General features: G+C 34.9%; 11 protein-coding genes and 2 long non-coding RNA genes across 23 annotated transcripts; 9 read left to right on the top strand and 4 right to left on the bottom strand.

Annotated features, from left to right (window-relative positions):
* Positions 1 to 8,763: 8,763 nt before the first annotated feature.
* LOC108207689 (cation/H(+) antiporter 24) lies at positions 8,764 to 11,093 on the top strand. Its single transcript, XM_017378123.2, has 2 exons — positions 8,764 to 9,765; positions 9,855 to 11,093. Exons 1-2 carry the CDS (start codon positions 8,842 to 8,844, stop codon positions 11,028 to 11,030), a joined length of 2,100 nt encoding a protein of 699 aa, XP_017233612.2. The 5' UTR covers positions 8,764 to 8,841; the 3' UTR covers positions 11,031 to 11,093.
* Positions 11,094 to 11,539: 446 nt separating this feature from the next.
* On the top strand, positions 11,540 to 12,063 carry LOC108208581 (uncharacterized). The gene is made up of 2 exons (XR_001804331.2): positions 11,540 to 11,692; positions 11,817 to 12,063. It is a non-coding gene; the product is annotated as an uncharacterized LOC108208581 (long non-coding RNA).
* Positions 12,064 to 29,621: 17,558 nt separating this feature from the next.
* On the top strand, positions 29,622 to 36,989 carry LOC108206797 (E3 ubiquitin protein ligase DRIP2). The gene is made up of 8 exons (XM_017377205.2): positions 29,622 to 29,760; positions 29,987 to 30,131; positions 30,882 to 30,981; positions 32,214 to 32,529; positions 32,676 to 33,109; positions 33,203 to 33,253; positions 35,974 to 36,046; positions 36,583 to 36,989. Exons 2-8 carry the CDS (start codon positions 30,017 to 30,019, stop codon positions 36,775 to 36,777), a joined length of 1,284 nt encoding a protein of 427 aa, XP_017232694.1. The 5' UTR covers positions 29,622 to 29,760; positions 29,987 to 30,016; the 3' UTR covers positions 36,778 to 36,989.
* Positions 36,990 to 41,900: 4,911 nt separating this feature from the next.
* On the top strand, positions 41,901 to 44,877 carry LOC108205657 (probable WRKY transcription factor 21). Its single transcript, XM_017375656.2, has 4 exons — positions 41,901 to 42,330; positions 42,653 to 43,426; positions 43,520 to 43,645; positions 44,310 to 44,877. Exons 2-4 carry the CDS (start codon positions 42,663 to 42,665, stop codon positions 44,452 to 44,454), a joined length of 1,035 nt encoding a protein of 344 aa, XP_017231145.1. The 5' UTR covers positions 41,901 to 42,330; positions 42,653 to 42,662; the 3' UTR covers positions 44,455 to 44,877.
* A 3,144-nt stretch (positions 44,878 to 48,021) lies between these two features.
* LOC108207688 (calmodulin calcium-dependent NAD kinase) lies at positions 48,022 to 52,022 on the bottom strand. Its single transcript, XM_017378121.2, has 9 exons — positions 51,862 to 52,022; positions 51,603 to 51,776; positions 51,281 to 51,504; positions 51,130 to 51,191; positions 50,230 to 50,451; positions 49,939 to 50,065; positions 49,082 to 49,398; positions 48,712 to 48,856; positions 48,022 to 48,401 (listed from the first exon to the last, which is right to left on the bottom strand). Exons 1-9 carry the CDS (start codon positions 51,869 to 51,871, stop codon positions 48,156 to 48,158), a joined length of 1,527 nt encoding a protein of 508 aa, XP_017233610.2. The 5' UTR covers positions 51,872 to 52,022; the 3' UTR covers positions 48,022 to 48,155.
* Positions 52,023 to 52,567: 545 nt separating this feature from the next.
* Positions 52,568 to 54,918, bottom strand: LOC108208447 (uncharacterized). 2 transcript variants are annotated; one of them, XR_010289058.1, is made up of 3 exons: positions 54,363 to 54,656; positions 53,256 to 54,247; positions 52,568 to 53,140 (listed from the first exon to the last, which is right to left on the bottom strand). It is a non-coding gene; the product is annotated as an uncharacterized LOC108208447 (long non-coding RNA). The 2 variants fall into 2 exon arrangements; XR_001804309.2 differs by having other exon boundaries at positions 52,568 to 54,247; positions 54,363 to 54,918.
* A 3,102-nt stretch (positions 54,919 to 58,020) lies between these two features.
* On the top strand, positions 58,021 to 64,772 carry LOC108210082 (flowering locus K homology domain). The gene is made up of 7 exons (XM_017381339.2): positions 58,021 to 58,156; positions 58,876 to 59,385; positions 61,833 to 62,082; positions 62,439 to 62,587; positions 62,854 to 63,123; positions 63,681 to 63,875; positions 64,431 to 64,772. Exons 2-7 carry the CDS (start codon positions 58,879 to 58,881, stop codon positions 64,599 to 64,601), a joined length of 1,542 nt encoding a protein of 513 aa, XP_017236828.1. The 5' UTR covers positions 58,021 to 58,156; positions 58,876 to 58,878; the 3' UTR covers positions 64,602 to 64,772.
* A 1,218-nt stretch (positions 64,773 to 65,990) lies between these two features.
* Positions 65,991 to 69,218, bottom strand: LOC108210114 (uncharacterized). Its single transcript, XM_064087910.1, has 4 exons — positions 69,125 to 69,218; positions 68,853 to 68,952; positions 67,789 to 68,562; positions 65,991 to 67,628 (listed from the first exon to the last, which is right to left on the bottom strand). The coding sequence occupies exons 3-4, from the start codon at positions 68,543 to 68,545 to the stop codon at positions 66,085 to 66,087; spliced, it is 2,301 nt and encodes a 766-aa protein (XP_063943980.1). The 5' UTR covers positions 68,546 to 68,562; positions 68,853 to 68,952; positions 69,125 to 69,218; the 3' UTR covers positions 65,991 to 66,084.
* Positions 69,219 to 69,920: 702 nt separating this feature from the next.
* On the bottom strand, positions 69,921 to 75,343 carry LOC108206053 (fructokinase-1). 3 transcript variants are annotated; one of them, XM_017376223.2, is made up of 7 exons: positions 75,073 to 75,212; positions 72,751 to 73,607; positions 72,303 to 72,430; positions 71,952 to 72,202; positions 71,546 to 71,837; positions 70,919 to 71,071; positions 69,921 to 70,622 (listed from the first exon to the last, which is right to left on the bottom strand). In XM_017376223.2, exons 3-7 carry the CDS (start codon positions 72,303 to 72,305, stop codon positions 70,236 to 70,238), a joined length of 1,086 nt encoding a protein of 361 aa, XP_017231712.1. In that variant the 5' UTR covers positions 72,306 to 72,430; positions 72,751 to 73,607; positions 75,073 to 75,212; the 3' UTR covers positions 69,921 to 70,235. The 3 variants fall into 3 exon arrangements, with proteins under 3 accessions (XP_017231712.1, XP_063943979.1, XP_017231711.1); XM_064087909.1 differs by having other exon boundaries at positions 72,303 to 73,607; XM_017376222.2 differs by lacking the exons at positions 72,303 to 72,430; positions 72,751 to 73,607 and having other exon boundaries at positions 75,073 to 75,343.
* A 3,510-nt stretch (positions 75,344 to 78,853) lies between these two features.
* On the top strand, positions 78,854 to 84,730 carry LOC108208177 (proteinase inhibitor-like). Of its 2 annotated transcripts, XR_010289057.1 has the most exons (3): positions 78,854 to 79,009; positions 79,119 to 79,466; positions 84,523 to 84,730. XR_010289057.1 is itself a non-coding variant. In XM_017378680.2 (2 exons), the coding sequence occupies exons 1-2, from the start codon at positions 78,991 to 78,993 to the stop codon at positions 79,310 to 79,312; spliced, it is 213 nt and encodes a 70-aa protein (XP_017234169.1). In that variant the 5' UTR covers positions 78,854 to 78,990; the 3' UTR covers positions 79,313 to 79,593. The 2 variants fall into 2 exon arrangements, 1 of the variants encoding a protein (XP_017234169.1); XM_017378680.2 differs by lacking the exon at positions 84,523 to 84,730 and having other exon boundaries at positions 79,119 to 79,593.
* A 6,065-nt stretch (positions 84,731 to 90,795) lies between these two features.
* LOC108203698 (glu S.griseus protease inhibitor-like) lies at positions 90,796 to 91,512 on the top strand. The gene is made up of 2 exons (XM_017372782.2): positions 90,796 to 90,963; positions 91,078 to 91,512. Exons 1-2 carry the CDS (start codon positions 90,909 to 90,911, stop codon positions 91,269 to 91,271), a joined length of 249 nt encoding a protein of 82 aa, XP_017228271.1. The 5' UTR covers positions 90,796 to 90,908; the 3' UTR covers positions 91,272 to 91,512.
* A 1,803-nt stretch (positions 91,513 to 93,315) lies between these two features.
* LOC108192348 (transcription factor MTB3) lies at positions 93,316 to 94,963 on the top strand. The gene has a single exon (XM_017372781.2). The coding sequence runs from the start codon at positions 93,453 to 93,455 to the stop codon at positions 94,911 to 94,913; it is 1,461 nt and encodes a 486-aa protein (XP_017228270.1). The 5' UTR covers positions 93,316 to 93,452; the 3' UTR covers positions 94,914 to 94,963.
* Positions 94,964 to 104,883: 9,920 nt separating this feature from the next.
* Positions 104,884 to 130,772, top strand: LOC108208902 (myosin-11). Of its 7 annotated transcripts, none has more exons than XR_010289053.1 (38): positions 104,884 to 105,226; positions 105,472 to 105,603; positions 107,464 to 107,607; positions 107,732 to 107,877; positions 107,953 to 108,109; positions 109,334 to 109,392; positions 109,496 to 109,655; positions 109,737 to 109,886; positions 110,248 to 110,384; positions 110,501 to 110,647; positions 110,836 to 110,937; positions 111,794 to 111,851; positions 111,928 to 112,029; positions 113,496 to 113,533; positions 113,687 to 113,813; positions 113,909 to 114,091; positions 114,237 to 114,368; positions 114,469 to 114,578; positions 114,915 to 114,975; positions 116,607 to 116,784; positions 116,945 to 117,150; positions 117,230 to 117,349; positions 118,727 to 118,825; positions 119,198 to 119,440; positions 120,080 to 120,219; positions 124,689 to 124,878; positions 124,973 to 124,996; positions 125,087 to 125,344; positions 125,444 to 125,593; positions 125,681 to 125,887; positions 126,231 to 126,374; positions 127,832 to 127,902; positions 128,064 to 128,163; positions 128,242 to 128,298; positions 128,658 to 128,714; positions 128,800 to 128,880; positions 129,275 to 129,424; positions 129,887 to 129,953. XR_010289053.1 is itself a non-coding variant. In XM_017379497.2 (38 exons), the coding sequence occupies exons 1-38, from the start codon at positions 105,224 to 105,226 to the stop codon at positions 130,008 to 130,010; spliced, it is 4,680 nt and encodes a 1,559-aa protein (XP_017234986.1). In that variant the 5' UTR covers positions 104,884 to 105,223; the 3' UTR covers positions 130,011 to 130,772. The 7 variants fall into 7 exon arrangements, 3 of the variants coding, with proteins under 3 accessions (XP_017234986.1, XP_017234989.1, XP_017234988.1); XM_017379497.2 differs by having other exon boundaries at positions 129,342 to 129,424; positions 129,887 to 130,772; XM_017379500.2 differs by lacking the exon at positions 124,973 to 124,996 and having other exon boundaries at positions 129,342 to 129,424; positions 129,887 to 130,772.
* The last annotated feature ends 2,272 nt before the right edge of the window (positions 130,773 to 133,044 follow it).

The raw sequence follows: 133,044 nt of genomic DNA, 5'->3' as shown, positions 1-133,044 counted from the left end.
TATGGGTAACCATGATTCACGCACTCTGATTTGACTCCTTTCACGTTTAACCATCATACAACTCATTTATACACACACACAAATTATTTATACGGAGAGCTATATATAAATAGCGAGAACCTAGTAGCTACGTGAGGCCTGTCTGCATGTGTGTATACATGCATGCACCTATTTATAATTAATATGTTCGGTCAAGAGTCACTTCCGAATTCTCCATCAGATCAGAATTACATAAATAAATCAAAATAGAAAGAGAAGGAGCCCCACCGATGAACAGAAAAAGAAAAGGGGAAAATAGGTTGCTACTGTGATGTGAAATTATTATAATTGGCCAGGGTCCGGGGCAAAAATCGACATGGCTTAAAATAAAATAAGGTACCTGGTACATTCGCAGGATGTGTCTATGGTTGGTAGATCTCAGACTCGTCCAATCAAGTTTTATCATTAATAATTTTCTCCCACGTCTACTTTCATTTCCAGTCCTCGTTCGTACATCAATCTTTCCGGGTTCTGGTGAGAGGGCCTTTTCAGATATATTTAAAATAAGTAATTTCTATCTATGTCTCTCTCAATTTTTTACCGTTATTATTTTGGGATGTCTTTTTTATTTTTTTATGTTACTATAAATAGTAAATTTTTCACATCATTACACCCACTATCTTCCCCTACTATCTCATATTCAACAATAAAAACTACTGTTACACTCACTACTTTCCTCCACTATCTCAAATCTATTATTAAATATTCCCTACTATCTCATATTCAACAATAAAAACTACTGTTACACTCACTACTTTCCACCACTATCTCAAATCTATTATTAAACATTGATAAGTCCCACCACTTACCCACTTTTCATCTAACTTTACTCATTTTTTATACATTGTCTTGGTCTCCGTGTCCTACTCTAATGTAAACAATTGAGGGGAGGGAGGGATTATAATTTACGTCTTAATGGCACAACATCAAATTGTTTGTTTAAATTAATTTTCTATTATAAAAATGGAGTCATGTTCACTAGAGTCCGCATTTAAACTGTGGTATTGATGTATTGGTCTTAATTTTTTAATTTAATCCTAAATAATATTTTTTTGAAGGAATCCTAAACAATATTTTTGATTATCCAAATTTATGTATAATTTCATTTACAAGTGGTAAATTAAACATAGTTATTAATTAATTATTAAGTCTTTCCATTTTAACAATCATTAAGCCCGAGATTAGAAATTGATAACATAGTAACAGATTATGAGACTATTTGGATAAACTTAGACAAAAATAATTTTTTGTTTAAAATAAATAAGTGGACTAGGATCAGTGATAAGTAAGTTATGGCTTATGAGTTCTTAAAATATTTCGCTAAGAAGTAGAAACTCTAAGAAAAACTAGTATTTGTAACTTTCAAAATACGCTTCTATTTTTTTTTTACATAAACACGTCAACAAAAATAAAAGACAAACTTCTTGAAAAAAAAGTGCTCCTCTTACCTTGCTAAACACACACTATATCTTCAGTTTTTATATCATATATTACTATTTTAGTGAGTCAATTATTAATATATCATTTATATTCTTATTATCATGCATAAATAAAGCTGAGACTATCAAACTAATATACCCTTAGCTGACATGCGGCTAGCTTGTAACCAAATAATTGATTAGCTCATTATCATTATCATTTCATTTGACAAGTTTTAGGGTATGTTTGGAAGCGCGGTTAAAAGTTGTTGTACCGTTTGAAAATATATATATTTTTTAAAATGTTGTCGTAAAAATAAGATAATTGTTTGTTAATATTTTTAATATTTATTTATTTTGAGTTATATTATAGAAAATTATTTTTTTTGATGAGGTTTGATAGTGAAATTTGTAACAGCTTCCTACAATAATTTTTTTCCCAAAAGTATGGCTTTTTCTAAAAGCAGTTTTTCAGCTAAAAATTGTTTTTAGATTTATCAAACAATTTTTCACTTACTTTTCAATAAAAAAATGCTGCTGTCTGCATCAGCAACACTAAACGCTATCTTAATTATATATTGAGTCGGATTTTTCAAAGATAGCTTAATATGCGGATTTTTTGTATCCACTTATCTTCATACAATATTAGTTCAGGGAAATAAAATCTTTTTAAATAGAAATAGAGAGAGCGAAGTAATTAAAAAGATTATGGCGTTATAAAAAATTGAGTGTAATCTCGGCAATTTTTTTATATCAAAAATAGTTAAATTTTGACGGCAATCGAATAAAACCATTTTTAAATAGAATTAGATCAATTAAAAATAAGGACTTCAAATTTACTCAAATTATTGAAAATAGTCATTTTTACCAATTGTTACGATAATCCATATTCTTCAACTTATTTTTGACAGCTACTTAATATTGATAAGATGTCATCGAATTTGCCAAAAAAATTCACTTGAAAATTCAAATTTTTATCCAAAAAATAATAATCAAATATCCGTCCATGTTGTCTATTTTTACTTTCACACTCATTTTAATATATTTTACAATATGTCGTCGAAATTATAGCTTTAATGACATTTTCAAATTTCTTGCAATTCAAACTCGATTTTCATCAAAACTAGCAAAACCAAAATATCGAAGCACAAACTATTGATCAAGCAATTCGGTTGGTTCAAAACCAAAGTAGCTAGAGCGGGAGGTATTAGCAAAAACACAGAGTCCCCAGCGCAGTAAATTTGCAGCTAAAGCCACGGGTTGCCCCACATCACACGGTTAATAAGTAGTCGTAGCTGGAGCAGGACCACTGATTCACCTCATAAATGTATCCGTATCTCGGCATTTATGCTCCCCCATCACTTCTGAAGATTGTCTACGCCTTGGTTAGTTGGACTACTTGCTTTCTCACAAATCTTTATACCAATAAGTTAATAACAAAGGAGTAAAATATATCCTTGGTCTTGAAGATATAATAGTATTAATACAGTGTTGTACATTTGAAGAATAATTTGTTGACTAGTTGATTTCAAAGTGATACACTATATGCAGGACACTGTATATTTCCTGAATTTCTGAGCAGAGTGGAGGATAAATATGTGGCCGCACAGCCTTTCATAGCTGGCCTGCTTACTGCACTTGGACGATATTCATTACACCTTCTGAAAATTCAACCTCCATATTTGTCACCCTCTTTTCCTATGTTTGAATTCAATTGATCAACCACTGTGGGATCATACATAATTATTATTAGTCCTCTCTAGCTCTTGGCCCCTTTTCAAATTTCCTGGCCACTGATCTATATATACTGCACATATTTCTCATCACTGTTATATATTAAAAATTTAGAAATTTCGGACTTTTTTCGTTCTTTGACATTCAAGGGTTTTAGAGGGGCACATTTGTTACCGGCATATATTGGCCGTACGTCCTTTACCGAAATTAACCCGAATTTGAGCAAATGTGCCCCCAAATTCGATATTTATTCACATGTCATAATTCGATTCATTCCATTATAATTGGATCACACGGTACAATTTCATTAAAGTTTAGGGTGTTTAAAAAGGATTAGGTAATTTAAGAACCTATTCTATAGAAAGGATCTTTAAAATTTAGGAGTAGCATGTTTACAAACTGCTTTATTAAATCCTAAATCCTAATTATAAATTTTAATGAACAAATTACTATTATCTGTGTTCTGCCAACTGCTGGTAAGTGTGGGAGAAGATAGAAAAGAAATGAGGATATATCAAGAAGAAACTTCAACTTGACAAGGGGTCAGCATCAACAGTTACTAGTAATGCTACTATATGTTTAAAAGCCTGCATCAAATTAAAGTCAAAACAGGTAACCAATCAGTATAAATAAATTACCTGTATTATCAAACAAAACTGTAAGAATAAAATACAATTAATATTGCATGGTGTCCACTATTCCTGTCACATATACAAATAATTATAGACAAGTTTAGATTTTTGGATACAAACAAAAGATATATATAACCCTAGGGTCAATCTCGAAACAAAAATAATAAAGAAAGGAGAAGCATGTATGCAAGTGATCAGGAGGATGTATGGTACTGCTTTCTATGAAAAATCCTGAGAAATTGAAACCCTACCTGTTCTTCCCCTGTAACGCATTACTCTCTTCTGTGTCACTGACTGCGTTATCGTTTACTCAGCCTGCATTTAATCTCCTTCCCTCAGAACTCTTATACACTCTGTACAAACGTTACCATTAATACCAAATAATATAGATCATTACATACTTTTTTGAAACCTCGCAAAAAATAATTCAATGAAAAAGACAAAGGACTGCCCTCAAACCCTAGCACTTAAAACTCAAAATTCAGCAGTATTTTGCATATATGTATATAGCACCGATTCGTAGCTCGATCTTGTAAAATTAAAGGATGAATGAGAAGACCTTGATTTATTACTAAAAAGTGGCATATACAGTAAACTTAATATCATAATCAATCGAATCAATCACCAGATCTAACATACCATATCAAATTTTGTAATTTTAAGTGAGAACAATATATATCAGAAAATATATTTTCTTGAAGAAATAAAATTATACATGTATAACATAAGATCTAAAACAACTCATGTTGAATTGTGGATATGTATAGAATTTCAAGAGAGAATAAAGTCTGAACAAAAATTTAATTAAATAGATCGAAGATAGTCCGTACCTATTTCGTCCTTGAGAACACAAGAGAATGGGATTAAAAAAAAAAAAGAGTAGGAAGAAGCAATGAAACTCAGGATAGATAGCGCCACAGTTGATGATCATCATACAACTTTGTGAAATCTGGAGTTTGATATATGACATGGCGCTATCCCTCCTGAGCTTTACGGATCCTCCCATACCGTGTATACCTAATATATAATCATCGAATACCTAGTCTACTCACTCATCTATGATCAACCGTGTGTGTGTGTGATATAACATATTTATAGCTAAAGAGGTGGGGATTTAGCAAAACGCTTGTGAAGGTGGTGATCATTATATAATTTGAGAGCTCGATCAAGTGGTGTAAGGGTGGGTAAAGAAAGGGAAGAGAACTAGGGAAGGGCTATGTGAGTATGTGTTGATATATATATGAAGATTAGGATGATGAGTTCGTTGTTTGTGGAAGGACGGATTTCCCTGTTCTTTTTACAGTTTTTTTTATAGTGTGTTCATGAACACAAACTCCTATGAGTGTGGTACATTTTTATTGCTTATCTTCTTATTTGACAATGCAAATTTATATGTCTTAAAAATTAATATCTGTTTTAATAATTCTCGGGGGAGTCAGAGTCGAACCTGGATGTTCCGGGACAACAGAGAAAAAACCCACGACTGAGCTATCCAATCGTGCTCTTTTACTGCTTATCTAATCATAAATGGAAAATAGTAGGTTTCTCAAAAAGGTAAAAATAGTCTTATGCCTGTCACGTCATTTGGTAAAATATTTTGAGTACGTAGCACTACCCATCATAAACATGAATGGATCCCTGCATTTACACGCATCCCACCAATAAAAATTCACCAAACCTATCAAATTTAGTTTTTATTGTGTGCCCTTCGACACATTTAGAAAGACCCTTTTTTATATGTGAAACCGGGCGGGTCAATTAACCCCCTTTTTCCTCGGTTAACTCTAGTAGATTTAGGGTCTGTTTAGGAGTGTTGTGCTACTAATTATTAATTAACTTGATCATTCCGTTAAAGTCAAAATTTAAAATTATTAAAAATTGAAGAAGGATAACATATTAAAATAAACAGATAAATTTCATCAACTTGACTCTATATTCTCTCACCTTCACGGATAAGTTCCGTTATCATATTATTTTATTTTTTTCATTTTACTTTATAAGTTTAAAAATAAAAAATGTACAAACGTGACGTATTCAATATATTAATATTTAAATATCTATTAAAATATTCAGTGAAGTGTATGATATAAATAAGACACAAATATTTAAGTTTCTAGAGTGAGTGTTTAAGTTTTCAAGGAAAAAAAAAGAGTTAGTATTTAATTTGTAAAATTCCATATGCGAAGATATAGCTACCAACGAAATTAATATACGAGATCTAAATTGGGCCGTTTGGGTGGATTTAAAATAAGTGCTTATTGTTTAAAGTAAAAAATGATATAAAAGTTAGAAGCAAATTAAGACTTATGAGCTATTAAAATGTTTGAGAAAGAAGCAGAAATTATGAAACAAAAGTTAGCATTCTCAACTTCTTATAAGCATTTTCTTATTTTTATATAAACGGTTCTAACTCATAAATTCAGAAGCAGGGCTTAAAAGCCCGGCCAAACAACCACCGAATAACATGTATGGTTTATAAATTCTTGAAACCAACATGGACAAGAGCTGCATGCCTCTGATCTCCACACGCCTGATAATTAACAAGCGGCGGCAACCCCTTACCGTGTACCCATCCCACTAAATGCCAATTGCCGTATACAGTTTGATTTGATCATATAAAAATGTAAATTATTTTTTCCCAATTTTGTTTGTGAATTGTCAACTCAAAATTGATAGCCATCGAAGAATAATCTGCTTGTGTGAAGACAAGCTGAGATATTCCAACAAGCATGTATATAATACATATATAGTAAAATTTTATATTGAAATCAGTTAGTTACTCATTAAATTAAATAAGATAATAACTAATGTCGATAAAGATGAAAACAATATTTAATATTAACTTTTATAATATATATATAACTTTTAAAGAAAAATGTTATATAGGGTGGGGTACTGGGGTTAGGGGTGAACATAAACCGCTCAAACCGCTCAAACCGAACCAAACCAACCCTATTTTAGGCCGATTAAACCGACCCGATCAAAACCGAAACTTAAATGGTTCGATTTTTCAAAAACCCGATTAAATTGGGTTGGGTCAGGTTTTGACATATATTAACCCTGAACCAACCCAACCCGATAATAATAACAGGCCCATTAAGCAGTCCAACATCTCCAGGGCCATATACACTCTATCTCTAACCTAATATACTCGTTAGTCTTTAACCTAATAATCAGTTATTCACAGCCGCTTGAAACTATGTCATCATGATGTTATTTAAGCTACAAAGTTGCTGTTAATTTAACTTTGAACTAATTTATGTTTCTAATTCCTAGAACTTGTTGCTGTAATCTTTTGGCCACTTTATGGACTTGTATGAATTGTTCTGTACCAGTAGATGGTACTGTGGATGCTGTGGCAGTTTGTATTTCCTCTATATTAAGACTTTTGTTATCTTAAATTGATATGTATTTTTGTTTTGAGTTTTAATTTTGACAGGTTATGTAAACCCAATCAACCCGAACCAATCCGAACCAACCCGACCTATAGATTGTAGGGTTGGGTTAGGCATATTTCTTGGGTTAATTGGGTTAAAATTTTCATAAACCGATTAAATTGGGTTGGGTCATTTTTTACCTCCAACCCGACCGACCCAACCCGTGTTCACCCCTAACTGGGGTAACGTACTCCTTCAACCGTGGACATTTTTACTTGTGCGATATGTGACATGTTTGCTTAAAATTGGAGCTGGTCCAGTTAAGGGGCCGAGTAAGGTCCGGCCCAGTTAACATTCTTAAACTCGTCCAGCCCAAAAATGAATTGGATTGGGATCTCCCTTATGAAATCTGAAAATATTAGCTAACTGCCATTTATTTTCGTTGCTGAGAAATAATAATAATTTTAAGAAAAAAATAACACACAACTTTAGTACAAGAATTAATTAAATAAAAAACTGTTAACTATTCGGCATGCAAATATTCACCAGAAGTAGGAAAGAATAAAATTGAAGAAGAGCAATTAGTGAACAATCTAAAACGGGGCGACTGTTATTTACCCCTTTTAACGCAGGTCCGTCGAACCCGACTTTACTTTGTTTTGACTTTGTTCCCTCTCCTCTTGTCATTCTTTTTTGCATGCCACCTGAGGGTTTGTTCCATGGCCAGAATTTTCATGTTTATAGCCAATGAATACTAGAACAACAATTTCCATAGCCCTCTCCTGCGATGATAAAGTCCAAAGCACCATTAGAGTTCGAGCCGAATCGGACCATATGCCGCCATCCCCTCGCAACTCATTCCCCTGGCATTTTTTATGGCAAAGACCCTCTGCAGTTTTCCATTCCTCTTTTGTTGTTGGAGCTCTCTATGGTCATTTTAATCACCCGCCTCGTCCATTATGTCCTCAGACCTCTTAAACAACCTCGAATCATCTCCGAGATCCTTGTAAGTATATTCTTTTCCTCTGGTTTTTATATATTGCATGCATATTTAATTTGCATAGATGATTCCGAAATGACATAGAACTAAGATTTTAGCCTAGTGGGGCAAAAAAAAAAATCTATTGACGAAACAATTTTGTTATCACAAGTTGGATTCGAATTTGTGCCTTCACTGGGAAGGCTCCACAATCATAAGGGCAAAACAAGTTTTTTAATAACGGTTTTTCTATGGTGTGCCCATGGGCACACATTAAGCACCAAAATTTATGAAATTGGAGGGTTTCTATTGGTTTACCTTCTTTAATAATGGTGGACCCCCCTGCAGTTACAACAACCACACCAATCAAAACCCTCCATTTTTATTAATGTTAGTGCTTAGCATGTGCCCACGGGCACACACTAGCCAAACCGTTTTAATAAAAGGGTAGGAGATATATGCGTATATTATGAAGGTCAGTGGGGGCAAGTATCCCCACTGCCCCTTGCAGCCTCCGTCCCTGTGCCTAATGATATTGATGTTTATTGCACTAATGATGTATCTTTGTTGATTGGAAGGGTGGATTAATAATCGGACCATCATGCCTAGGCCATAACAACGTATTTTCTACATATCTGTTCCCAGATAATTCGGAGTTTGTAATGAAAACTTTCGGAGTATTGGGTTTCATGTACTTCCTCTTCTTGTGTGGCGTGCAAACGGATTTTACTGTCATCCAGAAAGCTAGTAGGAAGCAGATATACATTGCATTATATGGAGTCCTCATTCCATTAACAGCCACTCTAATCGTCGCAATCTGTCTCCGGGATACTTTAACAGAGGAACTCCAGACGGGTGCTTCCATTTGGGGAGTCGCTTCATCTCTATCTATAACTGCATTTCCTGTGATTTATACAATTGTGAGAGAGTTTAATCTTCTGAGTTCGGATATCGGACGAATGGCCTTATCGACTGCAGTCATCAGTGACATGATTGGGATAAATGGGGTAACTGCATTTGAGGCAGCTAAACAAGGTGAAGGAAGACCAATGGCTGCTTTATATTATTTGATATCATTAGCCATTGTCAATGCTGCTATATTTCTAGGAATTAGGCAATTGATGTTATGGATAGTACAAACAACACCGGAAGGAAAACCGGTGGATGAATTATACATTGTGCTTATATTATTGGGAGTTGCGGTGGCTGGTTTTGTATGTGACATGACTGGACTGGCTATTGCCAATGGACCATTGTGGCTGGGGTTAGCGGTGCCCGATGGTCCTCCTTTAGGCGCAACGCTAGTGGAGAAGAGCGAGACGTTTTTATTGGAGATCTTGCTTCCATTTTCTTATGTTTACATAGGATTATATACAGATGTGTTTTCTCTGCATGGCCGGTGGGTGAGTTTGAGGCCACTTTTTTACATGGTGGCTTGTGCTTATTTAACCAAACTCGTGGCTACTTTGCTAGTTTCTCGCTGTGTGTATCAGATGCCTCTCAGAGATAGTTTCGCACTTGGTCTAATTATGAGTTTGAGAGGTCAGGTGGAGCTCATTTTGTTCATCCACTGGACAGACTTGCAGGTTTGCATAATTGCACAGTCAATTTCATGAATTCTGTTCATTACATAACATGTACTAACTTGTGCTCTATATGCTTGGTAATTGCACAGATGATAACACAACCGTATTTTACAATGCTGGTGCTGACAACTACTGCAATGACTGCTATAGCTTCGCCACTGATCAACATTGTCTATGATCCAACGCGGCCTTACATGCTTAACAAACGAAGAAACATCCAGCACAACCCTCCCAACATGGAATTCAAAATCATTCTCACGGTCCATGATGAAGAAAGTGTACCTGGATTCATCAGTCTCTTCGAAGTCTCCAATCCCACTCCAAGTAGCCCAATCGTCGTATTTGCTCTCCGTCTCATCGAGCTAGTTGGCCGCGCCACTCCTCTTTTCATAGACCACGACAATCAAGAACACAATTTCAACTACACCAGCGCCAACCCAATCCACAACGCCTTAAAATCCTCCCATGATTCAATGTGCGGATTCATCAAAATCCACCCCTTCACCTCCGTCTCTCCAAAGCGAAGCATGTACCAAGACATCTGCGAACTAGCACTCCTAAAAAAATCTTCACTGATCCTCCTCCCATACAACAAAGACCTTCTCAAGACACAATCTAGTATCGAAGGAGGCGATCAAATAAAACACGTGAATCCTTCAATAAACTCCAACATTTTAGCCCATGCACCATGCTCTGTAGGAGTTTTCGTAGACAAAGGCTTCTTCCAGAAGCCTCATTCTTCCGTTAGCAACTCAAAGTCCGTGAATCACCACTTCGCAATGCTCTTCTTAGGCGGCCCCGACGCTCGAGAGGCTCTAGCTTATGCCGACAGAATGGTTGGACACCCCGAAATTTCCTTAACAGTGGTGCGCTTCCTCGCGATGGATGGCGAAGGAGACAACCTGATGGAAAAGAAGCTCGACGATGGGCTGGTGACATGGTTTTGGGTCAAGAACGAAGGGAACAGAGCTGTGGCCTATAGAGAAGTAGTGGTGAAAAATGGGGAGGAAACAATGGCTGCAATACAGTCAATTAACGACGTTTATTATGATTTATGGATCGTTGGAAGAGGTAATGGGGTTAATCCGGTATTACTAGATGGATTAACGACTTGGAGCAATAGTGACGAGCTTGGGATAATCGGAGAATATGTGTCGTCTTCGGATGTAAGTGCCACAGCTTCGGTATTAGTAGTGCAGCAACAAATTTTACGAGATCAAGGACAAGTCAGACACAAGACAGCATTTACTTCCCGTAATTTGTAGTTTGTACATGTATGTAAATTACTCCATCAGGACTAAAGTAATTCTATAAAATCTTGAGATTTTTCATCGATCTATGAATTATTCAATCAGTATTATATTAAGTTATTGTCAAAAATTCGGGACAATTCAGTTAGCATTGTTTTAAAATTTGATAATCTTCAAATATTCACAACTTTATGTTTCAAAACATAAGATATCGGGTTGTCGAGTGAAGCTTAACCAGGGTTGCAATTTATTTTTTTTGTTATAGACTTTAAGGGTTGTGTTGAATCGCAGCTCTGTTTCTTTATCGTCGCTAATCTCCTTTTTGTTGTTGTAGCCAAGCAATGTTGGGGGCACTAAGGCTATACTAGTTGTTAAGATGTTATGACACGTGCAGTAAACCGATTGGGTAATAAAAGGTTTGATCCAATTTGTCTATCCAAATTTTGTGGTAGCAGTTTATAGTGATTGAGCCAACCATATGAATCTTATAATTCAAAACAGATTACAAGTCCCACTAGAACCTTAAAGTTGTACAAGTGTTATCGCTCCTTACTGAATTTCACTAGACCAAGTTTGAAATTATATCTGAATTATAGTAATGGCAGCGATCACCACTTGCACTTCGACTGCTCTGATCAGTCGCGTTAGCATTGTGCAGAAGGCCCCTACTGTTCTTGGTGAGCTTTCAAATTTTGTTCCCTAGATTATACTATAATGAACTTAACAAATACTGCTACTAATTTCTACCTTGTATTTGAACTCCTGATAACTGTTTATAATATTGATATATTGTGATTGCAGGGTTGCCTGTAATGCCGAGAGTGGGTAAAGTGAAATGTTTAATAGTAAAAGATATTGGCGGAGGTGCTTCAACAGGGAGCATGATAGCAAGATACCATATTTATATACAGTAGTAATTAGTTCGAAACTAAGTTTTTCTTATCCTTGAACTTCTGAATTTTTTGATTTTCATTTCTTTAATTTCTTGGTTCCTTAAACTTTTGTAGAATACAGTGACTAATCGATATCACCTTTCATGTTAACTTGAGATCTTTTCGTTAGTATACTGTAGAATTATATACTTATATATAATAAGCGTAAGGGAGATAATTTGGTCGCATGGTCCTATGGTCCAAAAACTTATCATCCGCTGGATCGTATGTTGAACCAATAAGCACCGTTAGATTAGAACAAAATTAAATTATGTTCTATAAGGAAACTGATATCTACTTAGCATGTTTATAATTCCTTTTCCGAATCCAAAACAAATTCTGTCTTTCATGTGTTTTTGGTTTTTTTAATCCAGAATAAATATTTCCGACAAATTTTAATTATAGAATCGTATAAATCACACCGTCAAAAAATTATTTTTATCCATCGGATCCTATATTGAACAAATAAGCACCGTTAGATTAGAACAAAATTAAATTCTGTTTCATAAGACAACTGATATCTACTTGCATGTTTATAATTTCTTTTCTGAATCAAAAACAAATTCTGTATTTCACGTGTTCATGATTTTTTTTTAATCCAAAATAAATATTTTCTACCAATTTTATCTGTAGAATCATATAAATCGCACCGTCACAAAATTATTTTCATCTAATATATTTCAAAATTAATAAGCCCGATTTATGTGAGGAACGAATACAAATTTTTTTTCTTAATCCAAAGCAAATTCTACCATCTTATTACATGTTTATGATTCATCTTCTTAATTCAAAACAAATCGTGTTTATCAATTTTAATCTCGAACCATAAAATTTTTTAGAAAAATATTTAAATCACATTATAATAATTTTAATATAAAATACATTTATAAATATAATCTAATAGGAGTTGGCGTCACATATTCTACTTAAAATAATTTAAAATTTGATAGAAAGAATTTAATACGTTGGCATGATACATACAATTTTAATTTATTATTTATAAATCAAATTTTTTCACACCATTTAAAATATATTTAAAAAATTTATAAATAGTTAAAAAGCTCCCGTGCCTTGCACGGGCTATAAGCTAGTAACAAATAAATAGGTAGAGTTTCTCTTTAAATTCATCTCATTATGATTTGGTTTTGTCATAATTAACTAATTATTTCTATAAATCAATAAGAGGTTATATTTAATTATCTTAATGGGGCTGTGACAAAAAAAAAATAAAAATAGATTATCTTCACGGGAGAAACGAATTTTTGCCTAATTACAATCTCATATATCTAATTTTAGAGTTAAGTTCTATGGAGTACATAAAAACATTGGAGTATTAGAGTACAAATCATAATTTTTTAATTTGATCCTATATAATATCTTTGATTATCCAAATTTTGATATGATCTATCATTTATAAGTTGTCTTGCACATAATTGTCAATTAATCATTAATATCTTTCAACTTTAATAAGTATTAAGGTCCCATTTGTTTGGGTCTGAATGATTGCTTAATCAACTTAAATGACCGAATCAGGTGGTTCATCTCATTTGATAATTTATTACTGTTGAGCTGAAACAATAATATACAGCTGACCGATTCCTTCTTTTTTTTTTTTTTGAAAGAAGGAAAATTGCATTAAATCAATGAAGCATCATACAAAATACTCTCCAACACTAACTGGGGAGGAGATAGAAAATCATTGAAGCAATTCACCTCGCAAGGCACCCTGGCTAACAAATGGGCAACCTTGTTGGCTTGCTTTTTAACAAATGAGATGGAAATGTCCGGGCGGCTACTAACTAAACTTCGACTTTCCTGCAGCATGCTTCCTACTTCAAGATAATTTTCAGTACCTCTATTGATGGCTTGAACTGTAAGTAGTGAATCACTTTCGATCTCCACATGTTCACATCCAAGCTCGAGCACCCACCTTATAGCTTCTAAGACACCTCCTGCTTCCGCTTCAAAAACTGAGACTACCCCCTCACGACGATAGTTCCGAGCTCTGCAGAATTTTCCTAAATGATCACGGAGAATCATCCCAACCGAGTAACTAGACCCACCTGCTATAACAGAAGCATCCACATTTACTTTAACTTTGCCTGCACCTGGTGCCACCCAGTGACTAATATGGTTTTGACCATGCAGCATACTTGTAGTGATGTTACTGGGCTTCACACGTTGCTCGTCACGCCATTGAGTTACTTGACTAATACTATACTGCATTGCTAAAGTTGGTGTAATCTGCTTGTTCCCCCAGACTTTTAAATTTCTTGCTGTCCAGATGCCCCATAGAACCGTAGCCACCTGTGCAGATTTTTGAGCATCGTCATGAGTAAGGCTATGCAGTAACCATTCTGAGCATGACTCAACAGCTAAAGAATCAAAATTTAATTCCATCACCTTCCAGCATTCTTTTGCGAAATTGCAGTCCAGAAATATATGTAGCAGATGTTCAATATCAACAGAACACATTGGACATGAAATAGTAGTTTGAACCCCTCTGCCTCTCAAAACATAGCGCACAGGTATATTGTTTCTGCAGATTCGCCAGAGAAAAACTCTTATTTTATGAGGAACTTCCAGCTTCCAAAGCCTCGCCCACCCTTGACTATTTACCACCCGACTGCATTCACTAAACTGGTCATGCCAGTACTTGTAGCCTGACTTCACTGAATACTTCCCATCTTTAGCAAATGTCCAAGCAATACGGTCTGGAACCTGATATCTTGGGATAGGTATAGCCAAGATTGCTTTGGCATCTCTATTCGTAAATAGATTATTAACCTTTGAAGTATCCCATAACTTTTCACCAGGAATAAACAGCTCGCTTACTTTCATTTCCTTAGATGTATCCGTATACGTGTCGTCCACTTTAAAACACTCTTTATCTCTGATCCACGGGTCCTCATAGACTCTGATGTTTTCCCCAGTTCCCAGAACCCATTTGAAGCCCTTCTTCAACACTTCTTTTGCCTGCCATAGACCCGACCAAATAAAACTTACACCTCCCCCTCTTTTAGCTTCGAATAAGCTTGAGTTGCTGAAATATCGTGCCTTAAAGACTCTAGCTACCAGAGAGTTTGGATTACTCAGAAAACTCCAGCAATGTTTTCCTAAAAGAGCAAGGTTAAAACCATGCAAATCTCTAAACCCCATGCCCCCAGTTTTTTTTGACATGCTCATATTTGTCCACGACAGCCACTTTATGCCTTTCTTGGTATCTCCCTTCGAACCCCACCAAAAACTGTTCATCATTCTCTCTAACTCCTTACATAAGGACCTGGGAAGCAAAAAACATGACATTGCATAAGAAGGTACTGCTTGTGCTACATTCCGAAGAAGAATTGCTTTTCCCGCCCTAGAGAGACACTTTTGACTCCACCCCTGAATCTTTCCCCATAAACGATCTTTCAAGAAATTAAAGACTTGTTTCTTGGATCTACCTATAAGAGAAGGTAGTCCTAGATAGCGGCCTTCAGAGAGATCGTGGTGCACCTGTAACACATTCTTGATATCTTCTTGCTTGTCCAGCCTCACATTAGCACTAAAATAAATACCAGATTTCTGAAAGTTAATTGCTTGACCTGATTGTTCTTCATACTTCTGCAAGATCGATTTAACCTCCGTGACTTCGTCCAAAGAAGCCTTGCAGAACAAAAAACTGTCATCCGCAAATAATAAATGAGTGATTGCAGGAGCCTGAACATGGATTTTACACCCCGAAATTCTGCCTTCCTCAGCTGATTTCTTAATTGCAGAAGAGAGGCCTTCTACACAGAATAAGAATAGATAAGGCGATAGAGGATCGCCTTGTCTCAACCCTCTCTTTGGAACTACAGGACCTATTTGAGTACCATTGAAATTCACTGAATACGAGACCGTAGTAACACACAGCATGATCCAAGCAATCCATTTATTGGTAAAACCCATTTGCTGCAACTGATGTTTTAGAAATCTCCAATCAACTCTATCATAGGCTTTACTAACATCAAGCTTTAAAGCTACTTCTCCTTCCTCACCTCGATTCTTCTGTTTCATGTAATGCAACATTTCGAAAGCTACGAGAACATTATCTGTGATGCTCCTACCTGGAACAAAAGCAGATTGATTATCAGAAATGATACCTGGTAAAATACCTCGAAGACGGTTCGAGAGGACCTTAGCAATGATCTTATAAAGCACATTACACAATGCTATTGGCCGTAAGTCCTTCATTGACTCTGCGTTGTCTTTCTTTGGAATTAAAACTACGGTGGTATCATTTAAATTAGCTGGGAAAGACACTTCATCCAACCACTTCTTACAACAATTAAAAATTTCAGGTCCCAAAAGATGCCAAAAATTTTGATAAAATGCTGGGTTGAGTCCATCTGGACCTGCACTTTTATCTGGATGCATTTGTTTAACTGCCACTGAAAATTCTTCAAAAGTAAGATCCCCAACCAGCTTCATGTTCTGCGATTCTGAAATCACAGCTTCAGAAATGGGCAGATTATCCTCCTGCAGACTATCTGCATTACCAAAGATGCGATCAAAATACTCCTGAAGTTGTCTTGCACATAATTGTCAATTAATCATTAATATCTTTCAACTTTAATAAGTATTAAGGTCCCATTTGTTTGGGTCTGAATGATTGCTTAATCAACTTAAATGACCGAATCAGGTGGTTCATCTCATTTGATAATTTATTACTGTTGAGCTGAAACAATAATATACAGCTGACCGATTCCTTCTTAAAATCTTATATTACCCGTTCAGCTGATACATTGTTATATAAAATAACCTAAAGTCACTTGCTTTTGTAGTCGTATGTACTGGTATGTGGAAAAGTATATAATAATTTATAAATTAGTTATTTAACATGTAAAATTTGCATGAAGCCCTTTATAATATTCTTTCATTATTATTTATTTAATTATTTGAAAAAGTGTTTTTATAATTTTTGTTTTAAAACTTATATAATAATTATCGTATCTATTTAATAACACAACAATAATAGTTAAAGGACATTCATATATAAACTCAAAAATATTTACCTATCTAAATTAGAAAAAACGTCGTTCAGACACTTATTAAAATTTATAAACCAAACAATATTTATTATTCAGCATTCAGATATTTTATTGATTCAGATTATTCAGATATTTTAATCAATCAGATCTAGTTCATTCAGATTTGTCAAATGACCCTGATAGGGGTCGGAAATAATATTTAATTATTATTAGATATTAAAAGCCTAAAGAATACTAAAGCCCAGTTAAATAAGGCCCGAGGCTCTTAAATATTAATTAATTTCGTAGTTAATTAATAGAGGCCCAGTCAGAGGTCCAGTTACAAGTCCGAATTCTATAATACATCTGATTCTAACAGATAAATATTCAGAAGTTCGGATAAACGTCAACAACAAGAGAGAAGAGTTCTATCTTATCTCATGCTTCGAGGCATACTTCGATGAGAAGTCTGATACACGGAATTGTACTTCCATCCGACTTCTGACTCCGAAACGCCTATATAAAGGGCTCTACCCCTCATAACTAGAACTACGTTTTGGACTTGATTCTTCTCCACGCAGAAGATACGTAGGCATCTCGCACCGAGACCAGTCCAAAGCACGAATCGCTCACCCCCTTTGTTTTCTATTCTATAACATTTGGCGCCGTCTGTGGGAAGACAACAACAACCATGACGAACCCAACCGGACCACGTTCTGAAATCCATGTTCCACGCAGTCGAACCACCACCGGGGTCTCAACTGAGTCAACCCCTGTAACTACCACCCTCCCGCTTGGTACGACCATTGCTCAAACTACTACTCCCCTGACTTTTGGCTCGCTGCCCCCTCTGACTCGAGTAATTGCAACCGTCACCGACACCGGTACACATTACTCAACGGTCACTACAACCACCCGTGGAGGCACAAGAGATGACTATGTGCATGTAACTGACTACAACTCTTCCGACTCGGAGCAGGAGCATGATACACCCCCTCGAAGGAGGAGAGATGCTGATCGACACCGTCGACGCCGCCATAGGCAAGAAGCTAATGAGCCTCGAGGGCCAATAACTTATGAGGAAAGGATCCGGGCCTATGAAGAGGAAATCGCACGGTTAAAAAGAGACCAGGCAAGGATGCAACCCCCAGAATCTAGGGATGAAAACCCTCGTCAAACTGTGATGAATCAAATTCACCTGTTACCAGCAGGCGATCCTGATAACCCGGTTCCCCCTTTTACGCAAGAAATCATGGGTGCAAGGATTTCCCGAAAATTCAAGCTCCCAACCATTAAAGCTTATGATGGTACGGGTGATCCCGCTAATCATGTTCGAACCTTTATGAACGCTCTTTTGCTCCAACCCGTCACCGAAGCAATCAAGTGCCGTGCTTTTCCCCAAACCTTGAGTGGGATGGCACAACATTGGTATAGTCGCCTACCCCCTAATTCTATCTCTTGTTTTGCCGACTTGAGCAGGGCTTTCATAGGGCAATTTGTTGGAAGCAAGACACATGCCAAGAGCTCTGCCTCTCTAATGAATTTGCATCAAGGAAAGAACGAATCACTCAGGGAATATATGAATCGCTTTACCAAAGAAGCCTTGAAGGTCCCAGACCTTGATCAGAAGGTAGCCATGATTGCACTCCAACAAGGAACCACCGATGACAATTTTCGCCGATCTCTAGCCAAGAGGGCTCCGGACAATATGAACGATTTACAAGAGAGAGCCGGAAAGTATATAAAGGCGGAGGAAAGTTTGAGAAAATCCCAGAACAATCAGGGACCGAACACCAACTTCAAGAAGCGTGGGAATGACACGGAGTATAATGCTGAGAATAAGTACTCCCGGAAGGAAGAGGAGGAAAAGTCGCCTGCTAAAAAGAAGCTGGGGCCGAGGTTTACTGAGTATGCCAGGCTTAACGCCCCGAGGAGTCAAATCCTGTTGGAAATTGAGAAGGACGAAAGTGTTAGATGGCCGAAGCCTATAAGGACTGATCCGGAGAAACGTAACAAAGATTTATATTGTCGATTCCACAAAGACACAGGACATAAGACCGATGATTGTCGGCAGTTGAAGGATGAAATTGAATTCCTGATCCGAAGAGGCAAGTTGTCCAAATTCACCAAGGATGGAGACAAAAATTATCGAGACAATGACAACCGTGGAAGAGACAATGATGATAAGAGAACTCAGCCTAGAGGGCCTGTTATTAATGTGATCTCCGGAGGACCTACAGCCGCTGGTACTTCCAGTAACTCGAGAAAGGCTTATGCGAGAGAAGTAATGAGTATAGTTGGAGAACCCCCGAAGCGGGCAAAAATTGACTATACAATGGCATTCGATAACGTCGACCTCGAGAAGGTAAAGTTTCCCCATGATGACCCCTTACTAGTTACACCAGTGATTGGCAACTCGTCCGTAAAGAGAGTGCTCATTGATAATGGAGCCTCAGTGGATATTTTGTTCTATGATGCCTATGAAAAGATGGGATACTCCGATAATCAACTTACACCCTCGGATATGCCTATATATGGTTTCAACAATGTGGAAACCAAGATTGAAGGCATGATCCAACTCCCTGTAACTATGGGTACCGAACCTAGACAAGCCACATGCATGATAAATTTCTTGGTTGTTAAAGCTTCGTCTACCTATAATGCCATCCTTGGAAGGACCGGGATACACGCTTTTAAGGCAATCCCGTCCACTTACCACATGAAGATTAAATTCCCGACTAGGAACGGAATTGGGGAAGAATTAGGAGATCAGAAAATGGCCCGAAGCTGTTATATTGGGGCATTAAGATCTGGAGGAGCCGGGGGGCAAGTATTACCTATAGAGGACCTTGATGTCCGGGAAGAAGAGGAAAGAAGAGGCAAGCCTGCCGAAGATTTGGTTCCAATCCAATTGTATACAGAAGAACCTGAAAAGGTTACTTATGTTGGAGCATTACTCCAGGAAGATTTGAAACAAGAGTTTGTGAGGTTCTTGAGGAACAACCGTGATGTTTTCGCTTGGACAGCGGCTGATATGCCAGGTATCGACCCCTCATTCATAACACATAAGTTGAATGTAAACCCCGTAAGGAAACCTATTAAACAGAAGAAAAGGAACTTCGCCCCTGAAAGGCAAGAAGCCATTAAACAGGAGGTCGATAAGTTGTTGGAAGCAGGTTTTATCGAGGAGATACAATTTCCAGAATGGTTGGCGAACCCTGTTATGGTCAAGAAGTCCAATGGAAAGTGGAGAATGTGCGTAGACTTCACTGATCTGAATGATGCTTGTCCAAAGGATTGTTTCCCTCTTCCGAGGATAGACACGTTAATAGATGCCACCGCTGGGCATGAGATGCTGAGCTTCATGGATGGCTTCAGCGGATATAATCAGATCCGAATGGACAAGGACGATGTACCCAAGGTATCGTTTATCACTGACTTTGGTGTATTTTGTTATTTGGTTATGGCCTTTGGACTTAAGAATGCAGGAGCAACGTATCAACGCCTTGCAAACAAGATGTTTAAACATCTGATTGGAAAGACTATGGAGGTATATGTAGACGATATGTTGGTGAAAAGCTTGAACAAAGCGGATCACCTTGAACACCTTAGAGAGGCCTTTGAAGTCCTGAGGACGCATAAAATGATGTTAAACCCAGCTAAGTGTGCCTTTGGGGTCGGTTCTGGGAAGTTCCTGGGTTTAATGGTCTCAAAGCGTGGTATTGAAGCCAACCCCGACAAGATAAAAGCTATCCTAGATATGGAACCCCCAAAGAGTGTAAGGGATGTTCAGAAACTGACGGGAAGAATTGCAGCTTTGGGAAGGTTTGTATCCAAATCAGGAGACAAGTGTTTGCCTTTCTTCAAAGCCTTGAAAAAAGTTAAGAATTTCGAGTGGACAGAAGAGAGCCAGATAGCTTTTGAGGAACTGAAGAAGTACATGGCAGAGCCACCTCTTCTATCGAAACCCATTAATGGTGAAACCTTGTATGTATACTTAGCTGTCTCGGAACAAGCGCTAAGTGCCGTCTTGGTTCGGGAGGAATCCAAAGTCCAGAAACCAGTGTACTATGTGAGCAAGGTTCTGCATGGAGCGGAGCTCAATTACTCAGTGATCGAAAAGTTTGCCTTGGCCATGATTACGGCCTCGAGGAAGTTGAGACCTTACTTTCAGTCTCATAAGATAGAAGTCCTGACAGACCAACCTCTCCGAAATATTATGCATAGCCCTAAGGCTAGTGGAAGATTGATCAAGTGGGCGATTGAGCTTGGAGAATTTGATATCCGATACAAACCTCGAACGGCGATTAAAGCTCAGGCCTTAGCTGACTTCCTAGTTGAATGTACCATTAGCAACCAGGAAGTCGGGGGGCAAGGAGACAAGGTAGAAGAACCTACTAAGGAAGAAAAACCTAAAGAATACTGGCTACTATTTTTTGACGGGGCTTCAAAAACAAAAGGTAGTGGTGCAGGACTTGTGCTCCAAAGCCCTGATGGCTTTACTGTGGAATATGCTATTAAGCTGGACTTTCCGACCACCAATAATGAAGCAGAGTATGAAGCATTGATAGCTGGACTTGGTCTAGCCAGAACCTTGAGGGTAAAGAATTTAAAGGTCTGTGGTGACTCAAAGCTTGTAGTCTTCCAAGTGAATGGAGAGTTTGAAGCCCGTGAGGAGACTATGCTAAAATATTTAAGGATTGTAAAGACCCAGATGGCACTATTCGAAGAATGCTTGGTAGAGTATGTGCCAAGGGAGGAGAACATCAAGGCTGATGCCCTATCACAATTTGCATCTTCCGACAATGAGGTATGCTCAGGAAGCGTTTACTATCAGGTTTTGAGAACCCCGAGTATCGAAGCAAAGTTAGTTGCCCCCATTGACACAGGGGCCACTTGGATGGATGAAATTAAGTTGTACTTACGAAGCGGACATCTGCCACCTAATGCTGATGAAGCACGAAAGTTACAGGTAAGGGCCCTTAAATATGTACTCATTGAGGGAATCTTATATAGAAAATCGTTTGTGATCCCTTACTTGAGATGTCTGAGGCCTGATGAGGCTCAAGAAGCCCTGAGGGAGGTACATGAAGGTGTATGTGGCCAACACCTTGGAGGAAGGGCTTTGGCTCATAAAGTCACTCGTCTTGGATTTTATTGGCCTGATATGCTGAAACATGCTCAGGATTACGTAAAGAAGTGTGACCGATGTCAAAGGTTTGCACCCGTTGTACGACAGCCACCTGAGATGCTGACATCTATCAATACTCCTATCCCCTTCGCAATGTGGGGGATGGATATTCTTGGACCTTTTCCACTTGCTAGCGCGCAAAGGAAGTTTCTATTGGTAGCTATTGACTATTTTACTAAGTGGATTGAAGCCAAACCACTGGCCAAGATAACCACCAAGCAGGTCGCTCAGTTTGTGTGGGAAAATATTATTTGCAGATACGGAATACCTCGAGTCATGGTTACGGACAATGGGACTCAGTTCAATAACGCTGAGTTTAAAAGTTATTGTGAGGACTACTCGATTGAGTTACGCTTTACCTCAGTTGCTCACCCTCAAGCTAATGGACAAGCTGAGGTGGCCAATAGGATCATTCTTGATGGACTGAAGAAAAGAGTTGAGAAAGCCCAGGGATCGTGGGCCGATGAGATACTCCCCATACTATGGGCGTATCGAACCACTTGCAAGGTTTCAACTGGGGCAACCCCCTTTCAGCTGGCTTATGGAGCCGAGGCAGTGGTGCCACTTGAAATCACTCATACATCCTCCAGGGTGCAACAGTATGAGCCAGAAGCCAATGAAGAAGGTATGAGGCTTGCACTTGATATGATCGATGAGATTCGTGATGAAGCTCATGCTAGGATTGTGGAAAATCAGAAACGAGCCTCCTATTACTATAACCTACGGGTTAAGGAGCGATATTTCCGGGAAGGAGATCTGGTACTTAGAAAGGTTGAAGCTTCTGGGGTAGGCCCCAAAGGCAAGATGGCCCCAAATTGGGAAGGCCCCTACCAGGTTAAGAATGTCACAGGCCATGGCTCATACAAACTTCAAACCTTGGAAGGAGTTGAAGTTCCCAGAAGTTGGCATGCAACCAACTTGAAGACGTATTATGTTTGACATTTATCGTAGGAAAGTAGGTGTTAATAGTTATCCCAAGAATAAGGTCATGTTGACCACTGCCATGTAGTTGACTCCGAGAATAGTTTATCTCTTATACTATGATATTAATAAAAGTTCCAAGGATCTTTGGCCTTGATTCTCCCAAATGACTTCGACTTGTTTATATTCAAATATAACATCCTAAACATGGAGAAGTCAGAAAAGCCTGAAGCTAAGAAAAGACTCTAAGTGAAGTCCAAGTTAAAATATGACGATTAAAAGTCAACTAGCCCTGAAGGGTCATCTTAATTAGGAGACAACTTGGAGTTTAAAATTCTAAGTAAAAATTACTTTGACTCGCGAAAGTTTAAGTTCCAGCGATTTGAATATTCTAAGTAAGGAATGTTAAATGCACGATATGCAAATATGACTTAGATAAATAAGTTAAACCCCGAAGGGTTGACATAAATGTTTAAATAGATATTTTACAAACAAAAGCCGCGCAGGGCCGTAAATAGACCTAATCTAAGGAAGGCCGTCGTCAAAGACGTCTTCCTGGTCCTGGGCTGCTTTCTGGGCCTCCGTCGCTTTGGCTTCATCTTGAGCCTCAACCTCCTCCACTAGATCCTCCTCGGCCTGTTTGGGATCTTCGATCATGAGGGTCTCAGTGGGGACTTCCCCATCCTGGGAATCAATTGGATGCGATTCTCCGAGGTCTTCCACCGCCATCGGAGAAGGAGTTTCCTCTCCGGGAAGTATGGGAACCGGAAAACGCTCCAAGGTGACCCCCTCGATTTGGGCCCCCACCTCATCGATAATCCTCTCCCAACAGGACTTGAAGGTCTCAGGGAAGGAGGCGTCATACTCCGCCGCGACAAGGTCATCAAACTCCGGCGATGCCTTAAAATCAGCAATCGCCTCCCGGCGCACCCTCTCCAACTCCGCCTCCAACGACCGCACCTTCTCTTGTTCGGCCACTAGCTCGGCCTCCACCTTCCTGAACTGCTCAAAGTTGGCAGTCGAGGCTTCGAAATAACGATCGCGGTCACGTTCCGCGATCGCCTTCTCCGCCCTCACCATTTTCAGGTTATGGACGGCCGCCTGGAGATAGGTGTTCATCTGCGAGAAAGCAAGCAAAAAAAAAAGACTAAGTAAAACATAACGGAAGAAATATTTCTAAGTAAAGAAATGACATAGAAAGAGAAATGGGCTTTACCGTCGCCACAGCCTGGGCCCCCAGCATCTCTATCTGGAGGTCTTCTGAAGACTCCACAACGTGGGCCCTATCCCGTGGGGTGACCACATTCTTTGACCACTCAGCCGCGGCCCGTGCATCACCCACAATGGTGTCTTTGTTAAGAAGACCCCATTGGACCACATATGGGCTAGGGTCCTCGTCCACGGTTGGGGCCCTAGGCGTTAAGAAAGTCGGGACTTTCTCCACGACCTCCTGGACCCCGCTCTTCCTGGGCCTCTTGACCCGTTGGACCTCGGCCGGCACAGCCTTCGCTGCGGCCTTCTCTCTCTTGGCAAAAATGGTGTTCAACCTTTCTTGGGCTGCAAACACAAAATTAAGAAACAATTAGAACAAATAATAGACAAATAAATGAGGCCCAAAGAATTAGGGGCAAAAGCAAATTACCCTCTGGGCCCAAATCGCTTAGCCCATGTTCCTGGAGCGAAGCCTCAGAAACGAGAACGGAGCAATGGTGGAGGCAATCCCCGGTCAAAATTTTTATTACGGCCTCTTCCTCCACCCCCAACTTTAGGGACCTAACAGGCCCATCTTCGGCTCTGCTAAAGTCCGAGTAAAAATAGTCGGCCCAATTCCCCTCATTCAAATATAAATAAAACCACTGTTTCTTCCAGTGGGGAAGTGAGTCAGGGGCGGAGCCTGAAACAAAGATGCTACGGGCCAAGGTCCTATATTGGATCTTGACCCAACCCTCATCGTTGGGCGCATTAACGAATTTGAAGAGGTATCTAAACACCGAGACACTGGGCTCGATGCCGTGCTTTTTGCACTGAACTAAAAAGCAATAAATAAATTTCCAGCCGTTGGGCTGGAGTTGGGTCGGACAAACGCGGGCCTCGGCCAGAAGTCTAAAAACGAATTCTGGGGGAGGCAATCTGAAGCCCGCATAGAAAGTTTCTTTGTAAATTCTAAGGGCCACAGGTTTGGGATAGCAGGCTCGGTCATTTGGGCCTGGGGCCACGGCACTATAAGGCCCATTGATGCCAAAAAGATAGGCTATGGCATCAACGTCCTTTTGATCATATTTGGAAGGAAATTTATATGCATCTAAATGGAGTAAATTTGGGAAAGCTTGGCCGAATTCAGAAAGCAAGTCACGAAGAGAAAAAACACTGGCATGTACAAGGGATTTTTTACCTCGATTGGCCTTGACCTTGGCCGCAGGAGGCTGAGATAGCTGAGATTGTTGCGAAGATGAAGAATCCGCCATTGGTATCCTTGCGATGAAGGTTTGAAACCCAGAAATGGATGAAGAAAAGATGAAGATTGGTCGGAATCTGGGAAAATCTTTGAAGATCGCCCGGAAACTGGAAAACGCCTTGAATATCGGCCGGAATACTGGAGAAAAGTTGAAGATTGCCGAAGATACGCCTAAAATTTCGCCGAGAAACTAGAGAAATTTTGAGAGTGTTTGGGAGGGTTTTTAGCTCTTAAACTTGGAAATTTTGGGTGAAATGAAAAATGAACTCCCAAGTCACACATTATATAGGAAGAGCTCAACCCGTTCACTTGCCGGTAAACCCTAAAATGAACAGGTTGCTACCGGTAAAGTGGGCTTTGGGCCGGTCATTAGGCCATGTCAAAGGCGGGAAGCCCATCAATTCGAAAAGTTCGAACCTGTTCTAGAAGGATCTCGAGAATTCTGGGGGACACCCACAAAAAATTAAAAGAATAATAAGCTAAATAGGCCTGACAAGTTATAGACTAAGGCCCACAACATATAACGCCACGTGGCTCCCAAAAACGCATCTTCTTCGCGTGGCACCTGCCATGTCTCCTTGACGGGGCATGCAACGCCTAGGGCACACTCATTCGTTGAGAAAAAACACTGTTTATTGTTTATTTAAAAAATAAATAATATATTCAATAAGGCTATAAAGCGACTATGTATTCCTGGCGTGGTTTCGAAACTATGCTTCTTAGGCGCGGCGTAGCACGCCTAGGACACAACTATTCCTTCAATCTGTGGCGAGTGACGCTCATCCACGCCCAGGAGACATATCTCCTAAGCCTGTTGAATAACATGTCTCCTTGACGTGCCTACACACGCCAAGGAAGCATCATCTGGATCAGCCAAGACAGGCCTTATCAATCAACGCCCAGAAGGCACCCAAAGTAAACATGATTCCTTGGCGTGCCCACACACGCCAAGAAAGCATCCACTTGGTGGGCCAAAGGACGCGTCAACCACACACGCCCAGGAGACATGTCTCCTAGGCGTCGTGTATATTATGCCTCCTTGGCGTTGCTAAGCACGCCAAGAAAGCACCATAAACATCAGCCACGACTGGCTTAACACATCCACGCCCAGGAGACATGTCTCCTTGGCGTGGCAGGTAACATGTTTCCTTGGCGTGCCTAGGCACGCCTAGGAAGCATCACACTGATTTGCCTTGGCTGGCTTAAAGCAACCACGCCCAGGAGACATGTCTCCTAGGCGTGGTAGCATACATGTCTCCTTGGCGTGGCAAGGCACGCCCAGGAGACACGTCTCGCTCGAAGAGTGACTGATCGAATTAAAGAATTATTTAATTAAATTCTGAAAATTCCAAAAATTGGAATTAATTCCAAAAACCTGGAAAATAGAATAAACTTGAGATTTAATTCTCAAAAATTATTTTGAAAATTATTTAAAGGCTCGAAAAAATTCTAGAAAATTGGAATTTAGTCATAAAAATTCCAATTAATTTGAATTTAGCCCTAAAAAGTGCGGGAATGCTCGAGGGCACCATTGCAAGCACACATCAAAGAAGAATACCTGTTGTACCAATAAAAAAAGACTCGTAGTGTCATGAGAATGATTCGAAAAGTTAAAAGAAAGACTCGTGTCTTCCGGTATTCCAATCGAAAAGGAAGTACGATCCCGAAGGATACGAAACAGAGCTATCTTTACTCTACAGTCAATTCAAGTCATCTCTCGAATTATTTCAAAGTAGTCAAGATCGGTGAGATCCTTGCGCTATTTATGGAACTTCAGACCTTGGGTGATAGGAATTGGCAGAAGTTAGCTTTCTCGCATGACGTACAAGGCTCAGACAGCCGATAAGGTCTCAGCAACTTTTGAAAAGTTTCTACAAAACTTATCGAAAGTTGGGGGGCAAATGATAGGGGTCGGAAATAATATTTAATTATTATTAGATATTAAAAGCCTAAAGAATACTAAAGCCCAGTTAAATAAGGCCCGAGGCTCTTAAATATTAATTAATTTCGTAGTTAATTAATAGAGGCCCAGTCAGAGGTCCAGTTACAAGTCCGAATTCTATAATACATCTGATTCTAACAGATAAATATTCAGAAGTTCGGATAAACGTCAACAACAAGAGAGAAGAGTTCTATCTTATCTCATGCTTCGAGGCATACTTCGATGAGAAGTCTGATACACGGAATTGTACTTCCATCCGACTTCTGACTCCGAAACGCCTATATAAAGGGCTCTACCCCTCATAACTAGAACTACGTTTTGGACTTGATTCTTCTCCACGCAGAAGATACGTAGGCATCTCGCACCGAGACCAGTCCAAAGCACGAATCGCTCACCCCCTTTGTTTTCTATTCTATAACAGACCCCTAAGATTATTGTTCAGCTTATTAGTTATATTGCAGAACATAGAGTCCTATGATTTATAAAAGTAATTATTCTACCATTTGATCACGATGTTTATATAGCAGAACATAATGTGCAGGTTGTTAAATATTTACAAATATTATTGGACAAAAAAAATTGAAATTTAGATGACTAGATTACATTTTATCAAACTTTGTACTCCAATACTTCAATTTTTTTTTGTACTCCATAAAACTTAACTCTCTAATTTTAATCATATTTGACAATAAGATCTTAAAAAATAGTCAGTTTTAAAAAGTTTTAAAAATCTCCGTGTGTTATGGTATAGATTTTACCGCGTATACGATTCGTAGATAGGTTACCGTTATCACCAATGAATCTAATTCCTGCCTGTATAAGAACTTGACAAATTTGTATGTTTATTAGATAAAACGTCTCACCATGAAGTAGTTTTGAAATAAGAAACATCCCCACCCATAAACAGGTACCGTTTTGATTTTGAAACGTAAAGTATAAGTTCGAAAGATAGAGACAAAATATTAAATTAATTTAGAAATCATGGCACAATAGATTAATTAGAAATATGTTTTCAAATTCGAAAACCGGTGTTAAGGTTCTCTTTGACAGTTTTATTTCTGAAATACATGTAAAAGACTATTTAATTTAAAATAATACTCCCTCCATCTCAAATTAGATGAGCTAGTTGACTTTGGGCACGCAATTTAAGGTGTGTTGACCAGCTAGTTCCGAAATTTACTTTTTTAATTTTTCTTTTGTAAACGAAAATTTCATATTTAAATTTTTATTTTCAAAAATATAATTTGAAAAATAAGTACCGTAGCTATGTGGTCAATAGATTTTAAAATGCGTGCTCAACGTTAACGAGATCATATAATTTGGGATGGAAAGAGTAATTTTGAGCTCAATTCTTAGAAAAAGAAGGCTAATCATTTTTCTTGAAGATGATTTGTATAGCACGTACATGGGCACATTTAAATATCACCTTTCATGCATTTAGTCCACATTAATTGGTGTAGTTTTGTATGTACGGATCCATATTATTATCATAAATACTAGATGTTCTTGGCTATGGTAACATTCAATAATAATGTGTAAAAATGTATAAATAATATTTTTACTGTTTGAAGTTTGAACTCATATTTCGAGATACTTGTTTGATATTTACAATGGCTTTAATCACGATCTTTATACCATTTTTAGTTCAGTAACTAACTTGATACATTAAACACATTTCATTGACCAACTAGATAATTAACCCTATTAAAAAATTAAAAAGTAGCCGTCAATCAAAATAATTAAATTTATAAACTTCAGTATTTAGCGTGTCCACGGACACACATTAGAAAAACTATTTTAAAAAATCAATTTTTAGTTTTGCAAGAAACTGTCATAAATTTTACTGTCAAATCTCATCAAAAATATTATTTTCTTATATTATAACTTAAAATATGTAAATATCATAAAAATTAACAAATAATTATGTAATTTCTATAATAATAAATTTTTTGCCAGCAATTTTTTTTATAGCGCGTCACCCTAATATTTAAGAAATATAGACAAAATACTGGTATTAAATTTGAATAAATGCACCTGATTACTAATAACAATATTAATTATGAAAAACAAAAGGAAAGAGAGGAGGAGTATTTCATGCGAATAGGGACATCATACATACTTACATAGAGCCTGCCTTTCTCTTGTCTCGATTTAATCTTCCAGTTCATCTACTTCGCTCTTTTACTTCATCCCTTTTGTCCGAACATATACATACAACACATAACACCCCCCAACCCCACCCCACCCCTCTCTTTAAATTAATTACTCCATTCACAATCTCTCCCTCCTCCCCCAATTTTTCATTCTCAGGTCTCTCTCTCTCTCTCTCTCTCTCTCTCTCTCTCTCTCTCTCTCCCTCTCCCTCTCTCTCCCACACACTCTCTCTGTTCGTTTTTATTATGTTGAATACTAGTTGATACACATAGAAGTTGTGCACAAGTTATTGTTCTTGATTTTAATTCTTGCAGGGGAATGAACGTAAATTATATATGTATGTGATGAATTATAATTTGTGTTGGTAACATGCATCTTTCAGGTACGTGGGGTGATCTTCAGGGAACTTAAGATGTCGAATCAAGCCGCGAAAGTGAAGAGGAGTGCGATTGCAGCATGCATGACATGCCCTCTTTGCGATAAGCTCCTTGAAGATGCTACTACTATTTCTCTTTGTCTGCATACGTGTTAGTTTTCCTTCAATTCCCTCTTTTCTTTCTTGTTATTATTGTTCTTCCTTTCCTCTCCTTCGAATTGTGTATTGTTTGTTGTGTTGATTGTTTTTTGTGTTGATCTTTGAGCAATTGGCTAGATAAGTTGAGCAATTCAGTTGTGTTGTGTGAGTTTGATGTTGGAACTGTAATGCAAATATAGAGATTCGTATTCTAGTTGTGCCAATGATCTTTGTGAATAATTGTTATCATTAGCATTAAATACTGTTTGATAATTGGGTATTTGAGTAATTCGTGTTGGTTCTGGCACAGCTTAGTTGTTACGGTCATATTGAATGTGCTTTCCAAATGTTAACCAAGGTTTCCCTTTTCATCATCAAAATTTCGAATGTTGTTTGAAAATTGACAAGTTGCGATTTCAACTCAAACATTGAAAGATTGGAGCTTTTTGGTATAGTACTGGGCAATTATCTTCAAAGCCCTCCCTTTGTTCTGATTTACACTGTTTCATTCATTCCCAATAGGCTGCCCAGCCTATGAGTTCATAAGAGGATTATTATATGCTGTTAGTGAAATCTCTGTTGCACATTGTACCAATATAAATCATGAACATGGCGTGTTTAAAATTTACGCTATTCCATTTTGATGATTGTCATTTGTTTGTATACCTTCTCCCCTTTTTCCCTTAAAAAAAGCATTATGTTTAGTTACGATATCTTAGACTTCATCATGCAAGACTTACATTCATCTTTTGAATATTTCCAGTTTGCAGGAAATGCATACATAAAAAACTCTCAGATGAGGAATTAGACTGCTGCCCGATATGTGAAATTGATTTAGGTGTCTTGCCTTTGGAAAAGCTCAGGTCTGATTACTCTTTCAAAGTTCTTTGTTTTGTCTAAACCCTAGTGTTACTTGAGGTGTGGTTCTGAGTGGTGTGCTTCATGATATTAGAATGTGTTACCAAATCTTCATAGCATTCACATTCATTTGCTGTATAACTAATGTTGTGTTGTGCAAATGGAGTGTGCAGCTTATGATAGAAGATTGTGTTCTATGCCTTCATATTAATTACTGTGTGTATAATCTTAAAATTGCAGTTTCTTTGTTTGATTCATTCATGGCACTTTTTGTTTGCGATGAAAAATTACATTTGAGTTGAAATAAGTTACTGGTAATTTATTTTACTCTGAAGAAACATAAAATCTATATTAGATGGTCTTCCACGAACAATGCCAGGAATTGTGCTCTTACAGAATTTGCCCTGAAAAGGCATTGTCATGATGAAAGGTTTTGTCAATGATCTAGCATGATGAAGCACTTTTCCAGGGCATGTATGATTTTCTTGCAAACCTAGAAGCTCCTTTATAGGTTGGTGTCATGAATTCATTATAGTAGTGCACTCCTTGTCGATGAAGTTTGTGCGCACACGAAATTCCCATAGAATTAGTGAGCTACTATGAATGGACTGTTGTATTTTTCAATTTGTCTGAAGGCTGAGTTGAAGCAGTGTTTTGAATGTTATACAACAGTTTGTCTTAGCCGCCATGATGGTTTTTTCTTCATAGACCACTTATATGTGTAATCTATCTAGATTAGGAAATTATTCAAAGAATCTCCGTCTTCCACCGTAAGGGTGTTACGAATCTTTTAGTCCTTCTCTGAGCATATGTACTCTTCGTGTTGTGTATTTTTGCTCAAGTCACCTCTGTGGCTAAATGTGCTACAGGTGCAAATTATCGAGGGCTTCTCTGTAAATGACACTATTGCTTTCCCTAGTTTCTTTGTATTAGTTTAACCTACTATCCAGTCCTCTTTTAGGAGCATGTGCTCCTCGGAAAAGAGCTTTACATCTGTTCGGTTAAACTATATTTTTCGTGGACATACTTTATATCTTTACCTATAGCTATGGCATATGCTGCACTTACTTACCAAACTCCAAATTCAATCTTTGCTTAGATTTATGTTTTTATTCTATAACTAAAATATGCACAACCTCGACTATCATGAATTGTGGTTCCGTTTCTACTTGTATATCATTTGATGTGCAACTTAGTGTATGCGATGTAGATTACAAATTCAGATCTTTGTTCTCAGGCCGGATCACAATCTGCAAGATATAAGATCAAAGATTTTTCCTAATAAAAAAAGAAAGGTGGATGCACCCGAAGCAGCTTCTTCACTTGCATTACCTGCATTACCTGCAAGAAGAAAGGAAAGGTCACTCTCATCATTGGCGGTCAGCACTCCCAGAGTTTCCTCACAGATGACTGGGAGAAGAACAAGAGGCACTCCAAGGAAAACGTCACGTGCTTCTAGTGTTTCTGGTGAAAAAGAAGTAAACAGAGAAGAAGATTCGGAGAGCTCTAGTTCGCGTGAGACTCTGTCGAAGTTTACTCAAAATATAAAGCAGGTATAAGATCTATATATATTTTTAGGCACTTATACTGCTATGACAATGAACCTTGTTAACATAGAATCTGTAATTAGTGACATATCTATATATTTCCTACTGTTTCTTTTGTTACTAATTTTGCACTTTGTACCTTGTATCCTCAGAATTCCACCACAGCTGAACCATCTACCCATCCTATACCAGATAAGGATACACAAAATGGGATTGACGCAAAGGATGGGGAAGAGAAGATTGATCTCTGGAAGCCTCTGAACTGCTTGGTAGAAGTTGCAAATAGGAGCAAATCCTTAAAGTTTACACTGCAAGGATCTGCTTCCAGATCAGAAGCTAACAGTACCCTGCCTAAAACTGAAGCAACTTCACGTAAAACCAAGCAGAGATCAAAGGTTCGAGATGATGCCTGTGATCTAGACTCTTCTGAATCGTTGATCCCAAAGAAGACACAAAAGATGCGTCAGAAAAAGACCAGTTTTGATGAATCCGGTGTTTCTCCCCAAGCTGTGTTGGATGCTACCAGCACCAGGTCTGAAAGAATCAAGAGTGCCATTTGGTGCTCACTTGTGGCTTCTGAAGACCAGTGAGAATCTCTTTCTTCAATATAAGAAATTAATCATTACTTCATTCTATTGACTGTTTTATTCTAAACATGTTGCTATATTTGTATGTTCAGGGAAGGATGTAAGGCCTTGCCCCAGATATCTGCAAGTTTCTTGAGAATAAAGTAAGTATTTACTAACTGCATCCGTCTTTTTTAATATATTTACTTTCATCGTGCAGTTGCACTTTAATGCATCGTAATTTGCAGCTTGTGTTTACATTAACTGAATATAACTCTCTATGGGAATTTGTATCTGCTTAATTTTCAAATGTGTAAAATTTTGTTACGAGGACTATTTGGTAGATATTTTCATGCTTATTGTAATTATGATATGTAATCTAAATAGGAAAAGGAGCAATTCTGTGATTGCTTGGGTATGTTTAGACAATACAGCAAAAATATACAATTTGAGAAAATAAAAGTCAAGTTGCTGCAAGACCTCACTTTCTCATTTAGCAAAGTTATATTGATTTAATCCTTGTTTTATCTTAATTCTTTTAAATCTTCTTACAACTATTGTGTAATTATTATAATATACATTGCCCATGTTTGGCTGATAATTTGCAAGTCAACTTATGACTTATAAGTTAAAATCAACTTATTTACATGTGCTTGTATAGTAAGTAAAACTGGCTTAGAAGTAAGTTCTAAGTTGGATTCTGAAAAGTAGAAATGTGTACTTATCTCAGTCATTTATGTCGTATATTGCAATTCGACTTCATAACAATGTACACGAACCCTTTAGAAGGTAAATTTTTGTATTTAATTGTTAATTTTTATGTATGGAAGTTCTAAATTACTAAGAAAATTATCTAAAACTGACAATAACTCGTAAGTTGAAGATCACATTTTAGTTATAAGTGACTAAATTTTTTAAGATAACCCAAACGGACCTATTGTACTCTGTACATATTTTATCATCGGATCATGTTAGAAAAGTAGATTTCTGAACTTTGTAAGCTTTTGGTTGACCTCAATTTCTAATATGCCTAATATTTTAAATTGTTTCATTTGGTGTCATCACTATTGAGTATCGTGATAGGAGCAATGATATTAACTGAATAAAGCTTATGATTCAGCCTATTAAAAAGAAGCCTGATTAATGCTTAATTGCTTACCATAAAAAAACAAGTTGGGAACTTTAGCCTCTGATAGAAATATATTCTATATATTTAGAAGCAATGTGATATTACCCATGTCTTACACCCCTTTGACTATAATTTGTGCGCTGTTGCTAATCCTAGCTTAAAAGTAGCGGTAACACTATTTGCATGATTGGTTGCCCTTTTCTACTTCTCATCGTGACAATAGGAAGCCCACTTATGAGTTGTGAATTCTTTCTTTTTTCGAGATTTTTGTATGATTGTTGATCAAGTGTTGCTAATTGGAAGTATATATTTCAAGCTCATATTTGATATTCTCTGCATCGACTCGGGCCATTAAAGCCTCAATTGTTTCCATTAGAATTCCTGGATTTTCTTGTGGCTGGCCAGTGACCTAGTATCTAGTAGGCCGGATATATAAATGTTGTTATAAAAGGTTGATACTTTGTTCCTTTGTGAAGTACGAGGTCCAAGTAATTGACTTGTTAATATTAGGTTTAGCGATCCTTTTGGTCCTTTTTTATTAATCCATTCTTAATTACAAGATTGGGGTTATTGCTTTCACGACAAAACTTTTTTCCTTTAAAGTGAAGAAGGATAATATTTTTGTTAATTTTCTGTTTGTGATGAATATCGAATTAACTATAAAATGATATTAATTAGCATTTAATTATGATTTTTCTATTTTTGGTATATTATTATTGGTCTTTCTGTTTTGTCAGATCTCAGATATCATATTTTTCAGCACATCTGAGTTGCTCCTAGAATTAAAAATTTCAGGACCTGCCACTTATTAATTGATAGTATATACCTGACTTGCTAAAAAATTTAAATTAGTTGGTTGTCTAAATAGCATTTTCATGAGCATTTAATGATCCAACTTGTTTGTGCATAACCATGTTGGGGTAATCTTTTTTGACAGAACTCATCACTGCCTGCCTATTCTCTTTTCTTCCAGGCAGAGGCTTGTAAGAATTACAGTGTCCTGTGCCTGTGACATCTTTTTGTTAGCAGAGTGTTCTTTGATTAAAATTTGTGTCTTGTTTAAGATTCTTCAGTTTTTTGCAACTTATCATTCTCTGGTAATTATCTTTTCTTTGAAATTTGTGGTTTTAGCAGAGTTTTCTTACATGAAAATATGTCTCTTGTTTACGATTCTCCTGTCTTTTGCAATCTTATCATCTCACCCTTACCCGGATCCAGAGCCTATTGACAAGTAAAATTTTGAAGCCAGTGTGCGGTGTTCGTTTTCACTTTGGCCGTTGATGACTGAATTTGACTTAGAACTGCAATTTGACTGAACTAGCTTGGGTGTAGTAGTACTTATCGGGCTAAATAGCTTTTTAAAAATCTTTATATTAAACTTTCTATCAGTTTTACTTTACCTTCATTTCTTTACCAGCTAGTTAGAGTGAATTTTATATTTTTGTCATCATGTATTCTAAAACAAAACCAAACTTACCCGTCTCCTAGAGCAGGGTCTGTGAGATGTGTGTAGACCTTACCTCCAAGCCATAAGAATGAAACGGCTGTTTATCAAGAAATTTGATATAGTTTTATCATTTAGGTGCACGCCTTTGTGGACTTTAAGTAATTGCAGATACCTATTACATTTTGACATATCTGTGAGACTGTGTCAGTGTGTTTCTAAAATTATAAACATCATTGGTAGTTTAAGCAAGTAAACATCCCCAACTTCTCAAGTCACAACTAAGTACGAAAGTATCTGATTCCGTGCAGGGATGGAACGCTGCCCGTATCTTTCCTTCAGAAGTATCTTATGAAAAAATTAGAGCTTCCAAGCGAAGATGAGGTAAGCACTCAATGTGCTAGTTAGTATTCTATTAATATGTTAGTATTATAAATCAAAAGGTGACAAAAAGGGCTCTTACCCTGGTGGGACTACCCCAACCCCTTTTACAGGAGGTTGAGGGTTCAATCAACGTCATAAACAAATTTGGTATATGTGTCAATGGGAAAAGTTTTTAATTTGTGGTATTCACAAGTTCGTATCCTAGGCAGAAAACTGAAACAGGCGAGTTGGATATGCTACAAAATTAATGGTCTTATGTTTTTATTATCTTATTGAGTTGCTGGGCTTTACCTTTTCTGTAGCTGCATTTCCTTAATTATCATTGAGCTTCCACAATGAACGTGACCTAAAGATAAATGTATTAGAATTAAATTAGGATTATCTATAAAAATGACCAAGATCTTAATACATATATCTGTTTAAAAAATTGTTTTTTTTTTGGTCTTTCCTCAGACCTCCCTCTCTACCCAATGTCTCCTTTTGTGACAGTATAGCCTTGTTACATATTTGCTGACAGTGAAATTATATTATTGTAGGTTGAGATCACATGCATGGGTCAGCCAGTGGTTTGTACCCTGCAACTGCATAGCCTGGTTGACTTGTGGCTACAAACCGTATCAACTGCGGAAAGAGTGTCTGTGACTGTTGGCTCTTCGGCAAAGGAATTTGTGATGGTATTGAACTATGCTCGCAAGGTTTCATCTCATCGCGATGAGGTTTTACCTTCTTAAAGTAATTTTATATACTTCACATTTACAATAAAATCACATTGTGGTCAGCAGTGATCACAAATAGACCATGTAACATCAGAAACAGATAGCTGGCCTCTTCTGATCAGATATAGTTATAACAGTTAAACGGTATAGTCTGTGGTGAAGTGTGTGCTGGTGACGGTTGAGATACCATATTTGGTTTTTTATTTTATTGCATGACCAAAGAGACATCTGATGTGTTTGTGACTTTTTATGTTTGCTGGGTTTCTTTTAGGCAATAGGTTTGAACTAATTTAATGTTGCAAGTCTACTAGAGACATTAAGCATGCATGAAATAATACTACCAGTATCTGAAAGTAAATCTGCTGTTGCTGTCTATGCGGGAGATTAGACAACTAAAAGATACCTGGAGAGGGAGATCCTCTCTTTGAAGTCATGTTATGAGATACCTGAATCTGCACCTTTTTTTTTCTGTTCATTAGATACATCAATGTTGTGCTGGATAGGCCTATCAAAAAAAAGGAGTCTGCCCAAAATAGACAAACCCAGTTGCATTCTAAAGAATTCAAACTGTACAATATCTAATATGGAGTCAGGGTTGGCTTCTGTGGGGAAGCCCAATCCTATGGAGTAAGGGTGGGGTTTCCTGGAGATTTTCTCTTTGTTTAAAAAATTAATGCACGCGTTTTGTGAAAAATATGATATTAAAAGAATTATACATATAAAAAATAATTATAAACGATTTAGGAGGCATTAGTATATGAAAATGAGAATAAAGGGTATGAAAATGGATATGTGGGGGGTGAGAATGAGAATGAAAGTCCAAGGGCATAGAAATGGCCCAAATGGGTATGTTAAGAGATAGAGAAGGAATGATTTAGTCATAAGTAAGAATGCGATCCTCATTTTATATTACAACATAACTAATCTAAAAACCAATATATGATGACTGAAATAAAACAGTAAATTTCACGCCCGGCTCCAGTTTAGTCACTGTTAAAGCCAACCCACCGGAGATGCGAGAAGAAAACACTTGTTTCTACAATTGACTATGCAGTGGTGTGTTTTCGCGCCATACGAAGCCCATCACCTAATCCATGAGCATCCTTCCAAAGCCAACATTAAAAAAATGAAGTTACATTTGTTTAAATGGTAAGTGATTCAATTATTACAAAAAATGTCAACCAACAATTTGTTTAAGCAAAAGTTAAGTCACTTAGGGGCCGTTTGGGTGAGTTTAAAATAAGTGTTTCTTGCTTAAAATAAAAAAGTAGAGCAGAAGTTAGAAGCAAGTTAAGACTTGTAAGTGATTAAAGTGTTTGGGAAATAAGCAGAAGTCCTGAAACAAAAGCTAGCATTCCTAGCTTTTTATAAGTGCTTGACTTTTTACACAAACAGTACAAATAAGTGTTTTTAACTTATAAACCAGAAGTTGGGCTTAAAGGCCGTAAACAAACACCCCCTTAATAACATAGAATATAGATGCTACCAACTTTGATTGCACAAGTAAATCATCATACACACACAAAATGCCATGAATCATGAATATTAAATAAATTGAAAAGTTGGAAATATGTTATATCCTCTGTTTAAAGATCTCCAGATTGTTAAGGAGTCTTCGATAAATTTTTTAAAATATATCATACTAATTTATAGATTATACTTCAATTTATTAAATTTTTTTAATTTATCTAAAAAATTTCTGAAAAATCTCGAGTCGATGGATCAAAGTAGTTCTATTAGTTCCAGTTCTGATCCTCGATTACACCTATTTAATATGAATAATTTTAAATTTATTTTAAAAAAATAGATGTAATTGTTAGGTATTAAAATATTGCACAATGTATTAGTCTTTGAAGATCCCTAGGCAAACGGACATCACTTTAATTTCCTCTCTTTATCTGCTTTGCATCCAACAAAAGAAGAGACCAGACTACTTGTAAATTAAATTTCGATGCGCCTCAAAAGCATGTAAAGTTGTTTTCATTCTTTTGCGGCTCTTCTCCACGAATCAATCAGATTAATTAATTATTTAATTAAAGTACGAATTGATTCAGAAATTAAAACAAGAAAAGAACCTAGTTGTTGCTACATTATTCTTGTTCAGGAGCAATATATTCGCAACTAAAAGTATGGAAAAGATATTCTTATTCTACCATACATAATAAACAACGGGACACTTATTATTTTATTTAGATTTGGATTTGCAAAGGTACAAATTGTCTACAAAGAATAATAAAGCTATTAAAAGGTGCACAACACGTCTCTCCCCGTTCATCTTTTGGACCCCCTTTATTTTTTTTTTCTTTTATTTTTTCATTTTTTTTTTTGTCTTTGAAGTATTTCTCCATGGCCTTATCCAGGCCAGCAATAAAGGTGGACAACATTCGCCTCGCAAGTAAGTTCAGCTCCATTATAAATTGTACTCGTACCGGCTTATACTTGGTTATATTTCTAATATTCATCGATAGAATTTGGTTCGGGTTTTATAATATTTATTTATATCCATCTATACAATTTTCCTTCAAGTTTTTTTGTTTGGTTTCCTGTGGAATGAGCTTAATATATACAGTTATATAATATCATGTATTAATACTCATAACATGGACTCTAATTTAAATTATTAAAATGAATTCAATTTAAAATACATGCATCTATTTAAAAAATTACAAGGTCAAAGTTCTAGAACCATAAATCTTCAAAAAATATTTTAAATTGAGTATAAAAATATATTGTGCAGTAAAGAACCAATAACAGGAAAACATAATAATGTTACGATACTATATTATGTTGACATGAGCGAACAAGTGGATGAATGAAAATAAGAAGTGTGAAATGAGAAAAAGAAAAAGAAAGAAACGCGTTAATCGAAGTCAACTGTTTTCGAAACAAACGGGTCCACAACAAATATTTAATTTTATCGAACGGGATTATTTCATGACTTGGAAAACATGTCGCACTCACCTCCAGAGCTCAGTCCCCATTCATTAATTTGGTAAAGGTGAAAAGTGGTCTTTGCTATTTTGGCTGCAGCGAGAGGTGCTCTGCAGGCCATCCAACGGTAAACAAGAAGTTGCATGTTCCAACTCAAACGGTAATTTATGGGTTCGAGAGTCTTAAATTTATTTATACACATCGTGATTTATTTATAAAAGGGGTTTTATCTCGAATTGGTCATCCGTTACTTCAAAATATCTCATTTAATCCACAAATTTCATCGGAGACTCATTTAAGTCACTATAAACAAAATATATAGGAGTATCATTTTGCCCACATCACTATTTATTCATCTTTGCTGGATCATTTATCAAAAATCAAATGTTTCACTTTTTACTACAAAACCACTTTGAGTATTTTCAGAATGTCTCTAGTTGTTATCAAAATTATTTGAGAATTTCTAAAGCAACATAGGTAGGGTGATCACATAAATATATATTTATATCTATATAATTTTTTAACTAAATAGTTATGTTACTTTAGAAATTTTCAAATTATTTTGATAAATACTAGAGACAATTATGAAAGTACTCGAAGTGGTTTTGTAGTAAAAAGTGAAATGGTTGATTTTTTGATAAATGATCAAGTAAAGAGGTATAAATAATGATGTGGACAAAATGATATATATTTGGTTTATAATAGCTTAAATGAATCTCTGATGAGATGAGCGAGTTAAGTGAGATATTTTTACGTAACATGTGGTCAATTTGATATAAAATCTTTTATAAAAGCACAAAAACCTGTTGCTTGAAAGTTGAATATCGCCCATTAGATTTTAGTTAAAAAAATCAAGATTGCCTGTAAATATATCCTACAGTGAGTCAATGAGTGTCGCCCGAATATATATACTATCAAGTCGCAGTGGATAACGTTATGACAATATTATAGGCAAGTATAGAAATTTTAATATTAAATGATTATTTCAAACAATTTCCATTAAATAATCACATAAACATTTTCTTATTGTAGTATAATAACATGCATAATTTTACTATAATTCTCACAAATCTAGAAAATATAGGCACTAAAATCTTTCACAAACACAAATTCTTAATTAAAAATACGTCCATGACATCACAAATAAAATTTACAGAAAATTTGAACAGTTTTGTCCAACAAAATATTTTTATCAGCTAATTTTTGGTCAAAATCCTTGATTAAATATTTTTGCTAATTGAAATTTTTGTCAACCTCATCGCCGGTCCTAAAAGCATGTATTGAAAATCCGCTTCTATCTTGTACAATATTATATTCTATCTTGTACTATATTGGGGATAAAGATGAAAAAACAAGGAAGTGCGTACTTATAAGTTAAGATCGTTCGGATGTTTTTAAAAGGATAAAGATGAAGTTATTAACTATTTAAAGAGTTTCCGAGAGTCGGTAACACTAATTTTACTTATTATCTTTGAATCTATATATCTTCTCTAATTTAAATTTAAGAAATTTTGAAAATTTTATTTAATATTTTAAATTCTTATAAGAAAACCATATATTTTCTTAAATTAATATTAAAAATTGAAAATTAAAATCTTCTAACAAAAATCCGTTAATAATATGTTGTCAAAATGAGAAACATGGTCCTTATTTAAATACTTCCTCCGTCCCACTCATTTGTATACAAATGGTTGGGACACGGAGACCAAGAAAAATGGTAAAAAATGAGTAAAGTTAGATGAAAAATAAGTAAAGTGATGGGACCCATTTATTTTTAATAATAGATTTGGGATAGTGGAGGAAAATAGTTGGTGTAATAGTGTTTTTATTATTATAAAATGAAGATAGGGGAAGAAAGTAGTGGGTGTAATAGTATTTTATATTATAAAAATTTACTATTTTTGGTATGTATACAATTGATGGGACGCCCCAAAAAGGAAACGATATACAATTCATTGGGACGGAGGGGGTCCTCTTGGTTTTCAATTAACCAGTGGATTACTGTACATTACTGTGACTTGACCCACACAAAATCAGTGAAGATGTATGTAGATTTTTATTCTCTCAATTTTGTTTTATGTTAATCGACATAATTATCTCACATATTATAAGAGACCTGATTGAACAATATAGACTCTATCTGTACCACCACAATTGTGAGTAAAAAATGCAAAAGAAATACAGAAGAAAAAGGTTGGGGAGGATACAGAGATAAAACAACATGATTGGGAAGAGGAGAAAAAAGAAATAATAAGGTTGAAAGTGGGCCCCCTGCTTTGAAATCTGTGACAGAGATGGCAGTTTCTCCTCTGAACTTCTCTCTGCCTAGACCACCTTGTTTTTTTATAGTACTCCGTTTTTAATGTTAATCCTTCTCTCTTCTCTTACTACTTAAACATTTGTACTTAGAAACTAGTTATACATACACTTCTGTTTATTTCTATAATGTCTCATTCTTCTTCTTTATAAACCCCCGTTTTCTACTCTGTAAATTTTCAATATTCTATATGGATGTTGTGGGTGTTTTAGCTGCGTGACAACAAAGTCTTCTCATTCACACCTTTCAAGTTTCTTTCTTTCACCCTTTGGAGATTGGAGAATCTAGGGCTTTACTGCACTCAAGGTTCTTGAGAAAAGGTCTGTTCTTTGCTATTGTTTCTTGCTCGATTTTCTTTGTTTTCAAATTTTGGTTGATTTTTATGCTTCCCTGCTGAGTCTTTTCTTCTGGGCTGTCTCTGTTGTGCTGAATTTACATAGGATTTTGATCAAAATTTATTCTTTTGCAAGTTTTGTATGTAAAGATGTGATTTTTGCTACTTGTGTTTATGTTTTGTAAGTGTATTTGATTGTGTGTGCTTTGATTATGTGTGGGAGAAGTAGATTTTGTATAGGGAAGTTCTGATTGTTGTTTGGGCCTCCTGGGGTTTTTGTTAATTTTGTTTTTTGTTTTTTGGTTAAGGGTGTCAAAAATGGAGATTGAAGAGGTTAACAAAACTGCAATAGAGAGTTGCCATAGAGTTCTGAGTCTCATTTCAAAGCCTAAAGATCAGATTCAGTATAGGAACTTAGCTATGGAAACTGGGGAAGCTGTGTCTAAGTTCAAGAAAGTTGTATCTATTCTTAATGCTAGTGTGGGGCATGCAAGGGTGAGAAAGGCCAAGAACATTCAAATCCCTTTTCCCCAAAGCATGCTGTTAGACAACCCAATTACTAGAAATGATTATCAGCCCAAGGCACTTCAGCTTCTTCCAACTAATGCCCATGAGATCTCAATTCCTGACATGGGTTCTAATGTTAAAAGCAATTTTACTTTTGGAAATATGCCGTTGGAATTGAGTTCTAATGGCAAAGCCCCAGTACAAATTGTTCAACAAACACCACCACCGTCAAACTATCAATTCCATTTACAACAACAGCAAAAATTTCAGTTTCAGCAGCAACACTTGAAGCAGCAATCTGAAATGATTTTCCGGAAGAGCAATAGCGCCAGTGGCATCAACCTGAATTTCGATAGTTCTACCTGCACACCTTCGATGTCATCTACTCGGTCCTTTATGTCTTCATTGAGTGTTGATGGGAGTGTGGCTAATTTGGATGGTAATGCATTCCGTTTGATTGGTGGAACTCGTTCTCTGGATCAGAGTTCATATCAGCACAAAAGGCGGTGCTCTGCAAGAGAAGATGGTAGTGTGAAATGTGGAAGCAGTGGTAGATGTCACTGCTCAAAGAAGAGGTTTGTACTGCTTTCTCTCTGTAAATGTGGGTTTCATAATTACAGCTCTATGTTGCTGCTGCCTGCTGTCTGCTTATTCCTTTCTTTTTACAGGAAGCATAGAATAAAGAGATCAATCAAAGTACCTGCCATCAGCAATAAGCTTGCAGACATCCCAGTTGATGAGTATTCGTGGAGGAAGTATGGGCAAAAGCCAATTAAGGGTTCTCCTCATCCTAGGTACGCGTTCCTGTAAAATCATTGATTCATTGTGATTTTGCTGACACATTGATATAGTGTCATTTTTTCGGCTGGTCAATATGTCATACCGTCTTTAATTTAATGTTATGGCGTCGTGAAAAAAATTGGATCATGATCTTCTCAAACAAAGTATTGGTGGTGTGGAGAGATTTTTGCCAATCACCATTGTGGGCGTCATAAATATTAATTAATGAGTAATATTAAGTCATCCCCCTCTTGATTATTATTCTTATCATTTTCTCCGGTTTACCACTACATGCAAAATAGGCAACACATTGTTGCATAGAGCTTTCTATCGAGGCAACATTTAACACATTCTTCCTACCTGATGTGTTTTGCAATGGGAATTTTAATTGACACAAACTAAGGATTACACGTAGAAGTTGAAATTGTGTTGTAGGACTTGAAGCAATGAAGGATCATAAAGGAAAGCTAAGACACATCATATTCTATTAATTTCAGCTAGTTTTAGTTGTAAAGTCATGTTTTCATTTATTGCTATATATTGAGCATACAATACTTGTTGACGTGTACTTGTAATGCGTTTTTTCCTGTCAACGAATTGCTGAGAATCTATGCACTCAGGTTACCCCTATATATTGACCAACTGTTTTACCCAAAAACTCTCCATTGGCTTTTGCAGAGGATACTACAAATGTAGCAGCATAAGGGGTTGCCCCGCAAGGAAACATGTCGAGAGGTGCCTGGAAGAGCCGTCAATGCTTATTGTCACTTATGAAGGTGAGCATAATCACCCAAGGATACCAGTCCAAGCAACGACCACATGAAAAACTCGATAGATGGCACATGTGGTGTAACTACAGGTTTCTTAGAATTTCGTTTAAAACTAAAATGTTGGGGAGGTATAGGGGGATACCAAAGGGCTAAGAACTTGTTGGGAATCAGCAGTTCATTGTCGTGAAGAACAATTCGGGTCCAAAATGATTGTCAACTTTTTTTTTCTTCTTTTTTTGGTTTTTTAATTGTTGCAGTTAAAGAATTTTGTTGGAACAGTTCTTTACTAGGGTGTCTTTAAGATTAACTTGGCTGTAACTGTACCTTTTGTATTCCAGCAGTAGCTCTAGTTGTGAAACCTTAGAAATTGGTTGCTTCTATTTTGAGATTATGACGAAAGTCGTTATGCAGCTTTTGCAAGCAAATGCTTGTGGAGATGTTATCCGGTATGCATTTTATTCTATATTTTGGCATTATTCGACATTAGTATGTATATTTTTCTTTTTTTCCCTATATTACTTCATGCCCACTAGAAGGAAAATTTCCTACTGTATGAGGCTTGCTTTCAGCTCGAGGCTTTTCTCCTCGGCTTTTAAGATCATGATTTGGTTTTTTTGATTACTGATCTTAGAAACTTCCAATATATGTCTGGCATGTCACTTGGTAGTGGAACAAATATTAGAGGCAATGTTGAATATATTCCCCAAAGTATAGAATATGTCTATAGTCAGTTGATAAATTATTACACTACTAGATCCACTTGTAGCTTTACTGTGGTACCTTAGATCATCAAATCTTCACGCTTCACTCATTCTAGCATTTCCTTCTATTCTGCATTTGGATATTCTAGTGTTGTAATTTACTCTACCTTTTCAGTTTTTCTATAGAATTGCTTCCTACACACTAGAAAATACTTGATGTTGTAGCCAAAATAGATATTTTTATGCAAATCAATACTTTACAAAATAGGTCCGTGAAGATAGTTGCTTCAACTCAACAACCTGTCTATCATCAATCATGCAAGGCTTCACTTCTTCTATACACAATATGCATATGCTATTTTACTCTTAGTTTTTGGGTCTAAATAATATCCAGTTTTTGCTTAAATAACCTTACTTTTCTATATTTCACCCTCGCGTTCTTTCACCTGGTCCTCAGAGAGCCAGAGAGTAGTCAGCACTCAGCAGATGTACTGGTTTGGGTGTGTTTGATTCGTTCTGATTTAAATCAAGTGAATGTTTGTGTCCAGATTAGTTGGCCAATAAATGCTCCTGCTACTAGTTGTTTATTTTGTGGAGCCACAATCCCCAACAACACAGGACCAAGTCTTGGGGATTCATAAGCAACAATAATGCCAATCAATGTGCTTTGCTTGACTTGCCAAGTGAAAATGACAGTCTTTCCAGCTTAAAATCAGACCATCAGAGAGTTTCTTGTGTACAAATGATTTGTGTGGTGCACTAGAGCCCCTGACTAATGGTTCATAACTTCATTTACCTACTCAAATTGTTATTAAATATAAAAAATTTGCAAAACAGATTTTTGAATATATGATTTAGTGCATAGTTACCTAAAAAGTGGGGTGAGTGGATGATGAATGTGCAGGGAGAATGATTGTATGAGCAGAGGTAAATCTTGTTGATTTGCTCTTAGTCTGCAACTAGTATCCTATAGCAGAGAAAAAGAAGAATTGATGTGAATCTGATTGAGAGTGACCTGCTTTGGCTACTTCACTCTCTGTGCTTCTCTTGAGTAACCTCTGATTTTACATTACACTTCTACTTTCCACACCTTCCTTATCCAAATCATTACACACTGACACTCATACTCAACATGTGTGCATATGCAAATTAGTCAGATTAATATTCTTCTGTCATCTAGCAGAGCATCATGGCCGGAATTTAATCCTCTAGAAGAATACTCGGTTTATATCCGATTTGAAAATATATCTGTATATTATAGTATTTCATATTCGGCAAGAAGAAGCTGCAATTTAGATGGAGAAATTATATAATCCAATCAAATTCAGGAATAATAAATGATTACAAATGTTAGTTGAGCATGAGTCATAAGCCAATTTACTAGTTAAACCATCCATGCGCAAAAAAAAAAAGAAAAAAAAAGGGCATCATAGGGCCCTGGTAACTCGAATGAAAATAAACTGGGCAACACAATAATCGAGAGTAGAAAACGAAAGGCAGCATGATTGTTACAGTATATACTGTCTCAATTTACACAGCCTTCCCATAGACACTAGCTTGTAGAGACCAACGAGTAATACATGTAGCGGAATGATTGATTAGAAAATGCTGTTGGAAGTTTGTCATTTTGAGCACAAATTTGAGTGAGACTCGGCTACGTGTTCGTGACGGGTTATGCTTGGATTATGTTCTCCTCCGAGAGAGATTTCCAATGCATGTTTATTCACTCAAAATGACTAGGGAATGGATGAGTTGTGATGATCCAAAGTTGCTTCCTTAGTAGTGGAAAATTGGAAAAGAAACTTATGTTCCATATAGATTTGAATATGGGCCTTTCCATGGCTTTATATAGTAGAACACATATGAGGTGTTCAACTTGTGTTTAGTAAGTTATGCTCCACCATCTCCGTGCGTGCAGGGGCCGAAAAATTACAGACTAGTTTTGCTGAATTTATTTTTCCACTGGGTTTGGGCTCAATTAAATTGACAGAAATTAATTCTGATTTGATTTCGGAATTAATTGCTTGGTTTAAATTAATTCGTTCTGATTACGGATTTAATTTATAACCGCGTAAATTAATTAACGCGTTTTAATTAATTACGAAGCGTAGCGCACAAGTCTTGCATCGTCTATATATACTCATTATAGATTAGGGTTTGCATTCACGAAAATTACAAAAAATACAGCCTCTCACGTCAAAAAAACCTAGCCGCGTCGATGATAGTTCTGATTTATTGCACAGATTTATTGCACAGATTGTATAACAAATGCAACTGCTATCCCAGCATCAGCTAGCAGGCATATAAGCATGTGAAATTGCCAGAAAAATAAAAAATAATCAAGCTGGTTTGGTGAGTTCTCTTTACCTAAATTTTTCTCAACAGATAACGCAAAAACATTGAGTACAGTATATTTAGCGCAAAAAAAAAAAAAAAAAAAAAAAAAAAAAAAAAAAAAAAAAAAAAAAACATTGAGTACAGTAGCTTATAATTTGTTTTTAAAGGTTACAAATGCGAAGCAGACAAAGACGTCCAAACACATGCTTCATCTGTATTCTGTTCCGTCCAATTTTTTTATATCACCTATGTTCCGTGTAATTTTTTATGTTAGGATTGGAAGTAGAATTTAAGAAAAATATATAAATTATTACAAATATAAGAAAAATTGGGTAAAATAAGAGAATCCTCCATTAAAATATAATAGTATATTGAGAACATTACAGTTTCTGATATTGTATAGCTGATATTGTACACGGACATTTTATATATTTCTCCCGAAAGATTTTGATTTCTAGGATTAAATTCCAAAATTTCATCAACATTATCGAAAACTCTGTCACCAATTTTATGATCGTCCTAAGTATATTGCTGAAATAGTTTGTTTCTGTTCAAGAAAAATCATCTCATTTTCGAAATTCATAGTCTAAACTGAAGAATACATAATATAATGCTGAATTTTTGGGGGAAAAAGTACTAGTACTCTGGTGTGAAAAACAGTGTTTATGAAAATCAAAAGAGAAAATGAAGAGAAAATTGAGTGTTCTTAAAAGTGGTCAAGTCTCCTGTGCAGCCATGTTCTCCACTTGCTGAATATGGAACTTGAGCTCTTGCTGGATGAGCATCCTTGAGGGTGAGAGGACAATGTCATTCCAAACAGCACCTACTTGCATTTCATGACCAGGCTTATAGAGCTCGTGCACCGAGTCGGCTGCTTCGTTCAGCAATCCTATTGATTTTAAACAATGTATCTCCTCTGGATCAACCAGCAGATTCCTTTCTTTGTCCTTCCATCCTATCAACTTCACACACATAATATTGGTGAGTATCAATGCCACCTTCTAGTATAACTAATCCATTATTGTAAATGAAGGTTGTTTCCATAATTAAATACGAGAATATTGTGGGTCGTTGGGAGTCTGACCCGAGTCTCGTTAAGTGACAGATTCTCCCAAAATCTCAAAGTGTTGGGAGGGGGCTTATAAGAATCATATAGTATTCTAACATATAGTTATTGAGTTCGTAATGCTGGATCACTGAATCATATATTATATCAGTAAAATGATAGTTCAGTAATGTTCATGGACTAATTCATCAGGAGTTGAGAAATACCTTAGGGGGACCTTCCAAGGCATTGGTGCAGTATAATCTCGCATTGTCTACTAGGTTGCAGTATGTTGAAAATGCGTTTGCAAATCTCTTATGTGAGGTTAACTGTGATCTTACCCTTACCGCTCGTCTACACATGATAGCTCTCCTGCAAAATGCCGAATTATTCTTCATATAAACTGTAAGGTACTTGTTTATTTTCATCACAGGATTATGATATCTTGATGCTTAACAAGAAAAACTATAGTGGTTTCTTCGACCAGCATGTTTGAAATTATTCGTAAGTACCATGATGGTTGTCTTGAGACTCTGTCAGTTTAACGTTATTCTAGAACAGATCTAATAAGGTTTAAAGATTGTCAAATGAACATACCGTATGCCTCTAACAACAGCCATATAAGCATCACAAACCACTCCAACCAACTCTATTCTGTATGGCCTTCTCTTCTTAGTCCCATCTGGTTCTAGTTCCTCATCACAATGTTCCCAGTAATTTTCAATTACATTTCCATCTTCGACTTTGTAACCAACTCCCATTCTATAACGGCGCCTATGAACATTCCTGGCCATTGTTATTGTCTGGACAACAAAGGGGACCCAGGAGAGAGTGCCATCCATGATTACATCCCGCCCTTCATTCAGTGCTGTAACTAGGAGGGATGATGCAGCATCTGTGGATGATTGGTGTACCTGTTCAAAGTTTTTTGTTAACTATTGAAGTTTCTAAAGTACGCGTCTAACATAAAATCATTTTCAGACAGTTCCCGCAAAATGGAAAAGTATAGGCAGTTAAAATGATCTGCAACATGTAATCACATAAAGCTTCTGGTAGTCGGTTCATTCTTGTGACCTCTTCATTTTGATTTTTGTTTATCTAATTTTCCATAAATATGAAGCATTCTTAATTACTGTAAAGTTGCAGCTTAATTATCTGGAATGACATCTAGTTCTTTACTATAATACTTGCTCACTCCATCCTATTCTGTGAATTTGAACTGGATTTGCAAATTCACCAATTTGCAGATGTATCTTAATCCCTACTTCCTACTTTCTTTCTTATTTCACAATGAAGAAATCTTACTATCAGATTTTCACTCTAACCTAATCCATCATTTTCTTCTATCTCTAATTTTCCTTGAGCATTTTTATTCCTACCTCATTCCATTTCTTCCAATAAATAGCGACGTGATCATACTTTTACTGGTTCAGGTATGGGGATAGGATACGTACCAGTTCAGCTGTTTGAAGCATGTCGTGATGGCCCCTTGAGCTCAGAGCTCTGTAAATCACATCAGACTCCTTAAATGCATCTGCCTCTATTACAACAGCATTCCCTGCTGCTCCTGCCCAGAATGGTCTGCGTATATTCAGAATTCTATTAACTTTACAAATATTTCAGCTAGGGCGTTATACTTCACAACTCTACACTCTACAGATATCATACTCAAATGTTTAATTATTAGACTTATAATAGAAAACCTCAAACATCATATTAACTAATCAGATTGCAGGCAATCTTACTCTTGTAAAATGTCCTTTAGTACAGTACTCTTCCCAGCTCCCATTCCACCACCCATGAAGAGGAGGACAGGGCTTCTGTCTTTATGTGCCATCGGGACCATTACATCTGTACACGTTGAATCGTCATTAGCTGCAAGTCCAATTGCTTTCATTTCCTCCACCAATGTGTTAAACACTCTTGCCACTTTAAGATTCTTTAAGACCCTCTCAAATCTTTGCTCCCTATCACAGTCAAAAACTATAGTAAGATACTTGCAATAGTTGAAGTAACCTGAAGACATTATGGCTTTGTATCTTTTCATGGTAAAATAGGATTATTTTGGTGTTGCTTGTTATTAGAATTGTTTTTCAATTTTGTGATCAGGAATTCCACAACCTTCCTACAGTTATCTACATGTTGAAATGAATTGCTGGAAACATTCCGAGACATTTTGAAGAGTCAGAGACTGTAAGAAGTTATATTTTGAAAGTGAAATAGAACAAAGGACTGTTCATTAAGTTCTCTCTTGCAAGAATTATAATTTACTACTCCAGATCAATTTTCTTTTAAATTTCAAGATTTTCTACTTCTCAAAGAACAGCTCAAAGAACAAGTTAGGCTTGAGACACTTGGTTTCTAATTTTAAGAATGGACCGTTCTTAAAGAGGAGCTGCAAATTTTATGCTTAAAGGTCTACTGGTTTTTCTTAACCTTGCATAAGAGAGGCCTTGAACAGTTTTTTTGCCGCAAACAAGTCATGACATTCTAATCAAGAAAAAAGCCTAAAACAATCAAACATGTACTTTATAAGTAGATCTTGTGTTCAGTTGCGATGAGTATGTCAGTATTTGTTTTAGCATCTTTAGATACTAGCTAACCAGAAGGTCTCTGTTATAACAAGATTAGTAAAAAAGAATCACCTCGTAGCAGCCATGACGATGTGCTTAAACTTCTTCTTAGGCCCTGAACCAGAACCTAACACCTGCAAGAATGTATTAGAAATGAAACAATAGCTATTAGGCATAGAGCAATCCTGTTAAACTTGGCGATGATCTATAAGATCTTCATTACCTGACTGATCATAGTGTGAGCATGCCTCCAGTGGAACGCAAAGTAACTAAGGATGCATCTTTCAAATTCCTCCACAAGCTTTATAAACAAGGAATCAACTTCCGGATCATGAGAAAAGAATGCATAAATATTCTCCTCCACCCCATCCGTTTTTTTGATGTAGTCAGAAGCTAACTTGCACAAATGTGGACAATCTCTTTTGTCCGCGAACCCCATTTGCCTAGCTGCACCCAATTATTGCACGAGGCATCATTATGAATTATTGCACTCAGCACTCGCATACAAATAATATGAATGATCAGGACAGATCAAGAGTTATTACCTACGTAGTGTGAGAACCTTTCAAGCCTCACGGGTTGGCCGGTGTCTGAAACTCTTATCCGAGGGACGATCCTAGAATCTTTGATCCTTTTAAGACGATAATGCATTGCTGCTGCGATGATCAAGCCGAGTGAAGAGGCTAATATGATCTGCGTGTACGTTGATTTGCTGAAATCTGATAACCGAAACAAAAATCGTCAAGATCTTAGAGTGTTTACGTGTGCATACATGTTAAGATACAATAACAGAGATGCGTTTACCTTGCTGCATATCTTGGTTTCACCCAAGAACAAGATGGGAAAAACAAATTCACTGTGATTACGTGATTTGCATGTAGAAATGGAACTAGATTTGTCAGGTGCCTCGATTCTACAGTTGCTTGTTAATCGTAATGTTTGTTTTGGCCATCCGGATAATATGTAAAAATGACACAAACTTCACACCTTCTGCTTAGACAACACAAAATCAGGGAATGTCATTGTGTCACATTTCATAAATAACATCCAAGCATGCATGAGAGTGATGTTTTTTTTTTCTTTAAATAAAAAAAAATGGAGTAAAAATAAATTTTGATTATAGCAATTTTCTATTCTGACAATAAGAAAACTTATCAACTCATATTCTGATTTAACTGAATGTGTTCGTATATATTTCGATGCTTAAAATTAAGCTTTCTTAATGAAATCTGTAGTGGTAGCAAATATTTTCTTATGAACTAAAGTAGATATAATGTTATATTTTATAATTAACAAATTTAAAACTTAGGGGGTGACAACCAGATATCACCAAGTTTTCATAGTAAATTCAATATTATAGAGAACTCGTTATATTTTTCGTAAAAATTTCAGTCAGTGGTATAAAAATTGACACTACAGGAAAATTTCATGAAATTTGTTATTATTGATCTATTTTCCAACGGAATTATATATATACATATTCTTTTTGAAAATTTTGATGACCACAATATCAATAAACTGATCAGGCTTCTGCGTTATAATCCGAAGAATTTGTCATCATGTCAAAAGAGGAAAAAAACAACAAAATTTGTCCAAATAAACAAAGATAAACATCATCAAATGTTCTTGTATGCACAAAGCTTTTCCTGTCAGCTCTGGGCCTTCTCCCATCGATCTAATTCTCCTCGGAGCATGATTGCGAGGGTCATGATATGGCCCCGTAACTGCTGCAGCTTATTAGATCAGTCCCGTCAGAACGGCGTAAGGCACTGAGGATACTTGCCCCATTGACCTTCATAATATATTCGTATATCTTTTATATACTGTATTTAATAGAAAATTTGTTTTACCCCTATGAACGTGGAGCTCGACCTTCCCAACAAAGGCACAAGTTGGAATTCAACTTGTGGCAACAATGTTGTTCTGTTAACAGAATTTTTTTTCCCTATCTAGACTAAAATCTTAGCTCCGTCCTTGCGTCCCGTCAACACAACTCTGAATTAGTGTCACATGTACGGTGCAGGAAGGCCTCGACGTCACATTTACGGTGTAGGAAGCCCAAATCCCCTTGATATTCCTTTAGCTTGAACACAAGTGTTAATTTAATTAAGGCAAAATTATTAACAAGTAGAACCATAGTCCTACGAACTGTGATTTTAAGCATCAAACACTAGTACAACGAAGAAGTTTACGTTTACCTCCTTTGGGCCCCTTCAATCCGCCCATGGCCTAAGAATAGATAGCTTGCGAGGAATAGCCGATCGAATAGGCTGATATGATTGAAGAAACTACTGTTCTTGATTACATGATTAAATAATCATGCAAGAAAGCACCCGTATTCAGCAAGACGTAAAGTTGTTATAGATGGGTATTAAAGCTATGTTTGGCTTTTTGTTTGCAAGATCTTCTTTCTAGACTTTATTTTTTGAGGCCCGACCTACGCTACGCGCACGTACATACGCTGCTCTCTTTAATTTCAACGCGGATAAGTAAATAATTTCGTCGCCTACTTTTTCCACATTTTTTGTTATAACTAATTATGCAGTTAATTAGTCAAAAAGTAATAGGGATAAGCCTAATTATCATGTTTTCTTTAAGATAAAGAGTGATTATGCTTCAACTACCATGTGTTCACACAAGTAATGCATGGTCAGATTAGTTAAATTTTTTGTTAAAAGTTACTGCAAATTAGTGAAAGATTGTAAAAAGGATCAGTGATTCTAAGTTTGTGTGCTTAGATAACTTGTGCACGAAAACAGTGCGACATGTGTAAATGACAGTGAATCAAACATAATCAAGAGCTGGAGTAAAACTAGTCTTGTACAAGAACATTGCAGTAAATAAACTGTTACTGTGTGTTTCCCAGTTTTCAGATTGACAAACAAACAACTTTACTTTGTAAATTACATGAAAGACGGGAAGAGAACTGAATCTGTATCATATAATAAAGAAAGAAGGTAAATTTATTTAATTCAGTTCAAATTTGACCATCTCCGGTATGGTTTTAACGTGATGTCAATGTTTGGTGCTATTGACCTGTCTCAATCTCGTATGAGCCTCTTCCTATACCCGCCCCAGACTATGACAGCTTCAGCCTTCAAGAAGATTGTCTGTCCCTCTGCAACAACTGAAAATAATCCGGATGCAACCTCGATTCGTTCTCAGTGTTCTCAGCTGCAGTCATCCAGCTCTATGTAAAAACATCAAACCACATGAACATAAGCAAATGATTAGTTTCGGAAAATAACTTCAGGACTAGATTTATGACAGTTAAGATTAATAAATAGAAGTCGAACACTACTTACAATTAGCTTTACATAAAAGCGAGACTAATAAAATAGTATTGTAGCTTAGATGAACACTTGGTAAGCATTTCAGAAATGTACAGATCAGAACCTGAAACCATTATCAGATAGATGTAACAGAGACCAGATAATTCTCAGGGTTAGGGGGAATGAAGCCTGGTCCGAGATCATTCCGATGATACACAATCTATATTCCAAACGAAAGATCTCGAACCAGCCGAAATTCCCCTCAACCATGATCAAGCAAAATACTACAAGAGAGGTATATTGTATACTTGGATCTTGCATTGATTAACATGACGATGGTTATTCTTATATACGTAAGGATGAAAAGGCAGAAACCATTAATTTCTTTGGGCCACACCCACGTAGATGTGATGTCCACTTTATACCCCACCGTCAACATGCTATTCACATTTAGCTTGAATGTCAATCACTACATAAATGCAATCAAAATCATTAAAATACTAACCTCCAAAATTCAGTGAATTGGGAGTATAACTTTAATTTCAATTAATTATTTCGAAATTCTGGTTTCGTCACTCATTAAAATATATACCGACACGCAGAAAACACGCACATATCACACTTTTTTCCCCATTCATGACATAATGCATTGTTCGATCTCTTGCACAACTAGCATATAGTACAATTAACGAACCGGTCAACTAACTTAAAGTGTGCTTTTACATAAAAAGGAGCCTACTAATAGTGTTAGGATGGGATACTAATTGGACTTTTACACAATTGTTGTGTATAAAGTGTAATCATGCAAGATCTGTTTAGGTAATTACCACTTTTGTCATAATTGTGGTATACAAGTGGTACAGCTGATATACTTCTTGCAAATTTTGGGTACATGCTGAGCAAGTTTGATTAACACAGGATGCTGATGCCTGCTGTGTTTAATGTTTATTTTCAAGAAAAGAATATGTCTTTTGCTTCCCACTAGAGCATAAAGAAAGGTTCGAAACAAAGAACCTTGTGCATTAAGGTTGCTAATCTGCTATTTGTGATGCCAGGCTTCAGTCCCAAGCTACTAACAATAAAAAATGAAAAGAAATCGTATCGAGTGCACAAGACTGACGCTGTTTCGGAGAAGTTAGTTATATATGCACAGATATATCTTCTTATCATGAAAATCAGAGTTTTCTGTTGCAGTTTTTAAGTTTTTCTGAGGCCACCTTTTCCTGTACGAGCATTCTGATTATCTGGTCTGATCTCATTCATTGGCCTAGAATGTGAATTGGATTCATGTGACAATAAAAAGCAGCGTTTTGTAAAGGAAGCACAAAAAGATAGATATACGGAGACATCAAATTCCAACAGCTCAGTTTCACCTAATGGCACAGAATCCAGAATATGAAACACGTCAATACGGCTAGTATTAAATTATTTTCAGTTGCAAAATGTCAAAAGTGAAGATGGGGATCCACATATGTGAATAGTTGGTCTGTGAACCATGTTCATTACCCGTGAAACTAGTAAAGGAAAGTTGGTGACCTAGAAACAGTCGCACAAATCAAGTCCAAACTTGGGCCTTGTTTTGCTAAGTTTTTTCCGTGGCTTTCCTCTACGGTTTGTGCAAAGAAATAAATCATCAATCAATCATCAATCAATCATCAATCATCAACATATCAATATAAAGGAGAAGCGAGGGGCGTGTAGGTGGCGCCTCTCACATCGCTCTGTTCTATTTTTCTAATTTTCTAAAATTTTTAGATGAAAAATATTAAAAATTAAAACTACCTTTTTTAGTTTCGGGTATATTAGAAACAAGTTTCCGAATCTGATTTTGTTTCGGATTATTTATGGAATACAGTAGTTTGAAAGTTTTAATCTGATTTTGTTTCATATTATTTAATTATGGGAAAGAGTAACACACAGGTCTCTCTGCACCTATAAATACTCCTATAGATTGTAGGGTTTTGAATCATCTAAACACAATCTCCTCTCTTTCAATACCACAACTCTACCTCTCTCTGGTGATAGTTCTCTTGCTTAATTTCTAACTCGGTGGTGCCATTCATCTGCAACGATAAGTGAAGGCTGTTTATATAGTATTAAAAAAGTAAAGGTTGTTCCAAACAAAGGTAGTTATAGATCGCTATGTGGGAGTCGACATATTGAAACAGGGGAAGAAAATATAGTCTTGACATGATATCGATGGATGATATCAATAAATTAACTACCGGTGATGTATGTTTGTTGGTTATTCTTTTATACTACTTATTTTGTTTATTGGACATGTTTGTTGTTAATTTTTATATGATTTACTTTGTATACAGGAAAATATGGTGGAGAAGCGAGGGGTGTGTAGGTGGCGCCTCTCCCATCGCTCCGTTCTATTTTTCTAATATTCTGGAATTTTAAGATGAAAAATATCAAAATTTAGAACTGCCTTTTTTAGTTTCGGGTATATTAGAAACAAGTTTCAGAATCTGATTTTGTTTCAGATTATTTACGGAATATAGCAGCTTGAAAGTTTTAATCTGATTTTGTTTCAAATTATTTAATTATGGGAAAGAGTAGCACACAAGTCTCTCTTCACCTGTATCGTGAGGTTTTGGATCATCTAAACACAACCTCCTCTCTCTCAATACTACAATCTCACATCATCTAAACACAATCTCCTCTCTCTTAATACTACAATCTCACAGATTTAAGTTAGGTTTTTTGTGCACAATAGTAAATTCAAAAAAATTGGCGAAAGGTGATAATGTAAGAACATGATTACATTTAAAAAAAAACACAAATAAAATTAAGATTCGTCGTGCTTTAAGTTGTTAATTACCTGTATATATTTATTTTCATTTTTTTTCACCATGAATTATAGTCCAGTTTTGCAATTTTATATATTAGTATTGGTATTACATCAAGATTTTTATAATATAAAATTTTTTTATCCTACAAATATTAATTTTGAAACGTTAATATAGTTTTTATAGACACCACAAAATTATTTTATTCTACAAATATTAATATTGAATCATTAATATAATTTTTATAGGCCGCCGCAACGCGTGACTTCTCAACTAGTTATTTCACAAGATGGAAATTGTAATTTCTTTTAAGAGCTATTTTATAAAAAGTAATTTCAAATATACGATTTGCCACTGTTATAATTATATTATATTTGCAATTTATCGACCAGAATCAACTAAGCATAGTACAAGTTTGTAAAATACTTTTGAGATTTGGATATTTGTTAATACTAAGCGCACACTAATTTTAATTTTTAATATGTCATTTAAAGTTTTATTATACTTACGAGCCTAACTGTGTAATATGAATTTTAATATGTACTTTTGTTGCATAAGCGGTGATTGTATAAATAACATGTATTTTATTAGTTAAAATATATAATTTTCAAAATATAAATCTTTTACTGGATCTAAATAACAAGTTTTATGTTAATATTATTAAAGTTGTTAATTACATTTTTGATTATATATTCTGCACAGTTATACATAAATTATTAGAAACTTAAATATAAATATATTCTAATAATTATGTTCATTAAATATATATAATAATATTTACTTGCTATTATTAAAATAAGTCGTGTAAAATATATTTCAAATGAAAATAGATGTCAATAAACCTAAGTTTTATAAAATCCGGGATAATTTTGTAAATAACACAACTTGGAGGACTCGGATGAAATTATCCAAACATCACACAAACAAAAAACACACGCACAAAAGGTTTCGCAGACGCAGTTTTACAGCCTCCACAGTTTTTGCAGCTCACTCCCTACTCTCTTTGTATCGCTAGATTAATCAATCAATCCTGTAAGTCTCTGTTTCTATCTATCAACATACTTGTAATTCTGCATTTCAATTTGTATCATATCATGTTTAATTCACTTTTTACCGTTCAATTTCGTGGTTGTGTTAACTCTTAAAAGTTTCTAGGGTTTCTGAGCTTCTTGTATTATACTTACATGTTTGTAAATGTGTTTCAATTGCTTACTGTGCGTATGTTGTTAGGTTCATTTACAGCTTATATGACATTGCTATCTCTAGGGTTTATATGTACGGTTTTTCTATGGTGTGCCCAAGGGCACACACTAAGCACTAAAACTTATAAATTTGGGAGATTTTGATTGGCTTACACTCTTTAATAATGATGGCCCCCCTTGCATTTACAACAACCACACCAATCAAATCCCTCCAATTTTATAAATGTTAGTGCTTAGCATGTGCCCTTGGGCACACACTAGACAAACCCTAAATATGTATGTGTGTGTGTGTGTAAATTAATTAATTACACTAGGCTTTAATTGAAGTAGGCGTTGAGCCTTTAATTGAAGGGGATTAATTATTGTGTTAAGAGTTGTGTCTAAGTTGTCTTGCGCGATACCGGTTGTCAATAAATATGATTATATTTTGATACGCTGGTACTTTATTTTTCTGGAGGGCGGAAAGATTTCCGACTTCCAGATGTTCTATGGTTTGGTTGTCTGTAGTTGAAGTAAGATTCTAATGTGATTTTAATTTGTCTTGCACAGAAAATGGCTGAAGAAAACGTTGGAGAACAGGAAATTAGTAGTATGCCTGAGGTGGGTGTTGTGCCAGAAGTGGGTGGTGTACCTGATATGGTCGGCGTCCCTGAGAAAGAAAGTGTTCCTGAATTGGGTGGTGCCCCTGATACAGAGGTTGTTCCTGAGACGGAGGGTGTGCCTGGCACAGATGGTGTGCCTGGCACAGATGGTGTGCCTGAATTGGGTGGTGTGCCTGAGACGGGTGATATGACTGAGACAGGTGGCCTGAGTAATGATTCAAATCCACCTGAAGTTCATGAGTCCGAAAGTGATCAAAAAGGTGACAGTGCCGTGAACAATGACAGCGAAAAGAAATGGCCTGGATGGCCTGGAGAGAATGTTTTTAGATTGTTAGTTCCCGTGCAAAAGGTTGGCAGTATCATTGGGCGAAAGGGGGAGTACATTAAAAAAACTTGCGAGGAAACTAAAGCCCGCATTAAAGTTCTTGATGGTCCTCCTGGGACCACTGAAAGAACAGTAAGTTTTGTATAAACATAATCTGTTTTCTGTTTATGTCTTTGATGATGTTGTCCGAAATAACTTAGTGTCATTTGTGGACATGGTTTATTATTATTGTGTTATTACAGTAGCTTGTTTGTCATATTTGGTCATGGGTAATGACTTAATGATGAGATATCGGATAGCATAATGCTAATTGTTGGCTTATTTGGTTCAGGCTTTTTAGCTACGTAATTTCTATCTAGTCAATATGCGTTCACTCTTTTATTTATTGCTATCTGCTGGGCCTTTTATCTATGTGCCTATTGGCTATCGACGACTTGTTACATTGACTCTCTTCCAAGGAGTGTATCATCCTTGTTGGTTACTTGATTTCCTTGTGCTTGTAATACGCACGAGGTATGACATCCATTTTAGACACTTCAGATGATCAATATTTTAGAACTTAGCAAGTTGATAAAGAAAAACTGCACTCAGTATTGTTTGGATGCCATCTGTTGATGATATATACATGTCGGTAATGTGTTGATATTAGAATAGAACAACTTCAAAATATATGTGAGATACAAAAAATTTCAATGTGAAGAACCGAAGAACTATTGTGACCTTTTAATTCTGACATCGTTGATTCATTAGCTGCTCACCGGACTGAACTTTTGTTGTAGGATATAATCTATAAATTGTCCTCTAACATATCAAAATAGTATATTATAAGGCTTACTTCTTGAGTCATGTACATATACCCAACATATGATACTGCCATCTACCATATAAAAATGTATTCCACCATTGCTGCTTCTTCGTGTAGGCTTATATGTTGTACTTGTACATAAAAACAAGCCTCTTCGTAAGATTTCCCTGTTTGTAAATGTAAATTCTATTAATATTTATTTTATATTTGATAATTAAATTTGAGAAACTTTATTTCTGTGAATGCTAGATAAATTATAAAATTTGTGAAAGAAGTTAAGATATATTAAGCGAAGATGCTGCTGAAATTGTGCTTGTCATATATGTGTAGACATTTGTTCTACGGATTATTTAAGATATTCGGAGAGTTGCACCTTTCAGAATAGTGCTTACTACTTGATATAACAAAAACAACTTAGCATCCGTGATGTTGAAAGCAATGGCTAAATTCTCACATTTAAGGAGACATGTATGCCGTAAGATAAAAGATGTTTAGAAACCTAAACTACTGGAACTGAGAACCAACAGATTAAACATAAATGAAGTATACTCATGGTAAGTAACCTAGATGAATGTGTGCAGGTTCTTGCAAATATAAAGCAAACTGCCATCACCAAAGTGGCATCACATTAGAAGAACCAAAGTGCAGATTGCAGTGACAGCAATCGATCATTATGAGCGCTGAAAAGTTCTTGTGACTGAAGTGTAAGTTGAACCTTGTGTGGATATTTGTGCCAAGTATAATGAAGCTTAGAGATCTGGTAATTCGGTTGTCGACTGTCGGAATTTGGTGCACTTAATTAAAGAATAGAAGTCATGACTCATGAGTATTATAACGAGAGTGAAGCTAAAACATTCGAACAAGAGCGGAAGAATTTAATGAAATTTATGAACAATGAAGACAAGCCATGAAAATTTCAAGGCATTAATTAAACGATAATTCCGAGTTACAACTTATAGAGATTACTAAACAGATATATGCATATGTTTTAGGTAAATAGAAATTTGATAAGTTTCCTAAGATAAGCCATTAAAATTTCAGGGCATTAATTAAACAATAATTCCGAGTTACAACTTATAGAGATTACTAATCAGATATATGCATATTTTTTAGGTAAATAGAAATTTGATAAGTTTCCTAGTTCTAATTTGATATTTATTTACATTTAAGGGATGAAAGAAATTATTCCTATTGACAATGATATAGTAGTTTAGTGTAACGAATAGGAAGTGTGCAACATCATAGCTATTTGGAGTCCATATACATTTTTGGTGCCATCTTTGAGTGAGAAGTTGCGGGAAAAATCAAAGATAACTAGATAGTCCAACAGTAACAGTACCTCACTCTCTTTTCAAATCTATCTTTTTAATATTAATTTGTACTATAGGGCCCTATGCACTATCTTGTCACTTTGCACCGGGCATGGTCCCAATATTTTTATGCTTATAATGAAGACCTGAAGTATTAAGTGCAAATAAAGTGACATCGAGCCACTAGCCTAAAAGCTGTCACTTTCTTCCGGCCTTGGTTGCATACTATTAGGATGTAGTAGGTAACAAACAACTTATACAGAATAGTTTATTTTTCTTCCCCTAGATAAATCTGGTTTTGTTACGATTCGTTAAAACAAGATATTTTGATGGGTACATGTGTGTGTAGTTAACCTGTAGGATTGTGTGTTTGACTAACAAACATTTATGCTCAAGTCTGCAACCGAATAGCTAAATTGTAAAACATTAATGCTGATTACAATGTTATGTACTTGTGATGTTAGGTTATGATTTCTGCGAAGGAATTGCCAGATGTTCCCACTCCTCCTGCTGTAGATGGTTTACTGAAAGTTCATAAACGTATTGTTGATGTTGATGCCGATCCATCTCAGGCTCCACCTGGTACAGGTGGAACAGTGTGCACAAGAATGCTTGTTGCTGCCACACAGGGGGGAAGCCTGATTGGGAAGCAAGGTGCCACTATAAAGTCTATACAAGATGCATCAAATTGTATTATTCGAGTTCTTGGAAGAGGTACTCTAGAATTCCTCCTGGTTTTGTTCAATATGAAAAATCAATGGTTCTTTCAGCCTATTGAATATAATATGCTCTCTCAGCATCCCCTTCCTCGCGGGGGAAAGCTGCTTTCAGTATATATTGCTTTAGTTTATTATCAGATCTCCATCTGCAGTATAATATAGGGGTGTGTGTGTGTGTGTGTGTGTGTATCTGTTCAGTTGCCTTATGTATGACTATTTTCCAAATCACTGAATGACAAATGAGTGCTTATAAAATAATACAGTTCTCTTTCTATATTTAATCTTTACATCTTTCATTATCTCTGAACTAGCTCTTAATGGCTATAACTTGTTTTGAACAAATTTCTACAGAAAATCTGCCAGTTTTTGCTCTTCCAGATGATGGTGTCGTTGAGGTACAGGGAGAGGCCGCAGGAGTACACAAGGCTATCGAACTGATTGCAAACCACCTCAGAAAATTTTTAGTTGATCGGAGTGTGATAGGAATATTTGAAATGCAAGTATGACCCTCATCTGATAATACCAAAAAATTATCTGGTTGACGCACACATACATGATACACACATTTATGCACATGTAGAGGTGAAAGCTAGGCGTTGTGAAGCCATCTAAGCCACTTAAAAAAAATGGGGAAAAATGTTTTTTTAAATCTATTTATCCCTCAAAATCTTATAATTAGATGTTCTCCAAGCCATCGTCTACAAAAAAATATATAATTGTTATTAGACCCGAATAATGGTTCTGTTGTTTCGCACTTGGTGGACAGATGCAATCGCCAAATACTCATGGTAATCAGGACGCACCACCTCCACAGTCTTGGGGGCCTCAAGTTTATGGTATGAATGCTGGTGGTGGGCATGGATTTGCTCCAAATCATCAATATGCACCACCACCACGTCAGTTTGACAACTACTATCCACCAGCAGATATGCCTCCGATTGAAAAGCAACCACGAGCAGGACCACCAGCATATGGCAGGGATATGTCAATGGGAACGCAACCAAATATCCAATCACATCAATCAATGGTCACAAAGGTGTATTCATTGAACCAAGATCTGCTATCAAATACAATTTATTAATCTTAATGCTTACTACCATTTTGACCATGTATGTGAATTGTCAAGTGCATTATCCGCTTCCCACATTGAAACATTTGGGCTAGTATGTGCACTATCAGATTATGATATATTAGGGGTCTGTGTTGGGCATCGTATATTAATTAAGTTGCATTTGGGCCACTGGACCAAGATTTTTAGAATTTGGATTGTGGATAGAGCAAGATCCTGACCTTGGCATTAAATTAGGTGTATGTGGCATTCCTGTAAACCTTATATTTGCAGTTCAATTCCTTCAATGCATTTCCTGGTAAATTTTCTTTTAGTGTAATTAAATTCAGTCTGAAGTGGCACGGACATTTATATGCTTGTTGGATATTTTAGTGGATCCTTTTTAATGTTAGCTTCTAAAATTTTTTATTGGCCTAAAGAATTGAATCTGGTCATTGAACAGCAAAGTGCTGCGTACTAAATTGATTTGTATGCTGTGTTGTGTGCCAAATCTTAGAGATATTTATAGCGGGTGTTTATTTCAGGTCTCTCGCAACATGCAAATTCCACTTACATATGCAGATGCTGTTATTGGAGCCTCTGGGACAAATATTAGTTATATTAGACGTGCCAGTGGTGCAACTATTGCAATACAGGAAACAAGAGGTATTCCGGACGAGATGACTGTCGAGATAAATGGATCTGCATCAGAAGTTCAGACTGCCCAGCAGTTAATACAGGTATCCTATTCCTTTAAGAAAGTAAAGATAGACGTGTCTACATTCTGGCGCTGTTTTTTTTCTGGATTTGGCAAGTGTTCCTAAAAAATGAGTTTACACCGCTGTATTGTCAATTGACATCAAGTTACTGTTTTACAATATTTGACATCAATTTACTGTTTCACAATATTTCGGTTTTGATGTCCTACTACCTAAGATGCTGGTATCTGTGGACGAGATACATTACTTAGCATTAAATTATACAAATATGGCACTGTAAAGTTTTAGGTTGAATTTTTGTTTGTCCAAATTTGTCTGATTTACACATTGCGTGTTTACTCTGTTCTTGGTATTGTTTTGAGTTTTTATTATGATATTAAATCGAAGGATTATAACACAATATAGATGGGGAACCATTTATTATATATACACACAAAAAATGTATCTGCATGTGCATGTACACTTGTGTTTTTTATATTAGTAGCTAGTAGGCCGGCCACATGAAATTCTGTTGTATTTTATGTAAGGGTACTAGTCATATCTTCATTCAATGGTCTTGTCGTTTAAATGTTGCAGAACTCGATTGCTCAAGCTGCAAATGCTGCACAAAACGCTCCAGCTGTCCCTGGCCAAGGATATAATCCTTATCCCAATCATGGACCTGGATATCTACCTCAACAACAAGATGGTGCTGGTCATGCACCTGCTGGAGACTATGGCTCTGTCTATGGGAACTATGGCTATTGAAGTTGACATTATATCCATTTACCAGAAGAAGAAATGTTGGCAGTTAGGGAATGTTGTACTGAGATGTTACGGTTAGGAATACTTTTGTTTTATTATTCTAGATACTTAATTTTTTCTCTCTCTCTTTCGGTTTATACTTTAATTTTCATTTTAAACTTTAAGTTTGTCCAAGTTTCGGAGACTGGTTTGATTCTTTAGTCTGCAAATTGTATTCTGTTAAAACACCATCCAATGCTGCCCGTGTTACAGTATCTTTTATGGATGTAAGTATGTAACCTCTAAATTCTCTTGAATCCCGGGCCACCATACAAGTCCCACCCCACCCTGAGACCACCTTGCAGTTTTCATTGATCAAGTTTCTCCGAGCAACAGAGCAAGGGATTAGCTTCTTATGTTGCCTTGTCTTTCTGTTTTCTGTTCTTTTTTTGAAGCTAAGAACATCAGTATCAGTCCTTTTGGTTGGACCAGAACTCATAATTTTGCTTGTGTTTATTTTTTGGTGTCATTAGAATACTATGTTTCATGCTCCATGGTCACCCAAAAAAAAACATAAAATACAAAATTGAATACCAGTCAATCAGTCATACCAGGTCGAGCCTTAAAAGATTGATCGAGTTTGTATCTTCCGTTTCATGAACAAAAGAATTTGTCAAGTTTGACAAATTTTTATTAACTTAACTTTTTTAAAGTAATCAGTTTCACTATTATTTTGTTTGAAACTAAGTTATTAATTAATTTAAATCAAGCAAAGGCCCCCCGGATGTAGCAAAACTCAAAAGTAATGTCCAAAATAATAGAATTGGGAGAAATGACCTCAAATGTCATTTATTAAAGTTGGATAATTTAGCATTTTGGTATTTGGACGAAAACGCGAGATGATATTGCGTTTGATTCGATAAACCCTACAAAACGTAAGGTGATCTTGCGTTTTGTATTGTAAAATGATAGATGCCGGCCATATTCTCCGATACTGTATTTGGGATTATTTACTTTTGATTTGTGACAAGGTGGACCAATACAGCACCCCTCTAATTTTCCCCTTCCAAGAAAATGCGGATCCTTGCTTACGATTATTTCCGATGCTCATGTTCGAATTTATTATTTACAGAACTCTGTGTTCCCTCTAATTACCTCAAATGAAGGTAGTTTTTTTTAAGCGACTGTTAGTGCCAAAAGGATCAAGAGAAAGTGAAAAAATTATTGTCTTTAATTTTTGTATCACAATGTAATTACAACAAGAAGTCTTACTGGTACTATTATTACAAGATGTCCAGAGGCACCCATCATGAAGACAGAAGACAAGTCCTGTTGTTGTACTATTACATACACACTTCCTAGTCTCATTGTAAACAATATTAACATATAGAGTAGCAAACAGCCAAACACATATTCATTTAAACCTCCAATATATAGAGAAACTTTCTTCTTTCTTCTTCATTTTTTACAAAAATAAGAAAATTACATATTTCTGTATTATTAAAACCTAAATAGGGGCTGAACAAGTTGTTCTAAAGTGCCCAGTCTGGTTGCATCGGCTGCAATGCACAACCCGCTTCACACGACCTTTATCTTCTGCACGTACTCGTCTTTTCCTTGGCCTTCCTGGTGGTCGAAGTGACTTTGGCGGGTTTATCAGAATATCAACAGCTTCAGATCCCTCTGACATCTCCCTCCACAGGCTCCTGTCCGGAACAGGGTGCAACGTCTGAGAGTACGTTTTGCGGTAATTTACTACTGTAAAACAGCTCTCAGTAAATCGATGAACATTTTGTCTACAAGAGAGGAGAGCTGCAACTGCATGAGAACATGGAAGACCATACAACTGCCATCCTCGACATAGACAACACCGGTTTCGAATATCCACAATATTACTTCCTTCATGAGATATGACTTCGAATTCTGCCTCATTAGCTCGGAGCACTTGATAAGTTCGTGCATGCTCAAGAGCTTCTGATACACGTCTCTCAGCACCAGGTACAAGTATAGATGTCCACTGCGTACTAACTTCCCGTCTCTCATTAAACCAAGTCATCAGTTGTCTGCGGATGCACTCCATCATTTGAATTATTGGAAGCCCCGAGGCCTCAAGTATCCATGTATTCAATGATTCAACTATGTTGGCAGTCAAGTGCCCGAATCGCGTACCCTCAAAATATGCAGTGGCCCACAAACGGGGTGGGATCCGACGGATCCAATAAGCAGCTTCCTGTGATATCTCTTCAATCTCCAAAATTTTCCCTTCATATTCTATGACCGTAAGAGCACTAGCAGCTTCCCAAAGAAGGTTAACAAGCACGGCATTGTTAAACTCTTTTCTGAAACTTTCTGTGAGATGATGCATACAGAATCCATGGAACGCAGTTGGGAAGTTCACTTCAACTCCATCAACAATACTTTTTTGCCTGTCAGATAAAATTGTAAGTTTAGGCATGTTCTCAGTGTTGATTTCTAACAGGTGATGTAACTCAGAAAGGAACCACATCCAGTTATCATCATTTTCATCATCTACTACCCCAAATGCCAATGGAAAGAGTGCACCCTCACCATCAAAACCAGTAGCAAATAGCAATGTTCCAAGGTACTTGCTTTTCAAAACAGTCCGATCAAGCCCAATCAGTGGCCTACATGCATTTAAGAAACCATATATCGAGGCCTGAAACGAAACAAACAGGCGTTGGAAACAACTATCCGTAGAATTTACATAAACTGATGCAATGCTTCCAGGATTGGTCCGTCTGATTTGTTCACAGTATTGTGGAAGTAGACGATAATCTTCTTCAAATGACCCTCGCAGGGAAGCCATGATACGTTCTTTTCCTCTCCAGGCTTGTTTGTATGATAAAGTGATTCCGTGAACACGATGGATCTCTTCTAGTATCTCCTTTGGCTTGCATTGAGGATTTTCCTTAAGGTGCTGTTCCACAGAACTTGCGACCCACTGGACCGAAGCTTGTTGATGACCAAGATGAGCAATTCCACCACAGTTATGTTCGGCATGTATTGTCCTAATTGTGAAGGTAGGAACACCTAGAAGTTTTGCAACATGTGTTTTCATCAGAAAGCAATTATGAGGACAGTAACTTCTTGATAACTAGAGGAAACGCCTAAAGATACCAAACATCAAAAACAAATGCAAGATAAATACCTATGGAGGCTTATCTTTACAGAAGACAAGACAAAGAGGTACCTGGTAGTTTTGCAGCATGAATCCTCCAAGGGCATCCCTCACTTGCACATTTAGCGGTGAAGCGAGTTTTATCAGATTTAACTGTTTGTATCTCAAAATGGAGAGCAATTGCACAGTCCCTCAGTGCCCTACGACAGTTCTTGACATCAGGAAACTCTTGCCCAACAGCCAATTCATGCGTAGGAGCAGGAACAAGGGTTCGATTTTGCATAATTGGAGTAGTAACCACAAGCTGAGACAGATCCATATTATGATTTTGGTGGACAAGATCCAAGTGGTCATTAAGTTCATGGTTCTCTACAACAGTCAAACCATGATTTGCAGATATATCTAGGTCGTGGTTTTCTGCAGAGACAACCATTTGATGATCATGTTGATCCATCCCAGTATCATCTCGATCCATACCTTGGCCATTTTCTCCACCAGGATCTATGACATTTCCATTACTATTCTCATGATCATATCCAGTATCATTTTCATCATGGTGATCATATTCATTTTCATGTCCATGGCCTTGGCTCTCACCATGAGGTAAACCAAATTCATGGTCCAGCAGTAATTGACGATCATGACCATGGCCTAGTTCTAAATCATTATCACCGTCCTGTCCCAAATCTAGATCGTGCTCTTGTTCGTGTTCACTGGTCTGTCCTAATCCTCCCATATCTAGATTATGATCATGGCTTAATCCCATATGCTGATTCTGTACCATTGGCATGTCTCGTCTTTGCCCAAGAACAAGATCATAGTTAGACATGATCTCCAAAATTATCACTGCTCAAAGATGCAACAAAAATAACTAAAGAAACCTGTTTAAAAAAATAACACAATAAGCCGAATCCTCACCCCAAAATAATAACTATCTAAGCTTAAAGATCCACCCTTTTAAGTTTTATCATCAACACACACACACACACACACACTCATTACCAAAAAAAGAAACCGTGATATGACTATACAAAAGATTGAAACTTTATGAATTTGACATTAATCCAATATAAAAGGAAACAAAACAGACAAACAAATTAAGCTAAAAAAAAAAAAGAGAGAGTAAGCAAGCTCACCCAAAACTGTGAAAAATAGTTGTTGAAAAGTGTGGCAGATAGCAGCTTTAAAGTTTAAACAGTTGGAAGATGAGATGAAAAGAACCCGGATCAAATCAACCTGCACAAAGAAAAGAGCCATATGATCAAGCAATCAAAAAACGAAGTCAAGAAGCTCTCTTTATACTTGCAAATGTAAAATTCAGAAAAACATATGTGTAATGTGTGTGGAAAAAGAATTTGATTTTGGGCGGGCATGTATACTATATATCGGGATGGGGAAGTACAATTACCGGGAGAGAGAAAGAGTCAGAGAGAGTATATGGGGGTGGGGAAGTAAAATTACCCGGGAGAGAGAGAGAGAGAGAGAGAGAGAGATGCACAGGGGTGGAAAGGGGAAATCAGAAAAAAACGAGATGCGGGGGAGGGGCAAAAGGGCAGCAAACAAAGCAATTACCTGATTTTTGGGGTGGAGGACTACGGGGCATCTTTCTTCATTGTGCAATGCCTAGGGTTTCTATCCATCCCATGGGTGTTATGGTCATTTCACTTATATGTCTTTTCTTTATTTCTTTACTTTACCCACTCCACCCTCACTCTTTTTTTTAATTAGTAACAATAACAAAATTTTGCTATATTCATGTGCTGTAGAGCAAAATTTGGATCAGTTAATTTTTTTCTAAATAAAGTTTTGATAAATTTATATTATTTGATTAAATACATTTTTTCTGAATTACAATCATAAATGTTAATAGTATATTACTTTTATTTTGTAATATTTGGAATTAAATATTTCCTGACCCTGTAAAAAAATTATTTAATTCAGGTAGTTGATCATGATTACGAGAGAAGGTAAAATTTTCGGTTGCCTTACGATTTTGTCCCCTTGGCTTACCTTACGGAAACAGGTCAGTTAATTCTAAAAAATATATTAATATGTACTATTTTCAAAAGTAAGGAATCTTGAACACCTATAAATGCTTATTCTTAAAAATATCATATAAACATAATTTTTTCACGAAATAAACTTTTATTTTCATTAAAAATATGGGCAACCATGTCCATCGTACTTGTTGACACTTTTGAAAATATTACACTCTAACATAAATGCATTCCTTGAGGCTCAACTATCTGGCTTAATACACATTTCCAAATGTTCCAGAGAATTAAAAATTCTCTTTTAAGAAACCAATATCTCACATAGCAAACTTGATAAACATCATTTCAACAAACACAAATACAGCAGGCTTCGCACAAACTAACACCAGTCCCACTGTTAAAAGGCAATCCCAACTTTGCTCTAATTATCTGAACATTCTTTGATCCTCAGTCGGCATTAGATATGTTAACCTCCTAGATCTAATCTCCGAGGGAATTGCAGTATCTGATTTCCTTATAAATAGGTCATCCAATGGTACCACTGTATTTTATCCTATCAGGATCAAATTTAAGTAAAAGCTCAGACGTCACCTTCTGAAGGGGGACATGCTTTGGCTTGTTGCTATTCCCATTATTAGTCATATTTGAGATGACTGTAATCTCCTGAACATTCAGATCTTTATTAAGTAATTCATGTATAAAATCATCTTCGTTGATTTGTGATCTTGTCATAATTTCTATGACCTTTTCCAGTGTTGCCACAGCCCTGCCAGCACCAGAACTCATAGCAGTTGCTCCACCGACTGCATTGGCAAGTGTCAATGTATGTAGCAATGGCAGGCTGTGTATGTAACCGAATGCAATAGCTGCTCCGAAGCTATCACCACAACCAACAGTATCAATAACATCAACCTGTAGAAAATAATGGAATTTTAGAGTGCCCACAATATTTTAGCATAAAAATGCCGGAAACAAAGTTATCTTGCTATAAGAGACAAAATGCAGATGCTTGTGAAGTGCTTTTACATGTCATCTTTACAAATTTATCTTCTATCCCCTGTAAATGGTCACAAAGTAACTCCAGCTAAAGCAATCATGATGTAAAGAAATTGTTGAAAAATGTACCACATCCACATAAATCTATTCATAGCAACTTTGCTTAATAATTCGCAAATGTAAATATAATAACTTTGATATTAGAGGGATACCTTGAATGCTGGTGCAAAAGAAACACTCGACTCAGTAATCAAGATTGAACCCTTTGAACCCATCTTAACGATAATCCATTCTGTGCAGATCCCTTTCCTTAGCAACTCCATTCCTGCTAGAATTGGGTCCCTGATGCTAGTCAAGGCTTCAGCCTGGCACACCAACACACGTAATTTCAACAAATTGTCAGAGTAGCAAGGATCAAGGAATCTATGGCATTTAAAACATAAAATAATGCCCAAACAGAGAATGGCTGTACTGATGGGTATCACACAACATCTTTTAAGTTTGATTATTACTCATATAATCTCCGCTTATCAAATTCTAGTACATAACCCAAGATGCCAAGTTAAATTCAAGAAATTTTATTGTATGATATTTATCTAGCGGCTGATCAAATACCAAGTTTGTCTTCACATGAAAATATCTTTTACAAGAGAAATTAGATAATTAAACAGTAAACAAACAAATATTTACTCATCTTCAAGTGGGAATGATCTCAAAGAGATATATAAATACAAGCAAAACTTTCCATATGCATGTTAACCGACTCCACCGTCTATAATCTTAGTTATTAAGAGTAAAATCTGCACATCAGTTTTCATAAAGCAAAGTATGTATTGGACCTCATCAGATGTTAAAATAAGCACATTGCTCATTGTTAGGAGCTTGTCTAGTGCTTTTTGCTCTGCAGGTGTTCCATTGGCAAGGTACTTTCCTCGAGGTCCAGGATCAAAAAATATTGATCTTCCAACTTCTGTGGCATACTCCAGAGCAGAAATTATAAGATCAGGCTGGAGCACAAAAAAGGCAAAACCATCGCAGAACAAGATTTTCGACTGCTTAATAGCCATCTTTACTTTAGTTGATAAGCTGGTCATCCAACTTAAGGCTGGCTTGTTGACAAAATCTGATGGACTGATAAAATAAAACGAAGGAATAGATGGTCAAATACATCACAATTTTCCAGAAAGAAATATGCGTCCTTTACTGAATATATTCATCGGAAGAAAAAACATTACTCATGATCACCTGCAAAAGGCATGTTCTTGTAAAGGATTCACCAGAACGTAACAAATATGTGTTTCGCACGAGGTGCTTGAACTGCCAATAACACCATCATGTTCAACCATCCCAACCATTTCGATTCCCTCATCATGAAGCACATCCAAAAGGAAGTTTCCATATATTTCATCTCCAACTTGACCAATTGCTATGCAGTCGAGTCCCAACCTTGCTGCTGCTATGGCTGTATTGGAGATTCCGCCAGCTTCCCAGTATTGCTATTAAAAATGTTGAACGATCAAAGGCAAGATCAAATCAAAGAAGAAATTAGCATTACAAATTTACAACTGGAGATGCCTAAGATTGATAAAGATTTACCATTTCTTTTGGCAGACTCAGGAAGCTTCTCCTTAAGTATACAGTCAGTTTAATATTTTTAACTTATACTGTTGCTATTAATGCTCCAAATACTGGTTAAAAAGCTCAGACGCATGTCCTCTGTAGAGCTATTTTAACAAAAGAAGATTAATATTGCATATAGCACCCCTCATTTGATTAGAAAGAACGTGAAACATTTCTTTTCCAAAATTTATCTGTTTGACATTTGAAGGTAATGCTCATTTTTTATATTTGTTTCCGTCCCCAAAGATTGCAATACTTTGGGAACACTGGTGTACATAGAGAACGGACAAAAAAGAACAAGCTTAAGCCAAAGCCTCTATTATATTTGCAATTATGTTGATTTAAAAAAGAAATTCCCTTTGTATATTAAAGAAAAACTTGTGAAGAGCAAAATAAAGAAGCAGATTTAAATTTAGCACTACACCTCCTAACTGCAGAGAGTCAATATATCTGTACATTCCCTCGAGCCTGAGATAGTTAAACAATTAGCTTGAGTTTGGAGCTAATCGTGAGGACTGCCAAAATGATGTGCAAGATAGTTTAATCCTAGTCCATGACAAGATACATTTTGCCAATCCCTTTCAGGCTTTAAATTTTGCGGCAGAACTTTCAGAAATTTGCAAACTTGAATAGTAAAATGTAAATGCAGACTCCAAAGAAAGTGTTTTTATCAATAACAGCTGCAATGTGCCCAAGTGTACAGTGAGCGCAGTGTGCCAAACCTATGTGACCCAGACTCCTTACTGAATTATTTTACATTGAGTACCCATGCTCGATACTTGACACTCAACACATGTATGGAAACACAGACACATCACACACACACACACACTTTATTTTTCAGCCAAATATATGCAAAAATAAGAAAAAAAAATCTACAAATTGTCGAGTCTGACCCTTGGACACTAGAACCGGCAATGCTATGCATGAAATGAAAACGAGATGAAAATTAAGTACATCTAGGATCATTTACGTGCACTCATATTTACGTGCAGAACAATTATTGATTTAAATTAAAAACCACTATACAAGTACATATCTGCACTCATCATCCAAGTCCTGCAACAATCAAGCAGCAGTTGTTCTTCAAAATCAATCCTCTGCACTTTTTTAATGAAGAAGACATATCTCCACTCATTTGTACTAATGTCCTTCAAACTACGGTCCCAATCGAACATGAAAAATGAATCTCGATCTCATTGTTCTGCTATTTCTCTCTTAGCACTAAATTTAGGTAGATATGATTTTTGAATTTCTTTGTAACCGCTGTTCTTGGATTATCTGTGCACAATTTTAGTAAACATATGTAACCAATCAATAACTACAAGATCTTTTTTAAAACCAGTGGTCTCTATGAATTCTAATATATTATACAGGGGCACATTTTGCAGCAACAATAAAGACCAAGTTGAACATCAATGAATACAAGATTAACTACAAAATGGAACTGCAAGCAGGGAGATTAACCTTAATCTGACAAACACCCCCCCCCCCCCCCCCCCCCCCACCCCCACCACCTCTACTTCTCGTTTTTCAAATTCAGAAGCGGAGTGATAGTAATATTGTAAATAGTATAGATGACTGCTATTAGCCTATAACTGACAGGTAGCAACCTTTGAATTCCGCAAAGATGTCTCTCATGACTGGACAAAGAGCAAGGAATCCAGCGAGAAGTGCAAGAATTGTTATGGGTCCAGCCCAAATAACTAAGGTTTGGTCCACTAAGTTTTGGCCCAATATATGTGATATGTTTATCACTTAAGTGCTGAGTTTTGTTCTCAGCAGACAGAGTAGACTAAGGAATACAAAAAGTCAGAGAAAGAGGGAAAACACAGTTTTAAAAATACTACTGAGCTCAGCTGCTTCAGGTGTTCGGATCAAGGAGCAAACGTGGTCCATTTTGGCTGAAATTTGGACAGCTTGTTGGGGACTCACAGTGCTATATTCTGAACGGTTGGATCGTTGTTTTGAGCTTCTGGTTGAGAGTTATGGTCAACTGATTGCTGCTGGCAGACTCTCAATTATTTGGTGATTTCTTTCTCATTCTAGTTACTATGATGTTGTCTCTTATGTATGAACTTGTTGGTGGGTTGTGAACCTTTGTAAGACTGATTTGGGTTTCTTTATCCCTCAATTTTATCATAATAAGAGAAGAACAAAGGGTGGACTCCTCACACGTCCCGTGGTTTTTACTCTTCACATTGAAGAGGTTTTCCACGTATAAATCTTTGTGTCGTTTGATTTATGTTGGTTAATTTTCTGCATTATATAGTTTGTCATTGGTGAATATTTGTGGTGACTTGAGTTGAGCTGTTTTTGGTTGATTGTTTAGAAGTACTGTAGCTTGTGTTTTTGACTACTTAAATCCCTGCAAGAATAAGCAAAACCAAAAACCTAAATACATAAGTACCAAAACCAATCTAAACCCCAACATTCTAAACCCACTTATTCCAAGATCAGATTCGAAAAACCCGCCCCCGCCCAAAACTACTTACCTTGATCAATTAGCAAAAAATTGTGAACTGGAGAGAAAAAGAGGTCTAAATGTAAATCAGAAAGAAGTAAAACAGTATCAACAGTCAACACACACACACATGCTAGATAACATTACTGGGATATGCTCAACAACAGCCAACACCTAAATGAACCGAAGTGGGTACTTTCTAAAACCAACAAAGAACATTATAAATACAAAACGAAATATTAAAAAGTAAAATAAATTTGACATGAAATTAACGATATTCACCTTAGGAGGCGGGGTATTGGAGAACTGATGCAAGAAAGCTTTACGTTGTTGAGGAGATGATTGAGGCAATTCTGGGACTTTGAGAACGATGTCCACGCACAGACTTCCTAAAGTAGCCACATCAATCAATTTCTTGTTCAAACTCATTTCTTACTTCTGGACAAGCTCCAAACTCATGTCTCGTGTTTTTCCTATTTATGGAACTGTTCATCAAAAATTTTATGATATCGTCGTGTAATAAAAGTTAGCGAATTTACGGAAATTCTGAATCGACTCATCGAGATACAGCAGTACTCATCAAAATATATCCCGTATAATTTGAGATTCAATCCAATTAGGATGTTTCAGTATTTATATTTTTTTATTTTATATTTAACTACTAATAAAATATTATCATTAATGGGAAAGCATAATTTAAAGTTTTGACAAGGTCTTCTTAATATAATTTAAAATTTTAATTCACAGAAGTTTAATATATCTTTCCGAATTCAAATTAAATCTACTTGAATTTCATCAATAAAAAATTTGAAAATATGTCAATCAAATACAATCTTTAGATGTTGGATATCGACTAACAACACAAATGTCATTTTAAGGGAAGTGATGGATCAATCCAAATAAATATCCATCCATGTTTATCAATAAACTAGTTGAGAAGCCGCGCGTTGCAGCGGGTTATAAAAATTATATTAATAATTTAATATTAATATTTATAAAATAAAATAATTTTGCAGCAACCTATAAAAATTATATTAATGTTTCGAAATTATATTTAGCGAATAAATAAATTTTATATTATAAACATCTCGATGCAATACCAATATTAATATATAAAATTCTAAAATTGGACTATAACTAATGAGTGAAAAAATAAAAATAAAAATCTGCATGTAATCAACTATTCAAAACACGACAAATCTTGATTTTAGTTCTATTTAACATAGGTGCGTAAAAGTCTAAAAGATATTAAGATTCAACTCCGAAACCATCTCTAATTTTAATAGGGATAAACATTATGTTCTAATTGTATGAACATTAAATCATTAATCATCTCGGGACGTATGAACTCCATTCCATTCATAGGTTTATTAGTGATTCCTTCTTCTTTTTTTAATTGGTTGTCCGCAAAAACATCAATTTCAATCCATGAGATCGCGGTCTATAACCACCCTTACTTGCAAGTTGCAATAACTTTTATTTTTTTTGATACTGTGTAAACAACCTTCACTTAAAAGGTACTTGAACCGAGCAAACAGATAATGTGAAAGCTTTGCATGAATAATCTTTTTCTGTATACAAAATAAATCATATAAAAATTAGCAACAACAAACATGTCTGATGCACAAAACGAATATTATAAAAGAATAACGAACAAACATATATCCCTGACAGTTAATTTATTAACCTTTTCATCCATCAATATCATGTCAAGACTATATCGTTCTCCCGTATTTGGATTTGTCGACTCCCACATCCGACGAACTCTTACTATTATCAGCCAATTATCTCTATCGCCATTCAAATCATCTAGCATAATGTAACTCATTATTGTATTAGATGGAGGATAACAAATAAGCTCAAAAAAAATCTGTGTGTGTTAAATTTTACGATGCCTGACCTCAATTTATAGGGGTTGATTTGAGAAAAGACCGACTTATCAAAAATACTTTCTGTTTTTGTTATATATCTTTTCCAAAAATATGATGATACTTTCAAAATTCTAATTCCATTTTGATATTTTGAAAAAGGTAGTTCTGAAACTTTCTTCCAATATATTCGAAACTAAGAAAGACAGTTTTTATTTTTGATATTTTTTCATCCAAAAATTTCAGAAAATTAGAAAAATAGAACAGAGCTCTCTGAGAGGCTCCACCTAAACGACCCATGCTTCTCCTTTATATAAGTATATTGATTTACGAACAACACAAATAACATCCAAATGTACGTGCATCGGTGGATTTACTAGCAACACAAATAACATCCACGTATAAAGGGAGCATAAAGGGAGCGATGAATCGATCCAAATAAGTACTTCTTCCATCCTTTTTTATATGTTCATTTTGATTTTTGACCGATCAAATTTACTATATTTTAACTGAAATTTATATATATTTCCTTTGTCTTCCTCAATTGTTTTTAACAACGGGGAGGGGACTGAACACGCATTTTAATGTTCTCATAAAATATAGTTTCATAAATTATTTTAATTTTTTTCTTTTTGAATTAATATTTAATATCTAAATTTTTATATAAAAAAGAAAAGTTTCAAAAAAAAAAGGTACGAAACTATGTTTTATATGTGTCTTAAAATGCGTGTCGAGCAATGTAAAAAAATGAGAGAGTATATAAGAAAAAATAATAAAAATTATATCATTAAGAGTATATTTAGTCTATTTTGATATACAACTTTCATATTTTAAAAATAATGAATAGATACTTATCTTAATTCTGGTATTAGTTGGGGTTCTGCATCACATGCAAGAAATGTCAATATTTATGTATTATATTTTAAAATTATTTTTTGAACACACACAACGATGAAAAAGCACGAAAAAACATGTATTTAGATTTAGATCATTAAAATCTATTTAAAATTTAGGATTCTGCACAGAGCTTTAGTGATTCTGGACTGGTTATTTCTTGAGCGCGACCCTATTTAACTAATATACATACACTAAAACAACTTAATTTAGTTTACAGCAATTATTAGGGGTAAATAAGTAAATAAAAAATAATTATTTTTAAATACATAATTTTTATAAAATGTGACTGGGAATATAAAATATTACACACATACACATAGTTTAAATTATAGGAAAATTAATTCATTTGTACCTAAAATACTAGTCATTCATGATTTAGGTCCGTAAATTAAGAAATCCAACTTTTTGATATTTAAATATTTAAAAAATCTGACTGAAGTCTTTTCATCAAAATTTGTCTAACGTTTAATCAATGCTGAGGTGAAAATTGAGAAAATAAAAGAAAAACAATAATTAAAAATGTGAAAAATCAAAACTTTACGTAGGTAAAAGAATTTGATTTCGAGTTCACTAATATATATAAATTTGCACTTTAATTTCAAGAATAATAAGAAAAAACTTATTAAAATACAGATTTTTATACATTAGTGGCCTTAAAATAAAGACTTTCATCATTCGTGTTCTTTAAATCAATTGTAGATTAACTAATAAAAATTTCACATCAATCTATGAAATTTTGATTTTTCATATTTTTGATTTATTATTATTTTTTCAACTTTCACATAATAGGTGTAGGTTAGATTTTGATGGAGGGACTTGAATTAAATTTTTTTAAAATTTCATAAAAATTTAAAATTTTTAGTTGAAGAACCTAAAACATAAACAACTCAGGGATGAACGAATCAATATTTCAAAACTACACGCCTGCCTGATTGTCCTCAAATGTACAAGTCCTTGGTTATCTTGATTATAGCAAACTCCGTGAGGCATTTTTATCAAACAAATATACGCTACATACACCCAAACTTCAAACATGCCTTTAGACTTTCTTCTCAAACCCAGCCATTTTCATAAAAGGAGTACTCCATCCACAACGATATGTGGTGAGCAACCTGCTATGTGTTGATGCCTATTTCAACTGGTCGATAAAAGCAGCCCACATCCGTGGCTTAATGAATCTCTACATTTTTCTAGCACACAAAAAACATTGCATAATTCAAATCCTTGACTTATATCCATATATACCAAAAAACGCGGTATCCGGGGTACTAGTACAAGTTTAGAGAGCCATGCACGTGATCCACCAGACCCGAATAAATCTGTATAAATAGTAGCAAGGGCAGCTCCTATTGAAATAAGTTCGATTTCTTTTCTTACAAAACAATCACAGCTATATTTCAACTTCACATTACGTTCAATTTCACAAGCAGCGCAAATGGCATCCGAATGCGAAGGTATAACATATATTATTGTACATAGTAATGTACTTAACATGTTAGAAGCTGTTTATATATTTATATTCTGTTATATCTTATGGTTAATTTATTTTATCTCCGATATCAGGTAAGAGTTCATGGCCGGAACTAGTGGGAAAAGATGGACAAGCAGCGGCAGCAACAGTGGAGAAGGAGAATCCGAACGTGAATGCCATTGTGTTGTTGGAGGGAACTCGAACAACAAAGGACTTCAGGTGTGACCGTGTTTGGGTTTGGGTTGACAAGGACGGAATTGTTGTTCGCACACCTATAATTACTTAGGCGCTCATCTTGTCCCGGATCAGATCAAGTATAATCTATGTTGGGATCTCTTATCTCTATGATCCATAATAAGTATGTTCGTGTCGTATAATAAAAGAAGTATCTGCTAAGATCTCTTTACCGGTTTGATATTTCTGTATTATTTGTTAAGTATGTTCGTGTCGTATGATAAAAAAAGTATCTGCTAAGATCTTTCTGCCAGTTTGATATGTCTGTATTATTTATTATGTATGTTCGTGTTATGTAATAAAAATATATCCGAAGAAGTTCACCTGGTACTACGACTAATTGTTCTGAGTGTATTCAAGAACATCTTGTCTAAGTATGCTTTCTTTCTTGTTATCAAACTTCCATATTGTTCAATTGTTTTGTTTCAATAATCAGAATATGTGAAAAAAAGAAAACAGTGAATGATAATGCAAAGCTACTTATCCACAATACATCTTAAACAATTATTGACTTAAAGTTATTTATAACTATATGCTAACAGCTAAGCTACTGGGATATGCTCAACAACAGCCAACACCTAAATGAACAGAAGTGGGTACTTTCTAAAACCAACGAAGAACATTATAAATACAAAAGATTAAAAAGTAAACATAAAAAGAAATCGACATGAAATTAACGATATTCACCTTGGGAGGCGGGGTATTGGAGAATTGATGCAAGAAAGCTTTATGTTGTTGAGGAGATGATTGAGGCAATTCTGGGACTTTGAGAACGATGTCCACGCACAGACTTCCTAAAGTGGCCACATCAACTTCTTTCCTGTTCAAACTCATTTCTTACTTCTGGACAACCTCCAAACTGTTTTGTGTTTTTCCTGTTTTATGTCACTAACAACTGAGAGCATCTCCAACCATGAAGACCCCTTAGCTAAAATTCTAGTTGTCATACCAAAAATAAAAATTATAACTAATGGCTTTGAAAATTCACGCTCCAACCATCCCCGCCTGTTATCTATCATTATAGCCAACCTCCTATGAATGACTATATTTATCGATCCGCTACAGGTCTATGAGAAAATTTGTAGGAAGATTACCCATCACTTATTACTATATTAAAGTGATATATTCTATTTATAACAAGTCAAAATATTAATAACATACTATTTTTAAATTATAACCAATCAATATAGCCAATACCATCGAAGCAAAATGTCTTACAGGTTTAGAAAATTTTATATAATGTCTTAGAGCATCTCCAATGGCGTTGACTATAATCGTTGGCTAAATTAAATCTGTAAGACATTATGTAAAATTTGCCGAACTTGTAAGATATTGTGCTTCAATGGTATTGGCTATATTGGTTGGCTATAATTTAAAAATAGTGTGTTATTAATATTTAGATTGTTATAAATAATATATCAGTTTAATATGGTAATAAATAATATGTAATCAGTGGGAAGGAAGAAAATAAATTGCGAGGGATGACGTGGAATTCGCTACAGATCTGTAGCGGATCGACAAATATAGCTATCCATAAAGGGGTTGCTGTGGTTGGAGTTCTATTTTTTATGAACATTGGCTATAAAATTTAATTTTTAAAATCCACGTGGACTTTTAGCTAAGGGTTTGTGAGGGTTGGAGATGCTCTTACAGGTCCAATTTAGCCGACTATTATAGCCAACGCCGTTGGAGATGCTCTGAGGAGATGTGTTGTTCATCTAAATTATTGATTAAAATTTTTAATTATGATATCGTGTAAAAGTAAGAGATTTAAGGAAATTCTGAATCAAGCATCATTTTTGGTTAGTTTATTACAAGATTAATCATCAAAATATGTCCTGTATATAATTAACAAAAAAAATATATGTCCGTGTAATTTGAGATTCAATCGGTATTTATATTTTACATTATGCAAACGGAACATGAGATTAAATTTTTTACAATTTACGAAATTATTATTTAAGAAAAAAACATTTTAGGTAATTTTAATGAAATTAAAACTCTTATATATATATATATATATATATATATATATATTTAAGTAATGATAGCCGGGAACATTAGTATTAAAGTAAAAAAATATTTTAGACAATAAAATCAAATAATTAGATTTTTTCTTGATATAATTCAAAACTTATTATGCAAGTACGAAAATTGCTTTAAACTAACTCCTCATATTTAATAATAATGAAGAGGTTACAAACTCAAATCTTTTTGAAATTTTGAGGGTGGGACTGCAACCATTTAAAGTATGGGTACTTATTGTAATTATTTTTGAGTAAAAGACAAAATGATGACTGTAATTTCCCAAAATTTAAAAAATGTTGGTTGGAGTTCAAAAACCACACATTCATTGGTGACTAGACTTTACCTCCGTTTTTTTAATTAGGTGGTTGCCGTTAAATCTTGCCGTTAAGTACAAAAAAAATAAAAAAAAAAGGTAAAACCACATTTTACACAAATTTAGGCGCAAATAGCTTCCCATCTAATATACACAAGATTCTTGAGCTTGGGGATTTTGTGGCGGTGCGTTTGGGATTTTATAAATATTTATATATTCAGCTCTTGGACATCTGGAGACCGGAGGCGAGAGAAAACTGATACCAACCATTGAGGAAGAACTTGACAGGAAGTCATCACTCAACTGACTTCTGATGCCTATAATGAATCAGTGCATACCAGGTATTTACACCGAAAAAGCAATGTATTTCGTATTCCTAATATTGGAGTCCAGGACACCTGGTGGCATATTAGCTCAGCCACTCTCAATAAGTTACAACAAAAACACGCAATCAGTAAACACAAGCACAAATGAAGCCATTTACTGCCTAGATAACTACCAGAGTATGTACTCACAAATGCTGTGGATTATGTCTCCACTATACATTTGGTTCCATCTTCGTCCGGGTCATTCAGTTTCTAGAAACTAATTGGCCAGTACTATGCAATGACATACGGACAGGGACTCAGGACTCTTAACCCTGAAATCACAGACCAATCGGTGAGAGAATCAGTATTGGAGAGTCCTTAAACCTGATCCGGTTTTGGCAGATTTTATTGAGGCTGAATGTAGTAAAAAGTCATGGAAAGGGATTATAACAAGATTGTGGCCTAAGAGCAAGTCCAACAGCTACCCTATTTAGTGTCTTAAGTCATAATATAGGGCATTTGATGAAAGTATTTGATCCAACAATGTCCTAATGATGCCCTATATCACTAGGACAACCCATTCAAACCCTATTTTTGAGAGGCTCTCTCTCCTTGCCCTATCCCATATTTTATAAAAAATTCTTACCAACACTCTCTTTCTCTCTCTATTTTATATTATGTTTTAATGATGAAAGTGAATTTTTAATAATAAAATATTAAACATATAGTGAAAATAAGACACATTGTTGGAGTTGAAGTTAGTAGAATATGTTCTAAACTACTAGGACATAATTTTTTATATTATATTTAGGGCTCCAACTAGGACTCTGTTGGACTTGCTCTAATACACTAAGCTCATGAATCTTGTGTTATATTAGATGGGCGGCTGTTTGTACCTAAATTTGTGTAAAAACTTGATTTTATCCTTTATTATTATTATTTTTGGATATAACGGCCAGATTTAACAGACCTTGACGGCAACCACCTTATTAAAAGGTGGAGGCAAAGTCCAGCCACTAATATGTAATTTTGAACTCCAGCCAACATTTTGTAAAATTTGGGAAACTACAACTACCACTTTGTCAATTACTCATTATTTTTTGATGAGATTTTTGATTACAAACTACAATATACTCTTTTTTAAGACAAATAATACCAATAAGTTGCTTCTTGATTACTCTATTCTTTCGTTTACATGTTTCTTTTGTCAACATAGGGCCTGTTTGGCGGAGAGAAGCAGAAGCTGCTTCTGGCTTCTGCTTCTCTTGACCCGTTTGTGTAAAAAAGTAGAAGCACTTTTAAGAAGCTGAGAATGCTAGCTTCTCTCTCACAGTTTCTGCTTCTTTTCCAAACACTTTATTAACTTATTTACTTCTCACTTCTACTCCACTTCTTTACTATAAGCAAGAAGTCACTTTTTTTAAGCTAACCCAAACGGCCCCTCTATTTGTACAAAATACGCGTCCATTTCTGTTTTTAAAATAACTTTTTAAATATTTTTACAAAAATTACACTTCCAATACAAATTTTAATATTTGTCTAATATACATATACATATACATATATATATATATATATAATTTAATTAAATCTCATGCAATTATTATGGATAACAAAAATTAACTAATTTTTTTAAAAGAGGTAGTTTTTTCACATGAGATATATATGTAAAATGAGACTGGGAATTTAAAATGATACACACACGTAGACATGGTTTGAATTATAAGGTCGATGTGTCCTCAAATGTACAAGTCCTTGGTTATCTTGATTATAGCAAACTCCGTGAGGCATTTTTATCAAACAAATATACGCTATGTACACCCAAACTTCAAACATGCCTTTAGACTTTCTTCTCAAACCCAGCCATTTTCATAACAGCAGTACTCCATCCACAACGATATGTGGTGAGCAACCCACTCTATGTTGATGCCTATCTCAACTGGTCGATAAAAGCAGCCCACAGCCGTGGCTTAATGAATCTCATCCTTTTAACAGCACACAAAACACATTGCAGAATTCAAATCCTTGACTTATATCTAAATACCAACCGCGTTATGGGGGATACTAGTACACGTTTAGAGACCCACGTTATCCATCAGACCCGAATAAATCTGTATAAATAGTAGCAAGGGCAGCTACTGTTAAAATAAGTTCGATTCCTAATTTGCTTACAAAAGAATCACAGCTATATTTCAACTTCACATTACGTTCAATTTCACAAGCAGCGCAAATGGCCTCCGGATGCGAAGGTATAACATATATTATCATACATTAACGTACTATTTTTGTTTTGTTCTATATCTTATGGTTAATTTATTTATCTCCAACATCAGGTAAGAGTTCATGGCCGGAACTGGTGGGAAAAGACGGACAAGCAGCAGCAGCAAAAGTGGAGAAGGAGAATCCGAACGTGAATGCCATTGTGTTGTTGGAGGGAACTCCAACCACAAGAGACTTCAGGTGCGACCGTGTTTGGGTTTGGGTTAACAAGGACGGAATTGTTGTTCGCACACCTATAATTACTTAAGCGGTCTTGTCCCCGATCGCTCCAGATCAAGTATAATCTATGTTGGGATCTCCATCAGTTTGATCCATTTATATTTTATTAAGTAGGTTCGTGTCGTATAATAAAAGAAGTATCAGGTAGGATCTTAGCACCAGCTTGATCTAACAATATTTATTTGTTGTGGACGAGCTTCATGTGCTTTTATGGTACTACGAATAATTGTTCTGATTGTACTCATTCAAAAACATCTTGTTTAAGTATGCTTTCTTTCTTGTTATCAAACTTCCATGTAATTCAATTGTTTTGTTTTAATAATCAGATAATGCGAAAAAAAAAGAAAACAATGATTGATACTGCAAAGCTACTTATCCACAATAATCTTGAACAATTATCCACTTAAAATTATTCATAACTTTAATTTGAAAATATTTGTTTGTATAATAAGATAGAAATTGATTTAAGATGAGAAATAAATTCAGGAGTTCGTTTGAGATATTTTTTTCAGCGTGTTAATTTAATTTTTTTATAAATATTATTCATAAATCAATATTTTCTCAGAAATTATTTTTATTTTTTAATTATTATATTTGTAATTACTCATATATTATTAATAAACTAAAATTATCTAAATTTATCTTTTAACTTTCCAACTTATCATAATTCATAATTTTAAACTCATCTCAGTCGAAGGCGTTCCTTATCATGACATAACTACAAGTCTACAACTGCAGTGAACTCTGAACAGTGAATACAAAATGTAGTTGAAAAGTGGGTAAAGTGGTGGGATCCATCAATATTTAATAATAGATTTGAGATAGTGGAAGAAAGTAGTGGGTGTAATAGACAAATAATGTTTATTTAATAAAAAGAAAGTATAAAATATAGAGGTAGTGGGTGTAATAATAAAAAATAGTGTTCAAAAATAATAAGTATTGTAAGTTTATTCTTTAGTCACATAAAATGGGACGGTGGGAGTAATTATTTTCTCGAAGGCTAAAACATTGCATGTGCTCTCAAAACAGAGCCACCACCACATATGTAGACCTTTGTTTCAACTTTCAATTACCAAGAAATGACTTAGTCAACCAAAGTCAGCGTGAATCCAGTCGAATCTGGATGCATGTATGTATAAAGCCTAAAGGTGTCTTTTGACAATTTTGACCTTAGTTTTCAAAGTAATTTACAAACACTACAAGAAAAACAGCTACCAGCGATCAAAATTATTAGCGACCGCAAGTCGGTCGTTAATTTTGAGCAATAGCGACCGCCTTCAGCGACGTGAGATGCGTTCGTCGCTGATACCTCATCAGCGACCGATTTCCGTTGCTAATTCGTCTCCGTAAAATCGTTCACCCCCAGAAAAATTGGCGAAAAATTAGGCGCGAAATATATTAACGACGACATCATAGTAGCGACCGACAGCGGAAGCTAAAGGTGCCACATCAGCATAGTATCAGCGACCGCTGTTGGTTGCTAAAAGTCGTCGCTGTATATTTTTGGGAAAATAATTGTGGCATCCCACATCTGCGACAAAGACTATTAGCGACCAAATGCCGTAGCCGAAAGTTCCACGTCATCGGTTTGCTACGGAAATTGGTCGCTGATGGTGGTAACAGATGTAATTTTTTTATAATTTTTATTTCTTTATATATAAATTTTTTTATAATTTTTATTTCTTTATATATAAATTTTTTTATTAGTTATATCTTAATTAAATTCTTAAAATTGATAAAAGAATATTAATTATCTTTAATATTATTATTTAACGAATTTTTGACTTAAAAACTTTCAAATTTAAAATTAATTATGTATATTATTTCAGATTAATTTTATCGTAATTTGGATACTTTTAAGAAATATATTTTTTTAATCTAAATATATCTCCCGCGTATGAATTTTTACTCCTTATAGATACTATATTATTCATTTTACACTACTAAATTGTATATGTCTACAATTAAAAATTAGGTATTGCAAAAATGCTATAAATTTTAAAAATTTATAAATCAAAACAATATTTTAATTTATAATTATATTTTTAGAAAAATATATTAATAAAATATATTTTTATATTTTGTTATAGCTATCTAGATGATGTCTTGAATATTTCCATTAATTTTATGAATAGTATTTTTTAACAAATTTATTAATATGAAAAATATAAATTCATGAAAATTATTAATTCTATGACTTCCTGAATTACCTATTTTTAATATTTTTATATTGAAAATTAATTTACATAAAATATTTCAGATTATTTTTATCATAAACTGAATTTTTCTAATAAATATATTTATAATTTGAAAAATTAAAATATTTTCCTCATATATCCCGGGCAAGAGTTTTCGATTTCTATAGCTATTTTATACTATATATATAATATGTCTAAAATTTAAAGGCATCGTAAAACTGTTATAAATTTAAAAGAAATTATAATATTATTTTCATTAATTTTATCAAAAATAATTTTTTATCCAATATATTTAAACATTAACTCTAAAAGTATAAGTATGTGCTGAGTTATTTTTTTTCACATAGATTCCACTAGTTGTTGTATATTTTGTAATGTGGTTGGGAAATTAGATTTTTTTTGTCACTCAACTTATTGTGTATTTAGAAACTTGCCACCCAACTATAAATTTTTTAATTTTAATCACTGATGTTAGGTTCGGTTTTTTTTCTTGCATAATTGATGCTACAAAAAAAAAAATCAAAATACTAATAATCATATCCGAACCTAAGTTGGCGACTAAAAAAAATCCAAACCTAACATTAGTGAGTAAAACGAGAAAAAATTTAGTTGAGTGGCAAATTTCTAAAAACATAATAAGTTGAGTGGCAAAAAATCTATTTTCCCAATGTGATTTGATAGTGCCTGTATGCTATATAATTTTTTTAAATTGTATTAAATTAAAAAATATTTTAATTAATATTTGAAAAAATAAGATTTTTCACGACATTTGTGTATTGTTATTAAAATTTTCATTAATCGTTTAAACAATATTAGCAATTATAGCTATTAGACAAAACAACATCATATAGCCTTAAAATTTATGTACGTGATAATGCTACGTATATTCTTATTTAATCTTTCCACTCTTTTTTCAATATATTATTAATTAAGTTTATAATATTTCTATTAATATTTAGACAAATTTATATTTTATTCAAATAATTAATAAAATATAAAAATAATAGCGTAATAATTAAAATACAATTTACATTGACATTGTTTAATTATTTTTCAATTTGTTAGTCTAAAATGTGAAATTATTTGATTTATACTCATTAGATATACGATTATTATAAACATCACATACAAAATTATAAAAAAATTTATGCCAGGGAAACAGGAAAGGGTATTTTGCCTTTCCCTCTCAGAAGTCAGAACCTACACGACGTCCACTATACAATCAGCGAATCTGTAGGACTGCAGCAGTTCCCACTATCCACGATCGGTGCTGATTATTGTCCACTATAGCACTTGGATTCATGAATTGTGGGGTGTGGGTGTGAATTTTTTTTTTACTATATCGCTTGGATTCATTTTCTTTCCCTGGATTCATTTTCTTTCCCTCAAAAATAGCATCTTGTTGCTGAGAAGCACTTGCAGTTGTATAGTTCTGTGAACTAGTGATTGATCATCGTCCACTTCAATTCTAGAATGTTCCGGGTGCTTGACAATTTTTATACGAGAGAATTTGCGAGATATTTGCATAGAGCAGGAGTACACACTTCTTCAGAAGGTCGTGAAATGGCCTTATGGCTGGCCTATTGGTGGATTCCAGGACCATAGGTATTGTATTTTTTTGACGCAATTTTACTAGCTAAAGTTCTGACAAATATTCTTGGTTTGCCTCTCGGAAGTAAAGTAAGGTATGCAGGGGACATGCATTTTTAAAAAGTACACTATTTAAGCTTCAACAGGATCGTGAGCTTGTATATATGCTGGTCGCAGTACAGCACAGTTTTGTATTTGGTGTGAGTGAGCAGTAAAGAATTCTTCCAAAAATTATGCTCTTAACTTGATAAACAAAATTATAGTGGGAATTTCAAGTTGGACCAGCTGTTGGCATTTCTCCTACTGATCAAGTGTGGGTTGCTCGTTATATTCTCAAGGTATTTTTCATTTGATTTCCAATTTTTTTATATACTAGTCCTTACAAAACTAATATTGTTATTAAGAACTTTGGCTAAACTTCTATCCTTAGTCCTTTGTTGTAAAGCCTCCTGTGTTATAGGTAATCAGTGGCACTCACGAGTATCATATATCTGTGTCACGGAGATCGGAATGGGGCTGTGCTCATACAAACTACAGGAGATGATGAGTTCGGCGAATCTTGAGATAGTATCATCGTATTTATGTTTTTATCTCTTAAATTTGGTGATACTCGATCATAAAATTGTCTAGTGGATATAATTTTTCATATTGATATGTGGATTTTATATGGAAGATCTTAGTGTAGTGTCATTATACATTTGTTTTTATGTACCACTTTTGGATTTGGTGATATTTGATTATATAATTTTCAAGCATATATAATTTTTCCAGTATTATGTGGATTTTATATTTACCATTTTGACTATATAGAGTGAGAAAAATGTTTATGTATTTGTGTGTAAAATAAGATGTTTGTTTGTATTATGTTGGGAAAGACAGGTACAAAATAGGTGTAATTGTTTAGTAATTCTATAAAATGAAAAAAAAAATCTAATATTAAATTTCAGCGACTAACATCCGTCACAAGAATTAAAATGGTCACAACGGAAATAGCAACAATTTACGGTCGCTAATAGTGGTAGCAAATTTAGTGACGGTCTAGTTAGTAGCTAAAATTAGTGGCTGAAATTTACGACCGCTAGCGGTCGCAAAGTCTGGTCGCAGAAAACAGCCACGTCGCTGAAGGTTAGCGATGCCGATCGGTCGCTAATGTGGTCGCAGACACGTGGATTATTGGAAAATAATGCTGACTCACATTAGCGACCACGTCGGTCGCTGAAAGCTGTCTCTACCCAGTCGGTCGTCGAAAGTCGACGCAAAAGTGCACATCAGCGATCAGATTATCTGCGACAACTTTCAGCGATGGCGTTCGGTCGCTGATAACCTTTAGCTACCGGGTGCGGTCGCTGATATGCGGTCGCAGAAAGACCAGTTTCTTGTAGTGAAAATTAATCGACACTTTTAATTAATTTATTTTATTTAACGTAGGAACGCAGCCGCTACTTTTGGGTTGCGCACTGGGTAAACCCACGAGCTTGTAATAGCCTACAAAACACGTAACACGTAAACTAAGGTAAACAGTCCTATGACAAATATACTTAAAATGATATTAGATCATATTCAATATTTGGAGTGTGATTATTATATATTTTATTGTTCATATGTGAACTCTATTTTCAATGAAAGATTTTTCATCATGATTGAAATTATTCTTAACAATCAACTTGTCGGTTCCTTTTAGAATACCAGATTAACATCGAACAATTTCATGACCTGCATGAAAACTTAATTTATTTTATATATTTTAAAATCAAATTTTTTTATTTTAGTTTAAAATTATTCTCGCTTCACTTTCAAAATTCTTTTATGTTAGATTTAATAATTTATGAAAAGATATAATTTCTTTCTAATGTATAGTTGTTTAAATAAATAAAATTATAACTGTTACATGAACGTTAATAAAAGAATTGTCCAATTTTGCGTGCTAGCAGTTTTTATATAGACAAATTTCAAAAGGGAAATTTAAAATTTATATAGTGTCCACCGTTGATAAGAGAGAACACAACTCCAAACAAAACCGGGTGTGCAGGGGAAAACATAACATGAGTTCTATTTCAAGTTAGTGTTGGCCTTGACACTACTTGACAGTAGGCAAACACTATAGAAACTTCAAAAAAAAATAAAAAAATAAAAATTCTCACTATAGTGTTCGGCGGAGAAGGTTATCAGGTTCCCTCTTTCATACAAAACGAAATAAATAGGGTGCTTGATTTCTATGTTGAATACAGAAGTTTAGATAGAAATCCGACGGAGCCGAGTCTGAATTATAAGGCTGAGATGTGTTCTCAAATGTATGAAGTCCTGGGCAGCTAATGCTTATCTTGATTATACACTATGACAGTACTCCATTAGGCCTTACCAAACAAATATCTACTGCATACTCCAAACCAGCAATTTTCATTTCAGGAGTACCACAGCGTATATGTGGTACTGAGCAACCTGCTATATGTTGATGCCTATCTCAAGATAAACGCAGCCCATAGTCGTGGCATAAGAACCACATCCTTTTAATAGCACAGAACAAACATGCAGAATTAAAATCCCTGACAGCTGGTACTAGTTTACAGAGCCACGTTTTCCATCAGACCCGAATAAATCTATATAAATAGTAGCATGGGCAGCTACTGTTGAAATAAGTTCGATTTTTTTGCTTACAAAAGAATCACATCTATATTTCAACTCACATTTCGTTCAATTCTGCGAGCAAGGCAAATGGACATTATGAGCTCCGGATGTGAAGCAACGCTGATGGAATCCATATGTGAAGGTATAATATTTATCATGGCACATAATAACATACGTCCTTCTCATGTTAGAAGCTGGTTTATATATTTATTTCCTGCTATATCTTATGGTTAATTTATTTGAACTGCAATATCAGGTAAAAATTCATGGCCGGAACTGGTGGGAGAAGATGGACTAGCAGCAGCAGAAATAGTGGAGAAGGAAAATCCGAACGTGAATGCCATTGTGTTGTTGGTGGGAACTCCGGTGACAAGAGACTTCAGGTGCGATCGTGTTTGGGTTTGGGTTAACGAGGATGGAATTGTTGTTTGCACACCTATAATTACTTAGGCGGCCATCTTGTCCCACCCGCAGATCAAGTATAACCTATGTTGGGATCTCTATTAGTTTGATCTGTCTGGATTATTTATAATGTATGTTCGTATCATGTAATAAAGTACCTCAAGAAGTTAATTGGCTAGTTCAGTTCGAGGCATTTATTTGTTTCGGATGAGCTTGACATGCTTTATGGTACTATGAATAATTGTTCTGATTCTATGCAAGAACATCTTCTTTAATTATGCCTTCTTTTTCATCATCAAACTTCCATATAATCAACGTTTGTGCTTTTCCAAGGATTATAATTTGTTACTAGGGTTTATAAGAAGAAGCTTGGACCAAGGGAACAAGAAAGGATTCGACTCTAAGAAGCTGGTCTTTTGCTTTCTGGCTTTCTTGTTTATATGCACATAAATATTTGTTATCAGACTTTGCAATGCTTGTGTTTGTTCTCGTTTGGTTTGTGCGTAAATACATTGGTTTAGTTTTCATGCTCCTTTCTTAATTAGTTGTTGAGTGTGTAAGACTGCAACATGTAAAAATTATCTAATATGTACATATATTATGTTGGTCAGAAAAGTAGGATTTATACTGTGAAATTGGTTGATACTAGGAATTTTTGAGGATGTATCCTCTTTTTCTTATGATTATTTTCTGGTGTTTATCATACACTGGCTGTAGTTCCTATCCTATTGCAAATCACGAGTTCATACTTCATATATACGATGATATCTGGTTTACAATGACCCTCCTATGGTTTCTAACCTCTTACTATTTTGCACATAGGGTCACTTGCTATGTAAATTTGGTTTTTTTTGGTTTTGTAATTATGACATATGAGAGAGGACTAAATAAGTTAACAAGGAGCAGAAGTTTTTAGGAGAAAATCTAGCATTCTCAAAATTTCAAAAGTACTTATAATTCCAAAGAAGTGTAAATCTGCCTTCAAAAAAAAAAGTGTAAATTTATATGAATATTTGATCATATTATATGATTTAATTGATATAATTAAAATTATAATTTTTTGATTAAATTGCTTATTATAAATATACATGATCATTTTGAAAAATAAATTATATTATTTTATTACTATATTAATAATTTTAATATATAATAAATTCTTAAATATCAAACAAAACATCCAAATTTATAAATTAAAATTATATTTTAATTTATAAATATTTTTTAATATATAGATAACAAATATTTTTCTCAAATTACGTAAAATCCGTCTCAACATAATTCATTTTACTCGTGAACCAAGCACCAACTTGATGACTAGAACAAGTGGTATATATGAAAATCGTGAAGAGTGAAGACCACAATTTTCTTTATTCACGTGGGCAGCAATCCCCGACCATTTTTTCTTTTCAGTTTCTATGGCTTGGAGTTGTGTTGCACGTTGATTTCACTCAGTAGCGTTTTCCGCTACCATCCATTTCACATAGTTTTAGCAAAGAGAAAGAACCCACCAGAAGATGAATTACTTTGGCTTAGTTATATTAACTATAGACTTCATTCATGCCTTGTTTGAATTTTAATTACCGCAGTGAAATAAGTTAAATAATTGAGTTTAATAATATTTAAAGATTTACCATGAGTATAACAATCATTTTTAAAATAAATAGTATTAGCAAAAGGGTGGCATTGTTATTCTAAAATTAAATATTGTTTATTTGCTTTAAAACATTTTACTTCTATTACCTGACTGGAATTGAAAATTTTATATATGTTTTGACAACATTAATAATTGTAGCCTCATATGAAATTGTTGTACAAGTGGCCATTCCAAAAGACAACAGAGACCCAGTAGTAGTCAGTGACAGGGAATTTATGCGTTTTAGATGCTTTGCATGATTAACTTGTGAACTCAGATCTCGCAAGAAGCATGCCCAAAGTGTTTATTGCACTCACATGAAACAAGAGCTAGCTAACAACTTTTAAAACCCATTTTTCCGGTAACCGCCACTATTGTAGTTTCTATATATAGGCGATGTTTTTCTTTCTGAGTTCATTAAGCAATTGTAACTATTTTCTTTAAGCAACTATAGATATATAGCTCACTGTCATGTGGTCAAGATGTATATGTACATGCAATTTGTCAAAGTTTAGGCTCATTCATTTTCATTAAGCGGTTGAAATTAGTGGTCTGTCGTCTCATCCTATATGTGAAGAACATATGTTTAAAAAACTATGGGGGAGAAGTTTTGGCTTAAAGAAGATGACAAATTTTTTGTAGAAGGTATTCTAGGAACTGAAGCGTTTAAATACTTGGTTTGTTTAGCTTCTAATGACGTGTTATCGGAGTTTTCTACTCCTGCCGGGTACCTGGGAGTGGAACAGGAACTGTGCAAGATTCTTGAAGAGTACTCTGGTTGGAATTACGCAATCTATTGGCAGGTTTGTAGTTTAAAATCTGGGAAATCTGCCTTAATTTGGGGGGACGGGCAATGTAGTCAAACTAATGTGGTTTTATCTGGAGACACACCGTTCCAAGGAGATGAGAAGAAGAGGGTGCTTGAATTGCTCCAATCTTGTTTTGGGAAAACAAGGAATGATACTATTGTTGCACCTTTGGAATCAGTTTCGGACATGGATATGTTTTATAGAGCATCAATGTATTTTTCATATCCGTTTGATAAGCCCTCAATTCCTTCTCAGTCATTCAACTCAAGCAGGTCGATTTGGGTTTCTGACATGAAAGATACATTAGAACACTATGAATCAAGATCATATCTGGCAAAGATGGCTAGACTAGAAACAGTCATTTTTGTACCATTGAAGTCGGGAGTGGTAGAGATGGGCTCAACCCATTCAATTCCTCAAGACGAGGTTTTAATTAATAAGGTAAAATCTTTGTTTGCAAAACCTCATCCTACCCGAGCAAAATTGTTGCCAAAGATATTTGGGCGACAAATAAGTATAGGTGGTGGTGAGCCAGTAGCCAGTACAGGTATTCCACCCAATATTGAGAAAGATTTGGGTTTTAACTCATATTCGAGCAAGTTACAAATAGGAGACTCTCATGGTAAGCAGCAACACAAACCCAGTGAAAAGAAGTTTTTTCCGCAAATGATTGAAGGCAATTTCAGTATTTTAGATTCACAAATATCAAGTTCTGACTCGCTACTTCAAGTTGATGAGAACAAACCCAGAAAAAGAGGCAGAAAGCCTGTTAATGGGAGGGAAGAACAGCTTAATCATGTGGAAGCAGAGAGACAAAGGCGTGAAAAACTCAACCAAAGATTCTATGCATTGAGAGCTGTTGTTCCTAATATCTCAAAAATGGACAAGGCTTCTTTATTAGGAGACGCAATTTCTTATATCACTGATCTTCAATCAAGGATAGTTTTCTTGGAAAGTGAAAAGGGGACGGCCACCGATAAGAAAATACAGTGCATTGCCCCAAAAATTGATCTCCAGACAACGGCTGAACATACATTAGTTGTACGTGTGAGCTGCCCACTCAACTCTCACCCTGTTTCAGGAATTATTAAGATGCTTAGGGAAAATGATTTTGAAATTAAGGATTGTAGCGTCTCCACAAGTTGTGAGACTAATAACAATGAAATAGCTCACACGTTTTCAATTCAGACTCATGGTGGTGGCGCGGAGCATTTGAAGGAGAAGCTTACTGCTGCATTTTTAAAATAAATATATGATGTAATTCAGTTTTATTGACATGTATGTTCTTAGGAAACTTTTGTTGGAATAATCTTAAATTTAGTTATTATTATTATTTGTTTAGTTATTTATTTTGAGGATTAATTTTAGATTGAAGTAGTTGGATGATTGTTGGAGTTCTAGAGAGTTTGTAGGAGGTATTGAGTCTATCTTGTTTTAGGAGATTTATTAGAAGTAGTAGAGTATTGTTAGGAGTCAAGTACGTTTGTTTTAAATATGGCATGTAATCTTTCTTTTTTAGAAGAATAAGAATTAATAAAAATTAGTTTTATATTCTACACTTGGCATCAGAGCCAGGTTTTGTTGTTCCGCCGCAGGCGGTGGTGAAGCCGCCGCTGGTGGTGGAGGCGCGGAATAAGTGTCCGACGAGGTAGTTTCAGGTTGGCGTTGCGGAAGGATGGTGGCAAAGCTACATGTGTAGTATGGGATGCATGTGTAGTATGTGGCTGCCGAGCTAGAAAGACGAGGCGATGCTGGAGAAGCCTGCTGAAGGCAGAAAATGAGATAGAGTGCTATGCAGAACGAGATGGATCTTGCATGACGGAGTAGAGGGAAACCTCTCCTTTAGAATTATGGGTGATTATGTGCACCTGGAGTGAACATTAGAATTATGGGTGATTATGTGCACCTGGAGAGAACATTAGAATTATGGGTGATTATGTGCACCTGGAAAGATATGCTCCAGTGAATTTGGTGTTGATGAGAAGTGCATCAACAAATTGGTGGTGGTGAGAAGTGCATCACAGATGAAGAGAAGTGCTTCATAAACTGTGTTAAGTAAATTTAAGATTATGGGGGTGATTGTTGGAATAATCTTAAATTTAGTTATTATTATTATTTGTTTAGTTATTTATTTTGAGGATTAATTTTAGATTGAAGTAGTTGGATGATTGTTGGAGTTCTAGAGAGTTTGTAGGAGGTATTGAGTCTATCTTGTTTTAGGAGATTTATTAGAAGTAGTAGAGTATTGTTAGGAGTCAAGTACGTTTGTTTTAAATATGGCATGTAATCTTTCTTTTTTAGAAGAATAAGAATTAATAAAAATTAGTTTTATATTCTACAACTTTAACTATGGTCTATGCATTTGAAGAGTCCGGAATAGTTAATCATCCTTGCAAAACAATTCACAATGATGACTGCATTATAAATTTAGTTTGGGCAAAGATAATGACCTTATACTAGAATTTCACAGTAATATTCATTCCAAATATGTGCCATCTTACTGAGACTTCATATATTACATACTAGATACATAGTTTTTGCTTTCTACTTAGACCGAAGGATTGAACAGAACCGAGAAATAAAGGAACACAACCGATAAGACAAAAAGAGTAAAAGAGACTGACAAAGTTGGTTGTTGGGATTCATTAGTTTCTTAGTTACTTGGTCTTGCTAACTATTCATGATGGGAGTATCCAGGATCATGGAATTGAGTCTGTAGGAGATTTTTTAGTCATGACAGGGGCTTGCTGGTCACATGGGATCGAGTCATCACGAGAGCTTGAGTCACGATGCAAACATGACGGTTGGGGATGAAATGGCGGAGGGGGTGGTGGAATTTGGCACATTTTTTGTTTAGTTCCACCAGGAATATAGGTACATCCACTTGGTCCTGTATGGCGAGCAAAATCCCTGGGCTCAGATTGTTCTACAAGTTGATTGTCTTGGTTGATTAAGTTGCTGAAAAGAAATATCAAAGTTGTTGCAATGAGTATCAAGATTGTTAAAGGTCTCATTTTGTTAAGTGTACTATGGATTCAGAAGAGGTTCATATTTATATGCATGATCCTGGATCAAGCGAGTTGTTGGAATACCCCCGAGAGCAATTAATATTTAGAATAATATAATAAAATAATGATAAATTTTTATTATGCCCCCTGTGATTTTGGCTGTATACGCGTAGCAGCTTACAAGCAGGGAGGAGAAGCAGAAGCTTGTCGTGGTATAAAAACGAGTGATGCAGCTGCTTCAAAATGTGCCCTTTGGTAAAAGTCGAGGGGTCATTTGTTAAATCTGAAACAGATTTTCTGAATGAACGAGAATTCTGGATGATTACTATTCCCTCCGCCCCTGAATTGTATACATTGGGGGACGGGACGCGGCACGGACTTTAATGCTTCTAAAAAGTTTAGTTGTGTAATTTATTTTTAAAATTTTCTTTTTCTGAATTAAAGTTTGGATGTTAAATTTTTATTTAGAAATGAAAAATCTCGAAAATAAGTTACGGAATTATATTTTATAAAGGCATTGAAATGCGTGTCGAGCAGTTGAAAAGAAACGTATAAAATTAAATGGGACGGAGGGAGTATGATTGAATTGTGACTTGTTTGTTAAATTTGAATCGATTTTCTGAATGACTGAATATTTTGAATAATATAATTACATATTTATTGAATTTTTTAATAATAAGAATATTTTAATTATTAACTCATTAAATTAACAAGAAAAAATTAATAACACAAATTAATATCATACAATTTTCTTATATATTCATACAAAACCAATTTTACATATTTATATTACATCATCAATATATATATATAAAGGAGGATGCGAGCGCCTTTAGAATTGTTCGGTTCGATCTTCTAGTTTTTCTTAAATTTTGTGTAGAAAAAATAGTTATAACAATATGTATATATATAAAGGAGGATGCGGGCGCCTCTCAAATTGTTCGGTTCGGTCTTCTAATTTTTCTTAAATTTTGTGTAGAAAATATAGTTATAATTCAAAAAATCAGGTGTAAGAATTCTAAAGGTAATATAATTCTTTTCTTATCGGATTCTAAACATAATATTCTAGAATATAAGAAAAGGACTCTAAAAGTAAATATAATTCTTTTTTTATCGGATTCTAAACGTAACTCTAGAATATAGAAAAAGGATTTTAAAAGTAATATAATTTTTTTTTCTTTTTCCCGGGACAGTTTCCCTGTCGAGACGGCTTCACATAACTAATAACATTTTGTTTAAAACAATAATTACTTCTACTTGATTAATGTGGGCATTTATATGTGAAACCATACACGATTTCAAGAAATTTCAAAAATCTTAGGCAAGTGAAGACACACACCTAGAATATAAATTAATGGTCACAAAATAACATGATTAAATTTATGATGATATTTTAAATAAATGTAAATACATTTTGGACAATATGTTTGTGAAAATTTTGTCATTTGTTTAGTCAAAAAATTTATGTGAATCCCAAAATTAATAATTAATTCAATAGTCGAAGGATGCAAGGCGGTTCGAAAGTTAATACAATTATTTTCATATTGGACTATAAAGGTGATACAACTCATTTCCTATTTAGAAATCTTAAAATAAACGGGATTATATTTATTCAAACTAACAATTATAGAGAAAATAATGTAAATATTGTAAAAATTGAAAACTAACAAATAAGATGATAATGTAAGTGATCTTGATTAATATTGTGTTTGACGGGCACGGGAGGCGGTTCAAACTAATTTTTATCTAAATAATAATATTTTTTCTAGTAGTATTATGTGTCACGGGAAAGTGACTAAAATAATTTTTTTCTATGATATAATATATTTTTTTATTAAAACGGGACCACATTTTAATATAATTTTTATCCAATCTTAATCTTTAATTTTATCATAACTAGAGTAATTTTTATATTTATTTAAACTAACAATCATAGATAAAATACAGTTTATATTTAAGATTTGTAAGGTAATACGTACAATTTTTATTTTCGATTTAGTCTTAAAATTCGAATAGAAAATAAAGAATTTTAAAGATAATAATCATTAAATAAAACTAATAGCAAAAAACCTAGAACCATAAAAGAAAAATAATTTTTAACTAATAAATAGGAATCATAAAATAAAAATAATTAACAAAAGAAAATAGGATATATAAAATAGGAATCATATATTGATTTTGTGATAATGTAAATGATTCTTGATTAGTTGTGTTTGACGGGCACGGGAGGCGGCCCAAACTAATTTTTATATAAATAATAATAAATTTTCTATTAGTATTATGTTTGACGGGAAAGTGGCTAAAATAATGTTTTATCTATGTTATAATATATTTTTTGTTAAAACGGGACCACCGTTCAAAATAATTTTTATCCGATTATAATCTTTAATCTTATCATAATTAGAATAATTTTTATTAATATTGTATTTGACAGTAAGGCGACTGAAACTAATTTTGATCTAAATTATAATATTTAATTTTATCATATAAATAATAATTATGGATTAATATTGTCTTTGACGGGAGGAGGTTCAAACTAATTTTATTATTAGTATTGTGTTTGACATGATGACCATTTAAACAAATTTTTATACTAATTATAATATTTTTTATTAGTGATATGTTTAACGGGAAGATGATTCAAAATAATATTTATGTTATTATAATATTAATTCGTATCAAAATTTATAATGCCGCCGTGAAGCGCGGCTTTATTCACTAGTTGAATATATATTAATATATTAAAATTTTGATTAAAACATATTTCTAACAATATTTTCTTTTTAAAATATAGAATTAATTTGCGTATCGCCAATATACGCAGTTGGAAAACAGGACATTAGTTTGTGAACAGTTCAGGCGGTTCAGCTGACATTTCAAGCGGCAGTCGTCCAGAAGTTTTATTTTCTCGTCCAGATTTTATAAACATGGAACAAACAATATGAACACTAAAAAGCACGTGGTTCAGGTCATGGTTCACTTGTTAACAAATGAGCCCTTAGTTGCTTCTAGGAGAACCGGAGAAAACTATCTTCTGAGTTCCACCAAATTTTAAAGCATGCTTAATTTATTTTATCAGCTGATTATTACTTGATGACTCTCTTCTAATTACAAAATTGAGTCTGTGACTGTGTAGCACGGCAGGGCCTCAGGTGAGGAAGGTAAGCTGACAAAAACCGCAACATCATAAAAAATATCAGATTAAAAATGTCAAATTAACAAATTTTTCATACTTTCAATTGGTTTTGATTTAAGCATAGCTAGATTCAAAATTTAAATTTAAAATTTTAGATCCAGAATAATTTAAATTTCTTATGTAGCTGATCCGAAATATGTATTAATATTTTTTTGAAGCAAATGTAATGAATATTTTTTTTCATATTAATACTTCAGAATCTAACTATGTCGTTTTTAATAATATTTGAAAAACAGCTCAATTTTGTATTTGAATTTGAATTGAGACTTCATTTTTCGACATAAAAATATTTGAAGTTGGATTTAAAGATGGACATCTTTATTTTCATTTTTCAATCATCGATGAAAGTATAAATATCGTGGTCGAGAACTTGGACCTGGTAAACTTTGTGATCCTCGTTGATGAGGTTTCAAGGGACATGCCTCTACTCTAGGTGGACATGTTTTCAAACAACTTTGGCCTGTTCTCGTTCCTCGATAATGGGTAAAGAAAGGATTAGCATTAGTATTATTTATATAAGGGTTAGTGTGTGCCCACGAACATATGCTAAGCGCGAAATTTGATTTGTTTGAAAGGTTTTGATTGGTGTGGTTGTTGTATATATTTGCAGGAGGTTCACCATTATTAAGATACGAGAGCCAATCAAAATCTCTCAAACTTGTAAAATTTCACGCTTAACATGTATTGATGGACACACACTAGAAAAATCGTTTATATAATTTGTGCTCTAATTTACGGTCAGATGAATGAACCGCCGGGAGCTCGTAAGCCACGCCGACTCCCCTTTCATCATAAAGTATGGAATTAGACCAAGGGGAATCTCCATAGTCCTTTAGACATCGTCTGCGTCAAGAAAACTCAAGATGTCATGTTTGATTGAAGACCCATGGATTCAATTCTAGCTAGCTGAGGAGTCCATACTTAGAATTTGTCATAATACAGTAATATTTACGTGTATTTCACATTGAAGTGATGATAGAACCTTACCAATGAGCTTAAGGTCCGATATTTTGGACAATTTTTGTTATCTCTAGAGTACTTTATATAATACCCTAATCTAAATAAAAATACATAAATAAATCATTGTTTTCGAGGAAAAAATTAAATTTACAAATTAGCATATTTATGTTTTTTTTTGGTTCAGGAAATGTGCAGCTACATAAACTTGAGGGTATACAATAAATTTTCTCTGCACTCTTTCCTTAGCTTTTCCGCTGTTTATTATAAGGCTGAAGAAATCAACACCGGTTCCCTCAGCCTTGGACCTTTCATGTGACTGTAGTCGAAAGTTAAGTATATAAATTTAACACACTATAATATATTATTTCCTGGACGGGCTAGTGCAAAGTATATACGCTTACGTAATTTATTAAGAATCCATTATGGAAAATATGTCAATTTATATATGATCGATCGATCCATTTCATCTTTTATGTTCATCTACCTTTTGTATGGTTTAGCTAGAAAAATTGAAAAAAAACACTAGACACACGGTAAAGAATGCTAGATTAAACGCCCTCGCTTCAGTATATTGAAGATTGATGATTTGTATATATAATACTGAATGCTAATCTAACGAAGTACTCCCTCCATCTCAATTTATAGGTTCATTTTGTAAAAAAAATTTGTCCCAAAATACTTGTCCCTCTCTTCTTTCAATACAAATTTATCTACATATTAATTGTGATTTTTTTGAAACTCAACATTATTCTCATTTCTCAATGCACTAATTCCCTATATTTATTGTGATTTTTTTGAAACTCAACTATATTTTCACTTATCAATGCACTAGTTAATGATACATGATATAAGATTCTATCTAACCAACGTTTTTCTTAATATGTGTGTTTATTCCAAAATGGACCTGTAAATTGAGACGGAGGGAGTACAATTTTTTTTTGACAAAATGCAAATTCACTCCATTAAATTAAAACAAGTCTAGTCGGGACAGATCCCCAACTGACAATGCAATCAGGTTAATAAACAATAAAACGAGCTAAACAAATAGCCGCATTGTTTCCAGACTGCTTAACACAATGAATCCAATGATTCTTGAAATTGAAAATGAATACAAAGGCTTCTCGAGTAATCCAGCCTACATCAATCCCGAAAATGGTAGCTTCACAATTGACCTTCACAATAGTTCCATGGCTGTTGCGGTGTTCAGACGACTCAGTTGTAAAAACTAAGCAATGAGGAACAAGAATCCTCGAATAATGAACAACTATAATTTGTGAAAGGTGAGCACATGCGATCACCACCGTTCCAAGCATACCCCAGCTATCTACATGCCGGGAGCCAGCTATAGACATGCCGAAAGTATTAATGATGCGATAAACCAGATCTCCCAAAACTCCATCCCAATCATTCTCATTGATAATGCAGGAAGACATAACAACCACAAATATAACACCCAAAAATTGGGTACTAAACCAACACACGCCAAAAGGCGAGACGGAAAAACACAATCGGACCTTTGATTTCAAAAGATCTGATTTATTCAGAAAACAATCAAGTCCAAGCTCAAATCCGAAACAGATCTGAAAATAAAACTCGATTGGAATCTTCGAGGTTTAAGCAACCCTCGATTTTATTGAAAAACAAAAAACAGGTAAAGAGTGGAGAAGATGGGAGAGCGAAAATGATTTGGTGGATGTAGAGGATGAAGGTGAAGAATGGAGAAGTGAGCTAATTTTGGGAGTCGACTCTCAAAACCCTAATTTGAGAGAGAATAACAGTGAAAAGTAGGGAGTACAATTTAAAATAAAGTGAAAACAAATTCGAGGGAAGAGTGATATATAATTTGCTTTGTCTGTGCAGGTTAGTTTATTATAATATTTGTGAACCGTGATAGAGCCGAGGCCGTAGCAACTCTCGTCACTAGGTTGATTCATGCATGAACGCCGGAGTGGCTGATCTCCTGCTAGGCCGTCCTGCGAAACCTTGCCCGTCGATTTTGCATGGAGTTTTGCTCTTGCCGGGAATGAAAGTGCAGCCATTGCGTCGCCCCGGAGGTGGCACCGAACCCCTTTGCAGTGATTGTAGCAGATGAAAATCATGATAATGACAACTACTCTTTGTCGTCGTCGTCTTCAACTGCTCAGCATCTTCATCCAGCATTCTGCAAGCTTCATTTGATATGATCATTAAGAAAACGAAAAGGAATGCTACAAGTATAACTAAAACATTATTCGGAGATTTCAACATTTCGTTTTTTTAAAAAAATAGAATATAAATTTATGAGGGAATAGTATATATAAATATTTGAATATGTGAAGAATTGATATAATGAAGATGAATGGGGCGGGTGGTACCTATATATATATAGATGAACGAGGAGGATGAATATTGCAGTAACTCGCAAGTGATAAACTTGTATGACTTGTTAACATGTATGATAAACTCTGATTCACGGACTTGACCCGAGATTTAGAAATTGTTATCAAGACCGAATGAGTCAATCATAAAACATGTAAAATCGTTGGAAAATCGCCACATGCATTTTCCCATATATTAACTACCCAGATATATTCCAACAGGGGATTTATTTTACGTTATTCATACGAGTCTATGAAAACAACAGATTTCCATTACGTATATTTCATTTTGTTTGTTAATGGAAACTGCGGTAAAGAAAATTCTTGCGGAGGCATTCAACGCCCATATGGTCGGATTATCTCCGAAGAACAAAATTAATACTAGTAATCTAGTGGTCACGAAGAAATAATTCAAGTTTGACAAAATTAATGTTTCAAAAAAAAGAAGTTTGACAAAATTAAAGAAAATATTATATTTTAAAAACTGTTTCAATTTTTTCCCTCACATTCTAGTCAACAATTTTTAATTGTTCTAACCATATTAATAATAATAAAATTTAATTAAAATAATTAATTAATTTATTTGACACGATATTTTAAGAAAAAAATTGGGATGAGGTCTGAGATATGTTACATTACTCTAAGTGGCCGTTTGGTTGGACGTAATTGAGAAATTAAATGAGAAATAATTAAAACGCTTGAGTGTTTGTTTCATTTAAATTCTCATACCATTCCACCTTTTTTAATTTTGTGTTTATCGATATTTTTCTTTACCCATTTTCCACGTCATGAGTAATTTTTTATTTCGTTTCCGGATCAAAACTAAGTAAGTAAAACAATCTGTATCATTTCTTTTCTTTCTCCATGCCTCTCTTTCTGAATTCCATTTTATTTTCTCGAAACGAATTACACAGCCCCTAAAATTAATAGACATATAATGATCGGAAAGTGGAGTAATGTAAATTGACAAAATTCGCCGTAAATTATTTAATATCTCATAGATTTGATATATTATGACAAACGTGAGCATGAAAATATTGCCAAATTTGTTACTTTATATCATCAAACTAATAATTTTTGTATTAGATAATATAGATAACTGTTATTTTTATAAATTTTGATTAAGTCTTACTGAGTGATATTATGTTTTGAAAAAATCTGAATACAAAATTGTTCTTTTGAAATTTTGAAAACTATGGACTTTTGAAATAATTGAAAACTTATTCAATTTCATAAAATCTAAATTAATAAATTATGCGTAAAGGTGTCATAGAAATAATCAGTCAAATTGGGAATTTTTAAAAATAATGCCTCGATTATTTTCTATTTGTTTTTACTAAGAGCATCTCCAATGGTGTTGACTATAATGGTTGGCTTGGACCTTTAGGACATAATGTAAAATTTGTTGAACATGTAAAATTCTTCATTCAATGATATTAGTTATATTGGTTGGTTAGGATTTAAAAATAGTATGTAATTAATATTTTTTATTGTCATAAATAGAATATGCCATTTTAATATGATAATAAGTGATGTATAATATTTTTACATATTTTTTAGTTGGTGTGTTTTTATTTTATTTTTTTAAAAAAAACGTTGGCTTGGTTTTTTGGTATGCCTAACTGAATTTTTAACTAAAGAATTTCCAACGGTCAAGAACATGCTTGGTGGAAAGCATATACAATACAGAAGCAACAGCTAATTAAATGGGAAAGGGGTCCTGTAAATTGTAATCCACCTCGTCACTATTAACCCTCCCCGCCAAAATCGAAGAGCAGAGGAGACGGAGCAAGAGAGAGATACATGTCATCCTATTTTCCTGCAAATTACCATGTCTCTATCTCTCCACCACATACACACACTCACTTCCCTCAATCACCTCTCTCTCTCTCTCTCTCGATCATCTCTTCTTTCATTCTTTTTCGGAGACTCACCGCCGATTCGCCACCCCTCCTTTTCCGGCCACCATCTCACCGGATCTTATTATTGTGGAAATCATCTCCAACCTAACATTCCCTCATCTATGTGATCATATCAATGGTAATTAGAATCCTTTCTATTCTACACGCACAATACATATGTGTATAATATGGTCTTTTGGAATTCGATTAATTGTGCAACTTTTATTTATAAGATGTACACAATAATGAGATTAGAGCTGGTTTTTTTTTAATTGTTTTGCTAATTATATGTAAACGAAGTTATGAATTAATTTTTTAATTGTCTTGTCAATTATATGTAAGCGAAGCTATGAATTAATTTTTTGATTGTTTTGCTAATTACAGGGTACGGCTGGGAATAATATTCTTGTAGGTTCTTCTGTTTGGACGGAAGACCCAAGCGTAGTCTGGATCGATGGGCAAGTAACAAAAATCAAAGGGAAAGAGCTTGAAATACTGACTTCTAACGGGAATACGGTGAGTTGAGTATTCTAGATAATTATTGCTAAATTACTCAACCCAATTTACTGTGAGTCCTGAGATACCTCGCTTTAGGATTTTTAACAATGTACGTTTTGTCTTTTGCCGGTGCAAAGTACATTAGCATAGTGCCTAGCGTAAACTGATGTTTTAGTCTACGTACTTGCATTGGGGCGAGGGTCTGGAAGGAAAACATTGGATCACAAACATAAGGAATATAATTAAGAGGGCAACTTTTGAATAGAATATAACTTTTGAATAGAATATATTAAAAAAAAGGCCCTTCGAGTACTTTTACGAGGCATCCACCAGGGGCGGATCCAGACTTTGTATCTTAAAACTCACCCGGGCTTTAGCCCACCTGAGCCCATACATAGATCCGCCCCTGGCATCCACAATGCCTAAGCGAGGAACAGGGATCCCTACAACTTAGATATATGCATATACTTTAAATGATATTATGAAACATAATTAGAACACTATCTACCTGGTTCGATCTTAGCTACAACGTAATGCCACTTACTGGCTATAAAAAATTAACAAAACCTATAAAGTCATTTTGTACTTGACCTTGTAAAGTTCAGGGTTAATGACCTTTTATCCCTTTAAAGCCGTTATACACCTTTGCCATGGTACAAGGGTCAATAGTTATATATCCTATACCTTGGTGGCCAAAAGGTACACACACTCATAAATTTTATTGGCTCAAAAGGTCATTAAGCCAAAAATCTTTTTTTAGACCAACTAAGGAACTAAGGAAGTAGAATCATAGCCTAGCACAAAATTAACCTTATTTTAATGCCTCTCAACACTTTTAGAAGAGTGTTAAAGAACCCAATAACCAAGAGTATCGTATGAACAAGCATATCTCATGTTGCACTTTCCGTCTTCTCAACCAGTCTTTTCTTGTCGAATATATACCCGTTGACCCTTTATTAAATAAAAGATCTCCCCTAATTATGCAAAGTTAAAGGATGGGGTTAAAAATGAAATTCATAAAACAAGGCCAAATTTGTCAAAACTGGCTGCAACCCAAGGTCTATATACACCCTTAGGGGTGGCAATTTCGGGTAATGGGTCGGGTTCGGGTCGGGTTGTCTTACCCGGTTCAGTTTTTGGGTCAACCCGAACCCAACCTGTTCAGTACCCGATTGACCTGAAATTTATTAAAATTTAATTATTTTAATTATATCTATTATAATATATTAAATATATATAAATAATAATTTAATGAGATTATATGTGAACAAAAATATTCTCAATAATCTATAAATATATCATAAATATATATGTAATTTTAAAATATAAATATATATAATTAATATAATATATTTTATATATAAATATTTCGGGTCGGGTTCGGGTACACAGGGTCAACCCAAACCCGACCCGAGTTTTTCGAGTAAAAAAATTACCCGACCCAAACCCGACCCGAAATATAAAAACCACGACCGTAATTCGTATTTTTTCGAGTCAGGTTCGTGTCGGGTTTCGGGTCGTGTTGGATTTTGCCACCCCTGTACACCCTCACAGAAACTAAGTCAAGCAGAATGTTGGGAACAAAAAAACAAACCAATAATACAAACCAATCTTTGTTACCCGGATTCGGCTAGAAGTGTCCGACATGGATACGTGTACATGCAATGGACTTGATAATATTTTGAAAAATGTACATGTTTTCGGCCTAAAATAAGTGTTCAAGTCCAAGTGTCCATGTCCGACATGGGTACTTGAAGACAAAATGAAGAGTCCGAGTAACACAGGTTAAAATACATTAAAGCAAGAAAAAGAAACAATTATCTCTGTTACATATATTATTTGACTAAAATGAGTTGCGGAATTTCTACTGCTTTTCAGGTGGTTGCGAACAAATCTTCGGTTTATCCGAAGGATGAAGATGCACCCGCTGCTGGAGTTGATGACATGACAAAGCTATCATATCTTCATGAACCTGGAGTCCTGCAGAATTTGGCAGCCAGATATCAACTCAATGAAATCTATGTAAGCATATTAATATTTATATTTTTATAACTAATTAATGTTCACCTGGTGAGAGAAAGCACTGAACTAATGCAGCTATGGGCGGCTCTGTATAATATTGTATCCTACTCTCACATTATGGCAGACTTATACCGGCAGTATTCTTATCGCCATTAATCCATTCCAAAAACTGAGTCATTTGTATGATGGTCACATGATGGAACAATACAGAGGAGCACCCTTTGGAGAACTGAGTCCTCATGTTTTTGCTATTGCAGATGTTGCTTTTAGGTATCATGTATATTGCTTATATTTCTGCCTCATTTCCACGAGCTTCAAGTTACTAACCTGATTAAAATGAATTAGGGCGATGGTTAACGAGGGAAAAAGCAACTCAATTCTAGTCAGTGGTGAAAGTGGGGCTGGAAAAACTGAAACTACTAAAATGCTTATGCACTACCTTGCGTACTTGGGCGGACATAAACAAAGCGGAGGACGGACAGTCGAACAACAAGTTCTAGAAGTAAGATGCATAATATAACTCTTGTTTAATTCTGATTCTATGCAATTTGAATTTTGCTTTCAGACAAGTATGGGAGTACAAAATGTCTTCAAAATTTGGGTTCGACTCATAAAGGACTGCATGATATGCTAGGAGAAAAGATAGTGATGAAAAAGAGAATAAGAAATAAATGCCATGTTCATAAAAAAAGCCAAAAGAAAATAACATGTGTGCATGACGACTACAATGAAATAGCAAATCTCTTCCAGAATATAGAGTTTCATGCTGCAATGTCCCTGGGAGCTAATATCAGTTGTTTGCAAGTATGTAAATTGGACCATGATGTTATAAATAAAATAATATTAAGATTTATCATATAAGATAGAAAAGGTACAAGAGAGTGATCACAGGTGTCCTCTAAACAAATCAATTGAGGAACAAGTTAGGATGTACTCGTAAAGTACTTCCCCTTCATGCAGATTCAGTAAGCCAAAGTTGCCAAGAAATCTCTCTCTCATGATTGCTGAACAATATAGTAAAAAAGTGAATATCTATGTCTTTCTTCAAAGTAAACACGTAGCAAGATATACAAATTAAAAAATAAAAGAAATTAAGGACACCATAGAAGAATATATTTCCATTCTTTCTATTCGTAAACCTCCCAAACAATGAAGAAGCTTTTGACCATTTATAGGCGTGCCAAACAGGTCTATGCATCCTTTAAGTATGCAAGTTATGGCATTTGGTAGCTAAAAGTTTATCAGTTTGCACTGTGATTAACCAAAATCTGTCTTGCCATTTTGGACGTTGTACCAATGCTGAATTCAACTTTTGCCTTTTTAGAATTATTAACCAAATTAAAAAATTTATAATGCCCATGTGGAGTAAACAGGTACTTTCGGACTTGCCTGTCACTTCTTGTTTATTCCCTGTGCCATGCAATCACCTTTTCCCTTCTTGTTTCTTTCATGTGCCATGCAATCACCCTTTGCCCTTTGATAATTGGCATGTGTTTTATTTGTCTTAGAATTTTAGTCAGGCTTGTCCAGCATCAAGTCTTCAACTTCACACTAGAAGCTCTCAACACATGCAGGAATAGAGCTACAACTGTTGTTGCTTTACCTTCCGAACTTTCTTCTACTTGATGAGAATTTGCTGATTTATAGTTATTATTTGTTCTTTCAGTAATAGCTTTCTATCCAGTTAAATGTGTTGCTAAGCTTGATTTGAACCCTGCAAATGCAGTCTAATCCAGTTCTCGAGGCATTTGGAAATGCGAAAACTGTCAGAAACAATAATTCCAGGTGGAGCCATACTATGAACTTGTGGTTTTTAAATTTTAAAAACAGTTTATTATTGAAACCTAATGGCTGTATTCCTTGCATGCTTTTATGATATGTTGGACAGTCGGTTCGGTAAATTTGTTGAAATTCAGTTTGATAAACATGGAAAAATATCAGGAGCAGCTATCAGAACTTACCTTCTTGAGAGATCTCGCGTATGTCAGATTTCGGACCCTGAACGCAACTATCACTGTTTTTACCTTCTTTGTGCAGCACCAGAAGAGGTATATTTAGTAACTTTATTTTTTTTCACTCTAATTGTTTCTTTAATATTCCATATTTTTTGAACCTATAATTCTTATCAGGAAGTTAAGAAATATAAGCTGGGAGATCCTACATCATTTCACTATCTTAATCAATCAAAATGTTATGAACTCATTGGTGTTAATGATTCTGAAGAATATCTCGCCACTAGAAGAGCCATGAGTATAGTCGGCATAAGTGAAACTGAACAGGTACTCCCTCCGTCCCTTCCATTTCTTTACACTTTCCTTTTTGGGGTGTCCCATCCAATTCTTTACATTTCAAAACTTACCCAAAATAGTTAATGGGTCCCACTACTTCTTCACTTTTCTTTCCTTTTCACACTACTTTTACTCCACTATCTTCTTTTAATACATTAAAAATTAATGGGTCCCACCACTTCACCCACTTTTCTTTCTCTTTTCCACTACTTTATACATATTTCTTAACCTCCGTGCCCAACCCAAACGTTAAGAAATGGGAGGGACGGAGGGAGTATTATATTTTTATCGGATCATCACTGCTATGTCACTGTATTCTGTGATTATGCAATCACCTTCCCACGCCTTTCAGGAAGCAATTTTTAAAGTCGTAGCTGCAATTCTCCATCTTGGTAACATTGAATTCGCCAAGGGCAAAGAAGTTGATTCATCAATTTTAAAAGATGAGAAGTCCAAGTTCCACCTTCGAACAACAGTAGATCTTCTCGAGTATGAATAAAGCCTCCCTCCCTCCCTCCCTCCCTCTCTCTCTCTCTCTATATATATATATATATATTTGCTTCTTTCTTTTTGTGTCTGTTGTGAAAAAGATTAAATATTATCAGGTGTGATCCTCGCGCATTGGAAGATGCACTACTGAAGCGTGTAATGGTTACACCTGAAGAAGTCATCAAAAGAAGTCTTGATCCAGAGGCAGCAACAGTTGGCAGAGATGGCTTAGCCAAGACACTATATTCACGCTTGTTTGATTGGTACGATATGAGTCTAGTTGGCTCCTTTTTTTTGTGGGGGATGGGGGGGTTGGGCGTGGGGAGGGTTGGGTGTGCAAAATATGTGCTTATTTGTACAAAAATTACCAAAGCAACACTTCTTTTGCCAAAAGGAAAAAGAAAACGAGGAGTCTGACAGGTTTGATGGTCCATCATTTCTCTGAATGCAGGTTGGTAGATAAAATCAACAAATCAATTGGGCAAGATCCTAATTCAAAATCTCTAATTGGGGTTCTTGACATCTATGGTTTCGAAAGCTTCAAGAGTAACAGGTGTTGACTGATTACATGTAATTTTGAATCGAAGTCCTAGTATCAATATTACGCCTTAGTAATATCTGTGGTCCTTGTGTTTTCAAGGAGTTACTCCAGTTTTGAACTTTTAAGAAGAGAAAACTTGTTCAATCTACTAATTAACTGGGAATGGTGACTTTAGCTTCGTTTTTTTTTTTTGGAAAAAAATACCTCATCTGTCATAGTTGCTCAATAATTAATCTTTCTAGTGTAGTCTCTTCCGTATATTTAGCATTTTTACTGGACAAACAAGCACCCATGTCTTCTATGTTATTACTTTAGTCATAGGGTAATTGTCATCTCACCAGTTCCAAAAGTGTCTATTTCTTGAATCTCATTTAGTTACCGACGTAATGGTGTTCCGGGGTTAAACAGACCCATGCAGCTTTATGTGTTGATTTCACCATTGTCCCCCATCTCAGTGTTCATTTAAATCTATTTATAGTGAAAGAATAGGAGTTTGGACTCTGTTAGCTTCTCTTTTACAAATTTTAATTTCCTCATAGGACATCTTGTACTCCTAGATATCTACCCCCTGCTTGTATGTGCGGTAACCTCTGTTTTATGCACTAATATCATAATGTAATATGCGTTATTAGACATATATGATGTATTGTGGTGTTCAACATATAACAATTCTTTCGCAGCCACCTTTTTATTAGAAGATAGAAGTAGTTGATATTTTTACTCAAAGACACACATTACCTCTTTTTCAAGTTTTGTAAATCACGACTGCAATGATTATCATTGAGAGGAAGGGACCATATCATCACCCTCCATGTCTTGACTGGTTGGAATTGATATCACTAGGGCTGATTTTATTTGTCTGGTGCAGTTTTGAACAGTTTTGCATCAACTATACAAATGAGAAGCTGCAACAACATTTTAACCAGGTAATAACTTCGATATTTTTGGTGCACCATTCTGGTAAAGCTTTCACACTATAATTTTATCGTTGTGATTTCACAGCATGTTTTCAAGATGGAACAAGAGGAGTATACAAAAGAGGAGATCAACTGGAGCTACATAGAATTTGTTGATAACCAAGATGTCCTAGATCTTATCGAAAAGGTAAACCTTTAGGTCAGTTGAACCTGAATTGTGATGCTAGTATCTAATAGTGAAGTACAACCCAAAAATTCAGCTCTATTCAGGGAAAGACAGAAAGATAGAGCTTCTTTCTTTGTCATCATTAGAAATGTTAGAAAACTGCAATGATGTTCAGTTAGAACATCTATGTTACGACTTGAAGTGAGAATATACCTTTTGCCCAACCTCTCTGCAACATGAAAGGTGGACTTTGGGAACTAATGAGCAACAAATACCTTGTACTAGACCATAGAAAGGGTGCTAGTACTTGACTAATAAGATTTTTAGCTCTGCCTGATTTGAGTTCATCGACTATGGAATAGCAGAAGTGCTTCTTGGTAGTATAAAAGGGGAGTGACAGACAGAGAGGGAATCTTTTGATCTAGAGGTCCTGTTGTTGTTGAGTCCAAGTGCTTCTTTGAAGCCAAGGGCGAGTTACGAATTTGAAGGTCCACTGCACGGACCTGTCACGTCCATTGTGGTGAATTCAGTTAAAATGTGTAGTTGACTCGTTAATGAAGATTTCTTTTGCAATGTCTAAATGTATGCATCTACATACTGCTTATATGCTCGAAGTACATACTTATAGCAGGACCTGTTGTTGTCACAGAGATAGTGAAATTACCTTTCATACTATTCATCGGTATCCATTACTTTAAAATATATTCACTTTCTTTCATATTGTTGTTGCGTACCCTTTTGTCCCAAAAAGATTGTCATTTAAGGTCTATGCTAATGGATGCTGATTAATAAATGCATTTATGACACTGAATTTGTGACTATAGTGTATTCCACTTTTATCCCCATAAGCTTTAAAGTGTATAATTTAGAGAGAAAATGCAATATATGGGTGTGTTTTGGAAGACAACGCATCTATTATAATCTGCCAGTCTTTAGATTAGTCAAAGTGGTGTATGGTTTGTATACTCGCTCAATTTTTATCTACATTATTGTTTGGGGAGGTGCTATCTGTTTAAGGGTTCGATATACTTTAACAAAGGAGTTCCTTGAAAATGTAATGTGACCCTTTTTGAAAGAAGAACATAGGTGCTGCTAATAATTTAGGTTAGGAGCACTACGGGCATTCGTAAAATGATTGATTTTAATGGTGTAGTTGTTGCAAGAAGTTTATATCTGAATTTCACTGAATTTTGTGTCCACCCATCCTCTAGAACATAAGGATAGTGATACAGGTTAGAGTTAGTATCTGATACAAGAAAATATACTTTTTCTATACATAACAATACTAATTAAAATTTCAAACCGGACTGATTATGTCTTTGTGTATCACCTTTCAAAATTTCTTATATTATAAATCATGTTATATGTATTATTTGAGTCCTCATATGTCTGCATATATAAAATGAGCACTTAAAACTGACTAGTTCTGCTAATTATAAATCTTTGACAAAACTTGTCACAGAATTTCTTATATTCTTCTTTTGCAGAAACCTGGAGGGATCATTGCTCTGCTTGACGAAGCCTGGTAGGATAATGACAAATCTAAGACTTTCCATTATATATTTGTGAATCTGCATATGCAAGATTGGTTCATGGTCATGTCTGCACAGAGAGTACTACATGCATTTACCTGCTACTGCTGACTTAACTGTTTATTTTGTGCCTGTTCTAATTTCAGCATGTTCCCGAAGTCAACTCATGAGACATTTTCAACTAAGCTTTACTCGACCTTCAAAGCTAATAAACGTTTTATTAAACCAAAATTGTCGCGGACGGATTTTACAATTGCTCATTATGCTGGAGAGGTCTGTATTAGGGATTTACTGCTATATATTTGTATCTAGTGCTGCAAACTGGGGTGTCTTCAAATAACATGACTTCATACTGCACGTTGATTTAGGTCCAATATCAATCTGATCTATTTTTGGACAAAAACAAAGACTACGTTGTCGCCGAACATCAAGATTTGTTGAGTGCTTCCAAATGCTCTTTTGTAGCTGGCCTTTTCCCACCACTTCCTGAAGAGACCACCAAGTCATCAAGTAAATCTTCCAAGTTTTCATCTATAGGATCTCGGTTTAAGGTATGGAACTAAAAATGTTCATGTCATTAACTTAGTCATTGGGCAAATTTTATTTTTTCCCATGTTATTTTGAACATGCAGAAGTATAGAAATATTACAAGCCCTTGGCAAAAGGTAAAAATGGCTTTACTTTAAATTTTTGCAGGCACAACTCCAACAATTAATGGAAACGCTTAATTCTACAGAACCTCATTACATCAGATGTGTGAAGCCTAATAATCTCCTTAAACCTGCTATTTTTGAGAATGTCAACATCATACAACAGTTACGATGTGGTGTGAGTACAGATTGGATACTTTCTTCTTGTTGTATGGAAATTTCACCTTCTATCATCCTTTTGTTCTGTGTTGACATTATACATTTAATTTATTATACAGGGTGTTCTTGAGGCAATTAGAATCAGTTGTGCCGGCTATCCTACTCGCAAGACATTTTTTGATTTTCTAAGTCGATTTAGTTTCCTCGCTCCGGAAATTATGGATGGGAAGTAAGTATAAGCCCCTTTTCCAAAGTAACAGCCTGTCCTGCATCAAATGACGTGGGAAAGTTTAAAATGGATATAAGCAATACCTCACTAGACAACATAACCAAATGATCTTTTGGGGGGTTATTACGGTGGTCTTGTGGTTCACCGAAACTGGTGGATTTCGGTTGGTTCCGTCTTATATGCACCAAATTAACTTCTCATGTCTATTGATGCCAGATGGGTTTGCAGCCTCTATAATTGTTTCATATTACAGTTTTTTCTATATTTCGAGGTATTTTTAGCTGATCCATTGTTGCTAGATTCTTATTGTTGCGTGTTTATCATGTATTTGAGTAGTCTTGATGAAACGACAGCTTGCAAAAAGATTTTGGAGAAGGCTGGCCTTACTGGATATCAGGTACGTTGGGGATTGGTTGTTGACTTGTCAATAATCGTTCTAATCTTCATATTGTTAATATTCATTCTAATCTTCATATTCTTTAAATGCATTTAAATTAATCACCATTATTGTCAAAATATCTCACCTAGCTACCAGATCTCCACTGGGACTCATTTAGAGCACTCAATATACTATATCACTCAGTCAAATTTTGGACAAAAATAATAGAATTGAAGATTTTATTATAATACATCAATTCTAGGCATAGGCAATTCTAGATTTTTGGGTTGATTTTCACTAAATCAATTAAAAGAACAAATTAGGGTTAAAGAGTTGAAAGAAAAAAAAACACATTATCTATGTTCATATATGTGTTTTCACGTGTTTCTGCATGATAATTGTGATTTACTTTTATTATATAACCCACGTGCAGTACACTTCATCTTATGACTAGGATTCCTTTATGTTTTCTGTTAATATTTTTAAAAAAATTATTTTAGTGATATTTTTAGTGATTTGAGTGTTTAAAATGAGTCCCCTTGGAGATCGGGTAGCTAGATGAGATATTTTAACGAGATCGGTGTCCACTTTGATATAAAACCCTTTAAGTTAATGCTTTAGCTGTAATCCTGAAGCATCTTAATATGATATGTAGTCTTCTTGGAGGTTTGTTCCAGCTATATTACGGTTTTTGCATTTATTTTGTCCACAACTGTGGATAAAAAAAGTGGGAGAGTTCTATTTTGTAATTTACAGTATACGCAAGAAAGAGCATTTATGTAGGCATAGTGTTGGATTACATTTGAAATATAAATAAATCAAAACCAATAATAATATCATAAATCGAGTTCCACCCACTCCCCCTCAAGCTGTAATTTTTCTTTGAGCTAGTTAAGAACATTGACCTAAAAAACATAAAGGGTCAAAGTAATCATGGAACAGATAATTTAATTTAGAACAATCCTAAGTTAAGGTCCTCTTCAATTTCTGCATAGAAGACTTCTTATTAATACGTGATCATATAGTGGGTTAGGGGATTTGGTCATTTAACCTGTATTGAAGCTTGGTTTACCCGGACTTCTCGAGTATGATTCCTAGGTACTCCCAAATTATGTGGACCCATTATTTTGGCTACTAGTGGGTTGTAGGTATCTACTCTTACCCATATTGGGATTTTAAGCAAGGGTGAAAGTTGATACTATATGATACATGCAATGGCTTCTCATCTACTTGACCTTTTGGGACAGAAAACTCAGATGGTCATTTTAGTTGTCTGACCCCTAGTACTCCAAATATCACTTCACGCAAAACGTTTCAGGATATAATGTGACTTCCTCTTGCTGTTCTTGACTAGTTAAGAATTCTCAAGGCCTTCAAATGAGTTATGGGAAGCTTTCTTAAACATCTGCCCAAGAAGATCTCTACTTTCCTATCAACCGTGTAGCTGCATTTTTCGACTTGTGAAAACAACTTTATTAAGAATTTTTAACATTGATCATCTTTGATGCAACTTCATTGAGGTTTGATTATAATGTCACTCATCTACATGTAGAACTGAAACTATTATGTTCTGATTCTCTCACTGATCTGTTCCAATATCTTTTCCACCATGTGAAAGGCATGACGTAGTGTGTGTATTTAATTTGCAGATTGGAAAATCAAAAATTTTCCTAAGAGCTGGTCAGATGGCTGATCTTGATTCTCGGAGAGCGCTAAAGCTTAGCAGTTCAGCCAAAGTCATTCAAAGAAAGATCAGAGCTTATCTTACTAGGAAACATTTTCGTGCTATTGTGTTTGCAGCTGTTGCTTTGCAGGCTTTCTGTAGAGGTTTGTCTAAACACTGTTCACTTCTCATGCATTATTTAGAATGACACCACAATTCACAATAGATACCACTGGACCTTTATATTGCTTTCATATATTTTCAACTTTTTAATATTTAGCTTCTTGTATTATTAGATCATGTATCTTTGATTATGAACAATAGGAAGCATTGCCATTCAAATGTTTGGTAATTTGAAGAAAGAAGCAGCAACTCTGAAAATTCAGACAAATAGGCGGGGGAGATCAGCAAGGAGGGCATTCAACAGACTTCGATATTCTGTTGCTCTCATCCAGACAAGTATACGAGCAATGATTGCACGCAAAGAGTTTAACTATAGGAGACAAACAAAGGCATCAATTCTAATACAAGTTAGTATATGGTTGCTTTGTTGAGATATAAGAACTAATTTGATTTAAGTTCTGTTATTAATCAAATATCTATCTGCAGTCACGTTGGCGTGGTCATAGAGATTTTGCTTACTATAGGAAGTTGATTAGGGCATCCATTGTCACACAAAGCAGATGGAGGGGAATAGTTGCAAAAAGGGAGCTTCGAAAGTTAAAAATGGTGGGTCTTTGTGTTGTAAACATGCATTAGTACGAGGTAGCCATCTTTTGTATGTTTACTATCTCAGATTGGATTGTTGATTGGAAGACTTACTGCAATATGCAAACTTGAAATTGTGACCTACCAGTTTTATTGTCCTAAAATCTTTTTTGGAACTTTCTAGAAATGAGTATGCTAATTTTTAATTCTTATCCTACTGTTTCCTTTATATCCTTGCAAAGACGAAAAGTTAGCAGTGAAGTGAAATGCTACAGTTCTAGACAAAGATTCATATACTGGGTATGATTAAGGTTGTTGAACATGTTGCGATGTTGAGAGCTCTGAAAAATGGAGATATGATATATATTTATGAAATGAAAAATTAATGTTAGTGGGTAAATTTGGTATAAAAAATTAGACCACTTAATTTAGGACAGAGGGAGTATGTTATTTCCTTATTTTTAAAAATGGTGGGTCTTTGTGTTGTAAACATGCATTAGTACGAGGTAGCCATCTTTTGTATGTTTACTATCTCAGATTGGATTGTTGATTGGAAGACTTACTGCAATATGCAAACTTGAAATTGTGACCTACCAGTTTAATTGTCCTAAAATCTTTTTTGGAACTTTCTAGAAATGAGTATGCTAATTTTTAATTCTTATCCTACTGTTTCCTTTATATCCTTGCAAAGACGAAAAGTTAGCAGTGAAGTGAAATGCTATAGTTCTAGACAAAGATTCATATACTGGGTATGATTAAGGTTGTTGAACATGTTGCGATGTTGAGAGCTCTGAAAAATGGAGATATGATATATATTTATGAAATGAAAAATTAATGTTAGTGGGTAAATTTGGTATAAAAAATTAGACCACTTAATTTAGGACAGAGGGAGTATGTTATTTCCTTAACATACACACTTTGAAACAACTTCACCACTCAAAGTATTGGCAAGTTAGCATACATCGTGCCCTACGTCGACCCCAAATGACGAGTTGGTCATAGTGGGTACGTTTCATTTGCTTTATAGTATTGACACTATACAGAGAATTTTAGTCTATCAGTCTAGATAAGGCTGGTGTCTGTGACTTATCACTTGGTGTAAAATATTTTGTTATAGTACAAGCATTCATGTCATATTGTTCTGTGAGATAAAGGAATAATCACTGTCCATGATGTTATTTATGCTTGAAACGGTGTACTCTTACTTGGCCCACATATGAGTAACATATTTGTTAAAGGCTTGCACAACTCTTTGAAGAGACTATGTTAATGTGAATTTCTGTAGTGAATCGCCTTGCGTAATGTTGTTACCACATGTCAGTAAACTACTTTAACCTTTAAAATTCCCGCTAAAGTTTCATTTGTTTATTTCTAAAGTAATTGCATTACTATGTATAGGCTGCAAAGGAAACTGGTGCACTCAAAGAAGCAAAGGATAAGCTTGAGAAACAAGTAGAAGACCTTCAATTGCGCTTGCAGTTGGAAAAACGGCAGAGGGTAATAAGTCGACTCATTCTATCTTATTCTTGAATGATAGTTTTTCAGTCTAGTTCCCCTCCCCTTACTCTATCTTGTCAGCGTACTTAGTCTCTCATTTCCAGTAGAAATGCTACAAGAACTGGCAAACTTAAACATACTTTTTAGCATGATTGTGAAAAATGCAATAAATTGAAGAGAAGTTCTGTTTTATGCCATTAAAGTTACTTGAGTTCTTGACTGTATCTTTCAGATGAGATGAAGTGTACCCAAGTCCTTGTGCTCTTGTTAGGAGCAACCTTGAGAAACAGATATTTTATAAAAAATTTGCAAAAAGTTTACGCTTTTTGGTTGCATGGTTCATATTGCTAAAGGTTAAATACGTACATGCAGACTGATTTAGAAGAAGAAAAAGGGCAGGAGATATTAAAGTTGCAGAATTCATTGCAAGCCATGCAAAGCAAAGTTGACGAAGCAAATGCGTTGCTTGCCAAGGAACGTGAGAATGCACAGAAAGAACGTGAAATTGCACAGAGAGAAAGTGAAGAGGCATCTGTTACTGTTAAAGAAACCCCAGTTCCTGTTGATAATTCTAAGGAAATTGAAGAATTAAGCGCAGAATTGGAAACCTTGAAGGTGATATCTTTATAATATCGGTGTTCCCCTTTTCACTATGCATATCATGTATGAGAATGTTAGATATCTCGTAAGCACATCATCGGGGAAAATAGTGTTTACAACTCGGCAGATATCAAGTAAATCATGTTTACATTTGATTGGGGATTGTACTTTATTTACTTATATAGGAATAGTTGTAAAGAGGAGTAATTGAAAGAGATAAAAACAGTGGGCTTTTTGTGTGTAAGTATCTTCTAGTTGCCTCTCCATTGTAGAAGTGCCATCTAGAGCGTTCACAGGACTTATCGGACTAATCTAGAATGTTCTGTAATCATGAGGTCGGGACATCGTTGTTAGCCCTTGGCGCTCAAGCTACCCAAGGGCCTCTTATGCCTTGCTGCTCAACGTTTATGGCACACTCCCATGGTTAAGCCAGAAATTAGTGGGGCGTGACAACTAGTTACAAACACATTAATACTGTTGTCCTCATTTTATAATCTAACTAATTATCCTTTTAGATACACCATATCTCTCCCCAGTTTGAGGTTGTGGACTAGTTGCAAATTTTGGCAAATGGAAAACCTAGACATATTCTAATTAATCTGTAGCTCTATTAATCAATGATTGAGGACTGTAATTGCACCTGTACTTTTACAGGCATCATGTCAATCTGACAAGAATCGAGCTGATGAGTATGAAAGAAAGTATCACGAGGCTATCCAGTCTAGCGAAGCGAAGAGCCAAAAGTTGCAAGAAACCGAAGTGAAAATCCACCAGCTTCAGGAATCTTTGAACAGGTAGTATTATTACAAAACTCGTAAGAATGAAGGTCTATTCTGTCTTTACTCTGATAATTGTTCATATTAAGTTCCAATATGACAACCCCTAATTTGTGTTCATTTAATCTTTTTGGATTTCATGTGTTAGCCTTCATTCATTTTTTATATCATTATTTATTGTTGTAAATAATGATTATTTTAGGTTTTTATTATGTTCGAGTGTTTAGCATGTGTTGACTGCTGAACTTGAAGTTTATGAATATTTGGTTTGGTTTGGTTTGGTTTGTTGGGGGGGGTGGGTGGGTTGGGGGTGTTCAACTATACTTCTCAGATGATGCAAACTACAGTTCTGTTTCCTTTTTGCTTGATTGTCTCCTGAATTTTCTTTGTATTACTAAGGCCCATTTAGGGGATTTTGGTCATGTTCAACTACTTGTTTCCTCTGCTGGCAATTTTTTTAACATTGGTTCTTTCATATGTTTTGGGTTCTTAAACTCAGTAGTGCTGTAAGAAAGTATCTTAGACGGGGGAGCATGGCAAAATTTAGACTACCTTGGTGTGTAAAATATCATGCATTCTTCTGATGTTATGAAGTAAAACCAAACAAATGCAAGTTGTTTAAGCAAGAATAGAGATTTATGAGATGCGAATTAAAATGCTTCTTTGACTGAGTGAACGGTTAGAGAGAGAGGAGAGAACTAGTGTGGAGATTTGGAGGGAACAAAGTAGATTGAAGAAGAATACAAGAGAGATGCATGGAGGGATGGCTGAAACACTTCCATTTCCTTACCAATTAAAGTATATTGAACTATTAAAGTACAAGCTATATTTATAAGAGACTCGGTCAACTTGCTTTGGCTTCTCTTATAGTCAAGTTATTATAATATTTATTTCATTATTTTGTATGTTCAACTATTATAAATATATTTTAGTCAAGGGTTTTTGTAAAAGCCAACTTTTTTCTGGGTGAGCGCCTTATTATCTAGTCATTTAGGCAATCTTCTAACATGGCGTATCTTTGTAACACCTTATCTGCCATGGCCATATCAATATCTGTGGGCCTAGTTGGAAAACTTTCTGTAAAAAAAATATTTGGCCTGTAGCAGCATTGGAGCCTTGAAAAGTGGCATTAGATTAAAAAAAATATATGGTCATAACTAATAAGAGAAAGCTCTTTAACTATCCAAGTTGAACCAAAACTTCACTTACAATTTAAAATGACCAAGTAATATCACATTGTTTAATGATAACTCTATAAAATGTAAATACCTTAAGTAGAGAAAAGAACAAATAGTTATGGAAGGAGCAGATATGGGGAAGATTGATCACAATATATTAGCTTAAAACTTTCACAGCACTTAATAAAAACGGGTTGCTCTTAGCTACTAGAGTTACAGTAAATAAGTTCAGATGCCTATATAGTATTTGACTGATATAGCGGATATGATCTAGTGTGCCTCAGGATGATATACAGCATGTCCAGTCAAGTTTCAGAGCTGAAAATGATAGTGCGTTCCTCCTCCGATTTGAGTTCAACTTCAGGACTCTTATATAAAGACAGTCAAGATGATGGTACATCTACTTTCTCCAATACATCCACTGACTCCGAATTCACCTTCCCAGCTCCCGTTTCAACTCCAGCAAAACCATATTCCCTCAATCCTGGTGCTCTTCATCCGATAGTTCAGGATCTTTCAGCCGCTGAAGTATCAGGTCAGTCTAGTTTTCCCAGAGTCTTCCTGTCTGCATATGAGCAATGCATTTAGTACTCACTACCAGGATTGAGAAACTTCATAATTCAGCCACTTGTATCATTTATCTCAATTTCTCTCCATCATCCCTTAAGTTTCAATTTGTGCCAACACTTCATTTTAGTTTTTATTTTGACAAGTTGGGTTAAAAGGAACTTTATCATATATCTTCTTTTACTCGATGGTTGCGTTGTGCAGGATCTGAAAACTGGGAAAGTGACAAGGAGGGGGCCTTCGATGATGTCTTCTGAGGGAAATTGCTCTATCAATTTGTTTTACATCTGCATTTGTTTCACGCTAGCTAGATCATAGATTAGTCATCTCTCAGCATTTGGCACAGTTCATTAGGCAACTCATCCCAAAATTGGCACATTGTTCTTTTGCATATAAAATGTGGATCAATATAAAATTTTGGTGATTGATACTCTGCAATCTGGGTTTCGGATCTTACGTTTTACAAAATCTAGTACATCTTGTTATATTTATACGTATGTTTCACTTTGTCCCGTTTTGAGTAGTGAAATCTTGTAGTTGAGCTGGGATTAATGCCTTTTAATAACAAATTTTCTAAAATAATGTCAGTTTACATGTTAATAAAAATATTTAGATTACTTAACAAGCTATTGAGCCACTTTATGTCAAGGCCAAATTTATAACCTCATTTTTCTCTTAATTTGTTCTTTGAGTTTGAAATCTCTTTATGAAATTAAATTGTGAGCTCTGATTTTGGGAATGAAGGTTATTATGCTTCTTGCAGTTCATCAGAGAAGTTTCACCTAGTTTTACTTATGGTAGATATGGTGAGATGTTATTTTCTTTGTGAAAATAATGTATATATGTGGTTTACTGGTTCATCTTTCTAAATCTTAACTGAAATCTGGAGAATTATTTATCATAGTAATTATATAATAGTTCTTGAGTTTATATACAAAACAAAACTTTCTGTGTTACTGCAACTCTGTATTTTGCCTTTCCATTTTCTCGAGGTCCACTGAAAACAAGTAGCAAGTTATCAGCTATTATCAGGTCAAATGTTGGGCAGTTAGGTTCTGAGGTTGTCTTTCAGTTGTCCATATCTTGTACTTGTCTATCATTGGGACACAAATCAATGTTGTTCCCCACAAAATAGTTTTGCATATATGTTTTGTCAACAATACTGCATTGACCATCTTTAGAAATTGGACACCATTGAAAGAGTATATATTCCCCCTCCGACATCAGTACCAGTGGAAGTCCCGCATAGAGCATCATCATAAGATTTCTCTCAAAGTATCTTCCTTCGATTATTTGATCTTTGGTAAGTGTTCAAATTTCTGTTCTCTTTCACCTCAGACATCTTTATCTTTGAGTGCATACTCATTGTGTCTTCTTTCAACTTTGCGGATAATTCTTATTCAGTAGACAGACGATTTCTACACAACTATTTATGGGTTCCACTGAAATAGCTGAAAGAAATTTGTTAAGTTGTCGAGGACATCATTGAAAGATGAAACCTTGATATAGTTGTTAGCATACTAAATTAAGGTTCCAGTTTTGTCTTCGGAATTTCATGTCTTGAGCTTGTAAATTTTGAAGACAGCACCACCGAAGAGAATCTGTAGTTCAGTATGACGTAAATCTTTCTCTTTCTTTTGAAAAATTATTTTGGTTGGTTCTAAAAGTTGGCGCCCATACAAGAAAAGGTATCACCCCTTATTCCCGGTAGAAGTGAAAGTTTCAGATAAAGAAGCGTCGTTCGGTACTATTTGTCAGGTTTACATGCTCCAACTCCTTGACCGTAAGTAAGTCTTCTATTTTCCATCTCTATTATGGTCCGGACACACTAAAAAAAATATTTTATTAAAATTTTTCTCCTGTTGATTTTTTTGTTCAAATGCCTGTATTGGTAATAAACCAGAAGCTAAGCTTCAAATTATATTTCTGAAAATTGGTCTGCAAGGTCTGAAAGGACAATTACATGTTTGCTGAAGACTGACTTTATCAGTAATGATATGGGAGTCGCCCATATATTTAGATATCACTGTACCTTCAACAATATTTCCACAGTACGATCTATCAGACAGATTCTGAGCTTAAAAGACAAATTTTACATTAGAAACTTTATCAGCTATGCATGAGGCTGACCAAAAAAATTGGAATTAGTGTAATTTTTTCATGCTTACTATCCAATATTGTAAAAATTTACACAAATGTTGTAGTGTACATTATGGAAACTTGCTTGTCCATCGTAAATAGATAATATCTTTTAACCTGATATCTAAGTCAGATTTCAATGATACCAGTCTTGTGTGGTTTATCTGATTTAATCATTTAAAAAAGATCATTCACCAGTATGCGTAAGAAACATGATGGCGAGCTAGTAGAAGGAAACATTTTATTCTGCAATGAATGCACAAATGGCACCAGCCCTAATACTAGATTGTAAAAAAGACTTGATGTTCATATTTTATGCTACTTTTTTACACGTATTATTGTTATGGGATACTAAACAGTCTATAGTTTAATTTTATATCTTTGCATAGTTATTAGCAACACAAAGTCACTAGTTAAGTACACCTTTGTAAATCTATGTTTTACCCTCATTAATGATATTATAAGGTTTATTCCAAACTTTAACTAAAATTAGTTATTTACGTAGATATTCCTCATAACTTGTCATTGATTTATATGATTTCGATGTAGGATGTCCGTTGTATAAGTTGCAATGATTGGAACCAATTTTCTTTTTGTATCTAGGCTTGAAGAGAAGCTCAGTAACAAAGAGTCAGAAGATAAAGTTTTCCGTCAGCAAGCTCTATCCACAGCACAAAATAATAAGGTCCTGGCAGATTTAGAGGCAGAAAATAAAGCTCTTCGCCAGCAGGTTTTGCAAATGAATCAAAGTCATAAGCTCCTATCATCAGGACGTTCAAGATCAGTTATTCAGGTGATCCTAAAGAAGAGGTTTATATTTATTGAACGATTGTTTATTATGCAGTACTTACATTTTCTCTGGTTTATCTTTCCTTTTATACTGGCAGAGGGGTGAAAGCCTAAAAGGAATTGTAAGTATAATAAAAGTAAAGTATTAGTGCATCGCTTTCTAGTTTTTTGGATTAAGCTTACTTTTATAATTGTAAATTACTTTGTAACAGGATATCTCCGGTCCTTCAGTACAAGAACTGAGGGAACATGCAGATTTGAAGGAAAGTCCCCAGAAAGCAAGTAACGAGAAAGAGCAGGAGTATCAGGACTTGCTCATCAAGTGCATCTCTCAAGACCTAGGATTTGCTAAAGGCAGACCTGTTGCTGCCTGCATCATATACAAATGTCTAAGGCATTGGGGATCCTTTGAAGTTGAAAAAACTACCATTTTTGACCGGATCATACAAACCATAAGTCATGCCATTGAGGTATATAGATTATTAAATTATGCTTTTTGTCATGAAACATTGTTTATATGCCAGTATCATGTGCTCATTGAAATTTGATTACAATCATGTGCATTGTAGACTGCGGAGAGTAATGAAACTCTAGCATATTGGATGTCCAATGCATCAACTCTGTTGCTTTTACTGCAACGCACACTGAGAGCTAGTGTTGCTGCTGGGCTGACTCCAAAATATAGGCGATCACCATCTATATTTGGGAGAATGACAAAGGTTATAATGAGATAAAATAAAATGTCATATTTGTTTCAAAAATTTTGCTGTCCACAGATCTTGTGATAATTTTGTTTATTTCTTCAGAGCTTTCGAGGAATACCACTAAGCAGTAGCCTTTCTTTTTCACACGTTGACCTGGCTACTGGACTAGATACCCTTTATCAGGTTGAAGCAAAATATCCTGCTTTGCTGTTCAAACAGCAACTGACAGCATGTGTAGAAAAGATTTATGGCATGATCCGTGATAATCTGAAGAAAGAGATTTCTCCATTGCTTGGCTTGTGCATTCAGGTATTATATAAAACTTTGCAGGAATCCTTATCTCAGCTTCATTCCTAAACTATTTCATCGATGGTGTACTGTAAATAAAAATGAGGATAACGAGTTCTCATCATTCTATAGTTACTTAACTAATGACATTGATAATAGACAATTATCTTGGCATATTTTTCTGTACTGAAAACTAATTAGTTGTAGCTCCTGAGTTATTCCTCTCTAATTAAAATTGGGGGAACAACGAACGAAGAATTAAGTGTTAGTCTATGACATGTGATACAGAACCTGTGGGTGTTAGCCTTTGACAGTATAGAAGTGAAATTTATGCTTCAAAGTTTAATCTTTTATGGAATCGTAGGCTCCAAGAATATCCAGAACAAACCTACTCAAGGGAACTGCTCGTACACTTGCAAATGCTGCTGCTCAAGAGATTTTGGTGTCTCACTGGCAAGGCATTGCAAAGCGATTTGAAAATTTCTTAAATATGCTAAAATCTAATCAGGTAAGGAAACCTGTTGTTCTGTCTTTCTTTCCTATTTGTGGTTCACTTAGATAGTTTAGGACTTGTTTTTACTGCGAAGTATCAACTTTTATTTGGAAGTTGATGTATGTGTTTTATATGACAAATTTATGTTGATACTTATGCTCTTAGACCAGAATTGTTAAATTTACTGTTTGATACTTGATGAGTCTGCACATAGTAAATACAATAAGCATTCATCTTCGAATAATACTTCAGATTCCTCATAAACTGTGTGACCTGTTTTTAATATACAAGGCTATGCTTTGGCTTATAGACTTGTACACTGAGGGGATTAAGCTTCATTGTTGTTTGTATTGCTGGTTCCTCTTCTTTATGTCTATTTAAGAGATGTGCAATTACTAATGTATGATTTGGCTCCAACATAAAGTTGCTATGCTACTTGATAGTATTAAGTATAGGAAAAAGAATGGTGATATATGGAGTCTGCTTTAGTTGTGCTTTAGTGAAGGTACTTTTTAAGCACGTGATGATACTTGATTATAAATTCTTATATGTTTCCATAACCATTATGTAATAAAAGTTGTTTTTCTTAGCCTCTCAAATGCTTAAGAATTAAGAATTGATTATTAATTTTATGTAGGACTTTGGATTCTCTTCCAAAACTCTGTGACTACTTTATGATATAAAAGGGTAGCTTTGGCTTGTTCCGCAGGGGGGTTGAGCTTCATAATTTTTTTATATTACCAATTTCTTATTTCTTTGTTTTTTATAAAAAAGAGGTTCTTTAGGCGTACTAATATTGATTCCTGCCATAAGTTTCACAATAGTTGTTACTTGTTAGTATTGGGGGGTGGGGGAATTGATGATTTCTGGTGCCTGCTCTAGTTATGACTAGACCAGATGCTACTTAACCAACCACAAAAAAAGTTATTTGATTTGATGTAATATCTGTACTGTATAGGGTGATGGTGATAACCGCTGATACATTCTCATACCCAATTTGTAATAACAGTTCTTTATCTTGGCTCACCCACAAACACACACAGATATGCTAAGCCTAAGGCGTTATAGTGAAACTTTAGGCAGGTACGTCATGTCGTATTCAAAGTAACTGTGATAATCAACAAACTCTTCAACATATGATCTAATAATTAAAACAATCCGACAATGATCATCCTGCACTCCTACATCCAATTTACAACTAAACAACAATTGTTATTCTCTCGATGCTATATTTTTGGTAGAACAAAATCATTGGGAGCTTATATTCCAGTAGGCAAGGTGCCCTTTCATGTATAGTCCTGAAAGATCCACTTTACATTTATTTACAGTTCCATAGTGTACGTTTTTATAATTTCATTATGTTGAACTCTATATATTTTCCTATACGCTAGCGTCTTTTGCTATTTGTATGTTTATCATTTTCTACATTTGCTACAAATTAATATCTAGTTACACTTTCTTTTCTTTCTCAGGTACCCTCGTACATAGTTCGTAAAGTGTTCACACACATATTTTCCTTCATCAATGTGCAGTTATTTAACAGGTCATCTGTCTAATAACATTTTGTTATATGTTTACGTTTCTGAGTGTTTTTCGGGATTACACTTGCTTCTACATACATACATACATACATACATATATATATACACACATATATATATACATACACGCACATTAATGTTTAGTTCTTTTCTCTGGTTGCAGTCTTCTTCTAAGACGAGAATGCTGCTCATTCAGCAATGGTGAGTACGTCAGGTCTGGATTGGCTGAACTGGAACGTTGGTGCTACAACGCAACTGATGAGGTATTCTTGATTTCCATGTTGCTCTCTCGTTTAATTTTCCTTCTTTGTAATCCTGCTTGATGAAAGAGTACACAATAGTATGCAGGTTCAGCATGGGATGAGCTGAAGCATATAAGACAGGCTATCGGGTTTCTGGTACAGAATCTCTACTTCATACAGTGTCATCTCACAATATCGCATAATATCTTGCTTCTCAAAATTATATCTTATCCTTCCCTTGTTTTCTTCCTCCATTTTTATCAGTATGGTCTCCTCTGTAGACATAATGCTCTTAGTATTATAATCCATAAATTCATAAAAGGATATATGTTGATTTTTGCTCTAGTGAAAACAAAATCCAGACAATATTTATATTTGTATAGAAGAATTTGGGGGATACCCTATTAGTGTTGATTTTTGCTCTAGTAAAAACAAAATCCAGACAATATTTATATTTGTATAGAAGAATTTGGGGGATACCCTATTAATATGTTGTATTGTTTGTCATGATTTAGGTCATACATCAGAAGCCACAGAAGACACTGGATGAGATAAGTAACGAGTTGTGCCCGGTAAGTGAATTTTGAATAAGTTAGATGAAGCATTTAGTAAAATTTCTGTATGACCACCAGTTTGCTGAAGTTTAGTTTTCTTTAGGTGCTTAGTATGCAGCAGCTCTACAGAATTAGCACCATGTACTGGGATGACAAATATAGCACACAGAGTCTTTCACCAGATGTAAGTTTCCGGTTATGTATATTATGTTCTTATTTTTAGGAAGCTTATAAGCTTATAGAGTAGTATCAGTTCTACTAGATATCGGGGCGAGCAAGAATCCAGCCAAGAGGTAGAGGATAAGCCTCACCGTTAGGCTATCCCATGGTCATTTATGCATACTATGTTGGTTGTTCTTTTACAATCAAATATCTGCATAACATTACTGATTACATATTTAAAGCATTTAACACAGATCCGAGCTTCGTGTTCTCGGGTATGTTGTGTGTATTTCGCTTTTCTGGTATAAAGAGGAGCTGACGACATTACCGTTTTTTTATTACTAAATGAGTCACCATCATAATTGCCGATGCCTTTGCGGCCTTGCTTATCTTGACAAGCCTTCTTGTAAATGCAGAAAGTATGACTTAAGGCAGCGTATTTGTCTTCGCTGTGCTTGGCAACTTGACTTTTCTGATTGACAGGTTATATCTAGCATGAGGGCTTTGATGGCCGAAGATTCAAATAATGCAGTCAGCAGTTCGTTCTTATTGGATGACGATTCAAGGTTAAGATTAGTAGAATCGTGATCTCCATTTATCATCGTCTATTTGGTCTAAACAGTAATTACACCATATCCATAATTCATTAATTATGCATTTATGAAATAATTTATTTCTTTAGTAGTATTATTTTGGCTCACAAGTCTGGTTGATTTATATATTACTTATTTACTTATATTTTTATTTATAGATCCTCGTTTTCAAAACCTGCCCTTATTTCAGTTAGATGAACATAAATGCATATTAAAACAGGTCATTGCCAAGTAGAATCACCCTTCCAAATTGTGTATAAAATAAATCTTTATATACTTTTAACACTATAATTGTGATTTTATATGCCAAGACTACTAAATCTGATATCTATATCTGAGCACTGAGCACTGATCACATTTTGAAGTAAGTCAGGAAGCCAACCCTCTGTTGTCATAACTGAAACTGTGGATTTAACTTTTTCATGAATTCTGCAGCATACCATTCTCAGTTGAAGAGCTCTCTAGATCGATGGTTCAGATTGATATTGCAGACGTTGAACCACCTCCACTTATTCGTGAAAGTTCAGGCTTCAGTTTTTTAACTCCTACTGCCAAGTGATCACCATTTGTCTCCAGGCATTGTGGATGTAGTTGCTAAAACCTTCGTTGAAGGCTTGCAGAGTGACTCCAAAAAAGTATCAAGGAAATTGACGAGGAAATAGTGTCATGTATCACATTGATCTCAACTTGTGTTTGCCGATTATCCTCAGAACAGGTCATGCTTTCATCGTAATGATATGGTTTCAGTACCCCAGTCAGAGGACCTTGAAATATGTCTTTTTTTTTACTACATACCTTCTATGCATGACGGGGTTATAAAGGAAGAGATATTTGCGCCTGAAGATGAGGTAAACATTTCCCTCGAAAGCACAGTGACAACAAGGTGGTTGCCTGGATCAAGTGTGTCCTCTGCAAGGAAAGAAATCAAGAGTTCTTAACTCATTTATTTTTATAATCCAGAAAGAAGTAACAAGATATACGCTTGTAAATTAGTTTCAATTTGTAGTTACAGTCATCTACAACACTGCACAGAGGGTAGGAGTAGACACCACTATTTGCTTCTGATCATCTTGGTATCTCTTTCTCTTTCAATAAACTGCAAGGTTGTGTATATAAATTTTATAGATTGTTAGAGAATGTTTGTTCAAAAGGATGGCCTATATCAAGGATTCGATTTTTTTAGTTTAGGAAGAACATCAAATATTCATACATTTGATGTAGGAAGAATATAGTGTGAGGTCAGCGGATGTATTACACTTTATTTTACTTCATTCACGCCTGTTATTGGTTAATTTATGTCTAATTTATCTATTTAATTTTAGTTTACAGTTTTTTTTAGATAACTGAACACCTGCACGTGCACATCTTATATTCGAAAACTTCGACGTTAAAAAAAAAACTAATAAAGATAATTCTAAGATCTATAAAGATGAGGTAAATATTAAATCGATTGTTTAATTTAAAATTTAGTAAAGTATATTTATATTGACCTGAAAAAATAACATCAACATAACAACTGAAAGAATTTATATGCAATTTTGTGTGCAAGTATCAAAAATTGAACCCCGTTATAAAATTTCATTACGTGCAATTATAATTGGACATGCCACGTCGATGATAGAAGTTAAGTAGACGTATAAGATGAAATGAATTAAAACAAAATTAAACTACTAATTAGACCGACAAAAGTGGTACGTAGAGTATTAGAAAACTGAAAAATGGTCTGAGGAAAAGCTAATGGAGTTCAGTGCTTCGCTTTTTAGATGGCCGTAGGTTGATTCGGAACACGAAAGTGAATCATTAATCAAGTCGTCGATGGGTGTTCAAATCACCTTGCTAATATTGGCAAAAGTGTTAAGTACGTGACAGTATTAAAAGCCTAGGAATCTACTACTACCTAGGATTACTTTGTACTAACTTGTAAATTTATATTAGCGACACGTTAGTGTCTTGGACTCCTTGTAACTATACTGATACTTTGTTTTAGCTGAATTAATTTTACCGACACTTGTTAAGCTTGTAACGGAAATACGGTTGAATTTTGTTAATTTTATGTTTTAGAACGTTTCTGGCGCTGAAATCTTTTTAATAAGACACGAATAAAATACATAATAATATGTAAAGAAAATGAGGGATCTGATCACTTTTCTCTAAACAATAAATATGTCTTATCATTTTATATTAGTTATATATGGTCAACTTATATTATTTATAATCATATTTAAATAATATATTTTGTTTATATAATATAATAATATATTAATTTTAAAATGAATGAATTAATATAATCGATCCCACCACAAGCATGATATTTTGGAGATTGGACAAATTTTATATAATCAATGTAGATCCAACTTTTAATTCACTGACACTTGAACAGTCAGGAAAAAGAGTATCATATCAACTCTTTTCTCAAAAATCTATACATCTTTTTTATTAATATAACGACAACTATCTCTTAAATACAGATTAACTATAGAGGTTTTGATTAGGTCTTAATGAAAAATAAAATGAAGCAAATTTAGCAAATATTATAAGGAGATGCTCGTATTAAAAATATATATATATATATAGTCAATACTTCGGTAGACAGAGTATTTCTTACCACATAGAAACAAATTACCATTGAAAATCTAGCTGGTGGTAAAAGTGAAGTTTGATATATTGATTCTATTTTCCCTGCGTGAAAAAAGTGATTTTAGCCCGATGGTAAAAGCTCCCTATTTTTGAATTTTCATTTCTCTAATTACAGAAAAATTGTTTATCCATATACAGAAATGGAATATGATGAGACATATGGCGGGGAACAATCCCCAAAAATCGCCATGATTATAACCGGATAATTTACGATGATTTTGTTTTTGTTGAAATTTATGTTTTTTGTTAGACGTCTAAAACAATTATGAATTAAAAAAATGTGTTAAACATTAAATACATTTTCCGTTAATATCTATATATCTCTTTGGTCAAATGAGTTTGGTTTAGAAAATAGTAAATCATGACATATGAGTTTTTGATAACGTCTAGATATTATATAAATAAATAACTATCTATTAAATATCGAATTTTGATAATTAACTTTTTTGTTATATATCTGTACAATTACTAAAAATGATATTTTTATAATGAATAATAACATATTGAAATGAGTTTTCATTATAATTTAATTATTCACATTTAAAATAGACATATACCTAATATATATTCAATTAGTAATCTAAGTAACTGAAATTAATAAAGTTTGAGTCAATTATATATATTAAAATAAAGGAGTCGAAAAATCAAATAAGTCGAACTCAATTCGGTTCAGATTTTGTTGGAACACTGAGGTTCGACACGGTGAACAAACTGTAGTGTGGGAAACTCCTTCTGTTTCATATCTCATTCATCGTATACGTTTCTTTTTAACACGATTTTTATACTCTTCTTTAAATTATAATTTCATAATATTTTTCAAAATCATTTTCCGTCTAAAAAGTTTGGTGTTTAAACTTTTATTCAAAAAAAATTCAAAAAACACTATGAAGATATTTTATTTCATAAGAGTCGAATGTATACTACTCACCGCTGAGTATAAAATAAGCTGAGAGACT

Source organism: Daucus carota, chromosome 2, assembly GCF_001625215.2.
Source record: "Daucus carota subsp. sativus chromosome 2, DH1 v3.0, whole genome shotgun sequence".
In the NCBI taxonomy this organism is placed as follows: domain Eukaryota; kingdom Viridiplantae; phylum Streptophyta; class Magnoliopsida; order Apiales; family Apiaceae; genus Daucus; species Daucus carota.
This window is presented reverse-complemented; position numbering and strand designations above follow the sequence as displayed.

Bases quoted from the DNA above. Each gene is read 5' to 3' on its own strand.
- LOC108207689 (XM_017378123.2), top strand. From the start codon at position 8,842: ATGAAAACTTTCGGAGTATTGGGTTTCATGTACTTCCTCTTCTTGTGT. The intron at 9,766-9,854 runs GTTTGCATAATT...GTAATTGCACAG, and splicing joins TCCACTGGACAGACTTGCAG to ATGATAACACAACCGTATTT.
- LOC108206797 (XM_017377205.2), top strand. From the start codon at position 30,017: ATGTCGAATCAAGCCGCGAAAGTGAAGAGGAGTGCGATTGCAGCATGC. The intron at 33,254-35,973 runs GTAAGTATTTAC...GATTCCGTGCAG, and splicing joins GCAAGTTTCTTGAGAATAAA to GGATGGAACGCTGCCCGTAT. The intron at 36,047-36,582 runs GTAAGCACTCAA...ATATTATTGTAG, and splicing joins AGCTTCCAAGCGAAGATGAG to GTTGAGATCACATGCATGGG.
- LOC108205657 (XM_017375656.2), top strand. From the start codon at position 42,663: ATGGAGATTGAAGAGGTTAACAAAACTGCAATAGAGAGTTGCCATAGA. The intron at 43,427-43,519 runs GTTTGTACTGCT...TTCTTTTTACAG, and splicing joins TGTCACTGCTCAAAGAAGAG to GAAGCATAGAATAAAGAGAT. The intron at 43,646-44,309 runs GTACGCGTTCCT...TGGCTTTTGCAG, and splicing joins AAGGGTTCTCCTCATCCTAG to AGGATACTACAAATGTAGCA.
- LOC108207688 (XM_017378121.2), bottom strand. The intron at 50,066-50,229 runs GTAAGATTGCCT...GAATATACGCAG, and splicing joins CTAAAGGACATTTTACAAGA to ACCATTCTGGGCAGGAGCAG. The intron at 48,402-48,711 runs GTATTTCTCAAC...ATGTGTGTGAAG, and splicing joins CCTTGGAAGGTCCCCCTAAG to TTGATAGGATGGAAGGACAA.
- LOC108210082 (XM_017381339.2), top strand. From the start codon at position 58,879: ATGGCTGAAGAAAACGTTGGAGAACAGGAAATTAGTAGTATGCCTGAG. The intron at 59,386-61,832 runs GTAAGTTTTGTA...TTGTGATGTTAG, and splicing joins CTGGGACCACTGAAAGAACA to GTTATGATTTCTGCGAAGGA. The intron at 63,124-63,680 runs GTGTATTCATTG...TGTTTATTTCAG, and splicing joins ATCAATCAATGGTCACAAAG to GTCTCTCGCAACATGCAAAT.
- LOC108210114 (XM_064087910.1), bottom strand. From the start codon at position 68,545: ATGTCTAACTATGATCTTGTTCTTGGGCAAAGACGAGACATGCCAATG. The intron at 67,629-67,788 runs GTACCTCTTTGT...CAAAACTTCTAG, and splicing joins TCATGCTGCAAAACTACCAG to GTGTTCCTACCTTCACAATT.
- LOC108206053 (XM_017376222.2), bottom strand. From the start codon at position 75,219: ATGAGTTTGAACAAGAAATTGATTGATGTGGCTACTTTAGGAAGTCTG. The intron at 72,203-75,072 runs GTGAATATCGTT...CATTTTTAATAG, and splicing joins CCAATACCCCGCCTCCTAAG to CAATACTGGGAAGCTGGCGG. The intron at 71,838-71,951 runs GTGATCATGAGT...TTATTTTATCAG, and splicing joins CAAGAACATGCCTTTTGCAG to TCCATCAGATTTTGTCAACA.
- LOC108203698 (XM_017372782.2), top strand. From the start codon at position 90,909: ATGGACATTATGAGCTCCGGATGTGAAGCAACGCTGATGGAATCCATA. The intron at 90,964-91,077 runs GTATAATATTTA...CTGCAATATCAG, and splicing joins GATGGAATCCATATGTGAAG to GTAAAAATTCATGGCCGGAA.
- LOC108192348 (XM_017372781.2), top strand. From the start codon at position 93,453: ATGGGGGAGAAGTTTTGGCTTAAAGAAGATGACAAATTTTTTGTAGAA.
- LOC108208902 (XM_017379497.2), top strand. The intron at 114,976-116,606 runs GTACGTTGGGGA...TTTAATTTGCAG, and splicing joins CTGGCCTTACTGGATATCAG to ATTGGAAAATCAAAAATTTT. The intron at 128,881-129,341 runs GTAAGTTTCCGG...TCTGATTGACAG, and splicing joins CACAGAGTCTTTCACCAGAT to GTTATATCTAGCATGAGGGC.